Source organism: Thunnus thynnus, chromosome 3 (assembly GCF_963924715.1).
Source record: "Thunnus thynnus chromosome 3, fThuThy2.1, whole genome shotgun sequence".
Taxonomy (NCBI): Eukaryota; Metazoa; Chordata; class Actinopteri; order Scombriformes; family Scombridae; genus Thunnus; species Thunnus thynnus.
In genome coordinates this window covers 39,166,266-39,293,765 of record NC_089519.1, presented here as the reverse complement: position 1 = coordinate 39,293,765, position 127,500 = coordinate 39,166,266, and the positions used below count along the sequence as shown (strand labels likewise).

Sequence of the window (127,500 nt, the reverse complement as noted above, 5' to 3'; positions counted from 1 at the left end):
AACTGATGTTAGTAAGCAGTGAAACAGCTAAGAGCAACTGACCCCTTTGATAAAGTAACCCTGGAAGGTGACGTCTCAGCTGGTTTTGTGAGCAATTGACGTGGGGATAATGCTGTACTCCTCTCCAATTGCTCCTCGTTATATGACTCCCTCAGTGCTGTGAAACACTCCGCAATACACACTCATAAAATAACAGGAGGAGCAACAAAAGACTTTAAAACTCACGCTCTAATATCTCAAAAACAGTAAAAGATTTAAAAAAACATGTAAATTCAAGATTTGTAGGTCAAAGTCTCGTGACTCATTTAAAGTTCAAATGAAGTTTGTATCTAAAACTATGTGGAAGCATTAAATGTTCAACAAAGTGTGGGTTCACTCACACTCTCCATTCAAATATATGAGTATTTTTCTGTGTCCAGCTGCAGTTACTTATTGTCTCTACACACCTGACAGTACACACGTCAATCAAACTTTGACCAGGTCATGTGGGATAAAAGTCTTTCCTTTTCTAAAAATAGACTTGATGAAAATTAGGAAGTTAATTTGTTTTAGACACAATCTCACTAAGCTTCTATATTGTCTGTTTCTCATAGTGTTACCTACCGTGCACAGGAGGTCTACCTTACAATACAGGTTTGCATGATATTACATAGTATGTTATTCTCAACAACATAAACTACAACATGCCTTTATTTCGCAGGTGTGTTTGTTACTTTGTGGATGTTTTCTAGCTCCAAATAGCTTCACCACTTCATGTACTATCTAAAAAATGCCTGTGTATGAAGAAGTCCGAGTGCGGACCCACCGATCACGTCACAGCCCAACGTGCATGGGGCGTGGGGGCCCGTTCATCGCTGCTTGCAACTTTAATTATATAATGAACTCATTATAATTCTCTTGCTAGATGTTTTTAATATGTATTCATTGTCACAGCTTTCACTGCCTTTGTCACCACTATGGCTTCACTTGAGTATTTCCATTTGATGCAATTTTATACTTCCACTACATTACATTTCAGAGGGAAATATTGTATTTTACTCCACTACATTTATTTGACAGCTTTAGTTATTTTTTAGATTAATATTTCACATAAAATAATATATGTTAATGTTCTTACTGTTGTTTAAATAGTTACTATTTTATTTTATAATGTTATGCTTATAAAAAATGTTATGCACGTTGTGTGAATGTTGCTTTATGAAAGGTACACTTAGAATATAATATGACGCAATATTATTACTATTAATCTACCCAAAGTATCTATACTTGGCCCCACATCAATAAACTACAACATTAAAATGACCTGTCTATGCTAAAAACAGCCCTTAGGTAACTCTCAAAACATGCAAATGTTAAAGTTATTGACTTTAACATTTAAACAGGATAGTGACTGTTTGATACTTAACCACTTATTAATCAAATACCAATTCACCTTTCTTCCTTTGAGTAGTTGTCATCTTTGACCACACAAGCATCAAATGCTGGATATACCCTGCCTGACTGTTACAATCCAGTGTGGGGCTGTTTCACACACTTGAAGAAACTCAGTGAAAAACAGGGAGGACATGGCCATGACAATGAATAACTTTCTATAATAGACAAAATGCTTTTTATGGGGGAGGTCCAGGCTTTTTGTAACAGATAAATCATCTGATAAAACATAGTATCAACATGATTAAATATACTTGATAAAACATTGTATGAACTTGTATAAACATACTTTATGTATCCACCAAAAAAAAAGAAATCAGCTGAAAACAACAGTAGACCCAAGAGAAAGAAAACGACAGGGACAACGGTAAAATGGCTGGTACTGGAATATAAATGTACCTACTTTTATTGTATATTGGGATGTTTGTGAATCTGAACAGGCAGGTCTTGCTGCAATATAAAGGGTAAATACATGATATATATTATAATATACTGAAAAAGTGCATATACACCCAAATTCCAAAAAGCTGTTTGGACCATTGTGTACAAATGTAAAACAAGGTGGTGAACATGCAAGTAATGAAGTTACTGCCTGTGTGAAGGTGAGTAAAACAATAATCAAGCCATTGCCACAGGCAGTGATGAAACCACCTCATTGTCGACTGACAGCACACAGCTCATGAGGTGAAGGACTGAGGACGACGCCCACAGCAGGAGTCAGATCCAGGTCATCCTCTGTCACTGCAGGTGGAGGACTGAAACGAAAGCGCTGGAGGAGGGTGGTGAAGAAGAGGAAGAGCTCCATCTTGGCCAGACTCTCTCCAAGACAAACTCTGCGACCTGTAAAGTAGCAAAGAGTCAAGCTGGATCATTCCTGTACGAGTATAAAGACTCTGCAATTCTTTGAGAATAAAAACTCTGCAAAGTTGTTTTACCTGCAGAAAAGGCCATGAAGGCATCTCTCCTGATAAATTTACCCTCCTTATCCAGGAAGTGGGAAGGGTTGAACATGTGTGGGCTCTCCCATTCACTCTCATCATACAGGACAGAAGTAAGCAGAGGAAACACAATAGTCCCCTGTATGCAAAAGAGAACAGGTCTATCATATATCGTCTCAGAACCAAAGGACTGTTTTATTAAAGTTTTCGGAAGTGGATATGGAGCATATCCAGCAAAGACAATTTCATGTTGGAAAGTAGTAAAACAGGTATGAACAACTGACCTCTTTGATAAAGTAACCCTGGAAGGTGACGTCTCGGCTGGTTATGTGAGGAAGTGACATGGGGACAATGCTGGCAAGTCTCTGTGTCTCATGAATGACGGCATCAGTGTACGGCAGGTTTTTTCGGTCATCTACTCGGATCTGGCGGTTTCCAACCACCCTGCTCAACTCGTCCTGGACCTGGTCTGGAGACACAAACTAAGAATGTTCTTTGCCTGCATTTTTCTGTTCACAAACCTACATGTATTCTATGAGTATATGAGAAGCAAACATATTCCTTTGCCCTTCTGTTCGTCAAGTATTTCAGGCCATTAACTGGTGAAAACATAAATGCACACCTATGAGGAAAGATTCACATGCTTGGTCTCTGTCCTTACCCTGTATTTGTGGATATTTGGCCATAAGCAGCAAACCCCATCTCAGTGTAGTTGCTGTGGTGTCAGTACCAGCAGCAAACAGGTCCATCACTGTAATTATTAAGTTCTTCTCATGGTAGTGAGTGTCTATAATGTGTGAGTCCTAAGAGAAAGAACATCCATCCCATGTATTATTATAAAACAGACCTGTGAAGCATTGTTGTTCCTTTTGTTAGCTGAAAAACACCAAAGTTGTTGTCATACCTCCTCTTTCTGCTTCCGATTCAGAAAACAATCCACCAGTCCCCTGCATATGTGAGGGTTCAGTGTCTCTTTCAGGTGCTTGATTAAATCTTTGACATCTCTGACAGTCATCTCAACATTTTTTAATATCAGCTTCCGGTTTTTTATCCAACTGAGCAGCCGGGGAAACATGTTGTAAAGCTGTGACATAATAGTAAAAACAGTACAGATGATTTAAGAAGATTTAAGTATAAACCAAACAAAAATCCAAACACATACATTTCATGCATGCATGCATGCATGCATGCAAAATTTCATGCAACATATAAAATGGAAATATACATTCTGGATACTTTAACACAAACAGTAAGATTTGTTCTATGTGCCACTTGAGTGTAAAAGCACATATTTCATGATGTATTACATGGAATGATCTCATTACAGACAGATATATATACAACATTTGGATGCTATCAAGTCAAAAACCAAACATTAAGTTTACCCGGACTGGTGCAGAACCATTAATGCGTATGATCTCGTTGGCTCGTCTCACCAAGTTTTTGAATCGAGGGTCACTGTATTCAAATCTGCTTCCATACACGATAGAGGAGATAATATTGGATGTTGCATAATTCACTGGACATGTTGTATCAAATGGTTTCCCTGTAAAAAGAAAGCAAGAAACACTGAAATTTTAAAACACAAAAAAGGTTTCATTGAGTTACACCAAAAGATTTGGTTTCTGATTGACTGACCTGACAACTCAAACATAGTCAGTACATATGGTAACACACCATGATGATGTTTTAAACTGCAGTCTTCTACAATTCAAAAAAAACCCCAGCATATCTTTCCCTGTGTAAGTGACCATGACATGAGCACAATAATGCACTCAGAGGTGTGCTGTTATGGAAAATGAAAGATCCAGTAGATGAAATACCACTCTTCCTCATGATGAGGAGCTCTTCATCTCCAACCCATAGAGTATTATTTTTATATATCAGGACACCGTGTCATGTTATTATCACGCACACATATTAACTCCATACCTTTATGCTCGTCAAACATTTGAATCAGATGGCAGCATTCCTCTAAGATTTTATCCTCAGCAACTCTTTTGCCCATCCCAAAGTCTCTCAGGGTGGAGAGAGCAAAACGTCTCATCTCTTTCCAGGATTCTCCATTTGCAAACAGAATTCCTATTAAACATGACACGCAAGTTAGAAGTAATTTCTACTAGTCCAACCCCATTGCCAGAACAAAACGTTGGCATTGAACATTTCTGAAACCCACAACACGTGTAATACGTATTGTATCAACATTTCTACAAATGTAGCATATTAACATTTCTACCCGTTGAATAATGATGGCTTATGGTGTGACAACACTGTGGTTAAGATCTGGTTAGGTTTAGGCACAAAGACCATTTGGTTAGGGTTAGGGAAGGTTCATGGTTAAAATGGGTTAAAATAGAGTAAAAAACAAAATAAAAACGGCCGATATCTTGCTCAAAACACCCACCCGCTTTTGTCAGTTGAAACTGGAAGGGGGCATTGGTTTCAAGGTGGTCTCGAACCATGCTCTCTGCTGATTTCCAACTATGGTTAGTAAGAAACTTACTAACCATCCACTGGCCCCTCCTCCTCCTAAGAGGAAAGTCAGCTCATATAAATCACATGTGAACTACGTCACTTTAGAAATGTTGAAATGATGCGTTTTGTTGAAATGTTAATATGATATGTATTACATGTGTTGAAACGTAGATATTCAATGTTTCTGTGGTTTGCAGAAACGTACAGTGCCAACGTTTTATTCTGGCGACCAGGCTGACTAGTCTTATACGTCTAACACTGATCAGAAAAGATTTTTAAAAAGTTAACAAATACAATGTAATTTGTGATTTTACTTGTGCTTTAAATGTTCATGTGTAGTATTTCTTTTTGTGCTAAAATGCAAACATATATTAAAGGTTTAATAAAGGAGGGTCATACCATGACCTTGCATGGTATCATAAAGAATGGGGGAGATGTTTCGATCTCCAAACTCTTCTGCGTAGCTGACCAGAGCCTCTTTGACCGTCTTGTATCCAGCCAACACCACAACTTTCTTGGGTCCAAAGTAAACTGTAAATACAGACCCATATTTTTTTGAAAGCTGGAAGAAAAGAAATGTAATAACATATATCAGAGATAATGTAAGAACATTTATTATTGCAAAATGTATAAATATAAGGACATTCAAATAGATTGCAACATGTTACAAAATAGGTTATGTTCACATTAGGAGTGCTACATTTACCTCACACAGGGTTTTGTCAGGTCTCTTGAGATCCAGCTGCAACAGGTTGCCAAACAGGGACAGAGACCTCGGTCCTGGAGGCTCCCTCCCTATTTCCTGGGAGGTGAAACTACTGGAGACAAGACAGAGGACGAGCAGGACAGCAACAGCCCCCAACAGAGTGGTAGGACTGGAGAAGAGGAAGAACACAAAATCCTCCAAAGGAGACATTTTCTCTTCTGTTGATGGTAGTCCTCTGACTGAGCCTGACAGTTAAAGCACAGTGGTGTTTATGCTGACATTTATATCATCATAGAATTTCCCTACACCTACAAGATTATTAATCACCTCCCCGCCTTTTTTGGCTCTGTTTGCACAGAGACGTGAGACATATCTCAAAGGAGAAAAAACTTGAAAGCTTAGTTATAATCAACAACAATTAACATAACTTTTGTAATGTTTCTAAGATGAAGAAAGCAGGACTGAACCCCTGATTTAACATGGTTCTTTACATAATAGCATCTCTGACTCCAGGTACATCTAAGTGTATGTGACCTGTATTGTAGATTAGAAATCCCTGATAGACGCTTCTCATGCAGACTATCACACATTCTTTAAGATGTCTGATTTTCCTGAGCTTTCAGGGCCTTCTGAGTTTAGACCAGTGGTTCCCAACCTTTTGGGCTTGTTAATGCAATTAATATCTCCTTCCGACCCCTTATTGCAGGTTGTATGTTTATGAGCTATGAGGAGCTCAACCTTCTCATATAGTCTTTTGAGGCCTGAAGAAGTAAAATGATCCAGTAGCTTATTAACAGGGAAAAAAAAGCAAAGCAAAGTACAAGTAGACAACATCACTTGAGTAAATAAAATGAGTAACTTTTCATGTGATAGGTCATTGATCAGTTCATGTCAGAGAAGCAGAGAAAAAACCTGGTCAATGATTGCAGTTATGGAAATCATCAACCTCCTCAATACCATATGGTTAAAAGTTAACAAAGCTGTCGTGTGGGAGGGTGATGGTGGCCTCCCCTCCTTGGGCTCTGTGTGGTTCGCTCCACCCCCCATAGCCATATTAAATTAATTTAATTGATATACACTCAAATAGATATAAATTGATATTTATATATCAATTTATATCTATTTGAGTGTATATCTATTTCACATATTTTCCTAACCCCAACCCCTACGTGAGTCCTACGTAAGTCCTGCGTGAGTCCTGCGTGAGGCAGACACATCCAGTTCTAGCTCCAGATACTGGGTTTATGGTTATGATAGTAACTGAAATCAAACAAAATATTTTTTAAAAATCACATAAATTATTTTAATAACTAATTAAATAAAATTGTTTTAATAACCTTATAATTACTGATGTGTAATATTTTATGAACTAATAATGACACCTCTCATAAACGGTCGGGCCTGCAGAGAAGGTCCTGAAGGTCCTGACGGACCTCCTCTGGTCGCTGGTTTCCATTGGACTGAACTGTAAACTTATCCAGGACGACGGCATCCTAAAGGGTAGAGAAGTTAGCTTGTTCCTGGAGGCTCATTGCTTCAAACTGAGACAATCTGCAGCTTTAAGCAACCTGCTGTGGTTCACTCACACCCTGCAGTTCTCCTGAGCAGCTCAGTCACATCCACCTTACAAGCAACAACTACATTACTAATTAATATACTTGTTGCTTGCTGCCTAAACAAATAAGCAACTGTTTGCTAACAAGTTCAATATATCAAGTTAAAAGCTGATGATATGTCAGTGTTGTGTTCACTACTTGTTTCTGATGGAAACTATTGTGCGTGCAGTGTTGTATGAATGTCTTATTAACATGTTGATCAGCTGTTTTCTGTCTGATCTGAAGGCAGCTGAGGATGTTAATCTGTTTCCTCCTCTGCTCTCTGACTCCTCTGTATTACACATGAATGTAGGAGTTCTCTGTGTTGTGTGATCACCTCTCACTGATCAACGTTCATTTATTTCAACCAAAGCCGTTTCTACTCAAACCAAATCTGCATCATATTCCATCTGCATATATATGACAACAAATTCTACTTTTTACTCAGAAAAAACTTCATTTAAGGAATTTAGCTGCATTAACATCAAGATCAAAACAAAATATAAACAATAAAATATTTTGAACAAAATGTTTTGAATAAACTATAAATTCATGAGCAGCAATAAACAAAATTCTTCAGTCAGTTCTTTACTTTCTCCTTGTTTTTCTTTCAACACCATTAACGTTACATCCTGTGATTCTTCATCACTTCTGTCTCGTCTCTCCTGATTCCTTCACTCAGTCTGGAAATGTAAAAAGCTTCCTTTTAAGAGTCTGACATGAAGCAGAACTTTAACTTGTACGGTGTTAATTACAGTAATTGTGGACCAACGACACACAGTGTGAATACATCAGCAGTCAAGCTATCAAACCATCAGCTACATTAACATTACTGTAATGTAAAGCAGCAGCAGATAAACTGGACGCTTAAACAACACTAATGTCAATTTATAAAACTTCTGCTTCACTGAAGAGTTTTTCTAGCTTCTTACTTTGTTGTCTTTTGTCTGACAGATTATTATTTGATGCTGCACATGTCAGTTAATGTCATATATGATCCTCTGAGCTCTGATTCATTCGTCTGTCTCATGAAAGCGGCTCCAGTCTGCCTGCTAGCTTCAGCACGGAGGGTTCGTTTGTTTTAACACCAGCGCAGCAGGAGTGGGTGGTGGTTTGTTGGTCCGTGTTAACACTAACAGACGTCTCCGTGTCTCATAAAAGGACACAATGTTCCAACAGAAAACAAAACAAGCGCTCCTAGAAGCTCCAACAGAAACTGTGGTAGGAAGCCAGTCTGAGCTAACAGCTGTAAAGTGATGGAAAGTTTGCTTAAACACTGTTTCAGAATTTGAGAGGTGGGTAAACGGCGTTTACGTGCGTTTAGCCTCCACTACAGCCCTGCTTGTAAGACAAAGGGCTCTCGGATTAAAAACTCCTTTTTGATCTATACACACATTTTATTTTAGCCATTGTGAGCTTTAATAATGTTTGTGTTTTAGATCAACACAAAAGGACGTTTGGTGTTAATTTATATTTGAGGAGAGAAGAAATATGTTGGTGCAACGGGGCCCTCTAGTGGTCACAGGGGTCGTACACACATGAGTAGTCTGTGTGTAGCAAGAAAAGGCCTTAATTTGAACAAAGAAATGAGGAGAAAATAACATTCAGCTTCTCACAGAGGAAGAAGGATTCATCATCTCTCTGTGTTTACAGACCTGCTGCTTCAGCCAATCATCTCTGTGTCTTCTACCATGGACGGGGTCTCCGAGGCCCAGCAGCAGGGGTTTCAGGTGCGTCAGGGCTCCAACTTCACCATCAGCTGCTCCGTCCAGCCTCAGTACCCAGGAGGCTCCTTCCAGCTCACCTTCACCTCCTCCAACACGGCACACAACTACACCCAGCCGGCTGTCAATCACTCTGCTGACTTCCTGTTTCCTGCTGCAGACCCCGCCCACCAAGGAAACTACAGCTGTGTTTATGGCGTCTATGTTTTTGCTCATAACTTCTCCTCTGAGAGCCGTCTGCTGTCTCTCACTGTCACAGGTAAGCTGAAGCAGAGTGTGAAGCTCAGTGGAACTGAGACGTCACACTGACTTTGTTTCCATGTTTGTAAAACATGATAAAAAGTCATCAGGCAGCAGGACCGACCCAGCGACCTACAGAGAGCTGAGGCAGAATCTGATGAAGGAACTGTAAACTGTTTCCTTCCCGGCTTCTTTAATGTTATTGAACCATAACAACTGTGTTGTAGTGAAAAGTAAAAGACAGCAAACGAGTCAGTGAAGCCAGATAAGCACTATAATGATAATAAACAGGACTTTACATGATGAGCTGAATGTCATCAGGAGAACTCAGAGCTTCACCAGGATCACATTTGATTTAACTGCATGTAAAGATGTTGATTGTTAACAATCAGTTGAATCATTTCAACCAGACAGGAGCTTTAAGGAGACAATCAGCAGACTTTCATTCATTCTTTCAAACCAGCTGTAAACACGAGTTGTTTTTGTCCAACATCATCAGCATACAGAGGAGATCAGATGAACTTATAATCAACAAGCTGCTTCACACTTCAGTGATTTTAGGAGATTTAACGTCACTAAAGTTTCTGTTTGATGGGAGCTGTTGTTCTCATGATGTCATGTGATCTAATGTGATGACTGAATGTGTCTCGTCAGATCCAACAGTTCATATCATCAGACCGGTCGTCCTGCCGGTGACTCTGCTGTTGGTCGTCGCTGTCGTCGTTTTCATCCTGAAGGTACTGAACACATGTTTGTTGTTTAGAGGACTGGTTGAAATGAAGCACTCAGCCTGTTTATATTGAACTGAAGAGAGGAGTGATGCAGTAACTTAGATCTGTGTTGTCATGTCTCTCCAGGCCAGCAGGGGGCAGAAGTCAGGCCCACAGGAGAACATTGAGCTGGATTCTTATAACCTCGGTGTTTCCAGAGCTGAAGGAGAACCGGCTGAAGAGGAAGGAGCTCAGGGAGCAGAGTAGGACCTCCAAGGAGCCACAAACCACTGAAGAAGAAAATCATCTTTGGTTTCATCTCTCCTCTCAGTCTCAGCCAGGTTTTTGCAGCCCAGTACGGCGAGGAATGACGTCCATACTGGTCGATTCCACAGCTTCTGATTTACATCCAGCACCAACGCTCAGTGCCACAACAGGAAGTAGTGAGACCTTTATTAAGACCAGTAGAAGAAGAGCAGAGAGGAGATCTGATTGGACCATTTGTAACATAATTATCTGTATATAGTTATATTTTATCATCATTAACTTCTCTCATGTGAACAGCTGTAACTGTTTTTTACTTAAATATTTTGATGAATCCAGAGTTTTATGGTCTCATCTGGATAAATGTTGAGTCAACAAATCATTTAAAAATCCATCCAGTTGTTTGATGAGTTTATATCTTTTTTCTTCACTTTTATATACTTTAAACTACTTATTCAGCTGAAATGTGTTATTGCTTCTTTTAAGAATATTTGCTTTTTGAGTTAAAGTAACTGAGTAAAAGAAAAAGTTATCAAGTGAAATCAAATGTTTTATCTTTGTTTTGCTGTTTTTATGAAAAAAATCTGATGTTTGACAGAATTTAAAGCACATGTGTTTCTGCTGAATGTTCACTCATTTATTGTATGTGACAGTTTCATGCTAATAAATCAGTTTCTAATGTATCTAACACTTTTACACTTTGTTTTATTTTGAATGTCAGACCCCCAAATATAATTAGCATTTCCATGATATTCTGGTCAGTTTAGTGCACCTCTCTCTCTCTACACTGAAAATCAAATTATACAATTATTGTTTGATTTGTGACAATAAAAGAAAAAGACAGAAACAAAGTGTTAAACTGCACTTATAAGGACACAATCAGATGTGTTGATGTCTAACTGTTGGTGCTGCAGTTTGACTTCCAGCTCAGCTGATACAACACATGACACCTGTGTGATGTCACTGATGTCAGGTGAGTCCATCATGAGAGAATCCAGAGCGAAACAAACAGGAGACAAAGTGAACACATCAGATCACATCAGCTTTCTGCTCGGCTTCTCATTTACTGTCAGCGTGCAGCAGATAATGATTCACATCAGGGTTTCAAACCTCCACCAAACGCTCTGTTGAAAGCAGTTAGTTTGACTTTAAAGTGTGTTTAGTTGCAGCAGCAGACTGAAGGAAACATCTTAACCAGCAGAGTGTGAAGAGAAAACCAACCAAAACCTTCTCACACAGTGACGTTCTCTCCTTCTGCAGCCAACAACATCCAAAGCAACTTGAGACAGTTTGACTTTCTGTGTCCTCTTTGTTCATTTGTATTATTTTGTTAGAGGTGTCGGCCAGGTCTCTCTCCTCACATTTAACATTTGTCACTCAGCTTTTGTTTGTTTTGTGGTTTTTTTAAATGTTTAAGTCAAACCTCAGAAAAAGATGCACATAAAGCAGAATGTACAGTCTTTGTACCTTCATCTCAATTGATTTCCTGTTCTGAAGCACAGGGTTTATATAGAATACAGAATGTAGAAATAGAATTTGTTATAAAAAGGCTTGAAATTCTTTCATTTTTTTATTTGCAAGTTTCATTTTTCTTGATAAGGTGTCTCCTGTAGGATTAATATAAACCCTAATCCTTCAACATTACTAACAACAGCTACAATATTAACAGTTCAGTTATACGTCGGCTGTGTCTATAAATAAGCACAGACACAGTGGTCTGCCTACAGTATGCTTAGCAATCTCCCAACTATTTTATTAAACTTAACAGCCTCCCGTGTAATTTGTCAAACTCTAAACTTTTCCAACTTCAACATGAATTGGCTGCAAAATGATCGCAAGTCCTCTGTTAATATATCAAATCCACTAATCTGTCAACAGCAGCCTCATCCAAAAACTATAGACTTCAGATCATTTATCATCACTGATGAACCTGACAAAGAAGATTATGTCATTTTTAAACAGTACTTTGCCTTAAACATCATCACAATACCTGCTAGTTTTCCCTTTAGCGAGGTGCATGAAGTCCCGCTGCAGAGAATGACTGACATCCTCACTGACGACCTGCATGATGAGACAACAGATTACATTTTCATTTTTATTTTGACCCCATAACAGCGTGTTGACATGTAAATATAAATGCAACAGACAGGGGGCGCTGTTTCACTTGCTGCATTTGAATACTGTCCACCGTACAGCAGGTTATGTCTTTAAAGATGAAAGTTCAAATGCTGTTTTCATTTTCAAATTGAAGAAAAATGCATTTTAATTTTAATTGTGAGGTAAATATTGATGCATAAATGGAAAATCAGGTTACATTGTTTATATTGCTTTTTAATTTTCAAATTTGAATAACATTTGAATATTGTCCACAGTACAGCAAGTACAACTTTGAAAAATTAAATGTCAAACGACTTTTCCGTTTTCATTTTAATACAGTTTTATTTAATTTTAATATGTCCATCCAGTATGTCAACATAACAATGCAAATTGTATTATTGCATTTTCATTTTAATTTTTACTCAAATAACACATACATACAGTATTATAATGCTATTATGGAATTACATTTTCATTTTCAAGTTTACATGATCATGTCCCCCATAGGCTTCCATACAGCTCGCTCAGAAATATTAACATATAATCTCCAATATTATAGGAATGATGTTCCATCAGTGGACCAATCACATCATGAGAGATAGAGATCATTATTCATTGATCCTTCATGTCCAAAGCTTCATACTGATTGTTTGAATTTAAACTGAGATTAAACATTATGTGTATTAAAGATTAGAGGTCAGCAGCTGCTCTAACAAACTGACAGAGTCTCAGAGTTATAACAGGACATGAAGAGGTTTGATTCTGAGCTTACAATTACAATTTACAATTTCACTTAGCAGACGCTTTTATTCAAAGCAACATACATCTGAGACTGATTCAACACCAACAGGGATCCAGTCGGGAGACAACAACACAAGTAAGTGACGTAAAGCTTAAATTTGAGTCTGATAGGACGTAGATGCCAACAGGCGGCGCACAGAGGCAACACAGAGTACATAGAAGCAGCTTTATTTATTAATTTATTTTTTTATTTTTGTCTTTTTGTTTTTTCTCTACCTTCAGTTCGTCAGGTGCAGAGATGTTTTCTGGGTCTTTAGTCTTCTCTTAAAGATTGAGAGAGACTCTGCAGATCAAACAGAGTTTGGTAACTTGTTCCACCACCGGGGAACTAGAGAAGGGTCTAGCTGGTGACTTAGGGTCCTGTTGTGGTACCAGGCGCCTTTCATTGGCAGAGTGTAGTGAGCAGGAGGGAGTGTAGACCTGAATGAGGGAGTTCAGGTAGGCGGGAGCTGTTTTAGTTGCTGTTTTGTAAGCGAGTGTCAGGGTTTTGAATTTGATGCGGGCAGCAACTGGGAGCCAGTGGAGGGATATGAACAGCAGGGTGACGTGCTGTTTTGGGCTGATTGAAGACCAGATGTGCTGCTGCGTTCTGGATCATCTGCAGAGGTTTGAACGTACATGCAAGGAGGCCTGCCAGTAAGGAGTTGCAGTAGTCAATGCGTGATATTACGAGAGTCTGTAGCAGGAGTTGTGCTGCCTGCTCAGACAGGTAGAGTCTGATCTTCCTGATGTTGTACAGGACAAACCAACACGACTGAGCAACTGAAGCCACGTGAACCTTAAAGGTTAGTTGGTCATCGATCATGACACCCAAGTTACAGGCAGACTTTGTGGACATGAGTTGGGTTGATTCCAGCTGGATGCTGATGTTTTGTTGTATGGAGGGACTGGCTGGGATGGTAAGGCTCAAGCTCGGTCTTAGAGAGGTTGAGTTGAAGGTGACATGTTATCTTATCATATCCTATTGTATAGTATTGTATATTATTGTTTCGTATTGTATTGTATCGTACGTTATTGTATCGTATCACGTATCATTGTTGCTCGTCACCAGTGTTTTCTCTGTAAAACTGAAACTCTTTATGTGAATCTTAACCAACATATTTCCATTTCCTGTTATGTGACCGGCCTGCTGTGATTGGTTGTCTGTTGCAGGTGGTCCAGCCCATCAGTCCAGTCTCTGTCAGGGAGACTTGGTCCTGCAGCTGAACGGACTGCCTGTGGAAACCTGGAAGTGTGTGTAGCAGCCTGAAGGACTCTTTATACATCCATGGAAGGACTGTTAAGGACTGTTGTTAAGCTAACGGGAGAAATGATCTGGACTGTGCAGCGCAGCAGCAGCAGAATGCCGCCAGGGAGGCTGAAGAGAGAAGCAACTGGAGAAACAACCAGGAGAGTTAGCTTGTTTGTCACTGTTGCTAATGATATCAGACTGGTCAAGCAGCAGCCATAAAGTTCTGTTAACTAACAAACAAGATGACCAACAGCCACAAATGGATGTTATGACATGAATACTTCATCTCCATGATAGAAAGAAGAAGACATCAGATAATGTGAGTCAGATACAGCTTCTCTCTCTCTGTCTCTTTGGTTGCTAATTTCATCTCTGATGGTTAAATGTCTTTCTGTGTGGCTGTTATGTGAATTGATCTCCTTAACAAGAATGCAGCAGATATATATATATATAATGTGTTGTGGGTAGTTTGCTTGTTGAAGTTACAGTGAGCTGTCTGGACTCACTCATTCATGTGGAATTGATTTCGTTTTTAATGGAGTGGTTGTTCAGTCACCTGTTGATGTTGTGTGATTAGTGAATGAGTGTGCAGGAGGTCTGGCTGCTTGCTTCTGACAGTTTCTTTAGTTTGTTTTTAAGCTGAGCCGTATATTGAGTAATAAGCTTAAAGTAACTAGAATAACAAGTGTTAACTAGTGGTGTAACTGATCGTAGTTGATCCTTGATCCATATGGATCGCCCCCCACGGTTCGGCAGGCATATGAACTTTGGATTAATTGCAAAATTTAATGTCTCATTTAAGACAAAGTAAACAAACTGCTGTAAGTACAAGTCATGGACAGACAGCGTGTCGCTAACAGGAATTTTGAAGAGCAACGATCCAACCAGCATCTAATGAGTCCGAAGTGACATCTGTAGGTGTGTTTACACGCTGTTTGATGTGCTGCAGCTGAGCAGCTAATTAGCATCTAGCTGCTAACTGACGTTAGTGGTGAATGTTTATTTGGTGGCTCGTTCAACAAGCTGCAGGACAAGACGTGTGTTCATGTTTCTAAGTTATCATTAAGTTTTGATGATGTGGACAGAGACTGTTTCATTCACTACCGTATTTAAAAGAGGAAGGTATCATGCTTCATATTGCAATAACTGAGTATTGAATATTTCATATATTTTATTTTATTTTATTTAAGCATTGGACATCTTAAATGTTGTTTGTCTTGAATGTTTTCATTTAAGACCATGGGCAAAAGTTCATTGCTGTTTCGTGCTGTAAGAGTGTTACAGAATAAATAGAAAACAAAGTTTTATTGTCTCCCCTTTTTTTTTTGCTGAGCCAAAAAATGATCCGTGACTCAAATCTGATACGATGCAAACTGTTAGTTTTGTGATCTGTTGCACCCCTAGTGTTAACATGTCAGCTTTGTAGACTATATTTTATATGTGATGCATATAGATGAGAGTGTGTAAGTCATGTATTTGATACATGCATTAATACTGTCTGATGTGAACCTACACTTTTAGATCTGTGAATGTTTTTAGTGTTCAGTCTTTCTAGTATTCAGCACTGATCTGTTCCTGTATCACATTATAAGCTTTGTGCTACTTTATATATTTCTGTATTCTGTATACTAAGAAAATACACAGGAAACACGTGTAAATCATGTGATATCTTGTCTGTTTTTGATGAGAACATAAATCTGTTGTCACAATAGAACAGTACTATAAATTTGAATTTCACTTTGTTGGTAAAATCACACATCTGAACCAGTCCACGGCTAAAATAAGCTCTTCTTTGTTTAGAAACAATATTTATATGCTAAATGTCTTTAAAGAAGCAGCCTTTACACCAATCAAGGGTTTTTGTTTTTAAAAGCAAATTGTTTTATTGGCATATAAAATTGTCCCCCACCCCTCCGATTTCATCAGGTGGGACAACGATATAGTTTGATGTGGTTTGTTGGTTTTCCTCCTGTCCTCCCCAATTTTTTGAGTCACCAGCTGCCACTGGTGTGGGGGTTGAATGCAGCTCATTTTTGTAGGATACAGCAGAAAGGTCTATATACATACAGTACATTATATACAAACTTTGTATGAAGTTTGGTGTTATTATCATTTATTTTACAATAATTATAGGTCTTATATTTATAATTCAGTAGTGGGGATGACCTATGAGGGGAAGGGAATAAATGGAGTGAGGGTGACAGTTTACTGATAAAGTGCTGCAGAAAAATACCATCAAAACTAAAATGTGTAGCTCTGTACTGCAGTTTTTCCTTTATTAGGGCCCGAGCACCTAGCGGTTCACTCACACTCTCCATTCAAATATATGAGTATCAGTTACTTATTGTCTCTACACACCTGACAGTACACATGTCAATCACACTTTGACCAGGTCATGTGGGTTAAAAGTCTTTACTTTTCTAAAAATAGACTTGATGAAAATTAGGAAATTAATTTGTTTTACACACAAACTCATCAAGAGTTTTCAATTTACTAATTGAAATTCAAGTGAATGGGCCCAAAACTTGCATAATTTTGATGCCACAGGTGTGAACGAGACAGACATGTCTCACCCTGCAGAAAACTCTCATCCTCACACTGTTGAGATTTGATGTTTCGCCATGACAGAGGAAGTTGCTATAACTTCATTGTAAATGCTCCAGTCTGCACCAAACCATCAGTGATGCACACTGGCTGAATAGCGCCCCCTACGAAATCTCAGCGAAGCAGCCCCAACAGCAGGTAAAATAGTGGACAAAGGAAGTGATGTTTATCTCCTTCTTGCACTGTCTGAAAACTTTACTGCAGTAAAGGATCTGGGTTCTTCTTCCACCTCTGATATAAACACATACATTACATTTGCATACTGGTCTAATGTAGTATACTGAGTTAAGCATTCATGTGTATTCTGTTCCTAGCTGATCTGTTTAAAAACAGAACACTACAGTGTTCCTTCCTGCTATTAATGAGGTGTAGCATCTTTCTCATGCTACATTGTTCTATTTGTGTTTTATTGGACTTATTTCTATTTCATGCTAATTTATTACTTGTGTTTGATGTGCACATTTCTCTGTGTGGGAGAGTCTCAGCTACATTTGGTTTGGTTTAATGGAAATAAAGCTGAACCTTCAACAATTCAACATCTTCATCAGATCATTTGTAGCTGAACATCAGAAAGCTGTTAAAATCTGTGACATCTGTGAACTTTACATGGTTTTCACACTGTTTTATAATTTACTTAATGCCATCTTATTTGTATTTGTGCTTGTTACAAATGTCCTGTACTTAATCATTATTCATTTGTATAAAAGAATTTAACAGCTCAGGGTTCATTATAAAAACACAGATTATAGTTTCTGCCCTCTGCTACAAACAAACTCAGTATTTTATATTCTGACAAATGTTCTCATAATAACAAGATGCTGCGTTATAAATATGACCTGGTGTTAGTTTGCACATGTGGTTAAATTACATCATGTAGACAGATAAATAGCTGCTAACTGATTGACGTGTGCACCTTCATTTACTCTTTATTCCACAATCAGAGAAAAGCCTTTTTTATTTTGATGCTCCACTCACTGGACAGGAAGTCGTATTCCTGTCAGCTTGATGAGACTTTTCTTCTCTTATCGCTCGCGCCTCCCTCCATTTCAAATGATGTGATGTCACAGCAGAGCAAGCCAATCACAGGTGACCAACGAGTATGTAACAGCATTAAAACTGAATATTTTTTAATAAGCGATGTACTCAGAGAGCACGTCTATAACAACAACCCTAACCCTAACCCAAAGAGCCTTCCGGGGGAAGGACCGTCCATCTCCCTTTTCCCATTCAGTTGGGGGTGGGGTTCAGTTCCCCTATCCTAACCCACATATGGACAATAGAGGAGGACCTACAGGAAGCCATCATCACAAACATTCCAAACATTCCAATAGATTCCTCAGGAGGGTGAACTTCAAGAGTGATGTCCAAATTAGGAAATGTGCGTCATGTAGCAGGTGGATGTGACTCGCCTCATTGAGACCTGCTGATACACATAAGAGCAGAGTAGAGGAGAGAGACTGAGAAAGCGATGTAACCGACCCATGCACTGGTATTTGACTTTTTTTTTCTTCCCGAAAACAAATAATTTTTAAAATATTTGTATGAAACAAATATTCGTAAAAGCACTATTTATGCTTTGCTGAATAATGTATTTGTATTCCAGCACCCCTAATTATCATTATTATTACATTGCTTTGTTGGTTGATGCACTTAAGGAGCCTAGGCTTCCACACATCAAGTACTTTCTTGCTGGAATGCAGACCTCCCAGGGACAAGTCAAGCCAGGACCTCGTCTTAATCAAGACCAGCAAGCCCCTTTGGGTCCATGTCCCAGCACATTCCCTCTTTTTCTCATATAATAAATATATATTTACTGTGTGTGTATAAAATAATTTCTGTGATTCTCTTGTGACAGTGGCACTAGTGGGGTCTTAACCAACATGTCGCTGACCAGATTCAACCAGGGACCCAAAAGAATGCCCTGACTCTCCGAGGGGGAGAATCAGATTTATGATTATTTATTATGAATATTCATTATTATTATTATCTATATTTACTTGTTATTTTATGGACATAGACTGTGGTATCTTCAAGAGGCAGATAACAATCCTCCACACACAGTGTATGTTTCCTTTGTGGTTGTGGTTATCTTATTATCTAACTTTCCTAACCCTATTGTTGTAAATCATTATGAACATTTATGAGTGCTTAGAAGTTATAACTTTAATTATACAGTTTTATAAATAGATTATAGTATTAGTTTATTATAGTGAGTGTTACCAAATTGTATTGCTTTGCATGTTTTAAGGCACTTATCTTGTAGCACTTTTGCTACAACTTTTCAGGAGTTTAAGGTTTTATTAACCATTTATATATATATTCGGGTTTTTTCCTTTTTACTGATATGGGGAGTGTCCAGAAATATCTTAATACATTTAATAATATCTTATCAAATGATTCTATATTTATTTTTATTTTTATATTCTTTATTTATTTCAAATATTCTTTTATTTACTTTTACCTATTTTGACTTACCCAGTGGGGGGCATTCCTTTGTGTGGTGACCTGGATATCTGGGACCTGAGGGGCTTCCTCCAGGGGGGCTCCATGGTTCATAAATCCATGTACTGTCCCTTTCTAACCTGACCCTCATCAATGACCACGACCATCCTACTCTACAGTACCTAACCTTAACCCCCCACCGCCATACCTGAGTCCAACCTCACCTTCATTCTATAATCTATTCTACCCCTAATTATCATGGGACCAGTAGCTCATAGGTAATCCATGTGGAACTGTGAAAAAGCCAAGTAGGGTTGAATCTGGTCATAACGTGGAGGGGAGAATGTTTATGAGGTTATTTTATCATTAGATGAGTTTTTGTATTAATTTGACCTGTGCCTCTATCATTTCATATCATCAATACAATCCTTTGTTTTCTGTTGGTTATCTAGACTCTGCTCTGCTGTTATCACATCATTGTCATTTACACAGGAACAAAGTGCACTTCATTCACTGTTATCAGAGGTCAAAGGTCAAAGGTCACTGCAGGCTGAAAGGGAAGAACAGATTCTGCTGAAACTGCAGCAGCAGGGAGACACACGAAGAGGAATCTCAATGCAAGAGGAAAAGGATTTTAAGAAGACAGAAAGACTCACAACTAACCCAACTGAAGAATTTTTAAAAGAACAAATGAAGAATGTTCAGCAGAAAAACGTTTAACAGAAGAACTGAAGAACATTCAACCGTAAAACTGAGTTTTCACAAACAAGACTGAATCTGATTGTTGTTGAAGTTTAACCAGCAGGAACAATTTGGACAAATTTCAGAGAACATCTGGACAACATTCAGAGAACATCTGGACAACATTCAGAGAACATCTGGACAACATTCAGAGAACATCTGGACAAATTTCAGAGAACATCTGGACAACATTCAGAGAACATCTGGACAACATTCAGAAGACATCTAGACAACACTCAGAGAACATCTAGACAACACTCAGAGCTAGGGAAGGTAAGTTTGATTTCTTTGCTCTGATATATATGATGATATGTGTTGATATGTGACATGTTGGTGTTCTGCGGGACAAACAGTTTGAACTGATTGAATACTGTGAATACAGAAGAAACAGACATGTGACAGTTTCAGAGTCACTTCTCCATATGCAGTCACATTACACGTGTTTCTGCGGATGCTGCGTTCATGGACACTCCGAAGTCTGCACACAAACAGAAGCGGCAGGTTCCTGTTCTGCCTCTCAGATTTCAGAGTGTCCCTGAATGCCTAACAGGGGGCGGGGCTTGTCTTGTGGGGGTTGTTGCCATGGTAAAGACATTATATGTATGTACTGTACTGCAGCTTTTGGTGTCCTGGAAGGAAGCATCTTTCAAAATCCTTTTATTTTGAAATGTGTCTTGAGTCTGAAGTATTTTATTATGAAATGTTAATTTGTGGACTTGACAATTTCAGTTCCTTTTTTTTCAGAGTGACAGACAGGAAGTGAAATTCAACACATTTAACCACAAACAGTAAACTATGGTGCTGCGGAGACAGCGGCTTATGGAGCTCTGTGTCGTCTCTGTTTGTTTACAGATTGTGAGCAACATTTTATCACATTTTTGAGGGGCTAAAGTGATTGAAAACTCATGAAATTTTGCACCTTTGTTCAAACTACTACATCAAACCATCAGTTGTGCCCTCTACAAAATTTCAAAGTCAAAACCCTCCCTTTGAATTCAATGTAGATGAACAAAATTTGGTAGGCATATGTATCACGTCCAGACTTTTAAAAAATCCTCTTGGAGCCATACCCTAAGCCCAACAGGAAGTCAGTCAATTTTTCGACAGTTTTTGCCATTTGCAGGCATTTTACTTTAACAATCTCTTCCTAGAGAATTAACCAGATTGACTTCAAATTTTGTTGGTGTCATCTAAAGACCTGTGCAATGAAAAGTTTTCAAAACCTTGAGTTTTCATGGAACGCCCTTGGCAGGGCGTGCCAGTCAATTTGCATGTTTTGCCATGAAACAGAAGTTGTTGTAACTCCACTGGACTCTGTCCAATCTGTCTCAGATTTCTCATGTTTGATAAGAGTCCAGGCCTGAACATATCTACATGTCAATATTAAATCATAGTCATAGCGCCGCCTACTGACAACAGGAAGTCAGTCTAATATGACAAACATCATCCGATTTACATGAAATTTACATGGTGTGATCTACATAAGATATACAGCACCATGACATGTAATTAGTGGGTGTTCTCTAGCGCCACATAGTGGACACAGGAAGTGATAGTTGTGTACAATACAATAATGTTCAATATTCATGAACATGTATGTCCATGTCAGGTGCCCTCTGGTAAATGTACTGCTGTATCATGTTGCTATGCAATAACAGCACTTTGACTGCAGCATGCCCCGACATGCACAAGGGTCCGAGGGCCCGATCATCACTGCTTGCAGCTTTAATTAAGAATAGAAATGTAAAAGGACATTAAACATTGTAGTATATGCTCATTATACCATGGCTATCAACCAATAAGATTGCGAGATTTTAACTACCTGTTCTATAATATTGTATATTGAACAGTTTTTAATGCAGTGACTCTGATGTTTATTGATCACGTCTCCAGCTTTAATGTTTGAAAAATTAAAGTGAAAGTAAAAATGCCGAACCTTTGCAAACCTCTGACTGATCAGACATGAACATTTGATTATTGATTCATACAACTGTGTGATTTATTTTAGCTCTGCTGCAACTCTCAGCTCCTAAAACACAGCTGAAGACTTTTCTGTTTGCTGCTGCCTTTTATTAAACCATATTTGAGGGTTAATATTTTAGACTGCACTGTAACTTTTATTTCTTCTGTTTTATGTCTTATTCCTTTTTAGCCTTTTTTATTTCCAAATTCAACACTTTTTAATTATATTTAAATGTCTTTTTTTACTTGTGCTGCTTTTATATTCTGTCTTGATGCCTTTTATGCTCTATTTAAAGCAGCTTGAATTGCCTTGTTGTTGAAATGTGCTATACAAATAAACTTGCCTTGCCTTATTAATGGATGTATTGGTTGATTCATTTATGGATCAGTCAGGTTTGTTTCAGCAGCTCAGAAAGAAGATCAGCTTGTCTGTCTTTATCTGTCTGTGACATTCACTGAGCTGCTTTACATGTCTGCAGGCCATTAGGTGATCAATTCTTCAATCCATCAGTTCTTCGGTTGATCAGTTGATCAGTTCTTCACAGGAAAATGGCCGTCAGCTCACCAAGAGACAAGTGAGTCAAAAAAAATTTGTGTTCTAATGAAAAACAATCAGTACTGATCAGTTATTGATGAATCCTTTAGATACACTAATCAATACTGCTGGGTGTTACAGATGTTTTCTGGTGGTTTTAGTTTCCAGTTAAAGTCTGAATATTAAAAACACAATCTGTGATCCAATCCATTGCTGCCATTCTGCTGAATTATTTGATCAATTGATATTTTCTAATTGAATTACAAAGATCAATACACTGTGAAGTTCAGTATTGACCCATTTTCATCAGTTTGTCTCACCAAACAAATCTAATCTATTATAGTTGCAGAAGGAACAGAGAAATTATCTGTGATTGGATGGACATGCACATGTATGTTATACAAGAGTCACATTTCCCAAAGACTCAAGAAACCAAGGGCCCCAAGCCAGATATGGTGTCCCCTTAACATGTCTTGCTTATACTAAGACCTAGAATATTGCGTTCTTAGGCATGAAACAGGATGGAGAAGGCCATTGGGGCCTCAACAATAACAAAAGAACATGTCTGTTCAAAGGCACACAGAGTTATTAAAATGAAAAGCCAATCCTTTCATTACTTTTACAATTATTATAAACATGTTTAACTCTTATGTATCTGCTCACACTGACACTCATTATTATTATCAGTATCACGCTGTAATCTGCTTTTATTTTGAAATAACTTCCTGCAGGTATTGGGGCGTCTGGCTGATCCTCTTCATGCTTGGTTTAGGAACGCTGCTACCCTGGAACTTCTTCATGACTGCAACCATGGTGTGACATAATTTCCTATCTGTCCTCCATCTACATACAGTATTCTGCTCAGAGCATTTATTTTGACACAGAGAGAATTTAACCTCTTCCACTCCACTCTTGTTTTGGAGCAAAAACAAAAAATTACTTGCCCAAATTAGAATTACTGCAGCCCCTGAACCACAGTGACTATCTGCATAAATAAGGTCTTGCCAGTAAGGAAACCTCCTAAAGTTCTTATTAAAGCATCAGAAACATTTGAGGTGATACAGAAACAGAGCAGAAGGTCTTTGAAATCAGTCCATGGTTATACAAATGACCCAAAGATTTATTCCTTTTCGTGGACACAGAAAAGTCAGCTGCTCATGGCTGGTTAGCTCTGACTACCAGCTCTACATCTATTCTTGCTACACTGAGTGGTGGTCAGTTGGTGTCCTGACCCCTACATCACACACTATGTAGCCACGAGGCCACATTCCCTTCAGTTGTTGTCCCACCCATTCTTCTCTTGAATAAATATGTTGGCATGGTTACTCTTTAACAAGCAGATTCATGAAGAAAAAGAAACATATCTTTGTCTATTTTTGTGTTCATTTTCTCACTGTCTTTCTCTCTAGTACTTCACCAGCCGTCTGAAGGACTCCTCATTGGTCAGTACTTCAGCCAATGAGACAGAGGCAGCAGGTGAGCAGCGCAGCCTCCTGGAGGCCAAATTCAACAACGTGATGACGCTGTGCGCCATGCTGCCGCTGCTCATCTTCACCTGCCTCAACTCCTTCCTGCACTCACTGTAAGTCCTCCAACACTGCTGGAACCAACAAAGAGTAGTGTTCATATATCAGTTGTATATCAGAGGCTGAGCTGTATACAAGTGGGTAGCTCATGGATGTATTATAAGAGCTGGATAGGGCGCCACCACTCAGCATCACAGCCAGTTTGTTCCCAGTGGTCACTCGCGGTATTGCAGTGAAAAATCCCCCTGCGACCCAAAAAGCATTTTCCCCTTAGACCACTATTGAGAAAAAGACAACTGTAAAACTGTTGACAGGACATGTCGAACTATAAACAAGGTCAATTATTACTCTTTCTATTATGACTTTTTGATTCATGGAGGTTTTATATTTGTAAAACTTTCCTGAAGCTGAGAAAAGTGAGTAAAAAACCATGACATCAACATAATGTAAAGTCTATGGGCTGAGCAGGAACCTACAGACGGGGCCAGCTGGAGAAACACTATTGCGCATATTCAGTGGGCCGCACAACACCGAAGCAAACCTAGAAGCTAGAAAAAAAATTTGACATATATGCCAGCCAAACAATTCTCATTGGATTGAATGGGTGCCATTTTTGGTCTGGTAACCAGCTCTTATAATACATACACGGCTTCAGGTCTGAAAAGTGAAGCCAGTGTGGAAGTGCCTTAAACCTGCATTCTCTCTAATGGCCAACAGGGGGCAACTCAACTGGTTGCAAAAATAAATCAGACTGTATGGAAGTCTATGAGAAAATGACCCTACTTCTTACTTGATTTATTACCTCAGTAAACACTTTCCTAATGAGTTTATGGTCTCAATTGCTTGTTTTTTTCAACACAGCATGATGTTCATTTTGTATATTATGGTCCCATTTAGAATAAAATAGATGATGAAGCAGCGTATGCTTTAGGGGGTGGCTACCTTCTGATTGACAAGTTGCTACCACTGGGACTTAACAAACCATGGTATAACCCCAGATTCACAGTATAGGTGTTGCTCTCGCTATTTCAGTGTGTTTTCAGTTCATAAAACTTAATTGTAACAATTTGGTTGCCTAAAACAGCATTTGTTGTGTTTTGTTTAGTGTTTGGTTGAAAGTCAGATGTTCAGTTTTTTTGGGTATATTTTGTTTTATTGGTTTTAGGCCTGTTTTTTGCTACCAAAAATTAGCATTAGCATTATCACAGTTAAGCATAGACTGTAAATGCACCATGCTAACCAAGCTAGCAGGTTAGTTAGTTATATGGCAATATGGGTTAGGGTTAGGGTTAGAGTTAGAGACAACTGTTGGAGACTGTTTTAGACCACTTCGCTTCCCATTTCAATTTTAATTTTTACTACATTTTTAAGTGCTGTTTGGTTTTTGTGCCTAAACCTTACCAGACTTTAACTACAGTGTTGTCACACCATAAAACATGATCATTTTGTAGCATAACATGACATAGCAGCATATTATGGTCCTATTCACTTACTGGTATGTACCATGGTCCTATTACAATGGGTTGATATGCACCTACTGGCATATAGAGTCTGCCTTGTCTGAAGCATTATAATGGTAGTGATAACAACTGATTTAATGGGTTGATAACATCTGAAACAGGTGTCAGAGGCTGAGCTGTATATCAGGGGTTTCACACACCTTTGAAAGAGCGTCTTTTTCCTAACAGGATTCCTCAGAGGCTGCGTGTGATGGGTGGTCTGCTGGTCATCATGGTCGTCTTCATGGTCACCGCCATTCTCGTCAAAGTTCCCCTGCAGCCGCTGCCCTTCTTTTCCATCACCATGGTGAAGATCGTCATCATCAACTGTGAGTTGCAAATCCAGATTTCAGTCTCACTAATCATCGTCATTTTCACATCTATAAAACATGGAGCATTACATGGTGGGATTGTTAGCAGACAGTAGTGGACTGTAGTTGTTTTGTTCTGTCGGTGGTTGTGAAGCTCTACAGTTGACACATTTACACACGCAGATAAAATGACAGAGCGTGAATATAGTTCACTATGTACAGACGGTGATTTCAGACAGCCTTGGCCAGTTTGTTTGTTTGTTTGTTTGTTGCAGCGTTTGGGGCTGTGCTGCAGGGCAGTCTCTTTGGGATGGCTGGCTTGCTGCCGGCTTCATACACGACTCCCATCATGAGTGGTCAGGGACTCGGTGGAACGTTTGCAGCCTTCGCCATGATCTGCGCCATCGCAAGTCCGATCATTAACAATAATAAATACTAATCTGTCTTTCATTAGAGATTTAATAATCTGTCCATCTGTGCTCTACTGTCACTTCAAAACCTCTGACCTTATTACTGCTGGGTGTCAAACTGATGATGTAAACATGTTTTCTACTGTTAGAGTCAAAAACTGAACATGAAAATTATTATTTCGTCCTCATTCCATCTTTTTGTCCTTTTCACCTCCAGGTGGTTCAGAGCTGCAGGATGCTGCATTTGGTTATTTCATCACAGCCTGTGCTGTTATTTTTCTGTCCATCCTCTCCTACATCATGCTTCCTAAACTGGTAACACTCACAGCTCTACACCTGACACACACCTGTAACACACACCTGACACACACACTTGTAACATACACACACACTTTACTGTAACACGTCTATAACAGACATGACACACAACTGACACACACACCTGTAACACACACCTGACACACACACCCGTAATACACACTTGATACACACCTGGCATACATATGTAAAACATCTGTAACACACCTTTAACACATCTTTAACACACGTGACACACAACTGACACACTCTTGTAACAAACACCTATAACACACCTGACAGACACATGTAAAACACCTGACACACACGTGTAAAACACCTGACACACACGTGTAAAACACCTGACATGCACATGTAAAACACCTGTAACACACCTGACAGACACATGTAAAACACCTGACACACACGTGTAAAACACCTGACAGACACATGTAAAACACCTGACACACACGTGTAAAACACCTGACACACACGTGTAAAACACCTGACACACACGTGTAAAACACCTGACATGCACATGTAAAACACCTGTAACACACCTGACAGACACATGTAAAACACCTGACACACATGTGTAAAACACCTGACAGACACATGTAAAACACCTGACACACACGTGTAAAACACCTGACACACACGTGTAAAACACCTGACATGCACATGTAAAACACCTGTAACACACCTGACAGACACATGTAAAACACCTGACACACACGTGTAAAACACCTGACAGACACATGTAAAACACCTGACACACACGTGTAAAACACCTGACACACACGTGTAAAACACCTGACACACACCTGACACACACATGTAAAACACCTGACACACATGTAAAACACCTGACACACACGTGTAAAACACCTGACACACATGTGTAAAACACCTGACACACACGTGTAAAACACCTGACACACACGTGTAAAACACCTGACACACACATGTAAAACACCTGACACACACATGTAAAACACCTGACATGCACATGTAAAACACCTGTAACACACCTGACAGACACATGTAAAACACCTGACACACACGTGTAAAACACCTGACAGACACATGTAAAACACCTGACACACACGTGTAAAACACCTGACACACACGTGTAAAACACCTGACACACATGTGTAAAACACCTGACACACACATGTAAAACACCTGACATGCACATGTAAAACACCTGTAACACACCTGACAGACACATGTAAAACACCTGACACACACGTGTAAAACACCTGACAGACACATGTAAAACACCTGACACACACGTGTAAAACACCTGACACACACGTGTAAAACACCTGACACACACCTGACACACACATGTAAAACACCTGACACACATGTAAAACACCTGACACACACATGTAAAACACCTGACACACATGTAAAACACCTGACACATGTAAAACACCTGACATACACGTGTAAAACACCTGTAACACACCTGACACACACGTGTAAAACACCTGTAACACACCTGACATACACATGTAAAACACCTGACACACACCTGGCACACATGTAAAACACCTGACACACACATGTAAAACACCTGTTTATTTTACTCTGGTTATCATTCAATCAGATTTCGTTGGCTGAAATATTTGATATTTCATGTCTGTTTTTAGGAATTTTTCCAGTTTTACCAGGAGAGAAACAGTAAACAGAGATCAGACGAGAAGAACTCTTTAAATCTGAAGAACAAAGGTACAAAATAAACACATCCACACTCTGATCCACAACACAGACTACAGGAAAACCTAAGTTTAACTTTAGTTTAGTTCAGTTTAGTTTAGTTTAGTTTAGTTTAACTTTAGTTTAGTTTAGTTTAGTTTAGTTCAGTTCAGTTTAGTTTAACTTTAGTTTAGTTCAGTTTAGTTTAGTTTAGTTTAGTTTAGTTTAGTTTAGTTTAGTTTAACTTTAGTTTAGTTTAGTTTAGTTTAGTTCAGTTTAGTTTAACTTTAGTTTAGTTTAGTTTAGTTCAGTTCAGTTTAGTTTAACTTTAGTTTAGTTCAGTTTAGTTTAGTTTAGTTTAGTTTAGTTTAACTTTAGTTTAGTTTAGTTTAGTTTAGTTTAGTTCAGTTTAGTTTAACTTTAGTTTAGTTCAGTTTAGTTTAGTTCAGTTCAGTTCAGTTCAGTTTAGTTTAGTTTAGTTTAACTTTAGTTTAGTTTAGTTTAGTTTAGTTTAGTTTAGTTTAGTTCAGTTCAGTTCAGTTTAGTTTAGTTTAGTTTAACTTTAGTTTAGTTCAGTTTAGTTTAGTTTAGTTCAGTTCAGTTTAGTTTAGTTTAACTTTAGTTTAGTTCAGTTTAGTTTAACTTTAGTTTAGTTTAACTTTAGTTTAGTTCAGTTCAGTTCAGTTTAGTTTAGTTTAACTTTAGTTTAGTTCAATTTAGTTTAGTTTAGTTCAGTTCAGTTCAGTTCAGTTTAGTTTAGTTTAGTTTAGTTTAGTTTAGTTCAGTTCAGTTCAGTTCAGTTTAGTTTAGTTTAACTTTAGTTTAGTTCAATTTAGTTTAGTTTAGTTCAGTTCAGTTTAGTTTAGTTCAGTTCAGTTCAGTTTAGTTTAGTTTAGTTTAGTTTAGTTCAGTTCAGTTCAGTTTAGTTTAGTTTAGTTTAACTTTAGTTTAGTTCAGTTTAGTTTAGTTTAGTTCAGTTCAGTTTAGTTTAGTTCAGTTCAGTTCAGTTCAGTTTAGTTTAGTTTAGTTTAGTTCAGTTCAGTTCAGTTTAGTTTAGTTTAGTTTAACTTTAGTTTAGTTCAGTTTAGTTTAGTTTAGTTCAGTTCAGTTTAGTTTAGTTTAACTTTAGTTTAGTTCAGTTTAGTTTAACTTTAGTTTAGTTTAACTTTAGTTTAGTTCAGTTCAGTTCAGTTTAGTTTAGTTTAACTTTAGTTTAGTTCAATTTAGTTTAGTTTAGTTCAGTTCAGTTCAGTTCAGTTTAGTTTAGTTTAGTTTAGTTCAGTTCAGTTCAGTTCAGTTTAGTTTAGTTTAACTTTAGTTTAGTTCAATTTAGTTTAGTTCAGTTCAGTTCAGTTCAGTTTAGTTTAGTTTAACTTTAGTTTAGTTCAGTTTAGTTTAGTTTAGTTCAGTTCAGTTTAGTTTAGTTCAGTTCAGTTCAGTTTAGTTTAGTTTAGTTTAGTTTAACTTTAGTTTAGTTTAGTTTAGTTTAGTTTAGTTTAACTTTAGTTTAGTTTAGTTTAGTTTAGTTTAGTTTAGTTTAGTTTAACTTTAGTTTAGTTTAGTTTAGTTTAGTTCAGTTCAGTTCAGTTCAGTTTAGTTTAGTTTAGTTTAGTTTAACTTTAGTTTAGTTTAGTTTAGTTTAGTTTAGTTTAACTTTAGTTTAGTTTAGTTTAGTTTAGTTTAGTTTAGTTCAATTTAGTTTAGTTCAGTTCAGTTTAGTTTAGTTTAGTTTAACTTTAGTTTAGTTTAGTTTAGTTTAGTTTAGTTTAGTTTAGTTTAGTTTAGTTTAACTTTAGTTTAGTTTAGTTCAGTTTAGTTTAGTTTAACTTTAGTTTAGTTTATTTTAGTTCAGTTTAGTTTAGTTTAGTTTAGTTTAACTTTAGTTTAGTTTAGTTCAGTTCAGTTTAGTTTAGTTTAGTTTAGTTTAGTTTAGTTTAACTTTAGTTTAGTTTAGTTCAGTTCAGTTCAGTTCAGTTTAGTTTAGTTTAGTTTAACTTTAGTTTAGTTTAGTTTAGTTTAGTTCAGTTCAGTTCAGTTCAGTTCAGTTTAGTTTAGTTTAGTTTAACTTTAGTTTAGTTTAGTTTAGTTCAGTTTAGTTTAGTTTAGTTTAACTTTAGTTTAGTTTAGTTCAGTTCAGTTTAGTTTAGTTTAGTTAAGTTTAGTTTAGTTTAACTTTAGTTTAGTTTAGTTCAGTTCAGTTTAGTTTAGTTTAGTTTAACTTTAGTTTAGTTTAGTTTAGTTTAGTTTAGTTTAACTTTAGTTTAACTTTAGTTTAGTTTAGTTTAGTTTAGTCTAGTCTAGTTTAGTTTAACTTTAGTTTAGTTTAGTTTAGTCTAGTTTAGTTTAACTTTAGTTTAGTTTAGTTTAGTTTAGTCTAGTTTAGTTTAACTTTAGTTTAGTTTAGTTTAGTTTAGTTCAGGACTAGTGCAGTGCCCGTGATTGTTTGGCTTCCTACTTCAATGCATAAAAAAATGAATACAGTTGATGTGAGGTGTGAATGAGTATATACACCAACATGAAAGAAACTAACATTATATTATATACAAAAGTTTAAAATAATAAGTATTCCATTAAGAAATACATGTTCTTTTATCTATTCAAGTAAAATAAGGGCTGCATTTAAAAATAAAATAATGTGCATCCTAAAATAGAGTGAATCGATCATACTGGGCTCTTATATCATTCATATTTTCTGTGCCTTCAGTTCAGATTTGAGTGGGTATGTTTGAAGATTTGTCTGTAGTGGTGCTTCACAATTACCACATGTGTAACTACAGTCATTGTGTATTGGGCTCTGAGTGCTTCCAAAACACAGTTGGCCTACACTCAACAATGTACCTGAACACCTCCTCTGTAGTCACTCTTGGTGATCTGCTAAACATGCTTTGAAACAATGTGGGACTCTGTAGTTTCCTCTGGACCGCTGCCTGATCTGACCAGTGATGTCATGTACAGCCGCATGTCATCATTCAACCGCTGGCTGTCGAGGTGGCGTCCAGCAAACGATGTGGGCTTCATAGATAACTGGCAGACTTTCTGGTGAAGACCTGGTCTGGTTAGGAGAGACGGCATACATCCCACTCTGGATGGAGCTGCTCTCATATCTAGAAATATGGCTGAGTTTATTAGTAGACCAAAACCATGACAACCCAGAGCTGAGACCAGGAAGCAGAGCTGCAGTCCTACACACTTCTCTGCACCTCCATTAGAGCAGTTACCCACCCAAAACCACATAGAGACCACGTCTGTCCCCAAAACCACATAGAGACCGTGTCTGTCCCCAAAACCACATAGAGACCACATCTGTCCCCAAAACCACATAGAGACTGTGTCTGTCCCCAAAACCACATAGAGACCACGTCTGTCCCCAAAACCACATAGAGACTGTGTCTGTCCCCGAAACCACATAGAGACTGTGTCTGTCCCCGAAACCACATAGAGACTGTGTCTGACCCCCAAAACCACATAGAGACCGTGTCTGTCCCCAAAGCCACATAGAGACCGCATCTGTCCCCCAAACCACATAGAGACTGTGTCTGTCCCCAAAACCACATAGAGACTGTGTCTGTCCCCGAAACCACATAGAGACTGTGTCTGACCCCCAAAACCACATAGAGACCGTGTCTGTCCCCAAAACCACATAGAGACCACATCTGTCCCCCAAACCACATAGAGACTGTGTCTGTCCCCAAAGCCACATAGAGACCGCATCTGTCCCCCAAACCACATAGAGACTGTGTCTGTCCCCAAAACCACATAGAGACCACGTCTGTCCCCAAAACCACATAGAGACCACGTCTGTCCCCCAAAACCACATAGAGACTGTGTCTGTTCCCAAAACCACATAGAGACTGTGTCTGTCCCCAAAACCACAGAGACCACGTCTGTCCCCAAAACCACATAGAGACTGTGTCTGTTCCCAAAACCACATAGAGACTGTGTCTGTCCCCAAAACCACATAGAGACTGTGTCTGTCCCCAAAACCACATAGAGACCACGTCTGTCCCCAAAACCACATAGAGACCACGTCTGTCCCCAAAACCACATAGAGACTGTGTCTGTCCCCAAAACCACAGAGACCACGTCTGTCCCCAAAACCACATAGAGACTGTGTCTGTTCCCAAAACCACATAGAGACCACGTCTGTCCCCAAAACCACATAGAGACTGTGTCTGTCCCCAAAACCACAGAGACCACGTCTGTCCCCCAAAACCACATAGAGACTGTGTCTGTCCCCAAAACCACATAGAGACCACGTCTGTCCCCAAAACCACATAGAGACTGTGTCTGTCCCCAAAACCACATAGAGACCGCATCTGTCCCCAAAACCACATAGAGACCACGTCTGTCCCCAAAACCACCTAAAGACTGTGTCTGTCCCCAAAACCACATAGAGACTGCGTCTGTCCCCAAAACCACATAGAGACCACGTCTGTCCCCAAAACCACATAGAGACCGCATCTGTCCCCAAAACCACATAGAGACTGTGTCTGTCCCCCAAAACCACATAGAGACTGTGTCTGACCCCCAAAACCACATAGAGACCGTGTCTGTCCCCAAAACCACATAGAGACCACATCTGTCCCCCAAAATCACATAGAGACTGTGTCTGACCCCCAAAACCACATAGAGACCGTGTCTGTCCCCAAAACCACATAGAGACCACATCTGTCCCCAAAACCACATAGAGACTGTGTCTGTCCCCAAAACCACAGAGACCACGTCTGTCCCCCAAAACCACATAGAGACTGTGTCTGTCCCCAAAACCACATAGAGACCACGTCTGTCCCCAAAACCACATAGACTCTGTGTCTGTCCCCAAAACCACATAGAGACCACGTCTGTCCCCAAAACCACATAGAGACCACGTCTGTCCCCAAAACCACCTAGAGACTGTGTCTGTCCCCAAAACCACATAGAGACTGCGTCTGTCCCCAAAACCACATAGAGACCACGTCTGTCCCCAAAACCACATAGAGACCGCATCTGTCCCCAAAACCACATAGAGACTGTGTCTGTCCCCCAAAACCACATAGAGACTGTGTCTGACCCCCAAAACCACATAGAGACCGTGTCTGTCCCCAAAACCACATAGAGACCACATCTGTCCCCCAAACCACATAGAGACCGCATCTGTCCCCCAAACCACATAGAGACTGTGTCTGTCCCCAAAACCACATAGAGACTGCGTCTGTCCCCAAAACCACATAGAGACCACGTCTGTCCCCCAAAACCACATAGAGACTGTGTCTGTTCCCAAAACCACATAGAGACTGTGTCTGTCCCCAAAACCACAGAGACCACGTCTGTCCCCAAAACCACATAGAGACTGTGTCTGTTCCCAAAACCACATAGAGACTGTGTCTGTCCCCAAAACCACATAGAGACTGTGTCTGTTCCCAAAACCACATAGAGACTGTGTCTGTCCCCAAAACCACATAGAGACTGTGTCTGTCCCCAAAACCACATAGAGACCACGTCTGTCCCCAAAACCACATAGAGACTGTGTCTGTCCCCAAAACCACATAGAGACCGCATCTGTCCCCAAAACCACATAGAGACCACGTCTGTCCCCAAAACCACCTAGAGACTGTCTGTCCCCAAAACCACATAGAGACTGTGTCTGTCCCCCAAAACCACATAGAGACTGCGTCTGTCCCCAAAACCACATAGAGACCACGTCTGTCCCCAAAACCACATAGAGACCGCATCTGTCCCCAAAACCACATAGAGACCACGTCTGTCCCCCAAAACCACATAGAGACCGCATCTGTCCCCAAAACCACATAGAGACTGTGTCTGTCCCCAAAACCACATAGAGACCGCATCTGTCCCCAAAATCACATAGAGACCGTGTCTGTCCCCAAAACCACATAGAGACTGCGTCTGTCCCCAAAACCACATAGAGACTGTGTCTGTCCCCAAAACCACATAGAGACCACGTCTGTCCCCAAAACCACATAGAGACTGTGTCTGTCCCCAAAACCACATAGAGACCACGTCTGTCCCCAAAACCACATAGACTGTGTCTGTCCCCAAAACCACATAGAGACCACGTCTGTCCCCAAAACCACATAGAGACCACGTCTGTCCCCAAAACCACATAGAGACTGTGTCTGTGCCCAAAACCACATAGAGACTGTGTCTGTGCCCAAAACCACATAGAGACTGTGTCTGTCCCCAAAACCACATAGAGACCACGTCTGTCCCCCAAAACCACATAGAGACTGTGTCTGTCCCCAAAACCACATAGAGACTGTGTCTGTCCCCAAAACCACATAGAGACTGCGTCTGTCCCCAAAATCACATAGAGACTGTGTCTGTCCCCCAAAACCACATAGAGACTGTGTCTGTCCCCAAAACCACATAGAGACTGTGTCTGTCCCCCAAAACCACATAGAGACTGTGTCTGTCCCCAAAACCACATAGAGACTGTGTCTGTCCCCAAAACCACATAGAGACTGTGTCTCTTTAAGAGAATTAAATGTGGACTCTTGAACATTAGATCTCTGTCATCTGAAGCTGTATTAATAAACGATTTAATCTCAGATCATCATATTGATTGATTGTCCTGGCTGTGTCATGAAGAACATGTCAGCCTAAATGAATCCAGTCCTCCCAGTCATATTAATACTCACATTCCTCCAGACACTGGCCGAGGAGGAGGAGTCGCAGCCTCATTATCAACTCTAGACCTGAACTTCATTATAACTCATTAGAAAGTCTTGTTCTTAGTCTCTCAGCCAACCTGGAAAACTTTACAGCCAGTTCTATGTGTTCTAGTGAACCGTCCTCCTGGTCCGTACTCTGAACTCTGATCTGAATTCTCAGAGTTTTTATCAAACTTAGTCCTTAGTACAGATAAAGTAATTATAGTAGGTGATTTAATATTCATGTGGACGTTGATAGTGACAGTCTCAGTACTGCATTTATCTCATTATTAGACTCAACTGGCTTCTCTCAGTGTGTAAATAATCCCACTCACTGTCTTAACCACACCCTCCACCTTGTTCTGACTTATGGCATCGAAATTGAACATTTAATAGTTTTTCCACAAAATCCTATTTTATCAGATCATTACTTAATAACTTTTGAATTCCTATTACTGGATTACACATCATTAGACAAAAATGTCCTCACTAGATGTCTCTCTGATAGTGTTGTAGATAAATTTAAGGAAGCAGTTCCATCAGTACTGAAGTCACTGCCATGTCTCAATACTACAGAGAACTCTTATGTTAACTTTAGTTCCTCCCAAACTGATAATCTTGTTGATAGAGCTGCAGGCTCATTACGAATAACACTCGACTCCATCACCCCCTTAAAAAAGAAGATAATAAAACATAAGAGGTTAGCTCCATGGTTTAACTCCCAAACCCGCAAATTAAAGCAAACATCATGAAAATATGAAAGGATTTGGCGTTCCACCAAAGTAGAAGAGTCTCACTTAGTCTGGCAAGATAGTGTTAAAACATATAGGAAGGCCCTCTGTAATGCCAGAGCCGCCTGTTACTCAGCATTAATAGAAGAGAATAAAAACTGCCCTAGGTTCCTTTTCAGCACTTTGGCTGACAAAGAGTCATAACTCTACTGATCCATGTATTCCTATAGCTCTCAGTAGTAACGACTTTATGAGCTTCTTTAATGATAAAATTCTAACTATTAGAGACAAAATTAACCACCTCCTGCCCTCAACAGGCACCGTTCTCTCCCCAAACACAGGAACCTTAGAAACAGCAGTAAATCCTGACATATATTAAACTTACTTACTTTAAAGTAGCTGTAATTAAACCTCTTCTTAAGAAGCCTACTCTTGATTCAGGTGTTTTAGCCAATTATAGACCTATATCTAACCTTCCATTTCTCTCTAAGATCGTTGAGAAAGCAGTCTCTAATCAGTTATGTGACTTTCTACATAACAATAGTTTATTTGAGGATTTTCAGTCAGGATTTAGAGGCATCATAGCACAGAGACAGCACTGGTGAAAGTCACAAATGACCTCCTAACTGCATCAGACAAAGGATTTGTCTCTATACTTGTCTTGTCAGATCTTAGTAACACAATTGATCATCACATCCTATTACAGAGACTGGAACATTTAATTGGCATTAAAGGAACTGCATTAAGCTGGTTTAAGTCCTATTTATCAGACCGATTTCAGTTTGTACATGTTAATGATGAATCCTCCATGAAGGCAAAAGTTAGACACGGAGTTCCACAAGATTCTGGACTTGGACCAATTCTATTCACCTTGTATATGCTTCCTTTAGGTAATATTATCAGGAAACACTCCATAAATTTTGATTGTTATGCAGATGATACCCAATTATATTTATCAATGAAGTCTGATGAAACCAATCAGTTAAACAAACTCCAAACTGAAGTTATTGTGCTTGGCCCTAAACACCTTAGAAACACATTATCTAATGATATATATAATGATATATGATATAACTCCCACATAAAATACTTTTCAAGAACTGCCTTTTTTCACTTACGTAATATCACAAAAATCAGGCACATCCTGTCCCTAAAAGATGCAGAAAAACTAGTCCACGCATTTGTTACTTCTAGGCTGGATTATTGTAATTCCTTATTATCAGGCTGCCCTAACAAGTCTCTAAAGACTCTCCAGCTGGTCCAGAATGCAGCTGCACGTGTTCTGACTAAAACTAGAAAAAGAGACCACATTTCTCCCATTTTAGCTTCACTGCATTGGCTTCCTGTAAAATCTAGAATAGAATTTAAAATCCTTCTCCTAACTTACAAAGCCCTTAATGGTCAGGCACCATCATATCTTGAAGAGCTCATAGTACCGTATTATCCCACTAGAACACTGCGCTCCCAGTATGCAGCTTACTGAGTAAGTATACAGTGTGGAATATACAGTATACTTACTCATGCTGTCTGTATGTCATTTTCCACCTGACCTTTAACCCTGTGTTTATATGGCTGCTGCTAACCTAAAAAAATACAAAAGAAGAAACAAAACAAAACAGAGAAAAAAATCTTTTTTCACACTCTTATATCTACCACATGGGTTCTCACTAATGTTTATTGATATTCCCCTCTAAAAATAAATAATGCACATCAAAAGGAGCATCTTATGAACTTTGTCATGCCTATTGAATCAATAATGAATCGGAAATGTGAAAAAATCGGAAATGTGAAAAAATCGGAAATGTGAAAAATCTATTGATAAGTGTACAGGTAAATGCTTAAAGTTAGTTGGAATGACTGGTACCAGAGGATCGATCACAGACCCTGCACGCATTCTAGCTCGAGTAACAATTTGACCTTCTGAGCCACAATCTAAAAAATGTTTATGTTTTCTATCTTGGCTCTTTGTGCTCAAGCGCTGGAAGCTTTTAATGTTAGTTAGTCTTAAAATAATAGTTTCCACTGATATATACTGAGCTTATGGGGAGGTTTCCATCTCATTACCAACAATTTCTTTGCAGCTGTTAAACCTGCAAATCGTTCAACAATAAAATGTGTGGCAAACAGGGTATTTTCATCTCAATTATGTCAGAAAGGATAATGGTCACATTGACCCAAAAGAAATGGACCCTCGGGCCCACATCATATGCATATCAATCAATCAATCAATCAATTTTTATTTATATAGCGCCATATCACAACAGAAGTCATCTCAAGGCATATATGTGCATAATTACTTTTTGGGGACATAATAAACATGGAGGACTTTGGGAAATCCAAATTTGGCAGCATTTCCTAGGAGATAAATAAAATCTTTGGATTAATTTATAATGAGTTAATTGATGATTATGATTCAGGAAGTTAAAGGGATATTGGGCCACACTCTCTGCCAATTCATACTTAAGTCAAAATCTTTTAAATAAAACTTCCAAACAGTGACATTGCCAAAGGGTCCATTTGACTTTTTTTGCAACTTATTGTATAGACAAGAAACAAAACCACTTTTAACATTTGTGCAGCTCAATACATGCATAAAGGATGAGTAGACAAAGGTTGATTGGGACACCATAAGTGCGCATTGCAGTGCGCAAATGTAAGTAAAAGAATATGAAGTGCCAGGAAAGTTAAAGGTTTGTTTGAGCTCTTGAAAGGATCTGAGGCCACCTTCATTATAAATATTGGACAGTGTTTCCCTGTTTTTGTCAGTGGGGGAATGTGGACAGTTTACCACTTAAAAGTAATAGGTTGTTCCTAAAGATAGGTATTAAATTGCCATTTTGTGTCCCATTGTCCTATTCTAGTGATGTGCTTCCAAACATATATTGAGTGAGCAAAGATTGGTCAAAATTTTAGTATGATATAGTATGACAATGAGACAGACCGGAAAAGAGAACATCTTTGAAAGAAGAAAATAATACATTACAAAATTGGGAATAGATCAACATCCTGCCCTTCTATTGTTTTGGATAGTAGAGTTACTAATTCTTGAATGTTGGTCCTGCCATATAAATTTAAAAACCTGACCCTGTATCCTCTCCCAAAATCCAAGTGGTGGTGGCAAATGAATCATGCTTACATAAAGATTTACTTTTGGTAGTATATGAGGCTTTACCACAGAAATATGGGTTGCAAGAGGAATTAATAGTGATGACCATCTATGTCATTCATTAGATATTGCTTTCTTTAGCCTCTTTTAGTTTTTTGATACAATTTTGTTAATAGATTAATATATATCTCTACCGAGGTATCTAAAATGTGGAGCCATTGGTATTCCTATGTGAGATGGTGTGATTGGTGTGTAAAAGGCCCAAGATTAAGGGCCTTTTACAAGTCCACAGTCTTCCAATTAACAGAAAATAAATGTAAAAATATATATAAATGTAGGCTATTTAGTCCATATGGGCCTAACTATTACCTGTTATTGTAATTGCTGGTAGGCCTCCATAGAGGTGACAGCTTAGTCCTCAGCGATGACAGTCAATGACGTGAGCCTAGCATCTAACTTGGGCTTGATCTCAGTTTTATAGTTTATCACCTCCGATGCTTTCACGAAAGTATGAGTCTTACTGTTGAGAGTGATGAGAGTTGGCTGGATAGGTCCATACCGGCGGTCTGTTTTTCATAGAATTGCTGTTAGGTGTGGGCGTCCTGCCTGATGCCCATGCCTGCTATAATAATAATAATTATTATTAGTCATATTTCTATTATTATTATTATCATTGTTATTGTTATTATTATTGTTATTCTGCTTCTCTGTGTCTCCGTCCTTCTTTCTCTCTCAACCCAACCGGTCGAGGCAGACGGCGTCCACCTAGAGTCCAGTTCTGCTTGAGGTTTCTTCCCATTAAAGGGGAGTTTTTCCTGCTGCTGCTCATGGAGGAATGTTGGGTCTCTGTAGATTAAAGAGTTGTTGGGATTTGGTCCTATATAAATAAAACTGTATTTAGGATCAGCTCAGGTTTCATTTAGTTTAGTTTAGTTTTAGTTCAGTTTTAGTGTGGTTTAGTTCAGCTCAGTTTTGGTTAGTTTGCAGATTGAGTTCGAAGCTCACGTGATCACCAATAATTGGTGATAACTTCATTACACAGTTTCTGTCATCTGAAGTCAAATTATTCATCTTAGAGATTATTGATCTTTTATTGAACATTTAAGGATTTCTTAACGGCCCGATTGTAAAGTAGACACTGAGACCGTTTGACTTCCTTAAAACTGTCTGAACCTTATTCTTCCTCTTCTTCTTCTTCTCTTCTTCTTCTTCTTCTCTTCTTCTTCTTCTTCTTCTTCTTCTCTTCTTCTTCTCTTCTTCTTCTCTTCTTCTTCTTCTTCTCTTCTTCTTCTTCTTCCTCTTCTTCTTCTCTTCTTCTTCTTCTCTTCTTCTTCTCTTCTTCTTCTTCTTCTTCTTCTCTTCTTCTTCCTCTTCTTCTTCTTCTCTTCTTCTTCTCTTCTTCTTCTCTTCTTCTTCTTCTTCTCTTCTTCTTCTTCTTCCTCTTCTTCTTCTCTTCTTCTTCTTCTCTTCTTCTTCTTCTCTTCTTCTTCTTCAGAGGGAAGAGATGAGCAGAATGATCGTCAGAACGTCTCCATGCTGAAAATCTTTAAGAAGGTCAGACAAAGAAAATCAATCCATTTTCAAGGATTTATCAATATAATCACTGCTGAGAATTAGAATCATGATCATCAATGATGATTGACCCCAGAAAACAATCAATAATCAATGGTGATTTTGTGAAAAGGACCAGTTTGTTTGTTTGAAAATGTTTCTGTATAAAGAGTTTGAGGAGTTTGAGTGGAAACAGTTTATATGTGACGTTAATCTTGGATCTGAATGTTCAGCTTTATTTATTTATTCATTTTTTATATTTTATAAAAAATAAAGGACGTGATCCCTGAACCTGTGTTGTGCTTCAGGTCTGGCTGTTGGCTCTGTCCGTCTGCTTCACCTTCACCATCACCATCGGCACATTTCCCGCCATCACTGCCGACACCAAATCCACCATAGCTGACAGAGGCTCCTGGGGTGAGTCCACCGCCCATCACATGACAGACAGTCCACCTGTAGCTGCGTGTGATTGGTCAGCCCGCTGTGGATAATATCAGTGCGACTTTATGTTTTGACAGACCTGTACTTCATCCCGGTCAGCTGTTTCCTGCTCTTTAATCTGTGTGACTGGGGGGGGCGGAGCCTGACAGCTGTCCGTATGTGGGTGAGTTCACATTTAAAGATCATTTGGTTAATAATCCAGAAAGACACCATCTATCTCTGTGGGACATTAACCCCGGTTCATACAGCGTCTCCACCTGGCTGCAGCTTCACAGTAATATCATTACTTTTGTCAGTAACAGTAGTATAAGGGATTACAGTTTGAGATTCAGTAGGTGAACCCAAGTGCAGACTCAGACGAGGAGACAGGAATAAGGTAAATAAGATGTTTATTGAAAGGCATGGAGAAGATGGGTGCAGGCCAGGGGAAGCTCAGGCTGGAAGCTGGGAACCAGGAACTGAGGCTGGGGGCAAGGGGAGTTAGGGGCCGAGGTCAGCAGGTCTGGAGTGGGATCTGAGAGAGCTGAATAGAGCAGAGGTCCAGGGTAGGGAAGCAGGGCTGACATGACAGGGGACAGGAGAAACAGCATCAGGCTAAAGATAACAGGCAACAACAGGATAACTAAAGGCTGGAAGCATAGACTAACTGATGTAGAGGCTACCATCTGGCAGGGCTGAGTATAAGCAGAGGTCTTGATTATGGATCGGGTTGCAGCTGGTGGGGCTCCGCTCTGACTCCAGAACACCTGTCTCCAATCACACCATCTCACACGAAGGTAGAGAGAGAGCCGCTCCGGGAGACACAGGACGGGAAGTAGAGGATGCGACAGGTGACGGTGTGTTCACTGTCTCACCAGATTAATGGAGGGTTGATATCTGTGTGGTCTCTGTGATTAGCTGACAGACTGAGGAGGAGAAATACGACTTGCAGTAATTCCAAAAGGTAAAATAGAACAATGTTTTTTTAATTGAAGTTTTTATTGAGTTTTTTAAGGAATATTAATACAAATAAGTACAAAAGTCAAAAAATACACAAATAAACAAAAACCAAAACAGCACAGACTAAACAACAGCACAGCGTCATCTCTGCAGTCTACAGATCAAACCTGGAAAGAAAAGAAAAGTCCCTGTGGCACAACCAAAACAAAACAAGAGCCCACTCCTACCTATATGTTAATTCATTAAAAAAACAAAAGAAATATTCATAATATGAATTAAACATGAGACATAGATCCAAAAAGCAAATAAATTCCTCAGAAGTGTAATGAATGACTCCTATGGCATGTTTTCTCCTTTTATGAAAAACAAAAACTGATTCCGGACAAGCAAATATGATTTTTTTTACAGTTATGCAGGTTGGCTATAATTCTCTGTCATTAACTTAACCTACTCTCTGTACTCAGCTCTAACTTGGCTTTTCCAGTTACAGAGGATTACTCTAGCAGCTGAGATAAACCCTGTTAAGGGTAAACACGACCTGTCCCCCAAGAGGCAAAGATGAATTGATTCAGGCATAGGTACACCTAGCCACTCCTGTATTGTTTTGTTTATCTCTCTCCAGAAGGACAGTACTAGAGGGCATGGCTAAAAGTGTCCTCATGCCTGACAGGCATAACAGGCAAACTGTAAAATAATATTGATGAAGTATCTTATAGTGTATAAATTTTGTCTCCAAGCTTCTCTTGTGAACCAGCCTGCACTGGAAATGATCTTTGCACAAGAGTCCTTATCAATGTCCAAAATCAAATCCTTCTGCCATATAAGCTTTTATATGGTTAAGTTATAAGTTTCTCAGAGTTGCCATATATTGCATTAGCAGCCATCTTATAAACGGTGGAAGCTGAATAATTATTTTTTGGTAACTTAAAATAAAGCTGTACCATATTAATTGCTTTACTACACTCCCCAAACTACTTCCTGTTTGCAAATATCTCCAGATGTCTGCTTCATCTTTTAGGTCAAACTGAGTTCTTGATAAGATTTGAATGTTTATCAGTAACCAGATCAGCAATATTTCTTATACCACTTGATAACCAATAATCCCAATAAATTACTTTTTCCCCACTGCTGGGTTATTCCAGGGTGAAGAATATATCTGCTTATATTGTGATTTTTTAAATAATTTGTGAAGTTTAGTCCAGACATTCTTTGAGTGTTGTAAAATTGGATTGGTCTCTCAACTCCCAGGCTTATTCTGAGGTTTGGTATTTTGTGAAAAAGCCTCAGTTGGACTGAAGGGGGAAGTAACCTTTTGTTCTATTCCCATCCATCTTAGGTGATTACTCTCAATGATCCAGTGTCTTGCCAGCTCAAATGCTGCAATACTGTACAGCTCTACATTAGGCAGGGAAAGCCCACCTTTACTTCTTATAATATAAAGTTTTTATAAATTAATCATTGGTTTCTTCCCATTCCCATAAATAATCTTTTATAATTTGGTTGTATTGTTTGAAAAATTCTCCAGGTATTGTTATAGGCAGCATTATTGATAAGTAATAATCCCTCTCTCTTTCTCTCTCTCAACCCAACCGGTCAAAGCAGATGGCCGCCCACCAAGAGCCGGGGTCTGCTTGAGGTTTCTACCCGTTAAAGGGGAGTTTTTCCTTCCCGCTGTCGCCAAGTGCTGCTCATGGGGGAATTGTTGGGTCTCTGTAAATTAAAGAGTACGGTCTAGACCTGCTCTATGTGAAAAGTGCCCTGAGATGACTTTTGTTGTGATTTGGCGCTATATAAATAAAAATTGATTGATTGATTGATTGAAGTAGTTGCACTGTGGTGCAATCACCATTGTAGACTGTGCTTTATCTTTGTAAGAAGACTAGTCATATTAATATGTATTATATCCGCAATATCAGTGCACAATTTGACCCCTACATACTTCATACCACCTAAATTGGCCAGCCCTAACCATAGCTGGATGACATACCTTGGATATAGACATAACCTCAGATTTGTGCCCATTGACTTTGTAGCCAGAAATCTGAGAAAATGTTTCAGTTATATCCAGAAGAGCCTGGTTAGAGGATGCTGGATCTCAAACTAGGCAAAGAATGTTATCAGCATATAGAAAAAGTTTATGTTCTCCTCCTGTACTCCCTCAAGTCTTATCTCTTTTCTTACGGCTATTGCTAATAGTTCAATAAATAATGTAAACAGAAAAGGGGACCCCCTGTTTGTGCATCTAGAGAGCCTAAAAATGGGGAAATCAGACCATTTGTAACAATGGCTGCACTAGGTTTCACATAAATTACCTTAACCCAATAAAGAAAGCCCCTCCCAAACCCAACCTTTTCTAAGACACTGAATAAAAAAACTCCACTCAACCCTATCAAATGCCTTCTCAGCATCGAGTGAGGAGGCAGCAGTCAGTGTATCATTATTATGACTTAACCACATCAAGTGAAGTAACCGTCTAACATTGTCAGAAGAGGACCTCCCCTTAATAAAACCCACTTTATCTGAATGGATAATTATCAATAGGATTTTCTCTAGTCTCATAAACAAAACTTTAGTGAGCACCTTACAGTCCACATTCACTAAGCTAATTGGTCTGAAGCTACCAGAGTTTACACACAGGGGGCCGTAATCCCGTTTATCACAGTTTTGTCTGTTTATGAGTCTACTATCCCAGTTCCAGTGACTGCATTATTCCCAGTGTTCTTCATAGAAGTTAGGGCTACAGTTGTTTGCACTAATCAGGAGTTATAATCCTCCCAGAGAACAAATCCAGTTGTAGGTGGTCATATCACAGCATTAGCTGCTAGTGACATATCAGATATACCTGTTCATGATATAACATACTCATAATATTCAGATGTACATATATATCACTTTACGTGGGTCTTCAAAGCTTTTCCTCTCTCCCTTCCATGTGACACAAGGAGTCGCAGGGTAGGCCAACATGAATCTGATGTCAGGGTCATGAAGTTTCTTCCTGACATCAGCAAACCTCTTTTCAACCACTTCTTTGGTCAGGAAAGAAGGAGATCTTAGTCATTCCGGACAATTCCCCTCTTGTCTTGATATCTTTGTCTTGCAGCTGTGAGAACCTTCTCCTTTCTCCAAATAACTATGAAAAAACGATTGGCCTCAGTGGTCGTCCCTCATCAGGTGCTGGGGCCAGAGAGCAGTGTGCCCGCTGCAACTCAGTTTCTGATAGGTGTATGCCCAGTGCTTTGGATATGATGGTTCTCACAAATTCCCTTAGGTTGCCACTTTCGGAGCACCCTTTCACACCCACAAGGCGAAGGTTGAGACACCTTTCTCTGTTTTCCATGTCCTGCACCACTTTCTGAAGCTCCTCACATTGTCAGGCTCTCTTTTTGGCTTCTTTATCAAGCCACTTCCAAATCCATAAGCCGCGCATCTGCTTGGACAAGCCTGTCATTGATAATAGCAACATCTGTCTCCATTTTGGCCTGCAAGGTTTTCACCACTGAGACATCTGCTTGATCCTGCAGAATACTGCTAACCTGAGCCATTTCACGCATAGCCTTGTCTAAAGTGGGTCATAACTCTGTCAGGATACTCAATGCCACAGGATCAGGTGTACCCGCTTCTGGAGTCTCTGTGGTGTTAGCCAGCTTGTTGTTGCTAGCCATGCTAGCATTGCTAGCAGCCTGCTTTGCCATTCTCGTTTTGGAGTTTGATGTTTCCATTCTTCAGTCTTGTGTAGGCCTTGTTACCCAACTACTAAGTAGTAGAAATAAAGGTCTTACTCAAACAACTAAGAGGGAAAGTGAATGATTTGACAGGAGGTTTGTTCTAGGAGGCCATCATGGTCAACGGACTTAAAATAGAACAATGTTAAAACAAAACAACATTAAACCAAAATGACGTTAAAACAAAACCATGTTTAAACAAAATATATAGAGATATTCATATATACTGTGTATATTTAGATGTAGATGTATAGATTTATATGCATATATAGATTCCAGCTGGAAAAGCAGCAGCTGTTCTTTATTCATATTTTTATATTATTTCATTGATCCTTGATGTAGTTCAGCCAGACAGGAATTCATTTTATAGTCACATGTTGCATCCTCAGATCATTTATGACCTTTATATGTTCATACAAGATCATACATGATCATTCAAGGTCTGAGACGTGAAGCTCTTTATCGTTGCCACTCGCATCCTCCAGCTGTTTGAATGTTTCTTGTTGATCACATGTTTTGTTGCCCAGTCTGTGTCACATGATCAGATCTACATCCCTAAAATAAAATGGATATTGTTGCGATGGTTAACTGTTGTGTGCGTTCTCTTCCTGTTGTGTAACGTTATGTGACCAGCCAGGGAAGGACAGTCTGCTGCTGCCGCTGGCCATCGCCGCTCGTATCGTCTTCGTGCCGCTCTTCATGTTGTGTAACGTCCAGCCCCGCCTCCACCTACCCGTCTTCTTCCACCATGACGCCTGGTTCATCGTCTTCATGGTGCTGTTTGCCTTCAGCAACGGATACCTGGCCAGTCTGTGCATGTGCTATGGCCCAAAGTAAGAAGCTGATTCACCTGATGGTCATCAATCCATCACACCCCATTAATAACCAAATATCCATCATAATATGATAATAATAATAACCAAATATCATCATAATATGATAATAATATTAACCAAATATCCATAATATGATAATAATATTAACCAAATATCATCATAATATGATAATAATCCAGCCATGAAACACTTTTTATAACAATCAAACTTTATATTAAAGGTTTTCAGTGTACGTTGAGTTAATGAAATATTTTAAATATGATATTGCTTATGAATTATATTTCGTGTCATTGATCTACAGGAAGGTTCTTCCTCATGAAGCAGAAACAGCCGGCGCCATCATGGCCTTCTTCTTGTCTCTGGGGTTGGCGCTCGGAGCAGCGCTGTCCTTCCTCTTCAGAGCGTTGGTTTAAACAACTCATTTATCACTGGTTTAACTGGAACATAATGAGTTCATCACTGGTTTAACTGGAACATAATGAGTTCATCACTGGTTTAACTGGAACATAACCAGGTTATTACTGGTTCAACTGGAAATTAACCGGTTTATTATTTATTTAATGTTCATTTGTATAGGGACAAGTATATAGCATGAACTTATGCCACATACCGTAGCATTTATAGCCTGAGCTAATTTGTAATGCTCGTCCCCAGATGGGCTTTTAATATAAAACTGCACAACACTCAACAATACATACAGTATAGATACATTTAAGCACAAAGCACAAACCTCAACAGTACATATGCATACATTACAACACAAAGCTCTACAATGAAGTACATACAAAGCAGCACAAAACACAAACAACTAAAGGGCTCCTTACACTTCCCAGCAGACGCTGATTGTGTTACTAAGCCAGAAACCCTGAGAGGAACCATCACCTCACTGAGTACCTGAGCAGCGTGGTTATTCAGGCATTAATAGATGAGTTTAAGGTTAGTGAATAGTACGGTCTTGACTTGCTCTACGTGAAAAGAGCCCTGAGATAACTTTTGTTATGATTTCGTGCTATATAAATAAAATTGAATTGAAATAAAATGTTCAAAACATTACATATTTAATCTCTTAAGAACATGGCAGTGCTGTGATCTTATTGGTTTCCTGTCCAGAATTTTAATTGCTCAATTATAAATCATTATAAGAGGCCTGATAGTTGTATATGCTGCTTGTAACCAAGAAGTAAAACAATGACTTAAATGTGAAAGATCATCAAGTGAATAAAACTATTTGCAGCATGATGAGGTAAACAGTCTCTAATGAGTCTAAATGTGCTCACCATTTTAACATTTCCATTTAACATTTCCATAACTGCTGAGACAGCTGGGTACAGATTGTTTTGTGAGTTAATGGAAAATAATCTGTTTATTACTGGTTCAACTGGAAAATTACCTGTTTATTGCTGGAAAACAAGCTGGTTTCAATGGATAAGAGACATTTTGTCCTGATGGTGGCTTAAGACTGACTGCACCAACATGAGACCTCTGACAGGAAGCACATACATGACATTAACAGATACATGTTGTACATTAACATATAAACATGTTTTTGTTTTGTTTTTTGTAACAATACAGTCTCCACAAAAATAAAGATTCCTGAGTGGATGTAAACAAACCAGATGAACATGTTTTGCTGTTTTCTATCATCCAGTAAAAAATTATTACATTTTAACTGTATTTATCACAGTTTCACTGCATTAATGAGGCTCTTCACTTTATAAATGATAGCATCAGACTGGATTTATCCTGCTGGTGTCCCAGAGACACACTGATGGGTCTGAAAACATAAAGAAATATTTAAATAAAGTCATAAATTAAAGAGATGACTTTCAAAAACAATTTAAACTTTACAATAGTTCAGACTGGCAGCCGTGATGTCTGAACTACATAACGTATAAGTACAATATACATATTATGAAGTATCTAGTGTTTTACATATATAATCAATACAGTGAAATGTTCTGACAGTCCAGTTGTGTGATCAGTACCTGACAGGCACTGATTAGTGATCAATACCTATGAGCTGGTTTATTAAATCTACTCTCATGTACAGTCCCTGTGAGAGCCACATAAATAACAAATATAAGATATATATTGTGATGTAATAATAATATAATAAGGTTCATTCTGAGAGTTGTCACAACCCGGCTGAAGGCTGGACGAAGGAGGGGAGACCACATATCAGATTTATTGTACATAACTAAAAGATAAATGAAACTAAACACAACCAAAACCAACATGGTGGAAGGCAGAGGAGAGAAAGCAACTGACTGACTGCCTCCAGCTTATATAGAAGTCAGTCCAGGTGAGCTGAATCCTCCTGACAACCCAACTCCGCCCACCAGCCGTCTGCAGGTAGAGGACGAGGAGTCTGTCCAGAGACGGTCGACACAGAGTTATTTGTATTGAAACACTTTGAACATCGCTGTAGACAACGGTTCTCAAAGTTCTGTTGCAAGCTGGTGAATATTTGACAGCACTGAGTGTCAGTCAGGACACCAGACTGACGACTCTGATTAGGGTCTTTTCTGCTTTATTGAGGTGTTGGTGTAAGTAAAATCAGCTTACTGATCAGCAATGACTGGCAGTTTAACCAAATGATATCACAAACACCACAGCTGTGCTAATATAGATAACATTAATATAAACAAAGTGGAGTAAGCGTGAAATAAACATAATGAAATAAATATTTCTACCAAAACCTGACCACAATGACCTAAAAGCCCTGTTTCAGTACAAATGTTTGTCTCCAAACTAAATCACATCAGGATAATCACACTTAAAGGAAACCAACAGCGCCACCTGCTGGCCTTGGCAGCTGATCGCTGATGACTCTGCATGTAATCAATAATGCTCAATGAACTAAAATGCCATATCTATCCTGAGATATGCAAGGTAATTGTACCCTTCTGTCATCCTAAGAACAGTAAATAGCAATATAAATAAAAAACATCTACTATTTAAATATAAATATTAATGCACAAGAGAAAACACAATGAAGCATTTAGCATGATAATTACTGTATTTACACAGTGCCATACGTATCAGGGTAAACCATAATATAATATAATATTCTATATATGTACTCTGACCATAACCCACTCTGAACAACCACAACAAATCCATACAACTAAAATCTAATACCAGCATGACCTCTGTGGATTTTCTGGACACCATCACATATAAGCGCCAGAATTTTCAAAACTCCAACAAACTGGATATCAAAGTGTTTTTTAAGGAGACAGATATTCATGCTCTGCTCTACAAAACCAGCCACCATCCCAAACATAAAGTCACAACTGCTGAGATTTTACAGAATATGCACTCAAGAGGAAGATTTTAAACAGGCCACCAGAATGTTGTTTTCAGCTCTAGAGGGTTTTCTAGATTAGGGATGTGCAGAGAGCCCAGTATTTGTATTTGTATCTATATTTGTTGAGGCAGCAAAATTATTTATATTTGTATTTGTATTCAAATAAAACTGTAAATAGGTGTAAAATCCAGTTTTTCAAAATTTTTATTTCTTTTTAATTTAGGATATTAATCTGTTAAAATAAGTGTTTATGAATAAACTACCTTATGAAGGAAGTCCCCACACTGGGTCTTGAACTGGAGTCTCCCAGATCAGAGACGACTGCGCTGACTACTGAGCTAAAACCAAGTGCCAACATGCAGACAGACCTCTGCCTATTTATACACCCATAACACACAGACAGCACAGCCTAACCCTAACCCTAACCCTAACCCTAACCCTAACACACACACAGCACAGCCTAACCCTAACCCTAACCCTAACCCTAACCCTAACACACACACAGCACAGCCTAACCCTAACCCTAACACACACACAGCACAGCCTGCAACATGTAGGGAAGAGCTTGCTTTGCACTTTTCATTCATTGCCTATTTTTTACAACCTAACTTTGAGGAAAGGAGAAGAGGAACAACAGGTTCCCTTAAGAGCACTTTGTGTGTTTCAGTAGCTCAGCTTTATCTCTGGGGAACACCCCCCAACTCCGGGACTGATGTCCAAGTAAGGAAATGTCATTAACGTCATTAACTAATTTGGTTTTGCTGTGTTCCAGTTTGGAGTCAACCCTAACTCTAACCTTAACCCCCCTAACTGTAACCCCAGACAAAACACAGAAGAACCTGTTTTTTAATTTCTTCTTGTCATGTTTTCTGTCTCTGTGATTTTTAGTTTTATTTGTTTTAATTATTTAGGAATGTGTCTTTTACTCTGTCAAGTGCTGACAGGAAGTATTCTATGCTGACCACAATATAAATTACCTTCAAAATAACATACAACAATCGCAGCTAAATTGATGTTTGCATGTGATACTTTTATTTTGAAAGGCATTACAGGAAGCTGCTGCGGATGAAGTGGTGCTGTTATTTTGACAGCCATGTTTTAAATAGCAGGGATAAAAATAATCAGAGCTGCAGAGTTAATTTAAGGTGGACTGACATGTTTCTGACTGTGCTGATATTTTCTCTCCTGAACGTCGTCATGTCTCAACACAAACTCACTTCTGTTGATTTTGAGATTTTTGGGAACGTGCAGGGTAGGTCAGAGGTCACATGTATGTTAGCATGTATGTTAGCGTGTCTGTTAGCGTGTCTGTATGACGTCATATAACCTTATGGACATGTGTAATCTATTGATCTATAATCTATATATAATGTATAATATCTCTATATATCTGTAGTCTATATATAATATAATTCTATTGATCTATAGTCTATATATATTCTATTGATCTATAGTCTATATATATTCTATATATCTATAGTCTATATATAATATAAATCTATTGATCTATAGTCTATATATATTCTATATATCTATAGTCTATATATAATATAAATCTATTGATCTATAGTCTATATATATTCTATATATCTATAGTCTATAATATAAATCTATTGATCTATAGTCTATATATATTCTATTGATCTATAGTCTATATATATTCTATTGATCTATAGTCTATATATAAGCTATATCTATATAGATCTATAGTCTAAATATAATCTATTGATCCACTGTCTATATATAATCTATAATATAAATTAATCTGACAAATCAACAGTTTGTAGAAATAACATGTTCATTAAAAATCTATTTCTTCTACTTTTTAATTCAAATTATGTCAAACAATGTATCATAAATCAGCTGTGACCTCATCGTCACTGTTTGTGTTTATTGATTATCTGCTGTTACTGTGATGTCATGATCTCTGTGTGTATTGATCATGTTTATTGATAATGTTTCTTTTGTCTGTTTTCAGGTGTTTGCTTTAGAATGGTGAGCTGATGAAGATGATGGTGATGATGATGTCATACATACATATATATATATATATATATTATATATACATATATATATAATATATATATATATATATATACACACAGTTAAGCCCAAAATTATTCTTACCCACATACCCATGCCAAATTTTGATTTATAGTGAATTTTTATTTGACCAATAGGTTTCTTCTGGCTGGAAATGACATAAGCATGCGACAAAAGACGGGAAGACATTGTGCTAGAGTTTTCTAATCGACTATAAAATGAGAATTGCTGATGTAGTAGTTCTCTAGTCAGTAACTAGTCAATTGCAAGTCATGGCTAAAACCAAAGAGCTTAGTGAGGACCTCTGCTTGTGCATTGTGGCTGCTCACAAGATGGAGAGAGGCTATAAAATCATATCCAAGTTCCACACTGTGAAAAATCTCAAAGGGCGTGGTAGGAAGCCAAAAGTGACCCCTGTGCTGGCAAGAATGGTGGTGTGAGAGGCCATGAAGAATCCAAGGATCACCACCAAGGCCATCTCTGATGAATCTGAGCAATTCCAGTACCAACATCTCAAGGCAGACGCTCCAGTGGACACTGCACAAGGCTGGTCTCCATGGACGCCAACCAAGGAGGACTCCACTTCTCCAAAAGAGGCACACAAAAGCTCGCATAGCCTTTGCAAAAGTTCACCTGGACGAAGAAGAAAGCTTTTGGTCATCAAAACTGTGGTTGGATGCGATGAAAATGGAGTTGTTTGGACACAGGGATGTGGCTTTCATTTGGTGAAAGAAAAGAGATTCAACCCCAAGAACACCATCCCCATGGTCAAGCATGGTGGTGGGAGTGTGATGCTTCAGCCAACGGGCCGGGCAATCTTGTCAAAGTAAACGGCATCATGGGAAAAGAGGACTACATTAAGATTCTGGAGGAAAACATCAGGCAGTCTGCAGAAAAATTTGGTCTTGGCAGCACTGGACCTTCCAACAAGACAATGATCCGAAACATACAACCAAAGTGGTCAAGAAATGGTTAATAGAAAACAATATCAACATTTTAGAGTGGCCCAGCCAGAGTCCAGACCTGAATCCCATTGAGAATCTGTGGAGGGAACTAAAGACCAGAGTGATAGCAACCTCAAAGACCTGGAGATTGTCACAAAAGAGGAATGGTCCAAAATCCCAGTGGAGACATGCAGAAGGCTTGTTAGCAATTATAGGAACCGTTTAATTGCTGTGATGGTAAATAAAGGCTTTGCTGTTGATTACTGAGATCAGGTATGAATAATTTTGGACATGGCGTTTTTCATAAAAATGAAAAAAACAAAAACACAAAACAGAAATAGTTTTTTAAAAAAATTCATTTATATCTGTAGCACGATGTCTTTCCGTCTTTTGTCGCATGTTTATGTCATTTCCAGCCAGAAGAAACCTATTGGTCAGAGACTGTATATAACTGTATATATCATATATATGATGTCACATGTACATGATGTCACATGTATATGATGTCACATGTATATGATGTCACAGGTATATGATGTCACATGTATATGATGTCATATGTATATGATGTCACATATATATGATGTCACATGTATATGATGTCACATGTATATGATGTCATATGTATATGATGTCACATATATATGATGTCACATATATATGATGTCACAGGTATATGATGTCACATGTATATGATGTCATATGTTTGTCAGTACACAGAGGAGGAGGGGCGGAGTCTGGGACTGAGTGGCTGGGTGAAGAACACCAGACAGGGGACTGTGATTGGTCAAATCCAAGGATCTCTGGACAAAGTCGACCAGATGTGAGTCAGACCAATCAGTGATGCTGGTTCAGTCTGGGGTGGAGCTTTTGACCAAAGTCCTCTGAACTTCCTCTGAGTCCTCCTCTCTTCTCCGTGTGTTTGCAGGAAACACTGGCTGGAGTTCGTGGGCAGTCCGAGCTCTCGGATCGACCGAGCCGTCTTCTCCAACCAAAGAGACATTTCCAAAATGGAGATCCCAGGCTTCTCCACCCGCTACTGAGCATGCTCAGACAGGAACTTCCCATTGTGTGTATCAAGAATGTAGAAGAAGAACAGAGCTGCATTTGTGAACAGGAAGTAGTTCATTAAGTAGATGTTTCCTGTCGCACCCCGCTCAGGACAGACTGAGCAGAACAGATTATTGATCAGGGTGTTTGTTCAGGTTGTGTCTGTGATGAACGCTGCAGCATGCAGGGGGCAGTGGCAGAGTTTAAACTGCAAGTATCTGAACCCTGAAGTGCTTAAAGGTAATCAATAAAATCCTCAAATCTGCTCTGACTGACTGGAAACAGTGAGGATGCTGAAACTGAAGAGATAATTAAAGATCGAGTGACTGAAGGAGGGAGATTGCTGATTGGCTTTAAACTCTGAATACAATGAATTATAATAATATAAAATAATCATAATAATCTAACTGAGATGATATTAAAGTGTGAAAGTTTCCTTCTTCTCTGGTTTTAATGTAATGAATGTAAGTCAATGTGAACTCCTCTGATTGGTGGAAACTCACTATAATGTTTTAATAATCAGTCTATAAAGAGTTAATACATAATAACAATAATAATAATACTTTGCAATTCATTTGTTATTGCTTCTCAAGAACATCAACAGAACAAAGACATAAACAGAAAATATAACAATAATAACAATAAAGCTAAGAAAACAAACTATATATGTATATATATATATATATATATATACACAGAAAACTTGTATACAACTTGATTAAGCTGTCATAACTAAGCAGCTTGTACTTTTGCAGAATTATACAGTGCTGCCATTTCATTGGTTTTTGATCCATTATTTTCAGTGCCTGTTTGTATAATGAAGTAACGGGTTTAACAGTTGACTGTGAAGCTCCAGACAGTAACACAATAGGATAAATGTGAAAATATCATGGCATGCATGAACAGTTGAGCTGCCTTAAGTATGTAATGTCTTATCATTCTAAAACAGTTCAGATTTGTCTTGACTGTCTTTAGCTTTAGCTTTTTAACATGTTTATCAAATTTGAGTTAGGAATCCAAAATAACACCTAAAAATTTAAAGTCACTGACTTCCTTTATTTCCTCTTGATCTATTTTGATTATAAACTTATATTTTGCTTTCCTTCTCATGGAGAAACACATTGACACAGTGTTTTTAAGATGAAGTGTTAGATAATTGTTTTTGAGCCATTGGGATACACCTTCCATTTCATTTGTTAATATCTCTGCTGCAACAGAAGGAGTTTTATCTGATACATAAATGATTGTGTCATCAGCATACATTTGACAACCAGCTCTTTTACAGCTTATTGGCAAATCATTTATGTATACGCTGAAAAGCAGAGGCCCCGAGATCGAGCCTTGTGAATACCCATTCTGGATCGTTGGGGGATTGATAACTATGCATTGATTTTAACATGTTGCTCTCTACATTCAAGATATGATGCAAACCAGCCAATTGCTTGCTCAGACAAATTTGAGGTGCTAAGTTTGTTCAGAAGTATGTCATGGTTCAGTGTCAAAAGCCTTTTTGAGGTCTAAAACACTGCTCCTACATTACAGTGAGGTAGCAGCTGGCCGTTTCTGTTGAGTACCCTGACCTAAATCCGAACTGTTTAGGATAAATAAGTTCATTAGTTTCAAGGTGGTCAACCAGTTGTTCTGCAATAACTTTAAACAGGTAAAATTGAAATTTGTCTATAATTTCCTACTTGGTCTGGTGCTCCAGCCTTAAGATATATATGGGTAGATGCTATACAATCAGGGTCATGTTATGGTCAGAAACCTCTTTCGAGCCTGTTTGTGACAATCAGATCAATCATGGTTTTACTCATTCGATTGATTCTTGTTGCTTTACCATCTGTTGAAAAATATGTTTTGACAATATCATTGCCAACTTTTCTTTGCAACTTTTATCTAACAAATTTATATTAAAATCTCCAAAAAGAGAGATTCAGAGCGAAAATTTGACAGTTTAAGCAATTCATCTAAATCATGATAAAAAGAGATGTCATGTGATGGTGGACTGTGCAAGATTACAATGTTAAAATTCATCTTGAAGGACAAACTACATTTAAGACTAAACATTATAAAGGTGTGTCCAGTTTGATTTCATTGCATTTAAAAGTGTCTCTGACATACAACAGTACTCTCCCTCCCCTGCCAGATGATCTATCCTTTCTGTAACAAACCACGCCACATCCAGCTGCCCTCCGGTTAGCCCACCTGCTGGTACACAATCCGGTGAGTGGTTGGTTGATGGGCCAGGGTTTAATTGTACATTGCCAGATAATAAGATCAGGATCAGTAGTATACTGGGAAAATGCCATTTGCCTCCTCTCCGAGTGTTTTGTTTGTTTGGTGTGCCGAGGGCATCGAGTAGATCACAAAGTATCCATGTCTGAGGAAATTCAACCTCGGCCTTTCATTCAGGAATGTAGAGTAGTTGGCTATTTTTGGTGTTTGTTTTTCAGCATTATGTGGCTTAAAGCATTGTCCAAGTGGCACCAGCAAAAGCCAACAGCAAAGCAGTAGTAAGCAAACATTTCCATTATCTCTGTGCCTATTGTCCAAATTACCTCTCTGTTTTAGGCTGTCCATGTTCTGAAAACAGTGGCCAAATCAGTGAGTAGTAGCAGGGAGGAGCAGGAAAAAGGACAAAAGTGGAGCCTAGCAAACCACCCATATCCTCAGCAGCCATCTTGCTTTCTACAAGGATAATTATCTGTACCACAGTCCTTTAAAGTAGCTGTAATTAAACGTCTTCTTAAGAAGCCTACTCTTGATTCAGGTGTTTTAGTCAATTATAGACCTATATCTAACCTTCCATTTCTCTCTAAGATCCTTGAGAAAGCAGTCTCTAATCAGTTATGTGACTTTCTACATAACAATAGTTTATTTGAGGATTTTCAGTCAGGATTTAGAGGCATCATAGCACAGAAACAGCACTGGTGAAAGTCACTAATGACCTCCTAACTGCATCAGACAAAGGATTTCTCTCTGTACTTGTCTTGTTAGATCTTAGTAACACAATTGACCATCAAATCCTTTTGCAGAGACTGGAACATTTAATTGGCATTAAAGGAACTGCATTAAGCTGGTTTAAGTCCTATTTATCAGACTGATTTCAGTTTGTACATGTTAATGATGAATCCTCCATGAAGGCAAAAGTTAGACACGGAGTTCCACAAGGTTCTGTACTTGGACCAATTCTATTCACCTTGTATATGCTTCCTTTAGGTAATATTATTAGGAAACACTCCATAAATGTTCATTGTTATGCAGATGACACCCAATTATATTTATCAGTGAAGCCAGATGAACCCAATCAGTTAACTAGACTCCAAACATGCCTTAACGACATAAAGACCTGGATGACCTGCAATTTTCTGCTACTAAACTCAGATAAAACTGAAGTTATTGTGTTTGGCCCTAAACACCTTAGAAACACATTATCTAATGATATAGCTACTCTGGATGGCATTACCCTGGCCTCCAGCACCACCGTAAGGAATCTGGGAGTTATCTTTGATCAGGATATGTCCTTTAACTCCCACATAAATCAAATCTCAAGGACTGCCTTTTTTCACTTATGTAATATCACAAAAATCAGGCACATCCTGTCCCTAAAAGATGCAGAAAAACTAGTCCACACATTTGTTACTTCTAGGCTGGATTATTGCAATTCCTTATTATCAGGCTGCTCTAACAAGTCTCTAAAGACTCTCCAGTCTTTAAAAGTAGAATGGGAGGCAGAGCCTTCAGCTATCAGGCTCCTCTTCTATGGAACCATCTACCAGATTGGGTCCGGGGTGCAGACACCCTCTCTATGTTTAAGAGTAGGCTTAAAACTTTCCTTTTTGATAAAGCTTATAGTTAGGGCCGACCAGGCTCGCCTTGGATCAGCCCTTAGTTATGCTGCTATAGGCCTAGACTGCTGGGGGACTTCCCATGATGCACTGAGCTCCTCTCTCCTCCTCCTCCTCTCCATCTGTATGCATTCATGTAACATCAATGCATGTCACTAACTTTGCTTCTTCCTCAGAGTTTTTGTGCTTTCTTGTCTCACAGGAGACCTCAGAGTCCATGTTGTGGGTCATGGCTGCGGGGATGGTGGCGTCCTGTGGCAGGGGAGGGGGAGCCGCAACATAAGGTGACACGATACCGAGTAGATGCAAAAGAATACATTTATTTACAAAAAGACAAAAAGGATAAAGTAAAGGTGAAACTGTAACATGTCATCATCATCATCATCATCTCAAGAAACATTACAGATAAAAAATTAAATGAAAGTTATTAATTCATAAATCAAATGAAAAGAATCTTTTCAATAATGAAAATATAATGAACACAACAATCAAAAGAAGAAAGTTAAAATTCTGTTTTTATGGAAACTGTTTGAACGTGTTTGTGGCTCAAATGTTTTTGTTTGTTTATGATGTCACAAATGAAAATAACCTTAAACCTTCAATCACTGATCAGAAATCAATCAGACAGCAGGAAGTAATGACATTAAAGGAGCAGTGACGCAGCGTTTGGTACTGAGCAGGTATTGTACAGCAGCTGGTCCTGTTCAAGTCCTGGTCTATCACAGTCTCTCACACTCGAACTCGGAGCCAGTCTCAGATGGGCGGGGCTTGTCAATGAAGAACACCTCTCTGTTCACTGGCGGCGGCGTGCAGGGCGGACTCCCCTTGCCGGAGTTGGGGACGGGGGCGGGGTCGGGCAGGTGCTCAGGGGCGTACTTCCTCTCCGTCCGGTTCAGAGGAGCTCGGAGGCGTCCATGTGCATCGGCCTTCGGTCTGAAGCGCTTCAGCCTGACGGCGTCTTTGGCGTCCCGGGCGCAGGGCAGCAGCACCGCCACGTCTTTACGGAACTTGGAGCTGAGGCCGAAGTAGATGAGCGGGTTGTAGAAACTGGCCGACTTGGCGAACAGGCGGGTGAAGATGCTGGTCAGGTTTGGCACATGAAAGCCACACGCTGACCACATGGACACCACGGCATACGGAGACCACGCCAGGATGAAGGCCGTACAGATCACTATGGAAACCTGCAAAGAGACGACCAATAAGAAGCTTCAAACCTAAAACATCATCAGCACCATCAGCACCATCATCACCATCGCCACTATCATCATCATCATCCCCACATGATGTCGCCAGCATGACTCGTCCAATCAGGACTGAACCAGAACCCGACCCTGGATGAAGCATCATCAGACTCACGATGGTGACGTCTCTTTCGATCTTCCTCTGGCGGTCGCTCAGGTCTCCCTCAGCTGACAGAGCGTTTCCTCTCTTCACCGTGTTGATGATGGACACGTAGCAGAAGAGCATGACGAGCACTGGCACGAAGAAGCTGAACAGGAAGATGGAGATGATGTACGACCTGTACACGCTCGAGTGGTTCGCTTTGGCCCAGTCAATCTCACATGTCCCATACCCACGATCTGCAGAGGGGTCAGAGGTCAGAGGTCAGAGTTAAGAGAGAGAGTTTTAGCATGGTAACAGATTATGATGTGTGCTTCCTGCCTGTGTAGCTCCCCCAGCCAAGCAGCGGAGCTCCGGACCAGAATCCAGCTGTGATCCAGATCAGCAGCAGACAGACAGACACGCTGATCCTGCTGATGTGACGAGCTGAAAACACACAATTTAAAGTTTATGACATGCTAACATGCTAACATTAGCATGTGTTTTGTTCCTCACCTCTGCTCGGGTGACATCCTTTGATGTAGCGTGTGATGCTGATCACTGTCAGCGTGTTGATGCTGCTCAGACCAAACAGCAGAGTGAAGAAACCGTCCACCTGGAGGACATACAATACAGGTGAGCTCAGGTTACAGGTGTGTCCGGCTTCAGGCTCTGCCTCTCTAAAGGTCAGTACTTCCTGTCTGACATCATCATGTCCTCCCTTGGCTTACAACCCTCCAGCAGAGTCACCGCAGGTCTTATTACATATTATAATATTTATTTTTATTGTCTACTTCTGTTTGGGAGATAATCATGCTCTTCTGGAACTACAGTTCCCATCCTGCTTCAGGGGATGTAAACAGGAAGTATAACAACGCCATGGATTCAGTGAGTTAGCTATGAGCTACCAAGTGATTCTCGCCGATATTTGTTTATACTTTCTCCATTTAAAGTCATGTGAATCAGCTGTTAGCAGCTCCTGTTTGCAGTGTAACGTGATGTACGGTGATTTATAGGGGCTTATTGGCGATGGACATTGGAGATAATGATATCCTCGGGTAGTGTGGCAGAAGAAATATGACTTTTTATTCAAGCTGCGACGATTGGACGATCTGTCTGTTCAGAGTGTAGCTCAGATAAACTAAACATGTCTCAGGTGAGCAGTACCTCACAGGTCCAGATGGAGGAGATCAGGTACCCACTGTCCTGGAAGACGTTGAAGATCTCAATGATACCTCTGGAGTAGCCAAACACGGAGATGCTGGCATCAGAGATGGCCAGGTTAAAGGTCAAGTAGTCCGTGGGCTGCAGGCAGGATCTCTGTCGGTACAGGACGAACAGGACGATGCTGTTTCCAAACCATGACAACCAACCTGAAACCAGAAACAGATACAGTCTGCAGGTTCTGAAACCAGAGACACAGATACTGTCACCTCAGAAAAAACATCATTATTTTTTAAGATATTAAGGGCAAAAGATGACAGAGCTCACTTTACATTGAACTAAAATTAATATGGAATTCTGTTAAATCTTTGCAGAATGAGTTCGTGTCGGTTTATGAGTCGTAAGAAATCATAAAGGATCTTGCAGAGAGAGTAGATGCTGGTAGGCTTGGCTCTGTTAAATTTAACATTATATTAATGGACGTTTTTCTCCGTCAGCAGCAAAACAGTTGAAGACTTTATTTTCCTTGTCGTCAGTCATTTAAAGTGTAAATTAACTTATCAAACAGATTTTCAGAATTCACTCAGTTCTTTTGATAAATTCGGCGCCGTGTTTCACAAAGCAGAACTCTGATTTGATGAGATCTTACTTTAGTTTATTTAATTTAGTTCACAGAAGAGCTGTTAAAGTTAAATATCAGCCGAAATGAAAAGTCTTTCTTTAGGAGTCTTACAAAGTCATACATATGCGTGCTGGCTTGCTGGACAGTTTAACTTGAGCTAGAGCTTCCCAGCAGGGGCCCTTACGGAGGGAAGTTAGGATGATTCTACAGGACAGGAAAGACAGAAAAGAAGTTTTTCACAGACAGGTGAGTGAAGTCCTTGAGTGGTGGAAATGAACCTGTTAGTTTAGTTTTTAGCCGACATTTAATCAATACAGGCAAATTTTTAGCAGCTATTCATACTGAACCATAGACTGTAAAAAATATGGACGTAATCACAGTGACGTCACCCATTAGTTTGTGAACTGCCGTTTTGAAGCCTCCTAGCTTCTAGCTCGTAGTTCAGTGATTTGACCGTCGCCATCTTGGATTTGACCATTGCCATGTTTGATTTTTGGAGCCAGAAGTGACCATATTTGGACAAGAGGGTGGAGTTGACCATAGCGCTAGCTGCTAGATGGTTAGCACGGTGCATTTGCAATCTATGGTTAACAGTGATAATGCAAATGCTAATGCTAATTTCCGCTAGTGAAAAACAGGCCTAAAAGCATTAAAACAAAATGTTCACATCTGACTCCTGAGAGGATCTTTTATCAGAACCAAATGCCAAACAAGAGTTTTTTAGGAGACCAAAATGTTACAGTTAACTTTCATGAACTGGAAACACACTGTGAAATAGCGACGGCTACACCTACGCTATATATCTGGTTACGCCATGGTTACGTTACGTAATCAACATTGTTGCCGTGGTGGCGACTTGTCAATGACAACGTAGCCAGACAGTTACAGTGTGTTGTATAGTTGTAGTGTGTAGTAGTACTGCAGTGTGTAGTACAGCTGCAGTGTGTACTACAGTTACAGTTTGTAGTAGTACTGCAGCGTGTACTACAGTTACAGTGTGTTGTATAGTTGCAGTGTGTACTACAGTTACAGTGTGTAGTAGTACTGCAGTCTGTAGTACAGTTACAGTGTGTTGTATAGTTACAGTGTGTACTACAGTTACAGTGTGTAGTAGTACTGCAGTCTATAGTACAGTTACAGTGTGTTGTATAGTTACCGTGTGTACTATAGTTACAGTGTGTTGTATAGTTGCAGTGTGTAGTAGTACTGCAGTGTGTACTACAGTTACAGTGTGTTGTATAGTTACAGTGTGTACTACAGTTACAGTGTGTAGTAGTACTGCAGTCTGTAGTACAGTTACAGTGTGTTGTATAGTTACAGTGTGTACTACAGTTACAGTGTGTAGTAGTACTGCAGTCTATAGTACAGTTACAGTGTGTTGTATAGTTACCGTGTGTACTATAGTTACAGTGTGTTGTATAGTTGCAGTGTGTAGTAGTACTGCAGTGTGTACTACAGTTACAGTGTGTTGTATAGTTGTAGTGTGTAGTAGTACTGCAGTGTGTGCTACAGTTACAGTGTGTTGTATAGTTGTAGTGTGTAGTAGTACTGCAGTGTGTACTACAGTTACAGTGTGTTGTATAGTTGCAGTGTGTAGTAGTACTGCAGTGTGTAGTACAGCTGCAGTGTGTACTACAGTTACAGTGTGTTGTATAGTTACAGTGTGTACTACAGTTACAGTGTGTAGTAGTACTGCAGTCTGTAGTACAGCTACATTGTGTTGTATAGTTACCGTGTGTACTATGGTTACAGTGTGTAGTAGTACTGCAGTGGGTAGTACAGTTACAGTGTGTACTACAGTTAGTTTGTAGTAGTACTGCAGTGTGTACTACAGTTAAAGTGTGTTGTATAGATACAGTGTGTAGTAGTACTGCAGTCTGTAGTACAGTTACAGTGTGTTGTGTAGTTACAGTGTGTACTACAGTTACAGTTTGTAGTAGTACTGCAGTGTATACTACAGTTAAAGTGTGTTGTATAGTTGTAGTGTGTAGTAGTACTGCAGTGTGTAGTACAGTTACAGTGTATACTACAGTTACAGTTTGTAGTAGTACTGCAGCGTGTACTACAGTTACAGTGTGTTGGACAGATACAGTGTCTAATAGTACTGCAGTCTGTAGTGCAGTTACAGTGTGTTGTGTAGTTACAGTTTGTAGTACTACTGCAGTGTGTACTACAGTTACAGTTTGTACTACAGTTACAGTGTGTTGTGTAGTTACAGTGTGTACTACAGTTAGTGTATAGGAGTACTGCAGTGTGTACTACAGTTACAGTGTGTTGTACAGATACAGTGTCTAATAGTACTGCAGTCTGTAGTACAGTTACAGTGTGTTGTGTAGTTACAGTGTGTACTACAGTTACAGTGTGTTGTACAGATACAGTGTCTAATAGTACTGCAGTCTGTACTACAGTTACAGTGTGTTGTACAGTTACAGTTTGTAGTACTACTGCAGTCTGTAGTACAGTTACAGTGTGTTGTGTAGTTACAGTGTGTACTACAGTTAGTGTATAGGAGTACTGCAGTGTGTACTACAGTTACAGTGTGCACTACAGTTACAGTTTGTAGTACTACTGCAGTGTGTAGTACAGTTACAGTGTGTTGTGTAGTTACAGTGTGTACTACAGTTACAGTGTGTTGTGTAGTTACAGTGTGTACTACAGTTAGTGTATAGGAGTACTGCAGTGTGTACTACAGTTACAGTGTGTACTACAGTTACAGTGTGTAGTAGTACTGCAGTGTGTAGTACAGCTGCAGTACTCGTACTCACCCAGCAGCAGCAGGTAGACCCCGATGATGGTCTCTCCTTGGTCGGACAGAGGGGGGTCTCTGCCCCCCCCCAGGATGAAGCTGCTGTTCCTCCAGGGGGTGCTGCCCCCCCCTCCCCCTCCTGCTGCAGAGCTGCCGGCTGACATGTCGAGCAGCAGGCTGAGAGTCTGAGGTCCGAGGTCTGAGGACAGGATGGCTCTGATAATCTGAGGTAAATATAGACCTGAGCCTGGACTGGCTTCAGACCAGCACACAGGTCACACTGTAAACCTGCTGTGTGATTGGCTGAATGGCTGATGATGTCATGACATCACAGTTTGACTGTTTACGTTCTGCTCCAGCCTCATAGTGACCTTTGACCTTAAAGGACTTCATGTTCCCTGGGCCACAGCGCTAACGCCTCAGCTAGCTGCTGATCTGAGGTCATAGAGAACAGAACTGTATCTTTAATGTTTTATTGATCGTATGTTAATAACCTGTCAGAAGCATCCAGGTGTGTCTTTACTCCTCAAACACACACAAAAACTTTATTTACAGTCAGACAAAAACACAACGTTAGTAAATAGTTATAATTCTATGTTATTTTATAAATAAATTATACTATTATAATATATATATATATAACTGCTTATATTATTATTATTATTACAAACAGCAGCCTGTAGCGAGATCAGTGTGTCAGCAGCTCTCTTTGGGCTTAACTCAGGTTTTCTGATATCATGAAGCCGACTCACTTTTAACTGGCATAAATCACCATGGTAACCTGTGCTGAGCAGCAGGTTAGCACGTTGACGTCAGAGTTACAGATTACAACCTGTCGACACCCCGACCACTGACCAATCGGATCACTGGAAAAAACAGTCATTCCTACAGGATCCCAAAATGGACAAAAGTCCTGAACTCACAATAAAGTGACGAGTAAACAAAGAGCAACAAACATTCAGTAGAATCATTTTACTTTTCCTGGCTTTCCATTTCCACTCTGGTTTTAAAACCAAACATCTAACAAACGGAGGGAAAGTTTATGACACTAAACACATGATGGTGATTAGCTGCATTTTGATTGTACAAGGTTTATTTAATCCTTTAAGCAATTACTGACAGCATCCATGCTCTTATACTCAACAGTTTTTCTTCTTCTTCTCCCTTGTTTGCAATATAGATATTTATTGAATTTGTTTATATCACCCCATGAATATTTCTCTAGATCCACCCTGTTTATAAATCTATGCTTCTCCTCCTCCTCCTCCTCCTCCTTCTTCTTCTCCTTCTCTTCTTCTCTGCACGTGTTTGTAGTTTTCAGCGTGAACTTGTGATGGATGACCATATAAGGAGCGGCAGCGCCATAAAAGGAAACGTGCTTCTTTATAAGGAGAAACGTAGTTCGGTTTGTGGTATCAGTGCGCGCAGCCTCCATAATCCGTCTGTATGTTGTCTATTAATTCATGTAGAATGCGTTCATGGATCGTTTCTGATTAAATGTTTCGTATATTTGTGGAGGACTGTTGACATACCGCGTAGTGTCTGTGGAACTATGTCTCACAGCGGAAGAATATGCGCGGGTGCTGCTTGTCATTTCCTTATGTGGAGCGGAGTGATCCGGGGGGCTGGGCCTTGCTGCTTACTGCAGAAAAACAACTTTATAACTTTACTCTCTGTTTTTCTTCAAACTGCCTCAGATTTCATGGAGAAAATGTATCCCAGAGTTTCCTCGCATGTTGTTCAGCTGTTCGGCCTGATCAATCGGTGATTTACGGAGTATCCCGATGTGCGGAGAGCCGAACTTGTTGCTAAAGTAACCGCTAACTGGTTAGCTACTTAGCTCCGTTAGCCGCGCAGCTAGCGGTCCGGTTAATCACACTGCCCGGGCTGGAAGCTCGGAGCCCGGGGAGGGAGTGTCGGTGTTCCCGCCGCTAGCACCGGAGCTTTGTCCCGCCGCGAGGAGGAGGTTTCCAGGCCCGGCGGGGAATGGGAACCAGAACCGGAACCGGGCGGGCGGGCAACGGAACCGGACTGAACGCGGCCGGACCCGGACCGAACTCCACCGCGGAGCCCGATGGAGGCCTGTTTGAAGAGCGGGAATACGGTACCGAGGTGGTTTACAGCGGCTCCGACCCGGAGTCCGAGTCCGGGGAGGACGAGGACACGGCGGGTTCAGGCGGGGACAGGAGAGGGGTGAAGCGGGAGAGGAGTGAGAGGGAGGTCGGTCATCAGGCGGCGGCCTCCGGAGGCCTGGCGGGGGTTTACGGCGGTGCCAGCACCGGGGTGCCCGGGGCTAAGCCCGGCAAGAAGACCCGAGGAAGAGTGAAGATCAAGATGGAGTTCATCGACAACAAGCTGCGGAGGTACACCACCTTCAGCAAGAGGAAGACCGGCATCATGAAGAAGGTGAGGGGGCCAGCTGACAGCAGGGGTCAGAGGTCACACACAGGTTACGTGATCTGCTGTGTGTGTTTAATAGCTTATTTAATTAAAGTTAATAGATCCTGAGTGACCCTGCAGGGACCACACTGTGGACACACCGGATCTGAGTATAATAATGTGATTGGTCACCTGTCAGGCCTCACCTGAGATCACTGAGCCGCTTTGTGCCTGAGGAGTCGGTCATGTGACCTCACCTGTTCCCAGCTGACACCGGTTCATGGTAGAAATATTTAACTGACTCACTGAAAACACACAGATGAACTTTTCTGTTGCTACTATGGGATGTAACTCTGTGTGTAAGGCTCTGGTAACCATGACAACCCTGACGGTCGAGCTGCAGGTTAACAGGCTGCTTCCTGAGAGCGTTTATTTTCACTATTGGCTAATCCGCTGATCATTTTATTGATTAATCGTTTAGTCTATAAAACATCACAGAACCATCGAACAAGAGTTCAACGTTCTGCAATAAAAGCAGCAGAGTAGTTCATCTGAGACACGTCAGTATTTATCTGATTTATAGCTTTGTGTTTGTTTACCTGCCCCCCCCCCCAGGCGTACGAACTGTCCACACTGACTGGTACGCAGGTGTTGCTACTGGTCGCCAGTGAGACGGGTCATGTGTACACGTTTGCTACAAGGAAGCTTCAGCCGATGATCACGTCAGAGACGGGAAAAGCTCTGATCCAGACCTGCCTGAACTCCCCGGACTCACCGCCGCGCTCCGACCCGTCCGTGGACCAGAGGATGAGCGCCACCGGCTTCGAGGAGACCGACCTCACCTACCAGGTGTCCGAGGCGGACGGCGGCCCTGAGGGCGCCAAGGTAACCGACTCAGACTGCACAGTGGAACGTGGAGGAATGTGGGTTATATACACAGGAGAACGAGACATAGAACCTGATCACATGATCTTTGGCTCCTCCCAGCACACGGTTCTGTTGGAACAGGTTCTGTTGGAACAGGTTCTGTTAGAACAGGTTCTGTTGGAGGCCTCTGTAGAACAGGCGAGGTTCTATTACAACAGGTTAGAACCCAATAATAAACTGACCTCATGCGTCCTCGTACGTCAAGTCTTGTGATTGGTTCACTCACTCCATGTGAAAGCGTCTTTCATCAGACGAATGTGACCCTCTACGTGCTCGTCCCTGCAGTGTCACAACACAACGTCGATCAGCTGTCGATCACTTTAACAGCTGATCAGCGGAAACACGTTGCTTTACGTGACACTTCAGAGGAAACGTCTTGTTTCTCTAAAAACATGTTTCCTCTCCTCGCTTGGTTTCCCTGCGTCCTTGTACGACCTCGTACATCCTGGTATGACCTCGTGCGTCCTCGTACAACCTCGTGCGTCCTCGTACAACCTCGTGCATCCTCGTACAACCTCGTGCGTCCTCGTACAACCTCGTGCATCCTCGTACAACCTCATGTGTCCTCGTACAACCTCGTGCGTCCTCGTACAACCTCATGTGTCCTCGTACAACCTCGTGCGTCCTCGTACAACCTCGTGCGTCCTCGTACAACCTCGTGCGTCCTCGTACAACCTCGTGCGTCCTCTGGCGTCCTCGTACAACCTCATGCGTCCTCGTACAACCTCATGTGTCCTCTTGTGTCCTCGTACAACCTCATGTGTCTTCGTACAACCTCTTGTGTCCTCGTACAACCTCATGTGTCTTCGTACAACCTCATGTGTCCTCTTGTGTCCTCGTACAACCTCATGTGTCCTCTTGTGTCCTCGTACAACCTCATGTGTCCTCTTGTGTCCTCGTACAACCTCATGCGTCCTCGTACAACCTCATGTGTCCTCGTACAACCTCGTGCGTCCTCGTACAACCTCATGTGTCCTCGTACAACCTCGTGCGTCCTCGTACAACCTCATGCGTCCTCTTGCGTCCTCGTACAACCTCGTGCGTCCTCGTACAACCTCATGCGTCCTCTTGCGTCCTCGTACAACCTCGTGCGTCCTCTTGTGTCCTCGTACAACCTCATGTGTCCTCGTACAACCTCGTGCATCCTCGTACAACCTCATGTGTCCTCGTACAACCTCGTGCGTCCTCGTACAACCTTGTGCGTCCTCGTACAACCTCGTGCGTCCTCGTACAACCTCATGTGTCCTCGTACAACCTCGTGCGTCCTCGTACAACCTTGTGCGTCCTCGTACAACCTCGTGCATCCTCGTACAACCTCATGTGTCCTCGTACAACCTCGTGCGTCCTCGTACAACCTTGTGCGTCCTCGTACAACCTCATGTGTCCTCGTACAACCTCGTGCGTCCTCGTACAACCTCATGTGTCCTCTTGTGTCCTCGTACAACCTCGTGCGTCCTCGTACAACCTCATGCGTCCTCTTGCGTCCTCGTACAACCTCGTGCGTCCTCGTACAACCTCATGCGTCCTCTTGCGTCCTCGTACAACCTCGTGCGTCCTCTTGTGTCCTCGTACAACCTCATGTGTCCTCGTACAACCTCGTGCGTCCTCGTACAACCTCATGCGTCCTCTTGCGTCCTCGTACAACCTCGTGCGTCCTCGTACAACCTCATGCGTCCTCTTGCGTCCTCGTACAACCTCGTGCGTCCTCTTGTGTCCTCGTACAACCTCATGTGTCCTCGTACAACCTCGTGCGTCCTTGTACAACCTCGTGCATCCTCGTACAACCTCATGTGTCCTCGTACAACCTCGTGCGTCCTCGTACAACCTCGTGCGTCCTCTGGCGTCCTCGTACAACCTCATGCGTCCTCGTACAACCTCATGTGTCCTCTTGTGTCCTCGTACAACCTCATGTGTCTTCGTACAACCTCTTGTGTCCTCGTACAACCTCATGTGTCTTCGTACAACCTCATGTGTCCTCTTGTGTCCTCGTACAACCTCATGTGTCCTCTTGTGTCCTCGTACAACCTCATGTGTCCTCTTGTGTCCTCGTACAACCTCATGTGTCCTCGTACAACCTCGTGCGTCCTCGTACAACCTCATGTGTCCTCGTGCGTCCTCGTACAACCTCGTGCGTCCTCGTACAACCTCATGCGTCCTCTTGCGTCCTCGTACAACCTCGTGCGTCCTCTTGTGTCCTCGTACAACCTCATGTGTCCTCGTACAACCTCGTGCATCCTCGTACAACCTCATGTGTCCTCGTACAACCTCGTGCGTCCTCGTACAACCTTGTGCGTCCTCGTACAACCTCGTGCGTCCTCTGGCGTCCTCGTACAACCTCATGCGTCCTCGTACAACCTCATGTGTCCTCTTGTGTCCTCGTACAACCTCATGTGTCTTCGTACAACCTCATGTGTCCTCTTGTGTCCTCGTACAACCTCATGTGTCCTCTTGTGTCCTCGTACAACCTCATGTGTCCTCGTACAACCTCGTGCGTCCTCGTACAACCTCATGCGTCCTCGTACAACCTCGTGCGTCCTCGTACAACCTCATGCGTCCTCTTGCGTCCTCGTACAACCTCGTGCGTCCTCTTGTGTCCTCGTACAACCTCATGTGTCCTCGTACAACCTCATGTGTCCTCGTACAACCTCGTGCGTCCTCGTACAACCTCATGCGTCCTCGTACAACCTTGTGCGTCCTTGTACAACCTCATGCGTCCTCGAACAACCTCATGTGTCCTCTTGCGTCCTCGTACAACCTCGTACATCCTAGTATGATCTCATGCATCCTTGTACAACCTCGTGCGTCCTCGTACAACCTCATGCGTCCTCGCACAACCTCGTGCGTCCTCGCACAACCTCGTGCGTCCTCGTACAACCTCGTGCGTCCTCATACAACCTCGTGCGTCCTTGTACAACCTCATGCGTCCTCGAACAACCTCATGTGTCCTCTTGCGTCCTCGTACAACCTCGTACATCCTAGTATGATCTCATGCATCCTTGTACAACCTCGTGCGTCCTCGTACAACCTCATGCGTCCTCGCACAACCTCGTGCGTCCTCGCACAACCTCGTGCGTCCTCGCACAACCTCGTGCGTCCTCGTACAACCTCGTGCGTCCTCGTACAACCTCATGCGTCCTCATACAACCTCGTGCGTCCTTGTACAACCTCATGCGTCCTCGAACAACCTCATGTGTCCTCTTGCGTCCTCGTACAACCTCGTACATCCTAGTATGATCTCATGCATCCTTGTACAACCTCGTGCGTCCTCGTACAACCTCGTGCGTCCTCGTACAACCTCATGCGTCCTCGCACAACCTCGTGCGTCCTCGTACAACCTCATGCGTCCTCGCACAACCTCGTGCGTCCTCGCACAACCTCGTGCGTCCTCGTACAACCTCGTGCGTCCTCGCTCAACCTCATGCGTCCTCGCTCAACCTCATGCGTCCTCGTACAACCTCGTGCGTCCTCGTACAACCTCATGCGTGCTCATACAACCTCATGCGTTCTCGAACAACCTCATGTGTCCTCTTGTGTCCTCGTACAACCTCATGTGTCCTCGTACAACCTCGTGCGTCCTCGCACAACCTCTTGCGTCCTCGTACAACCTCATGTGTCCTCGTACAACCTCATGTGTCCTCGTACAACCTCGTGCGTCCTCGCACAACCTCTTGCGTCCTCGTACAACCTCATGCGTCCTCGTACAACCTCATGCGTCCTCGTACAACCTCGTGCGTCCTCGCACAACCTCGTGCGTCCTCGTACAACCTCGTGCGTCCTCGTACAACCTCGTACAACCTCGTGCGTCCTCGTACAACCTCATGCGTCCTCATACAACCTCGTGTGTCCTTGTACAACCTCATGCGTCCTCGAACAACCTCATGTGTCCTCTTGCGTCCTCGTACAACCTCGTGCGTCCTCTTGTCCTCGTACAACCTCGTGCGTCCTTGTGCGTCCTCGGTGGGAGGGACTAAGACACAAGTGAGGGAAACATGGATGCAGTTAAGAGACTTGAGATGTACCTGAGTTCCCTGAGTTTGTGCCATCTGTCTGTCTCCCTGCAGGACTTGATCAAACCAGCCTTCACCAACCTGCCAGGCAGCACGCAGCCTTCCTCCTCCTCCTCCTCCTCCTCATCCTCCTCCTCCTCCTCCTCCCTGCAGGTGAGCGCCTCCTCCTGGCAACCGCCCTCTGTGTCGTCCAACGGGACGCTGCTGAAGACGTCAGCCGGAGTCGTGCTTCCCGGAGGATTCACCTTAATGTCAGGTAGTACAGATCGTCTCAGCCGTCCCTGCGTGACACACGTTCAGCTGTCCACATACTTTTGGCCGTCTGTTGGAAACCGCTGTAGAGGTTTTCAGTTTTGTGCTTCAAGTTGTCAGCAGCTCACCTGTCTCTGGCCTCGGCCCGTCACTCCACCTGTCCACAGGTGCCTCGCTGCCTCCCGGCACCCACACCATCCCCCTCAGCCAGCTGCAGGGCCCCGCGGCCCCGGGCCCCGCCTCCACGCTGCACGCCCCGCCCACACAGCCGACCACGCTTCTTCGCCTCCCCGCCACTGTGTCGCTGTCAGGTGAGCCAGAGCCAGGGGCGCCACATTCATCTCAGGAGTACGAGGGCCAGAGAGTGCGTGTGTGTGTGTGACGGCCTTTTTTACACGTGCACAGCGGCGGACGTGCACGGGGACGTGCACACGGTTTCCTTCATACTTTTCGGGGGTCCGTGGCCACAGACGCGTTCTACACGTGCACACCAGTAAACGAGGTTGCAGTTCTGATCAGCCTTTAAACGCAATAATCTGTAAAGATCATCAGACCCGAGTCACCGCTGCTGCGTCACTCTCGCTGCTGCGTCACTCTCTCGCCGCTGCGTCACTCTCTCGCCGCTGCGTCACTCTGACTGCTGCGTCACTCTGACTGCTGCGTCACTCTCTCGCCGCTGCGTCACTCTCTCGCCGCTGCGTCACTCTCTCGCCGCTGCGTCACTCTGACTGCTGCGTCACTCTGACTGCTGCGTCACTCTCACCGCTGCGTCACTCTCGCCGCTGCGTCACTCTCGCCGCTGCGTCACTCTCGCCGCTGCGTCACTCTCTCGCCGCTGCGTCACTCTCGCCGCTGCGTCACTCTCGCCGCTGCGTCACTCTCGCCGCTGCGTCACTCTCACTGCTGCGTCACTCTCTCGCTGCTGCGTCACTCTCGCCGCTGCGTCACTCTCGCCGCTGCGTCACTCTCGCCGCTGCGTCACTCTCTCGCCGCTGCGTCACTCTCGCCGCTGCGTCACTCTCGCTGCTGCGTCACTCTCGCTGCTGCGTCTCAGGGATCAAACGCACTAACAGCGATAATCTGACGCTCGTGTGACGCACTGCGAGCATCAGAGCTGAAATGCCAACATGTTGTTCTCTGCAGGAACTTTGCTGCATTAATTAACGAATGAATGAAAAGCAGGAAAGTTAAAACGAAACTAAGAGCGTCATCTGTTGACTTTGTTATTTATTTGTGCTGTAAAATGTGACCGCCGTGAAACATTTAGAATAATTAATATTATATATAATATTTATTTCTCTCATTCTCGCTTTGTTCTCACTACTGCTCGCTCTCCTTACTCGACCACCGCGCCGTCTCTCTCTCTCTTTCAGCCGCAGAGGAAACAGTTTTGGTCGCTGAGTCGTCGTCCGACACTCCGACGACGCTGCAGGTGTTTAATAATAATAATCTGATGCACAGCAGCTGCGAGCATCAGATCATCAGTACTGATGTTTCTGTAACATCCCAGATCAGCCTGAGTCACATGATAACTGCAGCTCAGTCTGAGTCACATGATAACTGCAGCTCAGTCTGAGTCACATGATAACTGCAGCTCAGTCTGACGGTTCAGTAGATGATGTCATAGATGTAAATAACATGGCAGGTGGTTTCTGACTGTGGAGAGCTCTGAGTGTGGCACCTCTGCTGATTAAAGACACAGTTTGAGGCTTCTGTTTTCATTCTGGACCGAACTGTGAGCTGAAACACTGGAACCCGCTCGGCTCACTGTAAACAGCAGCTTCACTGCCTGTAAAACATCCACAGCCTGTACGTGTCTGCTTATGTGCAGCAACATATTTCTCCTGCAGGATGAACCCAAAGCTTTGGCATCGCGCTCACAGCTGCTTTTCACTGTTGCTGTTGACGTCAACACACACGAGACGCAGGAAGTTTTCTGTGACTCATAGAAAAGCTCCTGCGTCTTTTTACCATAAGTGTTGTAATAGAGGGGCACTGGAGGGGATACAGTGACTTAAAAACAATGTGGGAGTAGGGAAAAGTGGGGGGGGGGGGGGCTTATGGCCTCTTGGCCCCCCCTGCTGGCGCCGGAGCCCCACCCACCTGAGAGATTTACTGTGTGTGTGTGTGTGTTCAGGTTAGGCCTTGGCGATAAAACCATAGCGATAGTTACTTACCGGCGATAGACACTATAATCAATAACAGACACACAGACACTATAATCAATAACAGACACACAGACACTATAATCAATAACAGACACACAGACACTATAATCAGTAACAGACACACAGACACTATAATCAATAACAGACACACAGACACTATAATCAATAACAGACACTATAATAATAATCAATAACAGACACTATAATAATAATCAATAACAGACACACAGACACTATAATCAATAACAGACACACAGACACTATAATCAATAACAGACACACAGACACTATAATCAGTAACAGACACACAGACACTATAATCAATAACAGACACACAGACACTATAATCAATAACAGACACACAGACACTATAATCAATAACAGACACTATAATAATAATCAATAACAGACACACAGACACTATAATCAATAACAGACACACAGACACTATAATCAATAACAGACACTATAATAATAATCAATAGCAATAAGAACATTGTTGGATAATCAATATTAAAGTTGACCTGCGTTCATCAGGAGGCGGAGTCTCACAGCAGTTGCAGACCATCCAGGTTCAAGCCAGCAGTCAGCAGACCTCCACCAATCAGAGCAGCTCAGACATTCACAACCCCGCCTCCACAGGTAAGAACATAGCCCCGCCTCCTCAATGCTGAGGGTCTTGAATGTACCACGGGGGGTTGGCCGCTGTGATTGGACGATATGACGCTGCTGATCAGTTTTCTCTCTCTCTCTCTGCAGCCGGTCTTCCTGCCTCCTCCTCCTCCTCCTCTTCCTCCTCAGTGGCTGGTCACATGATGTACCCCGGTGGTCACACGGTCATGTACGCCACACCGACGCCATCACTGGGAGACGGCAGCCTTGCTGTCCTCAACACCTTCTCCTCCACAGGCCATGCCCAGTCACATGACCCCGGTACGACCCTGGTACAATGATCACATCAACCCCAAGTAGTTACAGTAACCCCGAGTCATTATAGTAACCCCGAGTCATTATAATAACCCCGAGTCATTATAGTAACCCCGAGTCATTATAATAACCCCGAGTCATTACAATAACCCCGAGTCATTACAATAACCCCGAGTCATTACAATAACCCCGAGTCATTATACTAACCCCGAGTCATTACAATAACCCCGAGTCATTATAATAACCCCGAGTCATTATAATAACCCCGAGTCATTATAATAACCCCGAGTCATTATACTAACCCCGAGTCATTATAATAACCCCGAGTCATTATACTAACCCCGAGTCATTATAATAACCCCGAGTCATTACAATAACCCCGAGTCATTATAATAACCCCGAGTCATTATACTAACCCCGAGTCATTATAATAACCCCGAGTCATTATACTAACCCCGAGTCATTATAATAACCCCGAGTCATTATACTAACCCCGAGTCATTATAATAACCCCGAGTCATTACAATAACCCCGAGTCATTACAATAACCCCGAGTCATTACAATAACCCCGAGTCATTATACTAACCCCGAGTCATTATACTAACCCCGAGTCATTATAATAACCCTGAGTCATTATACTAACCCCGAGTCATTATAATAACCCTGAGTCATTATAATAACCCCGAGTCATTACACTAACCCCGAGTCATTATACTAACCCCGAGTCATTACAATAACCCCGAGTCATTACAATAACCCCGAGTCATTACACTAACCCCGAGTCATTACACTAACCCCGAGTCATTATACTAACCCCGAGTCATTACACTAACCCCGAGTCATTATAATAACCCCGAGTCATTATAGTAACCCCGAGTCATTATACTAACCCCGAGTCATTATAATAACCCCGAGTCATTATAATAACCCCGAGTCATTATAATAACCTCGAGTCATTATAATAACCCCGAGTCATTATAATAACCTTGAGTCATTATAATAACCCCGAGTCATTACACTAACCCCGAGTCATTACACTAACCCCGAGTCATTACACTAACCCCGAGTCATTACAATAACCCCGAGTCATTACAATAACCCCGAGTCATTATACTAACCCCGAGTCATTATACTAACCCCGAGTCATTACAATAACCCCGAGTCATTATAGTAACCCCGAGTCATTACACTAACCCCGAGTCATTATAATAACCCCGAGTCATTATAATAACCCCGAGTCATTACACTAACCCCGAGTCATTATACTAACCCCGAGTCATTACAATAACCCCGAGTCATTACAATAACCCCGAGTCATTATACTAACCCCGAGTCATTATACTAACCCCGAGTCATTACAATAACCCCGAGTCATTATAGTAACCCCGAGTCATTACACTAACCCCGAGTCATTATAATAACCCCGAGTCATTATAATAACCCCGAGTCATTACACTAACCCCGAGTCATTACAATAACCCCGAGTCATTATACTAACCCCGAGTCATTACAGTAACCCCGAGTCATTACAATAACCCCGAGTCATTATAATAACCCCGAGTCATTACAATAACCCCGAGTCATTACAATAACCCCGAGTCATTATAATAACCCCGAGTCATTACAAGGTTTTAAATAAAGTTTTGTTTGTTGTGTCTTTCAGCTTCGGTCCCGCAGGTCTTCCTCACATCACTTCCTCCAGTCGCTGCTCAGATCCCAGTTTCTGCCGTCCAGCTGCACCCGGTACTCTGAATATACTAATACTGCTCGTACTACTCTCAGTACTGCTCGTACTACTCTCAGTACTGCTTCTACTACTCTCAGTACTGCTCCTACTACTCTCAGTACTGCTCCTACTACTCTCAGTACTGCTCCTACTACTCTCAGTACTGCTCGTACTACTCTAATGTACTACTATAATTCAGAGTACCAGTATCTACTGCAGATCGTCCCAGTAACCGTGTGTGTGTGTGTGTGTGTGTGTGTTTCAGATGGTCATCAGTCAGCAGAGCAGCAGCAGTAATCTGGCGGAGCTGCAGGTCGTCAGTCTGGATGTCCACCAATCAAAAGACGACTGACAGTCACATGACCCATCCACCATGATGTTCATGATTCCTGGTTTCACTTCAAGATGTAAAAGAACAAAAAGTGCCAAAACAGTGGAGCGGCTCATTAAAGGAACGATTCACCCAAAAACTACAGATCATGTTAACTTCACATTCCTGCTGATCGCTTTGATCCTCCGTCAGTTTCTGATCATTTCTGATCATTTCTGTAGAAATCGATCAGTCGGTGTTTCTCAGCCGCCTTGCTGACTCAGCAGGTTTACAGTCTGCAGGAAGAGTCTGAACCAGAGTCTGAACTCTTTGTTTTCTGTCTCTGCCACTCAGCTCACACCATGAAGAACATAAACTACAGAGTTCAGGGTCAATGACTGTCGATCAATACCAGATCAATAACCAATAACCATCTGTTATCTGTAAACATGTGAAAAAGGACAAAAAAGGATCAAAGTGTAGGTTATGAGATTATTGACTGTTACGGGATCAATAATGATGATCATGTATCAGATCATCAGTGTGTAGAGAACAGGCGTCTGTGGTGCGTTCAGGGACACTCGCTCATCAGGAGACGAACCCGGACTCTGAGAAGAACTGATGATGATGATGAAGGAGGAATATTTCCTGTCTCTTGAACCTGAACGGCCTCATCAGACTCTGATACCTGAACTCACCAGAGCTCTTATTTACAGACTGACCCTGAACTCACTGGAGGTGTTATTTACAGACTGACCCTGAACTCACCAGAGCTCTTATTTACAGACTGACCCTGAACTCACCTGAACTGTTTTTAGACTCTCTGACTGTTAAAGTTTGTCACACTGCTGCAGTTTGACCTTTGACTCCTCAGCATCATGTTTTCATGTGTATATATTTCTATATTCAGTGATGTCATCAGTTATTGTTTGTTAGCAGGAAATCAATCGATCAATAAAAACACTTTTGGAGAGAAAAGTTAGTTTGGTTACTTAATCACAGTCTGATCACATGCTTCATGTTCCTAAATAAATGTGTAATCACAAGATGAGGCATAAAATTGTATATTATAAAATATTGATTATCAGGATCCTGCAGAGAACGCTCCCGCCCTAAATAAGAGTTAGAGCGGGAGCGTTTAGTGATAATTTAATGACAGAGAACAGAAAGCTCACCTGCGCCATCATGTAATCAATAAAAATCCACACTGAACTGATCTTTATGCTGATTGATCAACATTGTAAAATAACGGACGTAGCCGCCGTGATGTCACCTGTTGGTTTCTGGACTCGCTTTTTGGAGCCTCAGGTTTGCATTTTGACCGTCGCCATCTTGGATTTTTGGAGCCAGAAGTGACCATATTTGGACGAGGGGTGGAGCTGACCCTGATGCTAGCTGCTAGCTGCTAGCTTGGTTAGCATGGTGCATTTTCAGGCTATGCTTAACTGTGACAATGCTAATGCTAATTTCTTGCTAGTGAAAAACAGTTTTAAAGTGTACTTACCTGGAAAACTGAACATCGACTCCTTAGACGATCTTTTAGTTCAAACGCTGAACAAAATGTTCCGTTAACTTTACATTTAAACTCTGGGAATCTGGTTACACTATGAAGACGTTACCTCACCAACTTTGTCGCTGTGGTAGCGACTTGTCAATCACAACGTAGTCACATCACTATTGCAGGAAATAGAAGAGCCATTGAATCCATCCTCCGTTCACAGGGACCATCTGTGAATCACAGGAAACCTCCTGCAGCAGCTGTGAGCGCGGTGCCGAAGCTTCGGGTCCGTCCTGCGGGTCCTGTGGGCCGCCGCTGCTTCAGCCCTGACTGGTTTGAGCCGAGCGGCGTATTTCTGCCCCTCTAAACTGGTATTTTAATGTAACAGAGTGGAACTTAATGTGGAGCAACAGGGAGAGGGGGAGAAATATGTTGCTGCACATAAGCAGACACGTACAGCAGGCTGTGGATGTTTTACAGGCAGTGAAGCTGCTGTTTACAGTGAGCCGAGCGGGTTCCAGTGTTTCAGCTCACAGTTCGGTCCAGAATGAAAACAGAAGCCTCAAACTGTGTCTTTAATCAGCAGAGGTGCCACACTCAGAGCTCTCCACAGTCAGAAACCACCTTCCATGTTATTTACATCTATGACATCATCTACTGAACCGTCAGACTGAGCTGCAGTTATCATGTGACTCAGGCTGAAACGTGTCACATTAATGTCGTTCAGATGTGCGTGAACGCAACGGAAGACACTTCATTATTTTTAGGAACATGGCGGGCGAGGAGCTGAAGTTATGAAGTATTTCTCGTTAGTTATTAAATCATCTTTCATCAGACGGACGTGATGTTCGTCTCTGCAACGTTACGGACCAGCTTTTTCCCTGAAACGTTAGTCGCTCTTGAGGCGGGAAACTGGCGTCTCGTATTTCCCTGAATATTGATCCGTGCTCCTGTTCACACGTGACCCCGTGCAGGAAATGTTCCTGAACATTTCAGGGATGTCTGTGTGAAACGTCAGTATTGATGTTCTGTTCACAGCATTCGCTTCACTTTTCAGACCGGAAGCTTCTTGCTCGTGTAAAATCAGTTTTATTACGTCATTACACTGCAAACAAAATATGACGTATTTGTCTTTTTGTACATAAGTTTATTAAAGTCTTTCTTTCTTCTCTCTGTGGCTTCAACACGGATCACCAGCTGCCAACAATAAAACTAATATAAAGATCAGAAAACGTGTGAAAAGGTCCGTAATACAAACGTAAAACAAAAAGAACAAAGAAATAAAGGAAGAAGCTGGAAGTGCCGTCTGTGTGATTCATTTGTAATTATTGTTTTTATGACTTCTTCTTCTCCTCCATTAATATCCAGAATCTGTCGATCTGTAAATATTATTGATCTCCAAAGTTTTCCTGCTGGACATCAGAGGGGACGAGTCTGGCTTATTTTATGGTAACCATGGTAACCATGTAGCAGGATAACTGTCAAGCTTCATGTAGTTGTGAGTTAACGTGTGACGGTTCCATCAGGCGTCTTCCTGTCTGAGTCCAGAAACAGTTTTACAGAAACACTTCAGTTCATCTTCATCATCATCATCTCCGTTTTATTCGCCGTCACGTCGTGTTGCAGCGAAGCTTTTTATTTAAAAGCTCAGAATTTATGATGTAAGAAATAAAAGTGTGCCAGCGTTATGTTGAAGTTATTTATTTATTCATTCACTCATTTTGTTCGAGCTGTGAAGACAAAAAGAAAATAAAGTCCAAACCATGAAGCTCTGCTGTGTTTAACTGCTTATAGTGATTTACACTGATCAGCTGTTTATATCAATCATTCCTGTGCAACATTTATGCTGTTTAAATAAATCAAGTAGTCCGCTGAAAGTGTTCATTTTGAGTCTCTTCATACATGACAACAACATGTGGAAAACATCTAAACCAAATAAATCTATTTTTGTATTTTACTCTCGTGATAAATCACGACGGAGACAGGAAGTCATTCTGTCTCCTCAAAGCTTCTGACAGTAAAACAGACAGTTAGATGCTGCTCTGTGTGAGAAATAAAGAAAAGGTTAATAATCATCTGCTTATAGTGATATTTGACCCGGACACACGTGATCAATACAAACAGTTTCCACTGTATTTATATTCTTCTATATAATATAGCCATGGTCAGTGATCTGAATGCTCATTTATTAACATATAAAGATAAAACCATGAACGGGGACCAGCGCTGCTCTTTCACCATGCAGACTCATCAAGCCGGATGTGGGAATCAAACCATCAACCTTCTAGTTATAAGTTGCTCTTCTAACCTGCAGATCATCACTACAAGTCGTCTCCTTCACCTGCAGCAGGTTCGTTCTGGTCCTCTCGTTTAGTTTCAACAATCGACTGTTCTGAGCTGCTTCTGTAGTTTATTCCAGCCTAGTCAGCGTCACCGTTGACTAAACTGGTTAGTTAGTAAACTGGTTAAACTGGTTAGTTAGTAAACTGGTTAAACTGGTTAGTTAGTAAACTGGTTAAACTGGTTAGTGGAGCCGCTGGATGTTAGTTGTAGTCAGACTTGTTACAGTAAGCGCAGCTTTCTGGTTGATGGAAACTGCTCAGATGTGTAAAGTTCATCCTGGTGTTTGTTCACTGGAAGCTTCAAGTTTCCACGTCACACTGCGTCAGTTACATACTGGACCATGATTGGCTCCAGACTAGCTGTGATGTCATAAACAACAGAACGTAACTTATGTCAATTTACGTTCTCAATAAAGTTTTTTAAAAAACAAACTCAAGTAGGATATGACGTCAGGTACCGCGTCGCTTGCTTCGCACGTCACCGGTGCGACACGTGCGGCGCTCTTTCTACCCGGTAGCAGCTAGCAGCTCCCGACCGCGCGGCGACAGTTTCTCGGTAGTCCAGTGGAACCAGAACCCAGACGACGATGGCTGCAGCGGGGCCGCAGGGCAGGAAGAGGCTCCTGAAGGAGGAGGACATGACCAAGGTGGAGTTTGAGACCAGCGAGGAGGTGGATGTCACCCCCACCTTCGACACAATGGGCCTACGGGAGGACTTGCTCCGCGGGATCTACGCCTACGGTAGGCCGGGGATCTTCGCGGCCTCCAGGGGGAGAGTTAGCTCAGAATGCTAAAGTTAGCTGGCGTTTTTAAAAAATATTCTTAAATAAAGAAATTGATTAAACTACACAGTTTAATCACGTTTCACATGTGTAGAGGTGACTTTATATGTGTGTTAATATTATTCTTTGTTATTATTATTCCAATGTTCACCCGGACTCTGTTAGCATTAGCCGCTAACGCACCTCCAGCTGTTGACTGCGTAGGTTCCCGGCTGCTGTTGTTCACTGTCCGGCCTGTTAAAGTCGAAATGAAAAATGCAGTTTTAACACTTTTAAATCACTTCGCCGGTTACATTGTGCACTTATGTGACAATATGTGTCAAAAATATAAAAGAAATCCGTTTCTTTGTATCTGACATCAAAATCCGGTCATATTTTCTTCCTGTAAAGCAAAATATGACGTTTGCTTACGTAGACTTGAACCAACCAGTATAAACCAACAATATCGTGACGTCCACCCATCAATCAATCTTCAGCTGGTAGCAGCAGTGAGCTGTTTCACCCGGAAATACGTCACCACCAGACGTCATACTCTGGAAATGTTTCACCTGCTGCTGATCAGTTCAGAGGCAGTGAGGCACCTCCACTGGCTCTAAAACATGTTGAAATCAGACCCAGAGTGTTTATTGATGAACTGATCAATAATCTGTAACAAGCTGGAAATGATGTCAAATGTAATCCAGAGTTTGGCGTCTTCAGTCTGATTCTGAGTAAACATGAGAGATAAAAACCAAACGGATGATATTCATTAATCCCTCAAACAGGCTTTTATAATAATAATAATAATAATTATAATAATAATATATGATCATATAGAAGATGAACTTTCATTATTACAGCGATGCAAAACATTTGTAGGTAATTCACAATAAAATCTCAGTAATAAACGGATCAATCAAAGTGTTTATGTCAACAATAATAATAATAATTAGAAACTTTCAGCTTTCAGTCTGACGTGAAAACATCCTGCGATTCAGTTAACGTCACATTTCAATGAGCATCGATGTGCTTCAGACGTCATATCGTTACCTCCGTAACACGCCTCCGTGACACGCCACTGTAACGCGCCTCCGTAACACGCCTCTGTAACAAACCACTGTAACACGCCTCCGTGACACGCCTCCGCAACACGCCTCCGTAACACGCCACCGTGACACGCCTCCGTAACACGCCTCCATAACAAACCACTGTAACACGCCTCCGTAACACGCCTCCGTAACACGCCTCCGTAACACGCCTCCGTAACAAGCCACTGTAACACACCTCCGTGACACGCCTCCGTAACAAACCACTGTAACACGCCACCGTGACACGCCTCCGTAACACGCCTCCGTAACAAACTACCGTGACACGCCACCGTGACGCGCCTCCGTAACAGACGTGTTACTGATTTGCGTCGGGGTTCTCCATGGATCCAGCTGTTCTCTGATGTCACGTCCTGTGTTTTCTGTTTTCAGGTTTTGAGAAGCCGTCGGCGATCCAGCAGAGAGCCATCAAACAGATCATCAAAGGCCGAGACGTCATCGCCCAGTAAGAACCCTGACAACAGTTCTGTAACGTTCCACCATGTTCCTTCATGTTCCTTAATGTTCTCTGACAGCCGCTCTGTGATCTGCTCAGGTCTCAGTCTGGAACCGGAAAGACGGCCACGTTCTGTGTGTCGGTGCTACAGTGTCTGGACATCCAGGTTAGTGTCTGCAAACACGCCATCACAGGAATTGTTTAAGGAACTCAGGGACTGTTAAAAGAACGCAGGGACTGTTTAAGGAACGCAGGGACTGTTTAAGGAACGCAGGGACTGTTAAAAGAACGCAGGGACTGTTTAAGGAACGCAGGGACTGTTTAAAGAACGCAGGGACTGTTTAAGGAACTCAGGAACTGTTTAAAGAACGCAGGGACTGTTTAAAGAACGCAGGGACTGTTTAAGGAACGCAGGGACTGTTTAAAGAACGCAGGGACTGTTTAAGGAACTCAGGAACTGTTTAAAGAACGCAGGGACTGTTTAAAGAACGCAGGGACTGTTTAAGGAACGCAGGGACTGTTTAAAGAACGCAGGGACTGTTTAAGGAACTCAGGAACTGTTTAAAGAACGCAGGGACTGTTTAAAGAACGCAGGGACTGTTTAAGGAACGCAGGGACTGTTTAAGGAACTCAGGGACGGTCTAAAGGACTCAGGGACTGTTTAAGGAACTCAGGGACTGTTTAAAGAACGCAGGGACTGTTAAAAGAACGCAGGGACTGTTTAAGGAACGCAGGGACTGTTTAAGGAACGCAGGGACTGTTAAAAGAACGCAGGGACTGTTTAAGGAACGCAGGGACTGTTTAAAGAACGCAGGGACTGTTTAAGGAACTCAGGAACTGTTTAAAGAACGCAGGGACTGTTTAAAGAACGCAGGGACTGTTTAAGGAACGCAGGGACTGTTTAAAGAACGCAGGGACGGTTTAAAGGACGCAGGGACGGTTTAAAGGACGCAGGGACTGTTTAAAGGACTCAGGGACTGTTTAAGGAACGCAGGGACTGTTTAAAGGACTCAGGGACTGTTTAAAGGACTCAGGGACTGTTTAAGGGACTCAGGGACTGTTTAAGGGACTCAGGGACTGTTTAAAGGACTCAGGGACTGTTTAAGGGACTCAGGGACTGTTTAAAGGACTCAGGGACTGTTTAAAGGACTCAGGGACTGTTTAAGGGACTCAGGGACTGTTTAAAGGACTCAGGGACTGTTTAAAGGACTCAGGGACTGTTTAAAGGACTCAGGGACTGTTTAAGGGACTCAGGGACTGTTTAAAGGACTCAGGGACTGTTTAAAGGACTCAGGGACTGTTTAAAGGACTCAGGAACTGTTTAAAGGACTCAGGGACTGTTTAAAGGACTCAGGAACTGTTTAAAGACCTGGAGAACGTTCCCTGTGTGACTCAGACAGCAGCCTCCGTGTTAGCGTAGCCTCGGTCGTTGGGAGGTTGGAAGCACCTGTCTCTGACATCATGCTGTTACCTGTGTGCAGGTGAGGGAGACCCAGGCGCTGATCCTCGCTCCAACCAGAGAGCTGGCCGGACAGATCCAGAAGGTAACCCCGCCCACACCGTCAGGCCCGGCCAATCAGCAGTGAGTGTGGCGAGTCTGGTTTCTGATTGGTTCTCTGTTGTTCTCTAGGTGCTGCTGGCTCTGGGAGACTACATGAACGTTCAGTGTCACGCCTGCATCGGAGGAACCAACGTGGGCGAGGACATCAGGAAGCTGGACTACGGCCAGCACGTGGTGTCGGGAACGCCCGGGCGAGTGTTCGGTGAGTCACATGACACGTCACGAGTTTCCACCTGACAGGTGAGCGGCGGTTCTCCTCGGTGTGTTAGAACCGTGTTCACAGTCACAGACCATCTTCAATGAAACTTTATTGAACCGCATGAAAACAGAAAACACGTCAAATATAAAGAGAATAAAGTTTCACTAAACAACGAAACAAGTTTTTATTATAAAATAAATAATAAAACAAATCAAATGAATCAGAACATCAGGTCTCCTCAATCTCACCCGACGCTGCCGTACAACATACATGTGTGTACTGTGTGTGTGTGTGTGTGTGTGTGTGTGTGTGTGTGTGTGTGTGTGTGTACTGTGTGTGTGTGTGTGTGTGTGTGTGTGTGTGTGTGTGAGTGTGTGTACTGTGTGTGTGTGTGTACTGTGTGTGTGTGTGTGTTTGTGTGTACTGTGTGTGTGTGTGTACTGTGTGTGTGTGTGTGAGTGTGTGTACTGTGTGTGTGTGTGTACTGTGTGTGTGTGTGTGAGTGTGTGTACTGTGTGTGTGTGTGTACTGTGTGTGTGTGTGTGTTTGTGTGTACTGTGTGTGTGTGTACTGTGTGTGTGTGTGTGTGTGTGTGTGTGTTTGTGTGTACTGTGTGTGTGTGTGTGTTTGTGTGTACTGTGTGTGTGTGTGTGTGTGTACTGTGTGTGTGTGTGTGTGTGTGTACTGTGTGTGTGTGTGTGTGTACTGTGTGTGTGTGTGTGTGTACTGTGTGTGTGTGAGTGTGTGTACTGTGTGTGTGTGTGTGTACTGTGTGTGTGTGTGTGTGTGTACTGTGTGTGTGTGAGTGTGTTTGTGTGAGTGTGTGTGTGTGTACTGTGTGTGTGTGTACTGTGTGTGTGTGAGTGTGAGTGTGTGTGTGTGTACTGTGTGTGTGTGTACTGTGTGTGTGTGAGTGTGTGTGTGTGTACTGTGTGTGTGTGTACTGTGAGTGTGTGTGTGTGTACTGTGTGTGTGTGTGTGTGTGTACTGAGTATGTGTGTGCTGTGTGAGTGTGTGTGTGTGTGTGTGTGTACTGAGTATGTGTGTGTGAGTGTGAGTGTGTGTGTACTGTGTGTGTGTGTACTGTGTGTACTGTGTGTGTGTACTGAGTGTGTAAATGAGCGAGCGGCAGAAAAGTGATGTGATTGCGAGCGGAGCAGGAAAAGGTTAACAGGAAGTTGTCGGTGTGACGGTAGATGTTCAGGACAGGCTGCAGTCGTTACAGGAAGTCGTTGCAGCAGAACCAGAGATGGTTCTTCCTTTCATAACGACAAACGGATGACGAGCTTTCAGCTCCGTGATCGACTCCGCTGATCAAACTGATGAATTAACGTCTCTGCTCTGAGTGCTGATTGGTCGGCCTCTGATCGAGGCAGCCAATAGGAGGCTGATGTGTGATCGTGGTGTTTCTGCAGATATGATTCGTCGCAGGAGTCTGAGGACGAGGGCCATCAAGATGCTGGTTCTGGACGAAGCTGACGAGATGCTCAACAAAGGTGAGACTGAGCGTGTGCAAACATACAGCTGTGATGTCACAGCCAGCGTGGACAGAATACTGCGAACGGTGGCGCGTCTCCTCAGAGCTGTTTGAACTTCTGTCTGCAGGTTTCAAGGAGCAGATCTACGACGTGTACCGTTACCTGCCGCCGGCTACGCAGGTGGTTCTGATCAGCGCCACGCTGCCGCACGAGATCCTGGAGATGACCAACAAGTTCATGACCGACCCGATCCGCATCCTGGTGAAACGGTTAGTCCCCTAACATCCAGACAACGTCCAGACAACATCCAGAAAACGCTCAAAACATTCAGAAACACCCAGAAAACAAAGATTTATATTTATATTCTCTATTATAAAGTGACCCCCCGTCTGTCTCCATAGTGACGAGTTGACCCTGGAGGGCATCAAGCAGTTCTTTGTGGCGGTGGAGAGAGAGGAGTGGAAGTTTGACACTCTGTGTGATCTGTACGACACTCTGACCATCACACAGGCCGTCATCTTCTGCAACACCAAGAGAAAGGTCTGTTTACATACAACATACATGTAAATACCTACTGTTTACATACAACATACATGTAAATATACACTGTTTACATACAACATACATGTAAATACACTGTTTACATACAACATACATGTAAATATACACTGTTTACATACAACATAAATGTAAATATGCACTGTTTACATACAATATACATGTAAATACACTGTTTACATACAACATACATGTAAATACACTGTTTACATACAACATACATGTAAATATGCACTGTTTACATACAACATACATGTAAATATACTGTTTACATACAACATAAATGTAAATATGCACTGTTTACATACAATATACATGTAAATACACTGTTTACATACAACATACATGTAAATACACTGTTTACATACAACATACATGTAAATATGCACTGTTTACATACAATATACATGTAAATACACTGTTTACATACAACATACATGTAAATATGCACTGTTTACATACAATATACATGTAAATACACTGTTTACATACAACATACATGTAAATACACTGTTTACATACAACATACATGTAAATATACACTGTTTACATGAAACATACATGTAAATATGCACTGTTTACATACAACATACATGTAAATATACACTGTTTACGTACAACATAAATGTAAATATACACTGTTTACATACAACATACATGTAAATATGCACTGTTTACATACAACATAAATGTAAATATACACTGTTTACATACAACATACATGTAAATATACACTGTTTACATACAACATACATGTAAATATACACTGTTTACATACAACATACATGTAAATACGCACTGTTTACATACAACATACATGTAAATACGCACTGTTTACATACAACATACATGTAAATATACACTGTTTACATACAACATACATGTAAATATACACTGTTTACATACAACATACATGTAAATACGCACTGTTTACATACAACATACATGTAAATATACTGTTTACATACAACATACATGTAAATATACACTGTTTACATACAACATACATGTAAATATACTGTTTACATACAACATACATGTAAATATACACTGTTTACATACAACATACATGTAAATACGCACTGTTTACATACAACATACATGTAAATACACTGTTTACATACAACATACATGTAAATATACACTGTTTACATACAACATACATGTAAATACACTGTTTACATACAACATACATGTAAATATACACTGTTTACATACAACATACATGTAAATATACACTGTTTACATACAACATACATGTAAATATACACTGTTTACATACAACATACATGTAAATACGCACTGTTTACATACAACATACATGTAAATACACTGTTTACATACAACATACATGTAAATATACACTGTTTACATACAACATACATGTAAATACACTGTTTACATACAACATACATGTAAATATACACTGTTTACATACAACATACATGTAAATATACACTGTTTACATACAACATACATGTAAATATACACTGTTTACATACAACATACATGTAAATATACACTGTTTACATACAACATACATGTAAATATGCACTGTTTACATACAATATACATGTAAATACACTGTTTACATACAACATACATGTAAATACACTGTTTACATACAACATACATGTAAATATGCACTGTTTACATACAACATACATGTAAATATACTGTTTACATACAACATAAATGTAAATATGCACTGTTTACATACATGTAAATACACTGTTTACATACAACATACATGTAAATACACTGTTTACATACAACATACATGTAAATACACTGTTTACATACAACATACATGTAAATACACTGTTTACATACAACATACATGTAAATATACACTGTTTACATACAACATACATGTAAATATACACTGTTTACATACAACATACATGTAAATATGCACTGTTTACATACAACATACATGTAAATATACACTGTTTACATACAACATACATGTAAATATACACTGTTTACATACAACATACATGTAAATATGCACTGTTTACATACAATATACATGTAAATACACTGTTTACATACAACATACATGTAAATACACTGTTTACATACAACATACATGTAAATATGCACTGTTTACATACAACATACATGTAAATATACTGTTTACATACAACATAAATGTAAATATGCACTGTTTACATACAACATACATGTAAATACACTGTTTACATACAACATACATGTAAATACACTGTTTACATACAACATACATGTAAATATGCACTGTTTACATACAATATACATGTAAATACACTGTTTACATACAACATACATGTAAATATGCACTGTTTACATACAATATACATGTAAATACACTGTTTACATACAACATACATGTAAATACACTGTTTACATACAACATACATGTAAATATACACTGTTTACATGAAACATACATGTAAATATGCACTGTTTACATACAACATACATGTAAATATACACTGTTTACGTACAACATAAATGTAAATATACACTGTTTACATACAACATACATGTAAATATACTGTTTACATACAACATACATGTAAATATACACTGTTTACATACAACATACATGTAAATATACACTGTTTACATACAACATACATGTAAATACACTGTTTACATACAACATACATGTAAATATACACTGTTTACATACAACATACATGTAAATATACACTGTTTACATACAACATACATGTAAATATACACTGTTTACATGGGTAGTTGAGTCTTTCTGTGTGTTGCAGCAGAGCCTTCTGGGTAGTTGAGTCTTTCTGTGTGTTGCAGCAGAGCCTTCTGGGTAGTTGAGTCTTTCTGTGTGTTGCAGCAGAGCCTTCTGGGTAGTTGAGTCTTTCTGTGTGTTGCAGGTGGACTGGCTGACAGAGAAGATGAGGGAGGCCAACTTCACCGTGTCATCGATGCACGGAGACATGCCCCAGAAGGAGAGAGAGTCCATCATGAAGGAGTTCAGATCTGGAGCCAGGTAAGACATGTGACATCATCATGTGACATCATCATATGACATCATCATGCGACATCATAGCGTGACGTCACGTTCTTTCTCTCGTCAGTCGGGTGCTGATCTCGACGGATGTTTGGGCTCGAGGTTTGGACGTTCCTCAAGTTTCTCTCATCATCAACTACGACCTGCCGAACAACAGAGAGCTCTACATCCACAGGTACGCAGCACAGCTCCCCGTATCACTGCACACAAAGTAGTCCCGTCAACTACAGCTCCCCGTATCACTGCACACAAAGTAGTCCCGTCAACTTTTACACACACACAAACATATATATATATATATATATATATATATATATAAATATAAATATAAGTGTGTATGAGAAAGGGTTAATCAATGAGTAGATGAGCGTTAAACGGTTTTTAGGCTCGACGTGGAGGCGAAGAACCTCCGTAAAGTGCTGGTATAAAACTGGCGTACGGCGTCTTTAAGTGGAGCAGCAGAGATATATGATCCGTATATTAACTGATCATCGTATTGATCTCATCCTCCTCTTCCTCATTTCAAGCTCTTCACTCGGTTTCTTTCTTTTCTTCGTCTCATGCTTCAAAACTTCGTAACCTGTCAGCTCCGACAGCTGTGCTCTTTAGCGTTGCCATGGTTACAGGTCGGGTGGCGGATGGATTTAGAAGGTGATTAAACTACATGAACATTAAACCTGCCGTCCAATCAGAGGAGAGTATTCACCCAGAACGCTGTATAATTATAAATATAAACAAGTTTAAATTTGGACACAAAAAACAAAAAAAGTTTGAAATGATGAACGAATGAATCTGTGTTGACGTCTGTGACTTCTGACCTGTTCCAGGATTGGTCGGTCTGGTCGCTATGGACGCAAGGGTGTGGCCATCAACTTTGTGAAGAACGATGACATCAGAATCCTGCGAGACATCGAGCAGTATTACTCCACCCAGATCGACGAGATGCCCATGAACGGTACGAAGCTAGCGTAGCATAGCAGCTCGGCTGATGATGTCACTGAGGTCATGTGACAGTTTCTTTAATTAATCGATCGTTTCTGTTTCTCTGCAGTGGCTGATCTGATCTGATGACATCACACCGGAGCCCCACCCTCTTTACTTCCTGTTATTTCCTGTTTTGTTTTGTTGGGTTTTTTAAATAGTTTTAGGGTTTCTTAAGTTGTTCCGACTGTAAAAGTCCAGAGTTTTTGTAAATAAAGTTTTTGGTTCCTCAGTTTTCTTTAGTTTCTCTGAACTCTTTAAAGCTGAAACGACCCGAGAAAGAGACCCTGAAAATACATTTTTATACTTAACAACCAATCATCATCCAGACACTGACCCTAACGACCAATCATCATCCAGACACTGACCCTAAAGACCAATCATCATCATCCAGGCACTGACCCTAACGACCAATCATCATCATCCAGGCACTGACCCTAACGACCAATCATCATTCAGACACTGACCCTAACGACCAATCATCATCATCCAGACACTGACCCTAACGACCAATTATCATCATCCAGGCACTGACCCTAACGACCAATCATCATCATCCAGGCACTGACCCTAACGACCAATCATCATTCAGACACTGACCCTAACGACCAATCATCATCATCCAGACACTGATCCTAACGACCAATCATCATCATCCAGGCACTGACCCTAACGACCAATCATCATCATCCAGACACTGACCCTAACGACTAATCATCATCCAGGCACTGACCCTAACAACCAATCATCATCATCCAGACACTGTGACCCTAACGACCAATCATCATCATCCAGACACTGTGACCCTAACGACCAATCATCATCATCCAGACACTGACCCTAACGACTAATCATCATCCAGACACTGTGACCCTAACAACCAATCATCATCCAGACACTGACCCTAACAACCAATCATCATTCAGACACTGACCCTAACAACCAATCATCATCATCCAGACACTGACCCTAACGACCAATCATCATTCAGACACTGACCCTAACGACTAATCATCATCCAGACACTGTGACCCTAACAACCAATCATCATTCAGACACTGACCCTAACAACCAATCATCATTCAGACACTGACCCTAACAACCAATCATCATCCAGACACTGACCCTAACGACCAATCATCATCCAGACACTGTGACCCTAACAACCAATCATCATCCAGACACTGACCCTAACGACCAATCATCATCCAGACACTGTGACCCTAACAACCAATCATCATCCAGACACTGACCCTAACGACCAGTCATCATCCAGACACTGACCCTAACGACCAATAATCATCCAGACACTGTGACCCTAACGACCAATCATCATCATCCAGACACTGTGACCCTAACGACCAATCATCATTCAGACACTGTGACCCTAACGACCAATCATCATCCAGACACTGACCCTAACGACCAATCATCATCCAGACACTGACCCTAACAACCAATCATCATCCAGACACTGACCCTAACGACCAATCATCATCCAGACACTGTGACCCTAACGACCAATCATCATCATCCAGACACTGTGACCCTAACGACCAATCATCATCATCCAGACACTGACCCTAACAACCAATCATCATCATCCAGACACTGTGACCCTAACAACCAATCATCATCCAGACACTGTGACCCTTACGACCAATCATCATCCAGACACTGTGACCCTAACAACCAATCATCATCATCCAGACACTGTGACCCTAACGACCAATCATCATCCAGACACTGACCCTTACGACCAATCATCATCCAGACACTGTGACCCTAACGACCAATCATCATCCAGACACTGACCCTAACGACCAATCATCATCCAGACACTGACCCTAACAACCAATCATCATCCAGACACTGACCCTAACGACCAATCATCATCCAGACACTGTGACCCTAACGACCAATCATCATCATCCAGACACTGACCCTAACGACCAATCATCATCCAGACACTGACCCTAACGACCAATCATCATCATCCAGACACTGACCCTAACGACCAATCATCATCCAGACACTGTGACCCTAACGACCAATCATCATCCAGACACTGTGACCCTAACAACCAATCATCATCCAGACACTGACCCTAACGACCAGTCATCATCCAGACACTGACCCTAACGACCAATCATCATCCAGACACTGTGACCCTAACGACCAATCATCATCCAGACACTGTGACCCTAACGACCAATCATCATCCAGACACTGACCCTAACGACCAATCATCATCCAGACACTGACCCTAACGACCAATCATCATCCAGACACTGTGACCCTAACGACCAATCATCATCCAGACACTGTGACCCTAACAACCAATCATCATCCAGACACTGACCCTAACGACCAATCATCATCCAGACACTGACCCTAACGACCAATCATTGATCCTTTTTTTGATTTATTATTTAACTTTGATAGGAAACAGTTGACAGCATCACTGATCGTATCTATTATATTTATTATATTTATTATTATTATCTAATTTAAAGATTTATTCATGATTCGTTTAATATTCGAGCTGCTGGAAAAGAAAACTAGTGAATGAAATCGTTCACTTAGTTTACGTCACACATCAGCAGAAAACACTTTTTTCCAATTTTTCTAATTATTTGCACCAAAAATGCTGTAAAATGACGTAAAGATTAACGTTAAATTCCTGTAAACTTCATTGAAAGATTATTAGGAAATTGTAGTAAATGCAGTTAAATTAAGTCAAACTCTGATGATCAATCACCGTTTATTGATGATCGACGATTTATTGATGGACGAGTTTGTTCTGATCTCAATGTAGAACTGAGATCACGTCTGCTGGTGCTATATGAATATATAAATATAATTTATATATATATATATAAATTATATTTACATATTTATATATATATATATATAAATTATATTTATATATTTATATATATATATATAATTTTTATATATATATCTATATATATATATATATAAATTATATATATATAAATATATAAATTATATTTATATATATATATATAAATATAATTTATATATATATATATATATATATAAATTATATTTATATATATATCTATATATATATATATTACAAATTAAATGTTTATATATGTGTGTGTATAAATAAATTATAAATTATATTTGTTTATATATTTGATGCAGACACTGAGTCTCAATATAAAAAGGATATAAAGTAAATTCAAACTAAATAAACCAAATTTATATTTGTGACAAATTATTGAAATAGTTTAAAATTTTTAAAATTCCAAAAATGTCAAATTTATTTTTATTATTTAATTAATTTTTCTGTTGAAGGAAATAATCGATGAACTTTATTTAAATTTAACTTAATAAACTTTAATATTTGAAAATGTTTGAAAGAATCAATGACGAGAAAACGTTTTGTCATTTAAATCAGATTTTATTGATATTTTTAACACAAATGTTGAAATCAAAAAACAAAATAAAAAACAGTGAAAACAAAGTTTTTCTAACAACAAACAAACGTTTTGGTTGTAAAATATTAATTTAATCTGCAGGATTAAAACCACGAAACATGCTGATAAACACGTGAAGAAGAAGAGAGGAAGTCACCGGTCACTGATATCTGATTAATACGAGAAATTAATATTTAATCCACCCGCAGTCTGATCATCATCATCATCATCATCAGCATCATCATCATCATCATCATCATCATCATCGTCACCTTCATCATCATCACCTTCATCATTAGAGCAGCTTCGTGTTTTTTTCTTTTTTAAATGTTTAAATTTGATTTTATAAAAATATTCAGTTTCATTTGTTTGCTGCTGATTCTGACGTCATGAAGAAGAAACGTACACGTCAGTGTTTAGCAGAAACAGGAAATGATGTCATCTGTGACATCACTCAGGCTGAATCCAAACGTCCGGATTGATGATCCGTAATCCTGAAGCGATATCAGCTGTAAAGTGAATTATTATCTTGATGACTCATCACGTAACGGACAGAATGACGTCGCTACGGTTACCGTCTGTCAGAGGATTAACGACGCAGCTGCTCGTCAGAACCGTGAAGAAGAAAAACACTGAAACGAGTTTCAGGGTTAATTTATCGTCTCGCCGTCTGGCGTCCTCCGGCAGAGGGACGTTTGGATTCAGTCTTAGTCTTCCTGTCTTGCTCTCTAACCGTCTCCATGGAAACAAACTGCTACTGACATCATCACAGATCTTAGCCAATCAGAATGTAAGCTATGTGTGAAAGGCAGGGTCATGTGGACTGTGAGCCAATAGAATATCAGTTAGTCAGAGAGGGGCGGGGCTTTTTACATCTGCTCTGATTGGTCAGTTTGACATATAAAAAGACAGACAACAAACCACCCAATCAGAGGAGGGGGAGGAGCAGAGGATCATGGGAAGGTTCCTACAGGTTCCGTGTGATAAACCAGATCTCGTTGCGGCGGCGGGGAACGCCGGGGTTCTCGTACACGGCGACCATGAAGGTGTCCGTCCGCACGTCGTCTCGGACGCCCAGAATCTCCTGCAGCTGGTGCACCTGACGCAACACCGTCTCCTCATTGGTCGTCCCAAAGAAGGCCCTGACAACCAATCAGAGAGCAGAAACACATCAACACACAGAGACGACAGCCAATCAGAGAGCAGAAACACGTCAACACACACAGAGATGACAGCCAATCAGAGAGCAGAAACACATCAACACACAGACGACAGCCAATCAGAGAGCAGAAACACATCAACACACAGAGACGACAGCCAATCAGAGAGCAGAAACACGTCAACACACAGACGACAGCCAATCAGAGAGCAGAAACACGTCAACACACAGAGACGACAGCCAATCAGAGAGCAGAATGTTCTCCAACAGACTTTTTCTGATAGGTTGTTTACCTCTAGAAGGCGGGTCTTATCTGACTTTAACCTGAACTGGAGAGTCTTGTATTGATTATTAACATGATTATTATTAATGTGATTTTTCTGGATTAATCAATATTTCGTTCTCAAACATCTTCAGTTTATTTTCATAAAAACTATAATAAAATAAAAATGATTCAACATTAACGAGCTGAGAACTTCTAATCGATTAATTGACTAATCAATGCAGCTCTTAAAAGAACGAGACTTTTTCTGTCATTCTGATAAATAATCAATAATTTGAAGCTGCTTTCAGGGACAGTCGGGACTCTGCAGCTTCTCACAACATGTAAACAAGTCAAACGGATTATTGATTATTATTATTGATTATTGATATTAGAGCTGAAACTAACCACCATTTTCATTATTGATTAATCTGTCTGATCAATAGTCCAAACAAACATTCAGTTTACAGAAGCTTCAGATCTCTTAAAAACGATTATTAATTATTAATCGACTGATCAATGAGTCGCTGCAGCCGTCTGATGCTCGTGGTCGCTCATGTTGAGGACCGTCTCACCTGGCGATGACTCTGATTGGCTCTCGGTGGACGATGGCGATGTCGGGGTCGGTCGGTGTGGGCGGGTCCGACTGGAATTCGGCGGGCAGGAAAAACGCCGTCAGCACGTCTTTCCCGAACGTGTTTCCGTCCTCCATCATGTGCACGCTGCTGACCACCGGCACCGTCATGCCCAGGTACCGCCCTGTCACATGACCATCACACGACCATCACATGACCATCACACGACCATCACACGACCATCACATGACCGTCACACGACCGTCACACGACCATCACACGACCGTCACATGACCGTCACACGACCGTCACACGACCGTCACACGACCGTCACACGACCGTCACATGACCGTCACACGACCGTCACACGACCGTCACATGACCGTCACATGACCGTCACATGACACAGCTAACATGCGACTGTACAACCTGAGAGAACATTCAGGTAACGTTCAGCTCAGTCTGGACCAATCAGTGATCAGATTCAGAGTTTAATGTTCGTTACACTAATATTAGAAATGTATTTGTGTCTGCGATCAATAACAGATATGATTAGTATAATAGAACAATATAAACAGTCTCACTTCCTGTTGACGAGCTTCAGGTTTAACGAGCTCATTAAGATTCATTTTGTTCAATTTATGATTATTTCAAAAAAATCTGAATGTTATTTGTGGAAGAATTCTATAAATATAAATATATATTCTATATATAGAGAGAGAGAGAATATATATATATATATATAAATATAAATATATAAATATATAAATATAAAAATATATATTCTATATATATATAGAGAGAGAGAATATATATATATATATATATATATATATATATATAAATATATATTCTATATATAGAGAGAGAGAATATATATATATATATATATATATATATATATTTATATATTTATATATATATATAAATATATAAATATATATTCTATATATATAGAGAGAGAATATATATATATATATAAATATAAATATATAAATATATAAATATATATTCTATATATATAGAGAGAGAATATATATATATATATATATATAATATAAATATAAATATATAAATATATATTCTATATATATATAGAGAGAGAATATATATATATATATATATATATATATATATATATATATATATATATAAATCTATTGATCTGAATTAGTTTGTAAGTGTAATTATTAATTCCTGTTTTATTGTACAGTCAGTTATTGATTAATTAAATGTTTCGTGACACCTGTCGTCCTCCGTGGACGGGTGTGTGGCGAGGGGGGCGGAGCCTCACCTGCAGAGTTCTCTTTGCAGATGAAGCGCATCAGTTTCATGAAAGCCCAGGAAATGCTCTGCTCGTACAAATCCTCCGCTCGCGTCACGCACGCCCACTTTCCTGCTGGATACGCCCGCTCCTCGTACACGACCTCGCCCATCTGCACACACACACACACACACATCAGTAACACACACACACACACACACACACACACACACACACACACACACACACACACACACACACACACACACATATACATACATATATATATATATATATGTATGTATATGTGTGTTATGTGTTTATATACACATATATGTTGGAAAGTTTATTTCCCTTTTAAATGGAGCCGTATTTGTGAGAGACCAGCATCGGTGGTATATATACACACATACATATATACATATATATATGTATGTGTGTATATATACACATACATATATATATGTGTATATATATATATATGTATGTGTATATATATGTATACATACATATATATACACATACATATATACATATATATATGTATGTGTATATATATACACATACATATATATATATATGTATATATATATGTATGTATACATATATATACACACACACACACACATATATATATGTATATGTATATATGTGTATATACATACATATATATATATATATATATATATATATATATATATATATATATATATATATATATATGTGTGTGTGTGTGTGTGTGTGTGTGTGTATGTATGTATATGTATGTATATATATATATATATATATATATATATATATACATATATATATACATATATGTATATATATATATGTGGATGGACACTGTATGACTAATCAATAATCAAAGTTAAAAACATCTGGACTGTAGTTTAATGTTTCATCCTGATTGATGACATCATCATGTGGTTCTATCTGAGCATGCTCAGTTCCAACCAACTTAACGATGAATCAAACCTGCTGAGGATAAAACCACTGATGTGTATATTTATGAATGTAAATATAATTATTATACCGTTAACGCGGTTTTACCTTCTCATGGCGGGACACGGGGGCGAAGGGGAGCGGCTCTCTCTGCTGGCTGTTACGTGTCATTTCCTGTATGGGTCCGGTCATTTCTGTAACACACAGGAGGCTGTCAGACTCCGCCCCCTGACACCTGCTGACCCCGCCCCCTCACCTGGAGGAACTGACACCTGGTGGCCCCGCCCCCTCACCTGGAGGAACTGACACCTGGTGGCCCCGCCCCACTTCCTGCCAGTATGCCAGCAGTCTGTCTGAGTTCTCTTCATCCATTGGCTCGGGGTTGTCGGTGATGTCATCATCCAGCTGCTCGTCGTCCAATCCGTCAAGGTCTTCGAGAGAGATGAGAGCCATCGCTGCTGCTGGAGGACACGACCTTTGACCTCTGACCTCTGAGCTGGGAGGAGACGGTTATTTATTATTCCTGTAAGACAAGAAGAACACACACACACACACACACACACACACACACACACACACACACACACGCGCGCACGCACGCACGCACGCACACACACACACACACACACACACGCACGCACGCACGCACGCACACACACGCACGCACACACACACACACACACACACGTTAACAATCAACATACATGATCAAAGGTCAGATCATGTTTTATTAAACATGTTATACTGACGTCACCACATCAGGGATGAATATTATTTATTGATTATTATGTCACGTTGTCAGTTCCTGTTTGATCAGTCGAACCGTTTAGTCGATCACAAAATGAATCGATCAATAATCATTTTAGTCTTTTAAGGGAAAATCTGAGTATTTGCAGGTTTCAGATCCTCAGATGTTGATCTGAGTTTATTGATCCACTAGAAGCAGACGAAACTATTAACTGAGGAAATACTGATCGACCAATCAATAATGAAAGTGATGCTTTACAGATGTCTGTCTTCAATGATCGATCTGTCCTCTGATAGATCATCTGATCAGCTGTTTGATTGACAGCTCCCTGCAGGGCGACTTTTAATTTGAAAATCCGTCAGACATCCTGTATTGATGACCCTGATCAGATCCTGATCAGTCCGCTGCGGGTAAATGAAAATCAAATATAAAGATCCGGATCGGGTCTCCTTGAGTCCGAACTGATCCAAATCTGTAAGACCCGGGTGCTCCTGTAGATCGGGTCGGTCCGGGTGCTGGTTCCGGGCCGCGGATGGAAACTAGGTCACTATGGGACCGGATTCAGACAGCCCGCTACAGCTCGGCTCGGTTCCAACAGCTGGACTCCCCGGACCGGACCGGACCCGACCGGACCCGGAGCGACAGAACGAGACTACGTTAGTTAGCGTTAGCATGTTAGCATTGTTAGCATGTTCGCCTGGCAGGACAGAACCGGTCCGGGTCTGGTTGGACCGGGTAGCTTGCAGGTAGCTCAGCTGTGGGTCTTACCTGGTCCGGGTCTTGGTCTTAGCGGGTACGGGTCGCACCTGTCCGTCAGGTTAGTTCGCAGCCTGAGCGCGAGACGACAACTCTTCTTCCTCTCGACTTCCGCTAACCTGCGCGCTCCCAACACTTCAAAATAAAAGCTTAGAGCGCTGCACCGGCGGAGAAATACAAAATAAAAGCCTTTTTAGAACCAGAGACCGTCACAGTCGACTGGTGGAGTCCAAACTCCTGATGAGCATCAACAACTCTTCTTCTACGGTCCTCAGTAATCTCCTTTGTTTGAGCCACGACACACTTCCACAAGAAGACTTATTATATTAAATATATATTAAAGATATATATTATATATATATTAAAGATATATATTAAATATATATTAAAGATATATATTATATATATATTAAAGATATATATTAAATATATATTAAAGATATATATTATATATATATATTTAAGATATATTATATATATATTAAAGACCAGATTTCTCTCCTGTCAATAAGGCCTCCCAGACTCACACTGGATCATCTCATTGATCGAAACAACTGACTCTAATTTCCCCTTCAAATAAATTCATCATCCCAGAAGTTCACACACAAATATGTAACATTGATCATTTTCCTTAATCAATAAATTAATACGTGTCAGGTTTTAGTCTCATTTGTTTTATCTTTATCTTTGATCTAGATGATTTAGATTGATAGATAGATAGATAGATAGATTGATAGATTGATTGATTGATTGATTGATTGATTGATTGATTGATAGATAGATAGATAGATAGATAGATAGATAGATAGATAGATAGATAGATAGATAGATAGATAGATAGATTGATTGATTGATTGATTGATTGATTGATTGATAGATTGATAGATAGATAGATAGTCGCAGCAGTGTAACTTCATTGATTACGTAAATGTGGGACTCTCCAGCAGCACCGGTCCGGTTCTGATTCCAGAGAAGACTGGAAACAGACCGACGTTTCCACACGACTGCGTCCTCATCAGAGTCAGACTGGACAGAAATAAAACTGAATATGAAACAAAGTTCTTGTGATTATATTATTGATTATAGATCATAAACTCTGTTGGAAGCCACATATAGAATATAAGAGCTTTAGAATAATAAATAAAGCTTATTCATGCGGTCCTGCACGTTAACAGTTTTAGATAATATGAATTTAAAAACACTGGAATCAAGAGAAGGAAATTATAATTATAATTAATTAATATATTATATATTTATAAGAGGATTGTGTCTCTTTGAAACATGTAAAGAACAAATGTTTCAGTTTTGGGAGTCGAGCTGAAAGACGACGTAAAATGATTAAAATGTAAAAGAATTAGGATTAAAATTCACTGTAAACTTTCTGTTTTCTTTCTTTTGTACTGCTGATATTCTGGGTTATTTTATAGATTATACTGGTTTTATTGGTTTTATTGGTTTTATTGTGTGAAATGGATTAATGTAAACACAAATTGTTGTTTTGTTCGTTATAATGTCTGAAATAAACGATTCATTGATTAGTTCACTCAGATCACAGATTATTGTTTTATCTTTTAATGATGGACCTGCTACATCCTTCAACCGTCAATAACTATTGATATGCTGATTTTGGTTATTAAGTTAATTATTAATTAGAGTTCTAAATTGATGGCTTAGTAAATACTATTGATTAGCTATCTTTATCCCTGACCAGGGGGGTGCTGTGTTATTATTAATTATTATTAATAATTTCTATTGATTTTAATCATTAATAATTTATCCAAACGTTACTTCATAAGAGTTTACAGTCCGATGGGGTCTGGAATCACTCAGTTTGATATATTTGTCTCTAATCTGGAGGAAATGTGAAGCTGGGAGTTTATCCTTCAGTGATACTGGTGATACTGGTGATACTGGTGACTTTATTTTTATTTTATTTAGGTGTGATTATGGCAGACAGAGGTTTCAGACAAATTAAATGTTTTCCTTATTTGATACCAAACTCTTAAAGAACTTGTAACCATAAAGTCATTAACTGTAATAGTTGTTGTTGAGATGCTGGTTTTACCTGGATATGCGTCAGTCAGGCAGGTTGAGGCTTATAAAACAACTCCTGAATATTTAATTTCATCTGTAGCAATATGAACGGACAAGTTTTCAAGAAACTTTGGGCTCAAGTTTCCTTTAAGAAGCATGAATTCACTCTCAGTTAACAGTGCAACCAGAACATGTTAATGAGTTGTAATGCAGGAGGCAGGATGGACACGAATAAAACCACATCATCTGCATACAGTGAGACGTGATGATCAACCTTTCTAACAGCAAGAGCAACAGGACGATATGAGGCAACATCTCATCTTTTTTCAATATCGGGGAGATGTTAGCTGAGTATAAAGATTCAGGGAGATGTTAGCTGAGTATAAAGATTAAGGGAGATGTTAGCTGAGTATAAAGATTAAGGGAGATGTTAGCTGAGTATAAAGATTCAGGGAGACGTTAGCTGAGTATAAAGATTCAGGGAGACGTTAGCTGAGTATAAAGATTAAGGGAGACGTTAGCTGAGTATAAAGATTCAGGGAGACGTTAGCTGAGTATAAAGATTAAGGGAGACGTTAGCTGAGTATAAAGATTCGGGGAGACGTTAGCTGAGTATAAAGATTCAGGGAGACGTTAGCTGAGTATAAAGATTAAGGGAGACGTTAGCTGAGTATAAAGATTCAGGGAGACGTTAGCTGAGTATAAAGATTAAGGGAGACGTTAGCTGAGTATAAAGATTCAGGGAGACGTTAGCTGAGTATAAAGATTAAGGGAGACGTTAGCTGAGTATAAAGATTAAGGGAGATGTTAGCTGAGTATAAAGATTCAGGGAGACGTTAGCTGAGTATAAAGATTAAGGGAGACGTTAGCTGAGTATAAAGATTCAGGGAGACGTTAGCTGAGTATAAAGATTAAGGGAGACGTTAGCTGAGTATAAAGATTAAGGGAGACGTTAGCTGAGTATAAAGATTCAGGGAGACGTTAGCTGAGTATAAAGATTAAGGGAGATGTTAGCTGAGTATAAAGATTCGGGGAGATGTTAGCTGAGTATAAAGATTAAGGGAGACGTTAGCTGAGTATAAAGATTAAGGGAGATGTTAGCTGAGTATAAAGATTCGGGGAGATGTTAGCTGAGTATAAAGATTAAGGGAGATGTTAGCTGAGTATAAAGATTAAGGGAGATGTTAGCTGAGTATAAAGATTAAGGGAGACGTTAGCTGAGTATAAAGATTAAGGGAGATGTTAGCTGAGTATAAAGATTCGGGGAGATGTTAGCTGAGTATAAAGATTCAGGGAGATGTTAGCTGAGTATAAAGATTAAGGGAGATGTTAGCTGAGTATAAAGATTAAGGGAGATGTTAGCTGAGTATAAAGATTCGGGGAGATGTTAGCTGAGTATAAAGATTAAGGGAGATGTTAGCTGAGTATAAAGATTCGGGGAGATGTTAGCTGAGTATAAAGATTAAGGGAGATGTTAGCTGAGTATAAAGATTCGGGGAGATGTTAGCTGAGTATAAAGATTCGGGGAGATGTTAGCTGAGTATAAAGATTCAGGGAGACGGCAGATTAAACCTCCTGAACACGATGGGAGTAAGTCTGCTTTGTAAACCTCTATGCTAAGTCCGTCCCACTGGGGAAACAACGTATCGCCTCTGCGATTTCCTCTCATCTTATGAGGAGCTCAGTTTGGGAAGGTGGAGAGCGGTTTTAGATGTCTGAAGGTCGTCATAGACCTTCTGGAAAGATTCATTCATTTCTTTTGGGTCTGTGGAAATAGTTCCCATTGTGCCTCTAATTGTATTAATTGCTGTGTTAGCCTGTCTGCTTCTAGGCCGACGAGTCTTTTACTTTCAGTAGCATCATACTCACGTGGAAAGAACAGAATTATATTTGTATTTCAGTTTATTTCTATCATTCAGCTCAGAAGGTGAGGCAGCCGTTCTGTAGTCACTGATCTCTGACGAGTCTCTCCGTCTGGCCTCGTAGGCTAACATATATATATATAATATAAGCTATAATGTGTCCTCACATAACAAGCTGGAAAGCTTCCCAAAGAGTGGAGTCACATCAGGAGCGTCATTGTGGGACAGATAGTCTGTTATTAAGTCATGGAGTGATGTTGGTTAAACGTGGGCTTTAGTTCAACAGGGCTGTGATCAGAAATTAAAATGTGGTATTTGGTAGAGATTACATCAGAGGTCAAACTGGCATCAACTGGGAAATCGTGCATATATGTTTAAGAAAGTTACATGTTGTGAGGAAATGTGGCCTGTTACTATAAAATAACGACCGTTTGGGTCAGAAATGGTTGAAATATGTTCATATGGATATTTCAGCGGATTAATATGACTACACCTCCGTCCTGTGATATCCGACTATTTTAACCTCTGTTGCTCCGTATGTTTGATGTTTCTTAATAATGTCCCCAGATAAAGATTTTAAATCTCTTTAAATTGGTCCTTAATCAGAAACAGAAATAATTCCTACATCACAAGATGCCCTGGAAGAAGACAGCATTACCTCAGGGATCTATTTTAAACTACTTTAATGAGTATTTGAATCCTTTAAGTTTGGATGTACAGACATCAACAAACCCGTCACGTCTGCTGATGCCCTTCCTCTTTCTGATGCAGGCAGTCGATCAATAAGTGGTATCAGATGACCTGCGACACCGATAATACAGCGTTCAGTTTCAAGCTCAGCAAACTCCAACAAAGCCTCAGTGACAGCGTCAGCAGGGCGGGTCGGTCGACCGCTGCCGTCTGTAACACAACATTCATGTTTAAAGAGTAACGTCTTATTATCCAGGATACACACTCCTCTGCTTCAGATCCACTCCTTCCTCCTTCCTCCTCTTCCTCTTCACTGGGTGATGAACGTCCCATTCATTCCCAGTACAGAGCTTCATACCAGGAATATTCATCATTAAATTAACTTCAGCATATATTAAGTTGTTGCTTCTGATCACTGTCGTACGTATAATATATGTTTATCCAGAGCCGTTATCCGTCCCGTCTCTGGACAACAAAAACAATATACTGATAAGATTCAGGTTCATACATGCAGCAAGACCTTTAACCTTTAGGCTTAACGCAGAATACAAACATACTTTCAGTGATTAAATGAGTCTCCCTGAAAAACACAAACATAATGAATCTAATAAGAGAAGAAAGAGTAAGAAAGTTATAATTATAATAACTGTTGTGGGTCAGTTTGATCCTCCTCTCCATATATTAACATATATTAACTCTGATTCTGTAGTGAAGTGACGGACAGAGTCTTAAAAAGATGGTTTTTATTTTACATTATTTACAACATGAAAACATTTAATAAATGTAAAATATTAAAGTTGATCACAGATCTGTTTATAAAAGCTGGAAATAGTTTTTATAAAAATGTCAACTCAAATATCTGAGAGTGATTTCAAATAACCTCTGACCTCTGACCTCTGACCTCTGACCCTGCAGCCTCCGCATCAGCTGAGCTGCGTCCAACAGACACTAAACATCACTCAGCAGCAGGTTTCAGACTCGCTGATCATCGTCGGTTTGTGTCGTGACTGCAGAGTCATGTGACGGTCATTTTCACGTCTATAAAATGTGGAGCATTGCATTGTGGGATTGCACATGTCATCTACACCCTCAGCCGTGGACCTCTGGTGTGATGTGTTACAGCTGCAGTTCGTCTCCCGTCCACCAGATGCTGCTGTGATCACATCTGGAGGATCCAGACTGTTACAGCAGAGTATTGATGGTTTATTGATCAGCTGATGTTCAAGTATTTGTGATCGTCTTCCTTCTACACAAGAAGAATATAAACGTTCCCGCCTGCTGAGACTGTGATGTTTCCTCCAAACGTTAAAGTTTCTCTTCGCTGCTGCTGACAGCAGAAGAAGAACGACGATGCGATGAAGACTTTGGTTTCTGGGACATTTTCAGACTTGTTGCAGGAACGTTTTCTTCTCTCTGTGAGGTTTGTTGGTGCGAGTGTTTGTTGCACGAGGGTCAGTAGAGGCGGGCCTACGAGCAGGATTTGTGACATCACAACTAATCTGGAGCCAATCACGGTCCGGTATCAACGTACACAGTGTGATGATGAAACCTGAACACTGAGACGGAGGAACATCTGGCAGGAAAACTGTTGATATATTTACAGAGTCTGGAGAAGGAGGACGAGATGATTTCAAGATTTTAACAAGGTAACTGAACTTTTTTGGCACTTTTTATTAGTCTGTTATAGACCACGCCCCCTTCAACTCTAGACCACGCCCCCTTCAACTCTAGACCACGCCCCCTTCAACTCTACACCTGTCGGCCTGAATGGTTCCCTCACTGTGCTGCTGCGTCACCAGAGAACCAGCGAAGAAGAGTGAACTGTATCTGAGCGTCCTGCGTCCTGTACCTACACACAACTTCATCTCAACTGGTTTGACCTTTGTCTGGTCCTGGTTTGGTCCTGGTTTGGTTCTGGTTTGGTTTTGGTCTGGTCCTGGTTTGGTCCTGCCTTGGTTCTGGTCTGGTCCTGGTTTGGTCCTGGTTTGGTCCTGCCTTGGTTCTGGTTTGGTTTTGGTCTGGTCCTGGTTTGACCTTTGTCTGGTCCTGGTTTGGTCCTGGTTTGGTTCTGGTTTGGTTTTGGTCTGGTCCTGGTTTGGTCCTGCCTTGGTTCTGGTCTGGTCCTGGTTTGGTCCTGGTTTGGTCCTGCCTTGGTTCTGGTTTGGTTTTGGTCTGGTCCTGGTTTGGTCCTGCCTTGGTTCTGGTTTGGTTTTGGTCTGGTCCTGGTATGGTCCTTCCTTGGTTCTGGTCTGGTCCTGGTCTGGTCCTGGTTCAGTAGCTGTTTTCATGTCCGGCGAGGATGTACAGGTTACTGTGTTCAGTCGGGTTATCTGTCGCTCTGCTCTCCAGGACAACGACCCTGCAGACAGACAGGTGATCAAACAGACAGACAGGTGAGCAGACAGACAGGTGATCAGACAGACAGGTGAGCAGACAGACAGGTGATCAGACAGACAGGTGAGCAGACAGACAGGTGATCAGACAGACAGACAGGTGAGCAGACAGACAGACAGGTGAGCAGACAGACAGGTGATCAGACAGACAGGTGAGCAGACAGACAGGTGATCAGACAGACAGACAGGTGAGCAGACAGACAGACAGGTGAGCAGACAGACAGGTGAGCAGACAGACAGACAGGTGATCAGACAGACAGGTGATCAGACAGACAGACAGGTGAGCAGACAGACAGGTGATCAGACAGACAGGTGAGCAGACAGACAGACAGGTGATCAGACAGACAGGTGATCAGACAGACAGGTGAGCAGACAGACAGGTGAGCAGACAGGCAGACAGGTGAGCAGACAGACAGACAGGTGATCAGACAGACAGGTGAGCAGACAGACAGGTGATCAGACAGACAGACAGACAGGTGATCAGACAGACAGACAGGTGATCAGACAGACAGGTGAGCAGACAGACAGACAGGTGATCAGACAGACAGGTGAGCAGACAGACAGGTGAGCAGACAGACAGACAGACAGGTGTTCAGACAGACAGACAGGTGATCAGACAGACAGGTGATCAGACAGACAGGTGATCAGACAGACAGGTGAGCAGACAGACAGGTGATCAGACAGACAGACAGGTGAGCAGACAGACAGGTGATCAGACAGACAGGTGAGCAGACAGACAGACAGGTGAGCAGACAGACAGGTGATCAGACAGACAGGTGAGCAGACAGACAGACAGGTGATCAGACAGACAGGTGAGCAGACAGACAGACAGGTGATCAGACAGACAGGTGAGCAGACAGACAGACAGGTGATCAGACAGACAGGTGAGCAGACAGACAGACAGGTGATCAGACAGACAGGTGAGCAGACAGACAGACAGGTGAGCAGACAGACAGGTGAGCAGACAGACAGGTGATCAGACAGACAGGTGAGCAGACAGACAGGTGATCAGACAGACAGACAGGTGATCAGACAGACAGGTGAGCAGACAGACAGGTGAGCAGACAGACAGGTGAGCAGACAGACAGACAGGTGAGCAGACAGACAGGTGATCAGACAGACAGGTGAGCAGACAGACAGACAGGTGATCAGACAGACAGGTGATCAGACAGACAGGTGAGCAGACAGACAGGTGAGCAGACAAACAGACAGGTGAGCAGACAGACAGGTGATCAGACAGACAGACAGGTGAGCAGACAGACAGACAGGTGAGCAGACAGACAGGTGATCAGACAGACAGGTGATCAGACAGACAGACAGGTGATCAGACAGACAGGTGATCAGACAGACAGACAGACAGGTGAGCAGACAGACAGGTGAGCAGACAGACAGACAGGTGAGCAGACAGACAGACAGACAGGTGATCAGACAGACAGGTGAGCAGACAGACAGGTGAGCAGACAGACAGGTGAGCAGACAGACAGACAGGTGATCAGACAGACAGGTGATCAGACAGACAGACAGGTGAGCAGACAGACAGACAGGTGAGCAGACAGACAGACAGACAGGTGATCAGACAGACAGACAGGTGATCAGACAGACAGACAGACAGGTGATCAGACAGACAGACAGGTGAGCAGACAGACAGACAGGTGATCAGACAGACAGGTGAGCAGACAGACAGGTGAGCAGACAGACAGGTGATCAGACAGACAGACAGGTGATCAGACAGACAGGTGAGCAGACAGACAGGTGAGCAGACAGACAGGTGATCAGACAGACAGGTGATCAGACAGACAGACAGGTGAGCAGACAGACAGACAGGTGATCAGACAGACAGGTGATCAGACAGACAGACAGGTGAGCAGACAGACAGGTGATCAGACAGACAGACAGACAGGTGATCAGACAGACAGACAGGTGATCAGACAGACAGGTGAGCAGACAGACAGGTGATCAGACAGACAGGTGATCAGACAGACAGGTGAGCAGACAGACAGACAGGTGATCAGACAGACAGACAGGTGATCAGACAGACAGGTGATCAGACAGACAGGTGATCAGACAGACAGGTGAGCAGACAGACAGGTGATCAGACAGACAGACAGGTGAGTCCTGTAGGTGTCGCTCTGTGTTTGATTTAATTAAACTTTTATTCCTGTTTATTTTAATATTAGTGACACATAAACAACAGAACAGCCAGAGCTGCTTTTCATTACACTAACTCTGTTCCTCTAGTCCTCTCCTGGAGGAGGAGAGAGGAGGCTCCAGGAGGAGCGAGGAGAGAGGAGAGAGGAGAGAGGAGAGAGGAGAGAGGAGAGAGGAGAGAGGAGAGGAGGAGCGAGGAGAGAGGAGAGGAGGAGAGGAGGAGAGAGGAGAGAGGAGAGAGGAGAGGAGGAGCGAGGAGAGAGGAGAGAGGAGGCTCCTGGAGGAGAGGAGGAGCGAGGAGAGAGGAGAGAGGAGGCTCCTGGAGGAGAGGAGGAGAGAGGAGAGAGGAGAGAGGAGAGAGGAGGCTCCTGGAGGAGAGAGGAGAGAGGAGAGAGGAGAGAGGAGAGAGGAGAGAGGAGAGAGGAGGCTCCTGGAGGAGAGGAGGAGCGAGGAGCGAGGAGAGAGGAGAGAGGAGGCTCCTGGAGGAGAGGAGGAGAGAGGAGAGAGGAGAGAGGAGAGAGGAGAGAGGAGGCTCCTGGAGGAGAGGAGGAGCGAGGAGAGAGGAGAGAGGAGGCTCCTGGAGGAGAGGAGGAGAGAGGAGAGAGGAGAGAGGAGAGAGGAGAGAGGAGAGAGGAGGCTCCTGGAGGAGAGGAGGAGAGAGGAGAGAGGAGAGAGGAGGCTCCTGGAGGAGAGGAGGAGCGAGGAGAGAGGAGAGAGGAGGCTCCTGGAGGAGAGGAGGAGCGAGGAGCGAGGAGAGAGGAGAGAGGAGAGAGGAGGCTCCTGGAGGAGAGGAGGAGCGAGGAGCGAGGAGAGAGGAGAGAGGAGGCTCCTGGAGGAGAGGAGGAGCGAGGAGCGAGGAGAGAGGAGAGAGGAGAGAGGAGGCTCCTGGAGGAGAGGAGGAGCGAGGAGCGAGGAGAGAGGAGAGAGGAGGCTCCAGGAGGAGAGGAGGAGAGAGGAGAGAGGAGAGAGGAGAGAGGAGAGAGGAGGCTCCTGGAGGAGAGGAGGAGCGAGGAGCGAGGAGAGAGGAGAGAGGAGGCTCCTGGAGGAGAGGAGGAGCGAGGAGCGAGGAGAGAGGAGAGAGGAGAGAGAAGGCTCCTGGAGGAGAGAGGAGAGAGGAGAGAGGAGAGAGGAGAGAGGAGGCTCCAGGAGGAGAGGAGGAGAGAGGAGAGAGGAGAGAGGAGAGAGGAGAGAGGAGGCTCCTGGAGGAGAGGAGGAGCGAGGAGCGAGGAGAGAGGAGAGAGGAGGCTCCAGGAGGAGAGGAGGAGAGAGGAGAGAGGAGAGAGGAGAGAGGAGAGAGGAGGCTCCTGGAGGAGCGAGGAGCGAGGAGAGAGGAGAGAGGAGAGAGGAGGCTCCTGGAGGAGAGGAGGAGCGAGGAGCGAGGAGAGAGGAGAGAGGAGAGAGGAGGCTCCTGGAGGAGAGGAGGAGCGAGGAGCGAGGAGAGAGGAGAGAGGAGGCTCCAGGAGGAGAGGAGGAGAGAGGAAGTGTTTTAACGGACAGCAACACCCCTTTGATCCAATGTGTGCATTGATTGGTCAGCTGATCTGACAGGAAACAGTCGGCTGTAAAGCACAACAGCAGCTTCTCGTAGCCGATTTATTTATAAAATAAAGATTACTGAATCATGAATCAATCATAAAAACGTACTATTTTTCTTCATGAGCCAAAAGACTTCTTTCTTCTTCTCTGAAGCACAATAGCAGCGTTTGAGTCACAGTGTTGATGTTACACAGCCAACCGTGGTGGACTGAAGCGGTGGGCTGATGGCTGAACGTGGTGCCCTTGTTGCCAGAGGAGCTACCAGGCTTCATCCTGGTCACCCGGACCACTATTTGGGCCGTCCAAACACTTTCTGGGCAGTTCAGAAGGTTCCTGGTTGGCAGCTAGCTAAGCTAACTAGCTGAAAAGGCTAACTACACAATATCTGCTACTGCGTCGCTGTGTTACTGGTCACAGCACACACAGCCGGCGTTCACTGGTTTGCAGTCTTATGCTCTAATTTCTACAGCGTTATAACTTGCAAACACACTTTTTAAATCTTGTTATTACATCTCTCGTAGTCTTTTTCTCTCCTCTGCTTTCTCTCCGAGCTCCCTTGTCACTGCTACTCACTCTCTTTTTTTCTTTTCTTGACCCCTGCATCTTCGCTAGCTCCTGCCCCACGGCCAATCACAATCCAGCAAACGTGACATGACTCATAAACAACCAATCACATATAATAAAACTAAACAACATAAGTTGTTCTCTATTTACACCACAGGCTCACCCAGTACACTGCAGACAATCTACCCAAAGTGGCAAAATATATTGTTTATATTGAATTGTAAATACCCACTGAAACATATTTTCTCCCAACAGAACATATAAGAAACTAGCAGCAGCCAAGAGATCCAGTAATGATATTTAAGGACAGATTGAATTGCCCTCAGCTACAGACAGATGAGAACACAGACAGGTAAGCAGACAGACAGGTGTCTCACCTGTCAGAGCCCAGCAGGCGGAACATCCTGCTGATGTCACTGATCTCCTGGGTGATCTGTAAAGAAGAAAAAAACATTATGATACAGCAGTGAGGTGGGCGGGGTCTTGCGCTCTGATTGGATGATTATTACCTTGTTATATCTGAAGCTCCGCCCCTGCATGCCATGTCTCCAGAAGGCCAAAACACTGTCCTGTAAACACACTGAGGAAGAGGAGGACACCGAGGTCAACACAGAACACACCTGGAGACAGATTCAGACGGTACTTTAAGATTTAAGGTGGTTTAAACAGACTTAAAGTGGTTTACCGATCGCCTCAATCTGGAAGTTGAAGGTGAGCTCAGCTGACAGCTTCTTGCTGGACTTAAGCTTCCCCTGGAGATTCACGATCTTTATACAACCTGCAGGAAATAAAAAGTACAAACACAGCTTGAGTCGTCTTCTGCTAAAACCATCTGAGTAAAACTTATGAATCAATAAATAAATATTCCATATGCTGTGTTCATTATAACAAAAATCATCTGCTGTCTGAGCTCTGTGATTCATCTGACTGAAGCATAAAGAGTGAACTTACGGTCCAGACAGACTAGGACTGTGTCTCTCTCCAGCTGAGTGATGTGGATCACACAGCTTTTAGGGTTTTCTGCAAGGAGACCCACTGTTAGCATACAGTACACATAATACACAGTATACAGTATATAATGTAAATTTTAGGATTCATTTTAAAATTTTGGTGCTCACTTATACAGCCCTACATGGCCAGGCTCCACAGTACATTGTGGACCTTCTGCATACCTACACCACTAGCTCTTAGATCCTCCTCCCAAGGCTTTCTAAGTGTACCCGGTACACGTTTTAAGACCTGGGGAGGTCCCTAAGCTTTGTAATAGTCTTCCAACAAGCTTAAGGTCCTTGTATAATGTAGACCCTTTTAAAAAGCAGCCAAAAACCCATTTGTTCAGACAGGCGTTTGGGTAGTATGTGCTATTCTATCTTAATTTGTCTATTTTATCTGCTCTCCTTGAATATTTTAACTGGTGTCTTTGTTTTTTATTTTATTCTAATTTTATTTTACTTTATTTTACCTTATTTTATTCTATTTTATTTTATTTTACTTTATTTTATTTTATTTCTTTGACTGTGAAGCACTTTGTAAGTGGTGTTTGTGAAAGGAGCTATATAAATAAACTTTGCTTGCTAAGGGATACATAGGCCTACACCATGCATGGGAGGGTTGTTTGGAGTCAGTAGCAGTTGGAGCACCTGAGTTGTACCTGAGTCAGGAGGAGTTTTACCTGAGTCAGGAGGAGTAGTACCTGAGTCTGGGGGAGTTGTACCTGAGTCAGTTGTATCTGAGTCAGGGGGAGTTGTACCTGAGTCAGGAGGAGTTGTACCTGAGTCAGTTGTACCTGAGTCAGAGGGAGTTGTACCTGAGTCAGTTTTACCTGAGTCAGGAGGAGTTGTACCTGAGTCAGGAGGAGTTGTACCTGAGTCAGTTGTACCTGAGTCAGAGGGAGTTGTACCTGAGTCAGGAGGAGTTGTACCTGAGTCAGGGGGAGTTGTACCCAAGTCAAAGGGAGTTGTACCTGAGTCAGAGGGAGTTGTACCTGAGTCAGGAGGAGTTGTACCTGAGTCAGGGGGAGTTGTACCCAAGTCAAAGGGAGTTGTACCTGAGTCGGGAGGAGTTGTACCTGAGTCAGGGGGAGTTGTACCTGAGTCAGGGGGAGTTGTACCTGAGTCAGGGGGAGTTGTACCTGAGTCAAGGGGAGTTGTACTTGAGTCAGGGGGAGTTGTACCTGAGTCTGGGGGAGTTGTACCTGAGTTGGGAGGAGTTGTACCTGAGTCTGGGGGAGTTGTACCTGAGTCAGGGGGAGTTGTACCCGAGTCAAAGGGAGTTGTACCTGAGTCGGGAGGAGTTGTACCTGAGTCAGGGGGAGTTGTACCTGAGTCTGGGGGAGTTGTACCTGAGTCAGGAGGAGTTGTACCTGAGTCTGGGGGAGTTGTACCTGAGTCAGGGGGAGTTGTATCTGAGTCAGGGGGAGTTGTACCTGGGTCAGGGGGAGTTGTACCTGAGTCAAGAGGAGTTGTACCTGAGTCTGGGGGAATTGTACCTGAGTCAGGAGGAGTTGTACCTGAGTCAGGAGGAGTTGTACCTGAGTCTGGGGGAGTTGTACCTGAGTCAGGGGGAGTTGTATCTGAGTCAGGGGGAGTTGTATCTGAGTCAGGGGGAGTTGTACCTGAGTCAAGAGGAGTTGTACCTGAGTCTGGGGGAATTGTACCTGAGTCTGGGGGAGTTGTACCTGAGTCAGGAGGAGTTGTACCTGAGTCTGGGGGAGTTGTACCTGAGTCAGTTGTATCTGAGTCAGTTGTATCTGAGTCAGGAGGAGTTGTATGTGAGTCTGGGGCAGTTGTACCTGAGTCAGGGGGAGTTGTACCTGAGTCAAGGGGAGTTGTACCTGAGTCAGGGGGAGTTGTACCTGAGTCAAGGGGAGTTGTACCTGAGTCAGGGGGAGTTGTATCTGAATCAGGAGGAGTTGTACCTGAGTCAAGGGGAGTAGTACCTGAGTCAGGGGGAGTTGTACCTGAGTCAAGGGGAGTAGTACCTGAGTCAGGGGGAGTTGTACCTGAGTCAAGGGGAGTTGTACCTGAGTCTGGGGGAGTTGTACCTGAGTCTGGGGGAGTTGTACCTGTGTCAGGGAGGGTGGGGCAGGAGGAATTGGGATCGAGGGTCTGGAAGCTGACGGGTTGATTGGGTTCAGTTCCTCTGCTGAGGCCGACACAGATCAGAGGGTACGGCTGCTCCGGGATGACCAGCAGCTCTAAAACCTCCAGAGGACATGGAGGCTGGAAGTCCATGTTCTGAGGGGGACAGGCAGAGTTATCACTGGGCCTGATTCTCACTGTCTGTCCCATGATGTAGCCCGTCTGCAGGAGGCACTCAATTCATCAGAGCATCATTTAAATTCAGGAAGATACGCATTTTAATAAATGCTTCTGACACTAGTTCTGGTTCAGGCTGGGCCAGGATCGGATACAACCCATGTCAGTGCGGGGCAGATAAGACACACAGCTAGTGTCATCATCATTAGCTCTTAAATATTTCAGATATCATTTTGGGAGAAATATTCCATCCATTTTCAGCCTCTTATCCAGATCTGGCTAATGGTGGCAGCAGACTACGTAGGGAAGCCTGCTCCTGCTCCTGCTCCTCCTGGAGGAGGCGTTCACAGGCCTGATGGGATATATAATCCCTCCAGTGTGTTCAGGGAGGTCCGCCCCAGGGTGTCCTCCTTCAGAGGGAAGGTTCTGATCAGATACTGAACCACCTGACTCTTCTGAATATGAAGGAGCAGTGGTTCTCCTCTGAGCTCCTCACCTGACAGGTGAGGTGTCCTTGAGCAAGGCAGTGATTCTGACAGCTTCAGACATGAGAAACACACACCTGCTTTCTTTCTTACCTTCACCAGCATGAACTTCTGCATCGGCTCCACCCACTCCAGCAGGACCACACCTGATTGGAAGGCTCCACCCAGGTATTTATGACCTGTGTAGGGGTTCCTCACTGTGGGGAGAGGATGGGGGGTCAAAGGTCATCACTGCTGTCTGGCTGGAGGATGTGTGCAACTGCACCTGTAACCTCTGACCCAGGTGTAAAAACATTTTGGAGACAGTGACATCGTGAAATGAAGCCAGATTTTACAATGATCCTTGTCACAGATTTACTTTGACTTATTTATTCACTGTAACCCAAAATTATAATAATGATAAATAAATAATCTTCTTTGGGTTCTGCACCTCAGAGGACTGGCACCGTCCCGTCATGCAGCCTGACACTCCAGGTGCGGTGCCTTTGCTGCGAGCTGGTTTCCCCCCCCCCACACACACACACTCTTATACGTGATCAACTGAATCAATTGACTTTTAATTGCTTATTAGTGCTTTACTTTATTTATGTATATATTTATTTATTATTTTTAGCCCATATATAAGAGAGGAGGAATATTTGCATGCATGCACTATGTGTATGTTTTTGTGCATCCACGTGTATGGGTTTGAGTGTATTTGTGTATGAATGTTTCTATCTTGGCTCATCTAAACCCCCTAAACTGATCTCACACAGACACACATCCATCTACTCGCTTACCCCTCGTCAGAGATGTCATATTCCTTCATCTGTCTTATCCCTCTTTCTTTTTGTCTTTTGTCTCTCTTGGCTGTTTTGTATTTATGTACCTCACCTGTTATGTATCATTTTGTATCCACTGTTATTCACAATGAACTCTGTCAGCTGCAGCACTGACAGAAGTCAACCTCTGACCTCAGTGAGGGAACTCTGATAGTTTTCAGTACTTCAGTAAAGAAAAAGAAAAATGTACAGAAAAAATAAAAGAAATAAAAGACAAACATGTGGGAACATGGTGTGATGCATGATGGGAAGCAGCTGATGACTCACCCACGCAGCACTTCAGACAGCCTTTAGTGTCGGGAATTTTACTGGAGATGGAAAACTTCCTGCAAACAAAGAGACAAAACACATTTCTGTGGTGTTGTTGGTTCTCAGTGTCAGTCACTGATCTGACAGCAGCTCACTAAACACATCTGTGATTCTCTTTTCATCTGATTTACAGCTGTCACACATGTGATGAGTGAATCATTACAGTCACTCATTAACACTGAAAACTTTACTCAGAGTCCAGCAGGAGGCAGCAGAACACCTTCATCATCCTGAACTCTACAATCTTCATCTTCCTCACAGCCTTCAAACTCTTATGTTACTTTAAGTCCTCAACGTCAAACCCTCTCAGGCCTCAGCAGACTCTGATGTTTAGTGTGTTTTAGCGTGTTGAACGTGTTTAGCGTGTCGGTGGGGGACTGACCGTGGCAGGATGCGGTCCGGTAGACGGTGCGTCGGAATGGAAACCGGCAGCTTCTGTTTGTGTTGCGCCTGTTCGAAGAGACCGACCAGACTGTGGCAGTGCAGCTGAGAGGCTCGGCCTGCAGACACAGCGCAGGGCTCAGTTAACACACTGAAACAACACTCGACGTGTTTTTCAATGTTCACTTGAAACCTTTTCCCTGAAGATTTTAAAGTTTACGTTTCTTTCATTCATCAGTTATAGTTAATTCTTTGATCTTTATTCATTTTTCATGGTGTGATTTAGTGAATCAGTGACGTGTTTGTGACTCACCTGAGATGGAGATCAGAGTGTTGTTCATGACGTAAACCCAGGTACACCTGCGAGGAAACAGCTGCAAAGACATCGAGTTGAATATCAACACTTGTGATCAGACTCGTGAGTGAACAGTGAAACTCTGTTATCGTCTGGATAAATAAAGTTGAGATGAGTTGAATAATGTGAGATAAACAGCAGCCTCCTGCTGATGTCTCATATTTAATGTTTCCATAAACTGCCTGGAAGACGATATATGACTTCAGTACAAGTTTTAATGCCGCAGTTACAGGTAAAAGACAGTAAAAGTACTTGTTGTACAGGATGATTTAATATTTCATTGGATTATAATTATTGATGAATTCATGTGTTCCTCCTGGAGATAAATAAAGTTTTATCTGCACCTATAATAATACATCGTCATTTAGTTATTGATTATATTTTGTATTATTGATCTGAAAAGTAACTAAAAAACTAAAACTGTCAAACAGATGACGTGCAGTCGGAACTGCGTTATTTCCCTCTGACAGGTGGATCAATACAAATCTATCATTCAGATCAACTAAATCAAACGTCTGATCCAGATGTGGATCAGGTCTCCTGAGGTTTAAAGATCTCTGACAGATGTTATTAAGACTCATAACAATAATCTGCTTCTAACAATAATTTGTGTCTGACGAGTTTGTTTGTTTTGTTTCCTTTAAACGACATCTCCTCCTTCTAAGTCACTAAAAACCCAGAATCTGTAAAAATATCTTTCTAAAGTTTTCCTGCTGGACACCAGATGTTCTTCCTTCACTGTAAAGTTCATGTCAGTGTTCAATACTGGACCAGGACTGACTCCAGACCGGCTGTGATGTAGCTCCGCCCCTTAAACCAGATCAGAGACGAGAACAAACATCCAGCTGAAGGAGCAAGAATGAACGTGTTTCTGAGTGGAGGGACGTTAATAAGACGGAGAGTTCAGTCAGCTGATGCTTCACCTGTTCCATGCAGTTCTCATGCAGCTCGTTCAGGTTCAGAGTGTAAATTCCCTCCTCAGCTCCGAAGATCAGATACTGATCTAAAAAACAAAACGCCAAAAAATACCATTTAAAAATGTGCATTGAAAAATAATAATCTCAATTTCTGTCTCAGCAACAATCAAAGCAGCTGATGAGGTCAGAGGTCAGAGGTCAGGGGTCATGTACCACGGGTGTTGGGGTTGATCCAGGACGCCGCAGAGTGAATCTTCAGAGGACAGCCATTAAAGACCTTTGAGAAACAGGCTCCCATCTGAGAACAGAAAGCAGAACAGCAGGTAGAACGTTTGAAACCTCAGGAACACGAGAACATACGCAGGAGTTTAGAGACGTGCGCCGCTGAGTGACTCACGTGCACTTTAGGAGTCGGTGGGAGTCCGTTACTGACGGGTTTCTGCAGAACAAACACACACTGACATCAGTTCAACCATCACGCTTACAGTTTATCACTCATATATATATCGTCATATTTAATAAAATCATCACATGGCAGAACACGCCGGCGGCTCTTCAGCCTGCTGACAGGTACGATCTGTTTCTGCACAAAGCTGTGAGTTTACAGACTCACTCTGTACTCATTCATGTTCATATAAATTATATAACTGTATCTGGATGGTCACTTTATTCAGACATAATCCGGCAGAGAGCACATGAAACATAAAAACATACATGAAAGATGAAGTGACAACATGTGTTTACTCATCAATCCAACGATCACACATTAACATCATCATCATCAGCGACGGCGACACGAGTCACAGTCAGACTGATCCTGCAGGACAGAAGCTGTTTCACTGTTTCAAAGTTAAATATGTTGTCTCTTAATCTTGTTTGTTATCTGAATTAAATGTAGAGAAATAAAAGCAGTTCAGAAATGAGCTGCAGGGTTCCACACCAAGAATGAAAACTATAACAATAACTATAACTATAAGTGGAGTCCAGACTACGACTATACAACGACAGCGGGATCACGGTCAGAGCGATTTAAAGAACGATGGAAACACTGACAGCCAATCAAAATCTATCAACCAAACCATACAGCAAGACAAAGTCTCCATCAAGCCCGAAACCTGTAGATATCATCTTCATTCTGTAAACTGACTGATGACTTTATTTATTTTAATGCGGGTTTGCTCCTTTCTCACCACGGACCGACACACTGTAATCAGCCAGAGGTGATTTCTTTACATGAGTTTGTTTCTCTTATTATACAATGATGCTGGAACTTTGTTCTGCATTATAATGAAGTTAGTGCCCCTTTCAGGCTTCAGATCCGTGCTCATACTGTGTGTCCTGCCACAGCACAATAACAGCTGGTCGTCAACTACCGGCGGTCGGTGCAGTTTGGTCTGTAAAAACTGGAACATCACAGCAACTACTGTCCCGAAATACTTCTGAGCAACACATTGAACCACCACCCGCCTTCAAACCCTTCTGGATCACAGCCGGATCAGGCAGCGTGTGCTCGGCACTGCTGTTTACACAACGTGGATGCTCACATTGTTATCGTTGTAGTTATTGTTATGGTTATCGTTCTTGGTGTGGACGGCCCTTTACTCCGCATCCTGGTGAAAAGAGAAACCTCAGCGAGCAGCGAGAGGACAAATCAGCACAGACAGGTGAGCTGTCAGTCTCAGGTAAACATCATACAGACAGGTGAGCTGTCAGTCTCAGGTAAACATCATACAGACAGGTGAGCTGTCAGTCTCAGGTAAACATCATACAGACAGGTGAGCTGTCAGTCTCAGGTAAACATCATACAGACAAGTGGAGTCTTACTGGGACGTCTTTCCTGCTGTGGACAGTGTTGGGCGCTGCAGACTGCTCAGAGTAGGACGGTACGCTTCCTGCAGAGAGACGGAGCATCACAGGTGTGTTCACATACGTCACAGGACAGCAGGGGGTGTAGTACAGGTGTAACAGGTGTGTGGTCATGTGTACAGCAGGCAGAACAGATGTTGAGCAGGTAGAGCAGGTAGAGCAGGTGTAGAACAGGTGTAGAACAGGTGTAGAACAGGTAGAACAGGTGTAGAACAGGTGTAGAACAGGTGTAGAACAGGTAGAGCAGGTGGGTAGAGCAGGTGTAGAACAGGTGTAGAACAGGTGTAGAACAGGTAGAACAGGTGTAGAACAGGTGTAGAACAGGTGTAGAACAGGTGTAGAACAGGTAGAACAGGTGTAGAACAGGTAGAGCAGGTGTAGAACAGGTGTAGAACAGGTGTAGAACAGGTGTAGAACAGGTAGAACAGGTGTAGAACAGGTGTAGAACAGGTGTAGAACAGGTAGAACAGGTGTAGAGCAGGTGTAGAGCAGGTGTAGAACAGGTGTAGAACAGGTAGAACAGGTGTAGAACAGGTGTAGAACAGGTAGAACAGGTAGAACAGGTGTAGAACAGGTGTAGAACAGGTGTAGAACAGGTGTAGAACAGGTAGAGCAGGTGTAGAACAGGTAGAGCAGGTGTAGAACAGGTAGAACAGGTGTAGAACAGGTGTAGAACAGGTAGAACAGGTAGAACAGGTGTAGAACAGGTGTAGAACAGGTGTAGAACAGGTAGAGCAGGTGTAGAACAGGTAGAGCAGGTGTAGAACAGGTGTAGAACAGGTAGAACAGGTGTAGAACAGGTAGAACAGGTGTAGAACAGGTGTAGAACAGGTGTAGAACAGGTGTAGAACAGGTAGAACAGGTAGAACAGGTGTAGAACAGGTGTAGAACAGGTAGAGCAGGTGTAGAACAGGTAGAGCAGGTGTAGAACAGGTGTAGAACAGGTAGAACAGGTGTAGAACAGGTAGAACAGGTGTAGAACAGGTGTAGAACAGGTGTAGAACAGGTGTAGAACAGGTAGAACAGGTAGAACAGGTGTAGAACAGGTGTAGAACAGGTGTAGAACAGGTAGAACAGGTGTAGAACAGGTGTAGAACAGGTGTAGAACAGGTAGAACAGGTAGAACAGGTGTAGAACAGGTGTAGAACAGGTGTAGAACAGGTAGAGCAGGTGTAGAACAGGTAGAGCAGGTGTAGAACAGGTGTAGAACAGGTAGAACAGGTGTAGAACAGGTGTAGAACAGGTGTAGAACAGGTGTAGAACAGGTAGAGCAGGTGTAGAACAGGTGTAGAACAGGTAGAACAGGTGTAGAACAGGTGTAGAACAGGTAAGGAGTGTTACAGCATGCATAAAACGTTCTCCAGTGCAGCACGTGGAACCCACCTGGACTGCTGAGTCTGTGGGGGGGCAGTTTGGGGGGGGGTGGTCTGGGCGGGCCCTGCGTGGAGGAGCGGGCGGGGCTTTCTGACAGAGGGTGGGGCTTTAAGGTCCCCTGGTTGCCATGGTGATCACAGTAAGGAGGCAGGGATTCTTCCTGATGGAAAGAAAAGACATTTGACTCGCTGGTTCTGATCTGAGACAGACAGCTGATCAGAACAGGTGAGACGACACACCTGAGGGGGCGGGGCAGCAGGAGGAGGGCGGGGCCTCAGTGTCGAGTCTTTTACACTAAAAGAGAGAGAGAGACTTGCCGTGAGCACCTCCACAGATGTTGTGGACAAGCCCACAGGTGTGCACAGGTGTACATCATACTCACTGCTGCACTTCAATATCGCCACTGTCACGGTGACCTGCAGCATCAGAGACATCCGAGTGGTCGTCCGCATCCCCTCTCTCCACACAGCCGTCATCCTCAGCCTCATCTTCATCCTCACCTGAAGTGCCGGCGTCCAGGTGAGTCTCACGTCCCCTGGAAGCAAAATATTCATCAGCTCTAAACATTCTACAAGTTCAGGAAAAACTGGACAGCAGCAACTATTTTATCTTTGAGTTCAACGGCAGGAACACGACCATCCACCACAGATGTGTTTGCATGGATGTGATTGGCTGACGCAGCGTCTTGCTGGATGACGTCGAGGACGACCCCCCAGGAGCAGCGCCGCACTGTAAAACCAGTTTGATTTATCCTGTATGTACAGGACGTAGCGAGGTTCAACGTCACACGTTGCTTTCATTGGAGCCGCTTTGAAGCCCAGAGTTGCATCTTCTGGTCGGCGCATCGTGTCCGTTTCGACGACCTTCCAAATAGCGTGCGGGTGAACACCAAGTGTTGCACACTCGGGCTAACGTTGGCTACTTTAGCTTAACTGTGCTAACAAGGCAGGTATTTAAATAGTCACATTATATACAGTCATATAACTGTTTCTCAGTCTTTACCCAGTTATCTCAGCATTTACAGTCCACAGCAGCATGATTGAAAATTCATGTCTAACACTTAACATTAAGAAAACTGTCAGTTTGCGTTTCTTCCAGGTCTCGGTCCGCGTCAGAACTTCATGAGAAGCATGTTAAAATGGTGAGCAAGGTTGCAAAACAAACGTACACAGATTTAGTTCATACCCACCCGGTTTTTAAAAAAAAATGTGTTTTCAGATGTTTTCTAACTAAAATCTGTTATACAAGTGTTGTAGCTCCTTTGAAGAGCAGCTCAGTGCGTAGCGTGTAGGACAGTGAGGCTGCGGCAACACACACATGCAGCGGTGAACCAGAGGACGACCGCCACTTAGAACCAGAACCAGAGCAACCGGTCCGCCATCCAATGAGACAATTGCAACAACGGTGCAACTCAGTGCAACTCAGTGCGAGTCCTGGAGGCGGGAGAGCAGCAGGTGAGCCAGCTGTCAATCACAGCTGTCAATCAACGTCCACACGGCAGAAATCAAAGCTTCTATAAGTCTGCAAATCTTATTGTGAGTCTGACATAGTGCCCAAATCATGTAATTACAACTTCCTGTCCGTCATGTGACACACACCAGGAACAACAACAACAATAACCAGGAAGCGTGAACCACATCCGGGTGATTTCTCTACAGTCGGAAGCCATCTTTTTTGCTTCATGCGCCACTGAGCGGGCGCCATGTTTGAGTCTGTATCCGTTTCTTATAACACGGTCGAGGTAGCAGAAGAAGATGAAGATGATGAACTAGTATCCTCAGCCTTCTTGCTACTGCTGCTATTACTTTCATACTTAAGTACTTTTACAAGTTATTATTATTATTATTATTATCTGGTATTTTCTGGATTTATTGACATACTTCACATGTACCTGTGACATCACACTGCACCGCTCAGCTGAGATTATTAACGCTGAGCCAAACGCCCTGATTTACATTTATTACTAGTTTTATTTATTTAACTTATTGATTACTTATTTATGTGTTCAGTGTGACTCTAGGTGAACACACCGTGAACGTGTTTTGCTGACTCCGGCTGCTTCAGCAGAATCTCTTTGTTTTTAACTTGTCAGCTGAGTTTACCTGCTCACACCTGTTAAACTGTGTGTGTTCCAGCTGCTTCACCGGTCTGACCCACAGTGATGAGGTCAGAGGTCAGAGGTCAGCACATTCAGGCAGCAGAATTAGTAAACATGGCGGTGACCTTAGCTCAGGACAAAAGGTCCGCCGTCCAGTTAAAAGCTTCCAGTGCCGGATTTTCTTCACCGTTAGCAAATCTTCCAAAGTGCTCAAATGCATCGTCTTTAAATTTTCATCAGCTGCTCCGTGTTCACCCCCCCCCCCTCCATCCTGCACCCCCCCCCCCCCCCCGGGGCTGCTGATGAATTATTCAGGCTGCGCTGAGGTTGACACACTGCAGCTCTCAAGACCAGCACTGAGCTTCATCTTTCTATCACAGTTCCTCTGCTGACAGCAGCGTGTCCTGCTGATAACGCATAACGCCGTCTCACTACTGAGACACTAAGATTTATTTATGGTATTATTATTATATCATTATTATTATTATTGTTATTATTATTATTGTTATTATTATTATTATTATTGTTGTTATATTATTATTATTGTTATTATTATTATATCATTATTATTATTATTATTATTGTTGTTGTTATATTATTATTATTGTTATTATTATTATTATATCATTATTATTATTATTATTATTATTATTGTTGTTATATTATTATTATTGTTATTATTATTATATCATTATTATTATTATTATTATTATTATGATTATTATTATTGTTATATTATTATTATTGTTATTATTATTATATCATCATTATTATTATTATTATTATTATTATTATTATTATTATTGTTATATTATTATTATTGTTATTATTATTATATCATTATTATTATTATTATTATTATTATTATTATTATTGTTATATTATTATTATTGTTATTATTATTATATCATTATTATTATTATTATTATTATTATTATTATTATATTATTATTATTATTGTTATTATTATTATATCATTATTATTATTATTATTATATTATTATTATTATTGTTATTATTATTGTTATTGTTATTATTATTATCATTATTATTATTATTATTATTATTATTATTATTATTATATCATTATTATTATTATTGTTGTTATATTATTATTATTGTTATTATTATTATTATTATCTGGTATTTTCAGTACTTTATTTCCATAGTTTGTGCGATTTGACGTGTTTTTTTGTTTTTCTGTCTAATTGCACCGAGACCTGAATAACTTATACACAAGTATACACATGAACATATGAACACATGAACACATGAATACATGAACATATGAACATATGAACACATGAACACATGAATACATGAACATATGAACACATGAACACATGAATACATGAACACATGAACATATGAACACATGAACACATGAATACATGAACACATGAACACACGAACACATGAATACATGAACACATGAACATATGAACACATGAACATATGAATACATGAACACATGAACATATGAACACATGAATACATGAACACATGAACATATGAATACATGAACAAATGAATACATGAACACATGAACATATGAACACATGAATACATGAACACATGAACATATGAATACATGAACAAATGAATACATGAACACATGACCATATGAATACATGAACACATGAACATGTGAACATATGAACACATGAATACATGAACATATGAATACATGAATATATGAACATATGAACACATGAACACATGAACATACAAACATATGAACACATGAATACATGAACACACGAACATGAATACATGAACACATGAACATATGAACACATGAACACAAATACATACACATGAACACACGAACACATGAACACATGAACACATGAATACATGAACATACAAACACATGAACACATGAACATACGAACATATGAACACATGAATACATGAACACATGAACACACGAACATATGAATACCTGAACACATGAACATATGAATACATGAACACATGAACATATGAACACATGAACATATGAATACATGAACACATGAACATATGAATACATGAACACATGAACATATGAACACATGAACATATGAATACATGAACACATGAACATATGAATACATGAACACATGAACATATGAACACATGAACAGATGAAGACATGAACACATGAACACGAACATGAATACATGAACACATGAACATATGAATACATGAACACATGAACATATGAACACATGAACATATGAATACATGAACACATGAACATATGAACACATGAACATATGAATACATGAACATATGAATACATGAACATATGAACACATGAACATATGAATACATGAACACATGAACATATGAACACATGAACATACGAACACATGAACATATGAATACATGAACACATGAATACATGAACACATGAACATATGAATACATGAACACATGAATACATGAACACATGAACATATGAACACATGAACATATGAACACATGAACATACGAACACATGAACATATGAACACATGAACACCTGAACATATGAACACATGAACATATGAACATATGAACACATGAACATACGAACACATGAACACATGAACAGATGAACATACGAACACATGAACAGATGAACATACGAACATGTGAACACATGAACATACGAACACATGAACATATGAACACATGAACATGTGAACACATGAACATACGAACACATGAACATATGAACACATGAACACCTGAACATATGAACACATGAACATATGAACATATGAACACATGAACATACAAACACATGAACACATGAACATACGAACACATGAACACATGAACAGATGAACATACGAACACATGAACACATGAACATACGAACACATGAACAAATGAACACATGAACACATGAGCAGATGAACATATGAACACATGAACACATGAACATACGAACACATGAACACATGAACATATGAACACATGAACACATGAACAGATGAACATATGAACACATGAACACATGAACATACGAACACATGAACACATGAACATACGAACACATGAACACATGAACAGATGAACATATGAACACATGAACATATGAACACATGAACATATGAACACATGAACACATGAACACATGAACATATGAAAAGATGAAGACATGAACATATGAACACATGAACATATGAACACATGAACATATGAACACATGAACACATGAACATATGAACATATGAACACATGAACACATGAACATATGAACACATAAACACAAACACATGAACACATGAACATATGAACACATGAACACCTGAACATATGAACATATGAAGACATGAACATATGAACACATGAACACCTGAACATATGAACAGATGAAGACATGAACATATGAACACATGAACATATGAACACATGAACATATGAACACATAAACACATGAACACATGAACATATGAACAGATGAAGACATGAACATATGAACACATGAACACATGAACATATGAACACATGAACATATGAACACATGAACATATGAACACATAAACACATGAACACCTGAACATATGAACAGATGAAGACATGAACATATGAACAGATGAAGACATGAACACATGAACACATGAACACATGAACACGTCCTTTATGAACAATCTGTCACTGTATGATCACAGTTTATCACGTCTGCTGCTAAACGTGTTGACGTCGTATTGATCTGCAGGTTTGGAGGTTCGAGGGTGACAAACATTTATATCTGGTAACAAATCACTTGATACAAATATAAATAAATAAAAAAGCCGAACCATGAATTCATGAACTTAATTTACACCTGAACACATCTCTGAGCACATTTATGCTGTTTGTTCTTCAAACATCATCATCACCAGCACGTAGACGTGAAACAACCAATGATAAACACCCGGTGTGTCAGCTGAACGCTCAGGACTTTACATCAGCCTGTGACATCATCAGCCTGTGACATCATCAGGCCTGTGACATCATCAGGCCTGTGACATCATCAGGCCTGTGACATCATCAGCCACAGGTGACAGAAGCAGAAATGTTCTCACCTGTTTCCACCAAGGACGAATCCTGCAGCGTCTTCAAACTCCACCTGCAGCTCCTGAACCACACAGAGACACAAGGTTATTATTATTATCATCATTATTATTATTCATATTCATATTATTATTATTATCATCATCATCATCATCATCATCATTATTATTATGATGATAATGTTATGCTGATGATGATGATGATGCTGATGATGATGATGATTATTATTATCAGTACCAGGGGAAGAGAAACCTGTTGTTTTTGTAAAGATTATTATCGGAGCCCGAGCAGCCAGTGGTGCCGAGGATCTATTGTATCTGAGAGAATTCTTCTTCTCCTCCGCTAAAGGTGCTGGAAAACTCCTGAAACTTTACACATGCGTCACAATTGGGGGGAAATTATATCTTCTATAGTAATTGGACTTAGGTGTGGCCAGCGGGCTCCATAGCGACCCCAAACAACGGCCATTTTGAAATAAAGTTGCTTTGATGTTCATGGAATTTGGTGGGTTCACTGCTGTCATCATTCTTCCCAACATTCTTTTTTTTAAATATTTTTTCACCCAACAGGAAGTCGGCCATTTTGAATTTAGTGCGTCAATTTTCATTTTACCAACATGTTTGAGGCCTTTTGGATGCAGAAGAACTCACTGAACTTTGCTCCTGAGTACAAACTAGTAAATATTTTAATTAGTATCACGGTTGGGTTTGGACGTGGCAGCCAGCTCCATAGCTGAGGTGCTGGGGGGGCTCGCTCAAAAACTCACTAAACTTTGCACATGTGTCAAAAGTGGCGTAACTTTGATATCTGATATGATCTAGGGAGTGCCCCCTAGAAAATTTCAAAGTAAAAGCCCCAACCTTTAAATTTGACGTATATAATCCTCAAAATTCAGAGCCGTGTCAGCCGACCTCCAGTAGCGCCGCTTGGTTTTAATTAATATTATTATTAATAATAATAACAACATTATCGCTATTATCACTACGGTTCACTAGAGCAGAGGAGGATGCAGCTGATTGGTCGGTTGTGTTGGTGCAAATTCGAACTGTGAAGCTCCCAACCGACCAAAACACACACACACACACACACACACACTCACACACACTCACACACACACTGGTTCTACTGGAAACAAACCGGTTCTACTGGAAACAAACTGGTTCTACTGGAAACAAACTGGTTCTACTGGAAACAAACTGGTTCTACTGAGAACAGACCAGTTCTACTGGAAACAAACTGGTTCTACTGAGAACAGACACCTCAGAGCAGCTGACTGGACTGAATCACAGACTGATCAGGAGTGACCAGTTAC

General features: G+C 41.3%; 8 protein-coding genes across 11 annotated transcripts in view; 4 read left to right on the top strand and 4 right to left on the bottom strand.

Moving 5' to 3' along the window:
* Window positions 1–1,837: 1,837 nt before the first annotated feature.
* Window positions 1,838–5,918, bottom strand: LOC137180471 (cytochrome P450 2K1-like). The gene is made up of 9 exons (XM_067585863.1): window positions 5,551–5,918; window positions 5,244–5,406; window positions 4,302–4,451; window positions 3,755–3,915; window positions 3,274–3,453; window positions 3,031–3,172; window positions 2,654–2,838; window positions 2,367–2,508; window positions 1,838–2,271 (listed from the first exon to the last, which is right to left on the bottom strand). Exons 1-9 carry the CDS (start codon window positions 5,758–5,760, stop codon window positions 2,084–2,086), a joined length of 1,521 nt encoding a protein of 506 aa, XP_067441964.1. The 5' UTR covers window positions 5,761–5,918; the 3' UTR covers window positions 1,838–2,083.
* A 13,903-nt stretch (window positions 5,919–19,821) lies between these two features.
* On the top strand, window positions 19,822–47,834 carry LOC137180470 (equilibrative nucleoside transporter 1-like). Its single transcript, XM_067585861.1, has 13 exons — window positions 19,822–20,272; window positions 22,441–22,536; window positions 23,228–23,309; window positions 23,906–24,078; window positions 25,711–25,850; window positions 26,108–26,242; window positions 26,460–26,557; window positions 28,198–28,276; window positions 40,226–40,284; window positions 40,590–40,698; window positions 40,800–40,885; window positions 46,017–46,216; window positions 46,521–47,834. Exons 2-13 carry the CDS (start codon window positions 22,511–22,513, stop codon window positions 46,630–46,632), a joined length of 1,299 nt encoding a protein of 432 aa, XP_067441962.1. The 5' UTR covers window positions 19,822–20,272; window positions 22,441–22,510; the 3' UTR covers window positions 46,633–47,834.
* A 2,800-nt stretch (window positions 47,835–50,634) lies between these two features.
* On the top strand, window positions 50,635–54,002 carry LOC137180469 (acylphosphatase-2-like). The gene is made up of 4 exons (XM_067585860.1): window positions 50,635–50,781; window positions 51,508–51,524; window positions 53,230–53,339; window positions 53,445–54,002. Exons 1-4 carry the CDS (start codon window positions 50,685–50,687, stop codon window positions 53,557–53,559), a joined length of 339 nt encoding a protein of 112 aa, XP_067441961.1. The 5' UTR covers window positions 50,635–50,684; the 3' UTR covers window positions 53,560–54,002.
* A 3,712-nt stretch (window positions 54,003–57,714) lies between these two features.
* Window positions 57,715–63,857, bottom strand: LOC137180466 (opsin-5-like). Its single transcript, XM_067585858.1, has 6 exons — window positions 63,286–63,857; window positions 59,902–60,107; window positions 59,251–59,350; window positions 59,077–59,181; window positions 58,771–58,994; window positions 57,715–58,595 (listed from the first exon to the last, which is right to left on the bottom strand). The coding sequence occupies exons 1-6, from the start codon at window positions 63,428–63,430 to the stop codon at window positions 58,134–58,136; spliced, it is 1,242 nt and encodes a 413-aa protein (XP_067441959.1). The 5' UTR covers window positions 63,431–63,857; the 3' UTR covers window positions 57,715–58,133.
* A 1,021-nt stretch (window positions 63,858–64,878) lies between these two features.
* LOC137180465 (serum response factor-like) lies at window positions 64,879–76,945 on the top strand. 2 transcript variants are annotated; one of them, XM_067585856.1, is made up of 8 exons: window positions 64,879–65,672; window positions 66,261–66,530; window positions 70,634–70,835; window positions 70,999–71,142; window positions 73,537–73,641; window positions 73,759–73,932; window positions 75,591–75,670; window positions 75,919–76,945. In XM_067585856.1, the coding sequence occupies exons 1-8, from the start codon at window positions 65,253–65,255 to the stop codon at window positions 76,003–76,005; spliced, it is 1,482 nt and encodes a 493-aa protein (XP_067441957.1). In that variant the 5' UTR covers window positions 64,879–65,252; the 3' UTR covers window positions 76,006–76,945. The 2 variants fall into 2 exon arrangements, with proteins under 2 accessions (XP_067441957.1, XP_067441958.1); XM_067585857.1 differs by lacking the exon at window positions 70,999–71,142.
* Window positions 76,946–80,268: 3,323 nt separating this feature from the next.
* Window positions 80,269–90,140, top strand: eif4a3 (eukaryotic translation initiation factor 4A3). The gene is made up of 12 exons (XM_067585859.1): window positions 80,269–80,544; window positions 82,043–82,115; window positions 82,206–82,272; window positions 83,588–83,650; window positions 83,737–83,869; window positions 85,282–85,362; window positions 85,472–85,613; window positions 85,746–85,884; window positions 88,791–88,906; window positions 88,995–89,102; window positions 89,755–89,882; window positions 89,979–90,140. Exons 1-12 carry the CDS (start codon window positions 80,391–80,393, stop codon window positions 89,993–89,995), a joined length of 1,221 nt encoding a protein of 406 aa, XP_067441960.1. The 5' UTR covers window positions 80,269–80,390; the 3' UTR covers window positions 89,996–90,140.
* Window positions 90,141–93,320: 3,180 nt separating this feature from the next.
* On the bottom strand, window positions 93,321–99,228 carry soul4 (heme-binding protein soul4). 2 transcript variants are annotated; one of them, XM_067585854.1, is made up of 6 exons: window positions 99,079–99,228; window positions 97,856–98,085; window positions 97,671–97,756; window positions 96,648–96,789; window positions 95,354–95,537; window positions 93,321–94,499 (listed from the first exon to the last, which is right to left on the bottom strand). In XM_067585854.1, the coding sequence occupies exons 2-6, from the start codon at window positions 98,013–98,015 to the stop codon at window positions 94,325–94,327; spliced, it is 747 nt and encodes a 248-aa protein (XP_067441955.1). In that variant the 5' UTR covers window positions 98,016–98,085; window positions 99,079–99,228; the 3' UTR covers window positions 93,321–94,324. The 2 variants fall into 2 exon arrangements, with proteins under 2 accessions (XP_067441955.1, XP_067441956.1); XM_067585855.1 differs by having other exon boundaries at window positions 97,856–98,058; window positions 99,079–99,211.
* Window positions 99,229–105,782: 6,554 nt separating this feature from the next.
* Window positions 105,783–127,500, bottom strand: part of LOC137180463 (mitogen-activated protein kinase kinase kinase kinase 3-like) — a 66,704-nt gene continuing 44,986 nt past the window's right edge. For both annotated transcript variants that reach the window (XM_067585852.1, XM_067585853.1), the window contains 18 exons: window positions 126,200–126,252; window positions 120,441–120,593; window positions 120,298–120,352; window positions 120,068–120,218; window positions 118,643–118,710; window positions 117,216–117,257; window positions 117,032–117,116; window positions 116,825–116,904; window positions 115,860–115,920; window positions 115,548–115,665; window positions 115,124–115,182; window positions 114,129–114,232; window positions 113,358–113,529; window positions 111,245–111,313; window positions 110,979–111,071; window positions 110,803–110,873; window positions 110,671–110,726; window positions 105,783–106,011 (listed from right to left, as the gene is read on the bottom strand). In XM_067585852.1, coding sequence (XP_067441953.1) covers window positions 105,924–106,011; window positions 110,671–110,726; window positions 110,803–110,873; window positions 110,979–111,071; window positions 111,245–111,313; window positions 113,358–113,529; window positions 114,129–114,232; window positions 115,124–115,182; window positions 115,548–115,665; window positions 115,860–115,920; window positions 116,825–116,904; window positions 117,032–117,116; window positions 117,216–117,257; window positions 118,643–118,710; window positions 120,068–120,218; window positions 120,298–120,352; window positions 120,441–120,593; window positions 126,200–126,252 — 1,578 coding nt within the window. In that variant the 3' untranslated portion in view covers window positions 105,783–105,923. The remainder of the gene's footprint in view (window positions 106,012–110,670; window positions 110,727–110,802; window positions 110,874–110,978; window positions 111,072–111,244; window positions 111,314–113,357; window positions 113,530–114,128; window positions 114,233–115,123; window positions 115,183–115,547; window positions 115,666–115,859; window positions 115,921–116,824; window positions 116,905–117,031; window positions 117,117–117,215; window positions 117,258–118,642; window positions 118,711–120,067; window positions 120,219–120,297; window positions 120,353–120,440; window positions 120,594–126,199; window positions 126,253–127,500) is intronic.

What these genes read in the sequence shown, in the direction of transcription:
- LOC137180465 (XM_067585856.1), top strand. Translation starts at nt 65,253, where the DNA reads ATGGGAACCAGAACCGGAACCGGGCGGGCGGGCAACGGAACCGGACTG. An exon ending in TCACAACCCCGCCTCCACAG is followed by an intron (nt 73,642 to 73,758) that starts GTAAGAACATAG and finishes CTCTCTCTGCAG; the next exon opens with CCGGTCTTCCTGCCTCCTCC. An exon ending in CTGCCGTCCAGCTGCACCCG is followed by an intron (nt 75,671 to 75,918) that starts GTACTCTGAATA and finishes TGTGTGTTTCAG; the next exon opens with ATGGTCATCAGTCAGCAGAG.
- LOC137180470 (XM_067585861.1), top strand. Translation starts at nt 22,511, where the DNA reads ATGGCCGTCAGCTCACCAAGAGACAA. An exon ending in GTCAGCTCACCAAGAGACAA is followed by an intron (nt 22,537 to 23,227) that starts GTGAGTCAAAAA and finishes AACTTCCTGCAG; the next exon opens with GTATTGGGGCGTCTGGCTGA. An exon ending in AGCTGACAGAGGCTCCTGGG is followed by an intron (nt 40,699 to 40,799) that starts GTGAGTCCACCG and finishes ATGTTTTGACAG; the next exon opens with ACCTGTACTTCATCCCGGTC.
- soul4 (XM_067585854.1), bottom strand. Translation starts at nt 98,015, where the DNA reads ATGGCTCTCATCTCTCTCGAAGACCTTGACGGATTGGACGACGAGCAG. An exon ending in CCAGGTGTCAGTTCCTCCAG is followed by an intron (nt 97,757 to 97,855) that starts GTGAGGGGGCGG and finishes TGTGTGTTACAG; the next exon opens with AAATGACCGGACCCATACAG. An exon ending in CCAATCAGAGTCATCGCCAG is followed by an intron (nt 94,500 to 95,353) that starts GTGAGACGGTCC and finishes ATTGGTTGTCAG; the next exon opens with GGCCTTCTTTGGGACGACCA.
- LOC137180471 (XM_067585863.1), bottom strand. Translation starts at nt 5,760, where the DNA reads ATGTCTCCTTTGGAGGATTTTGTGTTCTTCCTCTTCTCCAGTCCTACC. An exon ending in TGATACCATGCAAGGTCATG is followed by an intron (nt 4,452 to 5,243) that starts GTATGACCCTCC and finishes CATGTTTAATAG; the next exon opens with GAATTCTGTTTGCAAATGGA. An exon ending in ATGGTTCTGCACCAGTCCGG is followed by an intron (nt 3,454 to 3,754) that starts GTAAACTTAATG and finishes ATTATGTCACAG; the next exon opens with CTTTACAACATGTTTCCCCG.
- eif4a3 (XM_067585859.1), top strand. Translation starts at nt 80,391, where the DNA reads ATGGCTGCAGCGGGGCCGCAGGGCAGGAAGAGGCTCCTGAAGGAGGAG. An exon ending in GAGTTCAGATCTGGAGCCAG is followed by an intron (nt 88,907 to 88,994) that starts GTAAGACATGTG and finishes TTCTCTCGTCAG; the next exon opens with TCGGGTGCTGATCTCGACGG. An exon ending in AGAGAGCTCTACATCCACAG is followed by an intron (nt 89,103 to 89,754) that starts GTACGCAGCACA and finishes GACCTGTTCCAG; the next exon opens with GATTGGTCGGTCTGGTCGCT.
- LOC137180469 (XM_067585860.1), top strand. Translation starts at nt 50,685, where the DNA reads ATGTTTCTGACTGTGCTGATATTTTCTCTCCTGAACGTCGTCATGTCT. An exon ending in CTGGACAAAGTCGACCAGAT is followed by an intron (nt 53,340 to 53,444) that starts GTGAGTCAGACC and finishes GTGTGTTTGCAG; the next exon opens with GAAACACTGGCTGGAGTTCG.
- LOC137180466 (XM_067585858.1), bottom strand. Translation starts at nt 63,430, where the DNA reads ATGTCAGCCGGCAGCTCTGCAGCAGGAGGGGGAGGGGGGGGCAGCACC. An exon ending in CCTCCATCTGGACCTGTGAG is followed by an intron (nt 59,351 to 59,901) that starts GTACTGCTCACC and finishes TATGTCCTCCAG; the next exon opens with GTGGACGGTTTCTTCACTCT. An exon ending in AGGATGTCACCCGAGCAGAG is followed by an intron (nt 59,182 to 59,250) that starts GTGAGGAACAAA and finishes GTGTGTTTTCAG; the next exon opens with CTCGTCACATCAGCAGGATC.